We start from the raw sequence: 107,235 nt of genomic DNA, 5'->3' as shown, positions 1-107,235 counted from the left end.
TGTCAATGTATTTAATGTTATTCTATTATATATTTTATTGTGGGGCATACGATTAAGTGACTCGAAACGCTAATTATTACTTATTGACATATACAAGTTTATTTGTGAACAGGATACACATGTATCTCTAGTGTTGTGGGGCATTATATCTTAACTTGTGGTATTAGGAAACATATATAAAGATACATCGAATACAAATATAAATATATTTTAATCCAATGCATTTTGTAAATAAAAACAAGTTTACATCGAAATCAAAATACATAATAATATCAAACTAACAACGACATAATCGTGTATTAAATCTGACAATTAAATGTTTACATCCTATGTAATTAACGACATAGAGATCTATATAGGCTTTAAGTGACCAAAATCAAAATTTGTTTCTTTTTACTACCCTGAATATATAACGAGAATGGGTATGGCGAGTATGTCAAAGTCTACTTAATCTTGTAGATGTTGAAACAGGCATTATTAATATTTGTATTTCTTCCGAGTTCAATACAGATGAACTTGATACATGATGACCGTACACACTCTTAGAATTCACTATAATATTAAAATATGTCCGCACATAGCAAGAGGTGTGTAATCATTTCGCCTTAGCTGTGAATTACGGGTGAAAAAAGGTTCAAAAGTAATAAGGCGAAATGGGAATTTATATATATATTTTTTGTTTTAATAACAAAATGAGGTGTTGTGACAATGATTACGAAAAAACAATTATAAAATCAATTTTTATATACATTTTTTTCTTCTCTGAAAGCTATATATTCAAAATATTTCAATACATTTACATAGTTATAAGTTTTCGTGATAATAATTGATTTGATAAAAGATACTATAAAATATATATAATTATAGTTTTCATATATTAGTACGCATACAATTCAGGGACTAATAAAGAAAAACAAAAAATGAGTTAAAAAAATAATATGATATTTTAAATAAATTCAATGAGTGTATATACATAGGATTGAATTACACTAATGAAGCTATATTCATAGTACTTATTACAAACATGTAATCTTCATATTTTTTATTTATATTTTCGCCTTCTCCATTCTTCCTACTACAGTTAGAAGAACTACATCTATTTTTGAGATGCAGCCTCACCATTTTGAAGCTTCATTGATTATTATAAATGGTTTATGAACTTTCACAATTATGCTGCTCTGCATAGCCTGAAACTGTCTTCCGCTGTTGTTCTTCAGGAATCATGCTTTATTACTATTTTGGTCATTTTTTCGTATGTCAATGAAGATTTTAATTCGCCTCTTCATTTCTGTTTGCTTATACATATGATTAAAATTCGGAAAAAATATAAAGGTCTTTCGTAAAAAAATATTAAAAACAGAAACACAACTACACGTAATTCCAATTAATCATTCACAAAATAAAAAAAAAAATGAAATACCCAAATATACCAACAAACAATGTAAAGATCTACATATATGTGTACAAGGTTTAACTGCTATTAAAGCACAAATTAGCAATTAATCAAATGTTTACACAAGTTCCCATTTCGCCTCACTTCACTCAAATTTTACTAAGGCGAAGTGGAATAATTTTATCTACCACATTTGACAGCTAAGGTGAAATGGGAACAAGTCAACCAAGACTGTGTTGTTGCAATTACAAAGTAGGTTTCTGACATCTGACATTTGAATATTCCAGTGGATTTGAATGTTGATTGGTTTGGTATTCTCACTGCTGTTTTGATAATAAGAAATTGTATCACTTCTGCATTGACTGTCTCACTGATTTTATGACAGGCAGTAAGACTCACTTGGAACTAACGGAAAATAAAACTTGAATTAATGAAATAATAACTCACACATGTACCCCACATGGATATGTATGCACTCATTTATTAATTCTAAGTTTGAATATAAATTTATGACCTATTCAAATCAGAAGTTTAAACATGATGCAAAAGATAAATTCAGAAAATGGTTGTTAAAAAGACTGGGTATATGTACCTAAATGATGGATACAATGGCAAAAGTGGAAGAGAACCAGGTGAAATGCCGCATTTTATTAAAAACTGTAGTTTAGTTTCTGAAAAATCTTTCATGCAAGAAAATCCTCCCTCCAATTTTATGAAGGGTGAGGATATGCCAGGTTCATCTACGTTGAATCCATGCATTTAAGATATTGTACATGTTAAGTACTCATCTATCAATGACTATATTTTTTGTAAAAAAAATGAATTGGAGGATCTTCAATTTTGAAATTTTATTTTATTATATTTGCTAAATAAAACATTCTTTATGCCACTTAAAAAAGTGTCTTATAAATCCCACGCTTTGCTTTGTTCTAATTGTTTCACAATTGTGGACATAGATTGGTGATGAATAGTGTGCAAGTCACTGATGTTTGAGAAAGTTCTCTTTTCTAGTTTCCCCATGACCTGTGCCTGTTTTTTTAGATATTGTGTAATTGTGCTCAATTGTCTTAAATCCTTTAGTCAACAAACTTTCAAGTGCCACATTTTTGGTTTCCAGGCCTTTGATTTTGCTAAATAGGGCAATAAAGTCTTGACTTCTTGCTTGCTCAGTACTTGCTAAAGCTGTCATCCTAGTATTAAGTAGTAGTATTTGTGAGACTCATGCAAATTATGTAATATGTGATACACCCCAAAAAAGGTACACATTTTTATTTTTGTTATTAAGTTCCTTTGTAGGTTTTAATGATGAAATGTATAATTAATCATTCCAATCTGTCTGCTCTTAGGAGATAATCCACATTGAAAATCGAACAGTCTATTGTGTTTTGTTGTCATTAGAGTTATCTCCCTTAATGTTGAATTCTACAGCGCATTCGATGTAAGTTTGATCGCCAAAGAACCAGGTTTACATGAAAACCACATGTTAATTTTTGTTTACTGTAACCTTTAAAACAAAATATCAAAAATTAAAACATTTAGGCTTTCCAACCGTTAATCATATTTTGCATGAGTCTTATCCGGAATACTGCTGTACAGTCTGTATCATTTGTTGTACTACAGTTAAGTTCTGTGGTCAGTGTGTATCATTTTTTTTCATCCAGGTTCATCATTTTCTGCATAAAGATTGCAATTTTATTCTCAAAAATCTTTTCCTTTGTTTCTAACTTGCCTTTTTGAAAGTTAAGCGCAGGGCGTAGTTTCTGTTGTCTTGTTGAATTTGAGAATACGTATTGTTTAGTTTATCATATTTCTGCTTCCAAGAATTCATTCATCATTTCTCCATGTTTTTCTTTCAGAATTTGTTACTTCCGTTCTAAGCCCTTGATATAAACTTGCTGTGCATTGGAACTTGACACGAAGATATTAAAAAGGATATAGTAATGTTATTGGTTATCCGCCCTTCTGTTCGTTTATCTGACTGTCTGACTATACTTGGTAAAACCTCTACACAATCTTTTAAGGGAGTTATACCAAACTTGGCAGATCATGCGCATCTTTGGTCTATTGAACATCTTGGACCCCATTTATTTTGAGGATTCGTTCCATCTCATTTGTTATAAGGCCTTAGGAGTTTAAATGTAATCTATTGTTGACTTTTAGAAACAATATCTTCTTATATCCAAAATTTTATCAAAGTTTTTTTTTCCTTTTTACTCGAAGTCATGTGACCTCTGTGTCTTAAAATCATCTAATGTCAAAGGAAGAAAGAAAACGAAATTCAAATTTAAATTTTGAATCATCAGTTATTTGTTGATGTGTAGTTCTAGTAGTGGTGGGTGAAAAGCGCTGATCACATCGTAAATTATCAATCTTTTTGGAAATACAGAAAGAACACATTACCAAGAGCGGACTACAAAGTTTTTAAAATACCTATAAATATCTCATGACTTCAGAGGTTTTAGTACAATTTGATGATTCTATGAAATAACGCAGCTTATTAATACATTTCTATTTCTTCTTGTTTTCATGAGACAGGCATAGATGTAACAGAATTAGACTTCAAAATAATAAGAGAAATAAAATAAAGGTAAGTGATACTCAGTGCTCCAGATAAAAAAACCAATCAAATTCAAGGGGAAAATTTGGCAAGATTATTCCCATTTCTACCATTATAATAAATCAACGGAATTGCTAAATACAATTTCCATTTTCTGGAATTAGGTTTTGGTCATCAAATATTTTTTCATGACCAAATTGAACCTAGGGATTTTTTACAGATAGTTAGTAAAAGGGATGTTAAAAATTTGCACAAAGTCAACATAACCAACTTTGTGACAGTTAATGCTTCTTGAACAAACAACTATGTTAATGATGTCACCAAGTCAAGTTCGTTTAAACAACATAACTTACAGGGGCGGGTCCATATCATAAAGCTTATAACAAATCGCATTAAATGATATGCATTTAATTAATAAATAATTCAAACATTGTTTTGTGTGGTATTGTGAATCCTTACTGTATTGCTGATACTAAAAAAATGCTTTTGGTTCAAGATTTAACTATAATGCATGTATTAACTACAAAGTATACTGCTTTTAGTTTTCAGGTTTTGTGTAAAAATAATATTACAGAAAGATCTTTGCTAGCTAATATTTAGTCTTAATACAGAAAATATACATCAATTTTGTCATTCTATGACCAGTGGTGGCAAAATAGTGGATTATATATTTTGCAATGCAACAAAATTGTTGTTTTGAGAGATCGAGGTCTTTTTTATTTTGTATTTTTGTGTTTTTCTTTTAAAGGAATAAACCTTTCCCTACATCAAGCAGCATAATATCTGGATTTGTTATCAATTCACAAGCTATATTGGCACGCTTTTTTTCTCCGCCTGAAAGTCCTCGGACAAACATATCACCAATGACTAAAATAATTCAAAAAGTAATTTGTAGATACAACAACATTTCATAAAGAATGGCAACAACCAAATTACCGAACACTAGTCCGATCCATTATCAAGTCAAGCCCAAATTACCGAACACTATACCGATCCATAATCAAGTCGAGTCCAAATTACCGAACACTTATCCGATCCATAATCTAGTCAAGTCCCAATTACCGAACACTAATCCGATCTATTATCTTGTCAAATCCAAATTACTGAACACCAATCCGATCCATAATCAATTCAAGTCCAAATTAAATCTGACAAAATAGGTATTACACCACCGGAGTAGCTGGTACAATAATTAAATTTATTTGATTGAGATACTTAAAGTATTATTAAATTGGAAAGAAAACTCACTCTGATGAAAATTATCCTGGATGAATAGTCCATTTTATCTTAAATGTGATCTTCTTGACATTTAAATACACGTATGCTGCATTATCGTGTCTATATTCAAAAATTATTTTAATTTATTGAAGATGCTTACCATACCGATGCACCTAATCCATGCTCTAAGTTTTTAGTGGAGTCCGAATTGCTCATTTATATTTGTTCTTTGTACGTATTATTTTGGTAATTTTGTATTCTTTGTTGTGTGCGTCTGTTTTCCCGTCTGGATTACATTCTTTTGATTTCTGGTAGAATCTTGGTTCCTCTGATTACTCTTTATGATGATTTGATGATAAAATTGATAACTTGCCTGTATCTTTACATTCTCTTGACTCAAAGTCTTCAAGGATTTTTTTCTATTTGTCGACACTTTTCAAATCCGTTTTGCAATCTGTCCCATTTCAAGCAATTTCCATACATTTTAAACTCTTCAAAACAGAGGACATCTCCTGAGCTACAATTAGATACTTTTACAGGTCGAGTTCGTAAAACCCTAAGGTTCATATGGTTCATATAATGCTTTAAATGACGCACTGTATATATGACAATAACAAAATGATAAATTTTAAACATAACATATGTGTATAAACTGATCATATCTTTTCATTAAATCAAAGAGAAATGAAACAGAGCAAATATCTTACTTGACTATAAAGACGATTTGTGCTGTTACCCCAGCAGTCAACACATATGACATAAATTTAAGCTGGATTAAAGCTACTCTTTTTTTCCAATGTAGCTGAAGTATTTCCTTTAACCATGCCTTTTTCAATATCCTACTCTTTTGTCTACCTTTTTTGTTAACCTCTAATATCTGAAACCGGACACATTTTATGACTTCTTATTTTGTCGATATTCTAAAATAGACCTACTGCACGAAAACAAAGATGTCGAGAATAATTTCATCTTTGGGTATTTTAACGCTATCGACAGATAAAAGTACTTAAAACTTGGATATATTTTGTTTAATTTCGATTCCCCCCAAAAGAAAAAAAAAACGAACAAAAGAACACAACAGACAAATAAATTTTACTGGGTTGCAAATATGGACGACATTTTATTTATTATTCATCGATAATATATTATTTAGAAATTACGTATAAAGTTTCCTAAAGTGTCAAACGTGACATAAACGCTTCATCCTGAAGAACGTAACCGAGACAACGCCGGAGTTGTTAATTGAATAGTTGTCCACCCAGAGTTACTTTACCTGAAGATGTATCCTCTCTTTCGGCGACGGGATTTAACAATGATATTTTAACGGAACATTGGATGGAAGAAATATTTGACTTCTGAACATTTGCCTCTTAACGTTGGTGACTAGGTAGTCAGTATTTGTTTGTGTTTAGTCATTTATCAAATTATCAGGGAGAAGCATTTCAAAACAATTTGCGAAGAATCAGCAAATCAAAATGATGTTTTTGGCAAGTATATATAAATGAATCTTTGCAGACAATGCATCCAAATAAAACTTTGCAATTCATTGACTCATCATTTAAATATAGTTTATTTGGCGTCTAATAACTTACCACTAGGTCCCATGATAGCGAACAGATTACCATTCTGTGTTGATGCTTTAACGCCATAAAATCTGCTTTGTTCTTGTTGAAACTGATACATTCCGAATGTCAAGGCATGTTTTGGAGGATTTCGCTGCAGCAGTCTCCATTACTTATTGTTTCAGAGTACTTAAGGTAAATATGGTAGACTTCATCTGCAAGTAGCATTTATGAAAAAAAAAGGTATCAATAACTTAAAATGCACATCGTCGAATCGTTGGCGAAACGTTGCAGTGTTGTTTGTTAATTATTAACCGTAAATCTTCCAAATCCAGGAGCGGTTTTGGAAATTTGTTTATTTGAACAGTATATAGTGCATTAGGTAATTAATACACGTCAAGGTTACTAGGTAAATATAGAAATGGTGATGTTGATAAAATCTAATAATATTTTGATTATAATCTTTCTTCATATTTGATTTTAATGCGCCCCGGGCAGGTCCGGGTGTTAAAAGAATAGGCCTGCAGCAGCGCTAAGCTTGTCGTAAAAGGCGACTAAACAGTGCTCAGAACCTTAGGCGGGGGATAGGGCGCTCTTCCCACAGAGGAACTGGGTTGTGTGCCCCAGGTGGTGGAATGGGATACCCCTGGTGTGTTACATGCTGGGGTTGTCAGGCTATAATACGGAAAACCTGACCGCAAACCATAGTGGTGCACCGTGTTGGGAAAGATGCCACGTTCCTCGCACGTTAAAAAACCTTACTGTGGTATTTACCCGGAGTAGGAACCATAGGCCTCCGCCACATGAGGTTAAATTGACCGACCCTACCCACCTCTCCCTATTTCCAGTGGCAATCAAAATTTGAGGACCCCATTATCCTTGTGTCCATCCCATTTTTCATTTCATCATGATGTCATGTTCATTTTATCATCCACTTCATGTTCATCGTCTGAATATAGCTGAAATATTGCTGCTCGGACGTTAAACCCCAACAATCAAACAATCATTGATTTTTATGCTGCTGATGAGTTTTTTTTCTTTGAAACAATTGTACAGCATATCGGAATTTACAATATATACTTAACTGGTATTTTTTGTATGCACGCATGGTAACGCATCACTTTTTTAAAATTTCATTAATTCAATTGTACTTTAATAAACTCGGGTTATTGCATAGCAATAAGTCAAATTGACAAAATTGTACTAGATGAAGTTATTCGATTATGAAAATGAATCAAACTAAAAGAAAAGTACATTTGCTGTGTGTTTATTCACACAATTTGCATTCTATTTAGGGGAAAACACATTAATAGATGAAGTGGCCACATTAAATGTAGGACATCACTCGGTAAATTATACGGTAATGCATGACAGCACCAATATTCGATCCGGAACAAATAGTTACAATTTAGAAAATAAATGGTATACCAGTAGACTGATTTTAGTTTCACGTTGGAAGTATTTAAAAGGCGTTTCGATCAATATTGTTATAAGCGTTTTCTGCGTTGCAATTTTCGAAAAATACATATAGTTGAAAATATGGACGATTTCCTGCTTTCCAGTCCAATTACGATAATTAAATCAGAGAATAGTTTTTATCATTTACTCCCATTTTATTTACCTACAAATTCGATTATCAATACATCTTTTTTTTACATCTTTCTTGTCCAATATTTCTTATTTGTTAAGACTGATACTAAATGTTGTATTTAGTCTCTTTTTTTCATGTAGAGGTCATATGGAGATATATGGGTTTATGTACTATGTTTATAAGAGTATAAGAGTAATATATTGTCACAGAACATTTTTATGTTGAACGAAATTTTAAGAAAATATCATTGGATTACCTCTTTTATTCCTGACAATGTATTAGTATTATGCATCATGCACTTTTGAGAACAACAAATTTCTATAAGAAAGAAATACAAGCTGTTAGAAATAAATTATCTTCATTTTATTGTTTTATAAAATAAGTATGAACAATATAATCTATACATAAAAAGATAAATATAACATTCAATCTGTATTTTGGAAAACTGGCAACCGATTCATCTTGTGAACTATCGATAATTGTCTTACTTTAAGAAACTCGTAAACTGCAAGAACATGTAATAAACGTTTATAAGTATAAAAATAACCAGTTCAATTGACTAAGCCACACGAAGAGACAGACAATTGTTTTCTCCCTTACTTTCCCTGCAAAGAGGCATTTTGGGATTTTCAGACATTATTAACATCAAGTGTTTTGAAAATCGCATAACGTCGCCTTTAACCGTTCACATGTCGTAGCTTTGCAAGATTCTAACATGTTCTGAGAGGGCGGTCTGCACAGTCTATAGTGTGTTTCCAGCGTCAGGACGTTCTTAGAAGGTGCTTGTCAATGACATCGATTACAATTATGATTATAAATAAGACACATTTAACATTAAAAATGCAAATAAAAATGGTACTTTTTGTTGTTTAAATATGTATTGAAACAAATGGTATATGCATGCAATCCACACTTTTCAATTTGTTGTTTGTCTTATTATTTTATAAATAGGACAAAAATATATGAGATCACATACGCTTTTCTATCGATGATGCGTATGGCACGCACAATTTATCATAATCCTGATATTTATAGGCTATTACCGCTGTCTGAGGTTGATAGGTTACTATCTATGGGTGAGCAGACTGTAACGCAAAATACCATCCAAGATTGATAAAAAAAATTCTGGTATCCATAGATTTTGACCCGATTATCTATAAAAACAATCAAGTTATTTTCAATTTAATATCATTATATCATATGTAATGTAATATGAATTGTAAATACATGAAAAGAATACAAGTAAACCATTTGCCTTTCAAGGGCTGTAGCTTACCCACAGAAATGTAAATCAATCATCGATATTATGTAGACGCGGGATTAACAGTCCGATTTTCCATAAATGCCGACGCTTAACTCACAGATACCGGCGGTTTCATTTAGGATATGTAACTGGTGAATTTTGTTATCAGTGTGTTGTTAAGAAGGCTTCGAAGTATTGAATTCAATAAAGGTTTCCTATTTTTATATTTCTTTATAATCAAAAGTTTTCTTCCTTTTTTAGCGGAGATAACTCCAATTTTGGCGGTACATGCTATTTTTAGCTTGACCTCAAAATCCATACTCCACCTCATCCCATCTGTGGCAACATCCCGTCAGCACCTGCGTATGGAGTGTTCATATCACAATCATACGTTATGCCAGAGCTTGTCAAAACTACACTTTTTGTATCGCGCTAGAATATTATAACAAATTAGCTTCAGGAACAGGGTTTTGTTGCTACAAGATTTAAGTCATCACTACAGAAGGTTTATGGTCGTCGATCGCCACGGTGTATCTATCTGCGCCATGGAAACAAACTGATTTGTTCAAGGTGTCATAGTTTCCCTTTCCTCATTTGTCTACAACAGGACAAATTGAGGATTCTTTCCCTACCGGTGCACCTGACCTATGCTCCCAGCTTTTAGTAAAATCCGAGTTTTGCAATTGCTTTTGTAACTTTGTATGTGTGATTTTAGTTACGTCATGTTTTTTGTTGTGTATATCTGTTTTCCATGTCTGGTCTTTGTCCCTGGATTACATTCTTTTGATTATTTGATTACCGCTATAACCTTAATTCCCTGATTTTTAACCAAGATACCAGCATATGTGCAACTAATCAATATAATGCTTAAAGCAAATATACATTAGAACAAAATTATTAAACACTTATTATCAGTTTAACTTTACAGGAAACGTGTAAAAGCGGTAATGTAAGAAAAACAACACTGAAATGAAAGTTAAATAGAACAGAAAAAACAAAACAAAGCAAAAAAGCAAAAACGAAAAACAAACGAGTTTATTTTGATACAAAAAAACAAAGTTCTTAATATATTAGACATTTATATTTTTAACTTTTTCTTTAGAAAAATAACTTGAGTGAATTGATCTCTCTTCGAAATTGTACAACGTAGTGAGCAACAACAGACAGATGGCTGGGATTTACGTGTTTTAGTTATGTCTTTCTGAAAACAGTTAAAATTGAAATATAAAACGTATGTATATCATATAAATGTCCCAAATAGATAAAAGAATCTCACTACCATGTTTTTTTTTACTTATGAATCAAGTTAAATCCGTAATACCTATTTCACATTTTTTTAAAACAGATTTTGCCACAATTACCCGATTGTTAGATTCCATAAGTCAACATCGGAAGCATTCCTTATGTAAGAATTGTACTGCAGACAACTTGAACATCAACAATACTTTAATTTGTTGACGATGCGTGTTTTGCGACATAATGATCAAAGTCAAGGTGTAAAGAATTTTCGTTCAATACCATAGACTTACATTTAAAATTCGTATTATTGATTAACATAAGAACGTTAATCCATGCAATACTAAAGTATGCATTTACGTAATTTAATTTAAAGGTTGAGCCAACCATTATTTATCTGAAATCATTCAATTATTTCGTCCATAAAATTATATTCTAGCTTATCAATAAATGCACTCAGAAATGTAAGAATGCTATTGCCCCTGGTTGGAGGAAGTGTTTTTTCTCTCCATTTGAGCATAGGAGGGAATTGGAGGATTACACATTATAAGGAGAATTATTGCATTAGTGTTTTGATTATCTTACAATAAAACCCGAAAATAGCTACAATTATAATTGATTCTAAAATCTATTTTGTTTTGTCAATGTCATTTTACTTTCATTTGAAAAAAATAACCACTTATAATGCAATTTAAATAAAACTCTAGCAATAAAACTGCAAAATCAATGTATTCACTTACAGGGAATTCTTTACAAATTACCAGGGAGACGTGTAATTTGTAGTCGTGATCTGAACCTGGATCTCAAGTATGTAAGTACATAAACTAAAACGAATAAAAAAATAATGCCATCAAATCACGTCATGAATGAAAATAACTATGTTAGATCGATATACTACCTGGATTTTTACTTAAAATATGACGACGGAGAGAACTGTTATGTGTATATGAATATATTTTAGAGTGGTTCTAATACTTGAAATAAGTGTATCATTATGGTGTTGCAGTAGGTGTTGCATGATATTCATACAAATAAAAAGAAAATGCTTGAGCAAATCTCACCTTTTGATAACCTTACTCCCTTCCATAGAAATCATATAAAAACCCATAATGTCATTTATATGGAAAAATAGGCATGAGATGACAGACTATGATAAAAAACGCGTGAACGTTTTATTCAATTGCATTCATCATATTCAGAGGTATTGCGATTAAGAACTATGGACCGACGAACAGACAAAGAGTCAATTTGAACAATGCAACATAAACAAACACGCTGTGATGTTCTTAGTCTAAGGCTTTATGTATGTGTTTGAAAGATCATTTAACCTTTTACAATGTATAGGTCTTCCTAGGATTTGAAAAGACTTCGAAGTGTTTTATTAACAATTTTGTTTTATACCAAACATTTTGCAATTTTTTTCTCTACAGCAGAATTCTAATACAAAAACAATATTCTTCATTGTCTAAAAAGATTGGATACCGCGGAATAAACTAGCGGACACGGCCATCGTTCCGGCAGATATGATAAACGATCCGGCAGACATTGCGATTGATTGAGCAGCTTCAAAAGCGCCGGCGTTGGCTGCTACCTGGGAACATGTAGCACCAACAGCTGCTAATTCAGATACAATGTCAATCAGCTCAACACTACCTAATACTGCAAGGGTTCCAAATGTTCCCCAAAATGCAGCCTTTTTTATGGATTCGAATCGTTCACCCCGTTGTAGCATTTTTTCAATTTTCTGGAATTTTTCGTTTGTATAGTAATTTCTACCATTCAGTATATTTATCGTTTTTTATCAACATTCGGTCTTGCTCCGTGCATTCATAAGAATCTCCAATATTGTTTAGCAAAATGTATCTATTATTTGAAATAATTATTTTGTATTCATCTGGCAGCTGATTTAAGAATTCTTGTTTTATCTATTCCAAGTCGTTTGGGTCTTTTAGTTTCAATTTTCTCTGCCATTCATCAAAATGGGTGAAAGCTATTACAGCGTATGATTTCAAATCGTCTCCAAATATTCGTGAATAAAATTCCAATGTGTCCATATCAGTTTTATCAAACCGTGTCATTGGAACAAAACCAGTATTGCATGTGGGCCAGGAGATATTAATACCATACTTTATTTAACATCATTTGTTATCTTGTTGGTTGACTCATTCTGATTGTAGACTCCTGGTGTATCGACAACTGCCAGTTTTCTTAAGAATCTTGAATTAATCTTAAGTTGACTAATTTGCGTCACAGACCCTGGATTTGGAGAGGTGTCGACTTTATCATCATCATTGCCGAGGATAGTGTTTCCAGTTTCACTTTTTCCGGCTCCAGTCTTCCCAATCAATAGTATTCTTATTTCATTATCTTTATTTATTCGATAATGCAACGACGAAACACGTCTTTGACCTTGTATCAATAATAACACTCACGAAAATGTTATAATAAAACAAAAACGAAGAGTAAGGAGCAAAATAATGATGTAATCAAACAGTCACTTAGGCATCTTAGAGAACAATATCTCAACAAATCTCATATCGATGTCGTAAAAGGACTATTTAAAGGTTATAGACTTGATGACAATGCTTGCGTATGATGGGGAGCCGTTGTAACTGTAGAAGTAAGAAATTAAACTAAATTGCAGAGAGAGAGAAAAAAATAGCATAACAGTAAAATTCCTCCATCAAGGTATATTAATCTTGCTATTCAACTGAATGCAGATCCTAAGCATGCAGTTCTAGTTGATATTTTATGGAGTACTAGTATCGTTTGTTTTTGTCCTATCTTGTAAATACCAATAAACTTACCATTTGTAATAATTTTCTGGTGAAACCTGAAAGAAAAAATGTATTGGTCAATAGTATCAATTCTTTATCATAAAGCTTTTAGGGATATACTCAGGAAGTGCCTCTACACATACCTAAAGCACGTGTTCGCCAACTTAAAGCCGCAGTTACTTAGATGCTTAATCATTATTGAAGTATCGAAAACTCTACTTGTAGTATAGTTACCCATGCATACCTTAAGAGAACTAGCATGTTTGCCAAATCAAAATTCTAGCACCTAACCCAAGTATCACAAAGTAAAAAAAATCTGAATGCTTAATTTACTGTAACAAAATGTAAAGTACGTTTGGCATTCTCCAAATTAAGATACCGGAATTTTTTTTGTGTAAGTGATACATGTACAATGTAGTATTAAACCAAATTTAAAGTCGAGTATCAACCGTTTAGTACATCTTTCAGTAATCAGGTCAATGGACAAAGTAGGTAAATATTTAAAACATTACAGAAAGGATTTATCTTCGCTTCACTTGTTCTATGTCCAATATTCAGTGATAAAACATTGAAGTTTTCAGTAAATAAAACGAGCTTATTGAATGAAACTGGGGGAATGGTGGGAATGGGGATGACAATATCAGTAAATTATAAATCGGCAACAAAAAAAAAAAAAAAAAAAAAAATCGTCAGCATTGGGATGATGCAATATATATTAGGAAATATATAGAAGGAAATTACATTGCGAAATGTTTTGGCAACCATAAACGATAGTAGATTTTAAATGAATTAGAATCAAGGTTAACGTTGGCTTTTAATCAATATTTCAGTCATATCAGTTATCTTATGCAACACACGTGAATGTTTCGTTACGTTAGGAGTTGTATTATCTTACCAGTCCTCATTCCCTTCAGCTGATGTTTGTATCGCCTCTGTTTACCCATAAGGTATTCAGTGGAAATTCAAAAAAGCGGCAACTTGACGGAATAAAATCCTGGAAAAGTATTTTTAATTGGTTCGGTTAAACATGAACATAATGATAATTAAAAAGTTTTAAAACTTTATGTTTTGTGAAGTTAAATGGGTATTCAACTAAATGAATGAACAGCAACAGACAAAGTGGCATTGCAAATTTTTTGTACTCATGTTATTATGTTTGTAAGCATTATACCTCTTTAAAGGCAAATTTGTTTCATCAAACACTTCTCAGAGGATGATAAAACTTTAAAACTGTTATAATGTATCTGCCGTTATTTTATGAACTACATCTTTGGAGCGTGCTTTGTCTGACGTATTCGGCTTTATTTGTAAGTACATTGTCACCAGTCTTTTTCATTCCTCGATTCTTACCGGCTTATCAAAGTTCATATATACCCTGGGTTTTGTTGTTAAACGAGGCTAAAATCAGGTATAGAGAGGGTTAAGGATATTTTTACTCGACCAGCTTTGCTCGAATCTTGAAACGAATAGACCGATTCTTTTTTACTGGCAAACAATTTAAGAATTTTACGATTTTTCGAGAAAGAAGCAAATATAATTAGTGAAAATCACAAGATCAACTCTGTAGCTGATGTATATGACCTTTTCAGTCTATTTGCTAAAGAATCTTTAAAAATCACGCTTTGAAATTTGCAAATTAAACTTATATCCCTTTAAATGTAGCGTTCAGGTTTTTATCGCATTAAAATTTTGCAGTCGTATCGTACATGTACATGTTGTAACTCAATATTGTTATATTATGTCTCTTTTTTAATTGTTTAATTTTTGATTGTTTTTATTTACTTGTATAATATAATTGTTAGTACCTGATGTCCCGGCGCAGTAAAATATCTGACAAATTTCCGAAAAGGTGTGACACGTCTTCCTTTGAATTGTTGGTTTCGTGAGTTTGGCGAATTGACAAAATCGGACCCAAACTCTCGATGTAATACAAGTCAAATGTTTCGATTGGTCAAACAATTTCGTTTTGAAAGAAACAAGAAATATGTACTAACGTCTGTCCAAATGTGTCAGTCAATCAATTAATTAATAATTAACTCCACCAACTTTGTTAATAACGTTATTCATTCAGATACAGATGATGATATATTGCTGCATTTGAATTGAAGTAGAGGTACATGGAAAAGTCAAACAGGGTATTGGTGCTTCCTAAATTGGCTTATTAGGATAATTTAATTGTTCAAATGCATTAAAAAAAACAATCGTTGCAAAAAAGTATTTACTTAACGTGTTATAGAGAAAAAAATGATGATAATATAGATGGGAAAAAGGGGAGGTAACTGTTCATTTAAAATAATTTAACTACTCATTTATGAAAATAACAAACTAACAGTTGCCAATAATTTATTTCTTGATTGTAATTTAACATACCTTGGCCGATATGTTATGGCTTTCAGAATTATAAAGCTTGATTATCCATAACCAATGCAATAGACCCTGCTCCGAACCAGTCCGATAACTTAATGGCATTTTATTGTGATAAAAAACATTTTCACAACAAATCAATATTATACAACGTCTAAGAATGTGACGACTCCATTCGCTATACTGCTCCATCGGATCAAATTGATAAAGGGAAGATAACGTAAACTTATAGTCTAGGACGATGGACTTAGTGCAGGCGGTGTTGCCATAGATGTCACAACGGTACGAGTTCGAGTCCCGCGGAGGGAACGACCAAAACTTTGCTTCGCAAATTTGATAAGTCTAACATCGTTGGGAATTTTTCAGACCCTTCTATAAGTCTAAAGGATTGTCGATTTATCGGTGGATAATTAACAATACTTTTCCAAACGAAAAAATAAGTTTAATCTAGTCATATAAAAAATGGAAACAAAACTAACAAGCTAAATATTTGCTCTACATTTTGTACAGAATGACGTGTAAATTGCAAGATTGAAGTCAGTTCTATAACCATTAAAATAAACACATACAAACAAACATTAATATTGATTTATTTTAACCTTTCAATATCCTTATAAAAAACTAAAAATATTTATTGGATACGTACACTGCAAAAATAATGTAAATGTTCAGTATAATAGGTCAAAATAAACTGGTGAAACAAAACAATGTTTGTTAAACCTACCCCTACTGTTACATTTATATTTCCATTAACTTGATTTGTTATTTAACAAACTAGAAACCTTACTTTGTATGTGCATTGTTGTTATTTTATTTGTATCTGACAATTCAGCGAATTCATTACCTGTAGGCCCAATGACAACGAGGAGGTCCCCACTGTGAACCTCAGCATTACTCAATATTTTGTTTCTGTCGATACCAACAAGTTCCTTATCAGAAGATTGTTTGAGAAACCTTTATTTTTAATTGTTTTATCTTCAAAATGCAATTGAGTAGTTAATTTTTTTTCCTAAAAATCATCAGTTACATTTTAGGTTTATTATTCTATCCAAAAACGGTAAAAATGCATAGAAGGTTTTTTTAAATATGTATTAAAACGTAAAACTCGTCCATTCTGAACCATACTTCAAACTATCCCCACTTTATAAATACGATACCAGAACGGCTGAAAAAGGACACAATATAAAACCAGTCTGAACCATTGACATTATGTATATCTCAGGGGTAAAGTATATGTTGCACCTTTTTCGTCATATCTACATCCTCACCTGCTTTTAGGATTATTCATGATTATATTGTACATTTGCACATTTTTCTTAATTCAGTGTTATCATGTAATTATTTTTTTTTAACCGATAGTGTCAATGATTAACGACAAAAAGAGTAATCAAGGGAACCAAAGTTATAGCGGTAATCAAAAGAATGTAATCAAGGGACAAAAACTTATTTTATCTTATCCTTTGTTAATGGTTATCATTTTGACAGGCACACTTTTTTGTCTATAAAGCATTTAAAACAAGCCACTTACTCATTCAATATAACATATGACATGTATACATATGAATCTGTACGTATCATTTGTATTATTTCTCTCTTTCAATGTTTCTCGCCTTGCATGTATCCCTTATCCTTTGAATCGATTTATTACCGCAATTATCATATTTATACACAATAACAAGTACTGAATAAAGGTGAACTGAATTTTGTTTTTAAAAAATAATCAAGGAAACCAAGGTTAAAGCGGTAATCATGCTATAGAATGTAATCCAGGGACAAAGACCAGAAATGGAAAACAGACACACACAACAAAGAACATAAAGTAACTAAATGCATACATACAAAGTATCAAAAGCAAATGAGCAACTCGGACTTCACTAAACACTGGGAGCATGGATATTTAGCCACACCCTCAATTATCCGAAATATAATACTATTCCCTAGCACGGCGTAGAGCATGAAATAAATACCATATGCATTCAACTGTTTTACTCGCGTATTTGAAACTGTCAAATCATATTATTCAAATCTAATTCGTGCTTTTTGGTTGGTTGTTAACCTGATACGGTCTCGGCAATTAAAGTTTTAATTACATTTATATATCGTACGCAAACATGGCTAGCATCGCTTCTACAAAGGTTTAACCGATTAAAAGCGTAAAACGGTATTACATTTACCAGCTTTATTCCATACATTTTCGACATCGAATAATTAAAACAAACATTTAAAAAGAATGCCGTTATCAGTAACCTATATCTGCTTCGAGTATTGACATTGACAACCGTGTTAATTTGTAGGTTGAATACCGTCTTTTTTGCAGCGTCATTTCAATATATAACCATTCTCTATGAAAACAAAATGCATGTCAGATATTTTTGGATTGTAATTTCAAGGATTAAATTCTTTTTTTTAAAGAATTTATGGATGTGTAAAATCTGATCAATCAATTACAGCCTATAATGAAAAAACAAATTTGGATACCAAAATATTGCGTTTTCAAACATCATTCTTCACATATCAATTAAATCTAATCCTTCTGTGCCGATCGAAAGGAATACAGATGTAAATGCTGCAAAAAAAGAACACCACTCGTGTATATCAGTTTCTCCTAAATGTTCATGAAAATGAACAAAAGAAATAAATCATACTGATTGGAAAAGTAAAGACCTTTTTGCACTTAAAGCCACACCTAACAACCGTTCGAAGATAAGCAATTCATATCTATATATATATATATATCAAAATTTAGAGAACTGTTTGTTCTTTTTCAACTGAGATTTTCACAGATTTTGTTGTTTTTATTATAAAATGGTCAATCTAAAAACTCAGTACATTGTAAACAACTGTGGACACGTTGTTCAACTATCAAAGTACAAATTAATTATAATCCAAATAATTAACATGAGTTGGGCATTCGACTATTTCGAGTATTTAGTCCAATGTTCTAAATAGATCGTTTATTATGATGTTATATATATTCTACAGTAATTTACAATTAACATAACTAATGATACAAAACGTGTTCAGAATATTACACACTAAAAACTCCTCCCACAAAATTATGAATATACTAAATTTATTTTCGTCCATCTTTAGTAGTATATGTTTGACACTTCAAATTGCTCAAAGAATAAAAAGCGAACAGGTTGTGATATTTAAAAATGCCGCCATTGATTATGAATTGTAGTATTTAAACAGTGTTATTAATATTAAACATTAATTAAGTTTAGCAGGTCTCATCAATGTTCGTTTTACATACAACGGTGAAAAAAATGTCAATTTTGTTCAAATTTGTGACATTAACATATTCGAATAATTTAGACATATTGACAAATATATTATACGCCCAAGGCACAAAATGCACTTACCAACTAAATTAAACTAGAGGACAAATCAGGGTATATTTCGCAAAGTGAACTGTTTTTTTCTGAGCTATAATTCAAGAGAAAGGATACATCATGGAAAAGGTCAGAGGAAAATTCACAGAATTTGCTTTGGTATTATATCCCATTTTGGATGAAGAGCATTGGCATGTAAAAAAGTGTAAATTTATAGAAAACAAGTAAATTTTAATTGGCGAATAATTTACGGTGGTTTATGAGCCAACTATTACAGAACATGTTAAACAAAAAGTTCTAAAAATTAACAAAAACCTTTAAGCTAATGAGAAAAATGTCATCTGAAGTATTTCCCATTTTTTCCATTAGTATAAAATCATCTTGCATATTGACGATGAAAAAGACAAGCCAAAGGTTAAATCGATCATTCGTTGAAATTGTGCTTTGGTTCTCGAGTGATGTTTTCGTATTCCGACTAATAGAGCTTTGCGTCGATGCAAAGATATCACCGAGACTTACATGTAACGGAAAATTGTTTTTGCTAGATAACTTTTGAAAGCAGCTACATTTTTTTTTACATTTTTTATCAATTCGAACTATGTTGTGAAATCGAGTATTGACATGCAAATATGACATGCTTTGAAGTACAATAGTTTTCGCATTTATTAAGCATAACATCTTATATTCTTTCTTTGTGTATAGTTAAAAAACAAACAAACAAACAAAAACCTGACAATTCAATACAATGCTATTTAATGAAACTTTTCTTAATAAGCAAAATTTTATCGAACCTGATTATTATATCTATGTTGATATAGTTGTATAAGATAAAAATCAATTATCAGTTCGTTTTTACATGATCATTACATGATGACATTTAATAGATGTATACACATTATCAGGTTCAATCGAAATTTATTGCGTTTATTAATCATGCATCTACAAAAAAGGCAAATTAAAATAATAAAAATAATTTATCGAATAATTTGGTCATAATATTTCCATTTGTATCGACCTCTTAGAATAGATCAAGATATGAGGTTGACTTCATAGTGTATGTATTGTCTTTTTTTCATTTGTAGGTACATGCGATGTATGAAATCATCGAATCTAGGATTTTACAACTACAACATATCGTATTATAGTGGAAACTGACATCAAAGATTTTTGCTAAACAGTGTTCCTTCTGGGAAATAAATTCAACCTTATAAGAGAGATGGGATTGGTCTGTTACCATTAGAATACCGACCGTTTATTGAAAAATAGATGTACAGGAATAAATGACAAAGACTCCATCAGTTTGATTGTTGAACTTATTTTGATAAATTTAAACATAACAATAAGAAAATGAATATCTTTATTTTCACCGTTTTGTTGTTATATCTATGCATGACATTTGTAAAGTATTTCACGGAAAAGAATTTAATTGAAAAGTAAATGTCAACGTAAAAAGTTTGTTTGCATTCTGGTCTACTGAGTTCCAATCGCCATCTTTAAATAACGTTGGAAACAGCTTTTGGGGGTTTATAGGAATTCCACCGGATGTCTGTTTGTGCTTTCGTTCGTTCGTACGTCCGTCTAGCCAATATCTTTTTCTCTCGAAACTGCTCAAAGGATTTTGATGAAATTTTATAGGAAGGCTAGGGATCCTATGAAGATGTGCATGAAGGAATATTGTTACTGTCGGAGGACTTTAAATGGAGACAAATTAACTTAAAGTTTTTACATGTTGAAACCTCGTCAGCGGAACTCTTCCAAAACTGCTCAATGGATTTTGATAAAGGTTTGAGAACCATGATTCACAAGCGGTAGCATCGTCCTGGTGGTTTTTAAATTCATAAACACAAATCATATAAGTGTTATTTAGATATGCTATACAATTACTTCAATAAGTAACCTCTCATCAGTAGCATACATATTCAATACTATTTCAGTACTTCTCCGTCTAAAAATCTGGCAAAATTTGTTACAAGTATGGCACATGAAGAAAAAATGTATTGCATTCTTCCTCATTTAGACTTCATAACATCAAGAAAATACTGTCAAAGTATTGTAAAATTTGCATTTTGATGATATTGATAGGTCAAGTTTAGTTGAAATGCACTTATGAAAAATGGCGGGAAAATTTTCCTACACTATTTGTTGATATTAGTAGTAAAAATATCTACGTCGCCAATGCTTAAGAATAAATTTAAATAGCTTTTCAGTTTTTCTAGATGTATTTTAATAGGTTTGAGGCGAAAAAGACCAAATTGAGAAAAATGATCAGCCATTCATTGCCTGCTTCTTACACAGAATGGTACTTAATGTGTATATTAAGTTTGACTTCTGCCTTGTCTGATCATTTATAAGTTTTTTTTTTCTTCGAAGCTTCGGTTGAAAGTTTTGTTATCTTTATTCTTATAACAAATATTTCAAAACAAAATCTTTATACTTTTTCTGCCGGTACAAGTTGCTATCTTCTTTATCGTCTGGGTACTGCAGACAAGCCAACAGATACGACATTAGATCAGTAGATATAATATATGATCCGGCAGATATGGCCATCGTTTTGGCGGCTTCAACGACACCGACGTTGGTTGCTAATTTATTAGCACCGGCTGCAATTTGAGTAACAAAGGCTACAACTGCTATTCAGATGCCACACCAATCACCCCAATACCGCCAAGTACTGCAAAGGTTCCAAATGTCCCCCAAAAGGCAGCCTTTTTTATAGTTTCGATTTGTTCACCCCGTTTTAGCTTTTTTTCAATTGCTTTGAATTTTTCATTTGAATAGAAATTTCTGCCGTTCAGTTTAATTATCTTTTTTAAAAATGAATATGTTGTATTCATTTGGAAGTTGATTTATGAATTCTTGTTTTTTTTGCTTTTTAATTCGTGTTTGTCTTTAAGTTTAAATTTTCTCTGCCATTCGTCAAAATGGGTGAAAGCAATAATAGCGTGCGATTTCAAATCGTCTCAAAACATTTTGTGAATAGAATTCCAATGTTTTCATATTAGGTTGATCAAACTGCGTCATTGGAACGCATACAAGTATTGTGGACCAAGAGAAACTGATATCATACTTTTTTTTAACTTCATTTGTTATCTTGTCTGTGGACTCATTGTGATTGAAGACTCCAGGTGTATCGATGACTACCACATTTCTCTGGAATCTTAATTTGGTTTTAAGCTGACTTGTTTGCGTCACAGAACCTGGATTTGGAGAGGTTTCAAACTTATCATCATAATTTTCGAGGATAGTGTTTCCAGTTTCACTTATTCCAGCTCCAGTCTTCCCAATCAACAGAATTTTTATTTTATTATCTTCATTCATTTGATTCTGCTATAAAAATACATAGCATTGGTAAACATGTCAGAATACGACTCAGACAATAAATCCAAACTACCATCAAAGGTATGCTCCTTGTAAAATCATTTAAAGTGTAATGTTTTAAAGTGAGCGTGGAGTAAGGAGCTATGAAATAATGGAATTGAATTACATCTTAGTCACTTAAAAAAAATCAAAAGGGAAAAGTACAAAATTGATAGAGTTCAATATGAATTTTAATAGAAAGGCCTACATTTCTAAGACAGTAAGTGTTACAACTGTTTTAACCAGTTTATGACCTATGTCATGAAGTTAATATTTTTATTTGATAATGTTTACAATTATTTCATTGATGTTGAAATTCTAAAACGTAAAGAAACTAACTAGAGTAACCATATTAAAACTTTCATGTGATGAATCCTGAAAGAACAAGAAAAACACGAAATTATAATTAATCAACAGTAAAAGTCATATTCATAGTGTAGAACTTTTGAAGATCTCGAAGTATAATAGAATCGCTTCTACACTTATATTTAAATCGTTTTGTATCAATTTCAGTGAGTCTGGCATTCTTAAATAACTAACACTGCTGGAGCATAATGTTGTACATTTTGCTGATAGTCTATGAGCCCAACTTATTCCTGGATTGCCAAACGGCCATAGCCACAAGTCACACCTTCGTCATACCTAGAAAAATGACATGTGTGCCATTTGTCTTTAAAAAATCCCCATTGTATCCTCGTCATGAAATAAGGAATTGTATGAAAAAAAATAAAAACAAAATAAATGCTTATTGTAATGGCATTCCATATAATACAAATATTATAGTTATATCAATATTGCAATTTTCGTTATGCTTTACCCACCCTCGTTTTAAGGGTTTATCTGACCAGCAGCACTATAATCAAGTTTCAGTGTTGGGCCGTTGAATACCCCCACTGAACGAAGGTCAAAACGAGGTTGTGGTTTTTAATACAAAAATACCAAACAAATAATATTGCAAATTTTGGTATGCTGCACATGTGTTTCCAGGAGTAACTTTTGATCAACAGCTGAATAACCAAATATTTAAAAAGTTCAAGATGTTAATCTAAATAGTATAAAAAATATCGAAATTAAAAGCAAACTTTAGCACCAATAAATTATACCATATGGAATATTGTTGAGAGGTCAAATTTAAGATATTGAAAAGTTCGGCATTACTTTGTTTTGTTTTTTATTTTGCTTTGTAGCTTCAAACAAGTGGTTAAAATCAACCCTTAACACTTGAGTACAGTAATAAGTTCTTACTGTTAAATAAGTATAGGGATTAAATAGCAAAATGAAAAATAAGTTTGTTTTTAGTAGTACAACTAAGCAAATATGTAATTTTTTTATTTTTTTCATTGCTGTTGCTAAATATTATCCATCACACATTTCATTGAAATATCTCATAATTTTGCATGCTTTTTAAAGCATACATGTGGTTGTCTATGCGTTATTTACACCAAATGCAGTATATATTTACTGTCATCGTCAAACCATTAATCTACTGTAAATGTTGCTTTCTAATTAAAATCTAGAATCCGAGTAGCACAAGATCAAGTTAGTTGAACAAAGTAACAAATTCTAACACTTTTTAACAAGTTCGTAAATAACTTAATAATTTACAAACTACTTTCCAAAAAAAGTAACGTAACACGTGAAATAAATTCGCAAAATGTTCAACATCATTTTGAATACAACAATCAGCATCACAATAAACGTCATCTAGGCACAATGGTTATTTAGACCTCAAAATTAGTTAAATTGTTAAAATTTACCAAACCAAGTCCCTTCAAAAGCCGATATCCGTCAATGTTCTTGGTGAGCTATGATCACATTAGCAGCCCAAGATCGCTACATGAAAATGGCTTATCGGTCAGATATCTTTAATTTTAGCGCAATACTAAAAAACAAACACGGGTTCAATGGTACAACAGTGTAAGGGGATGGAGCGTAAGAAACTGAAAATGAGTCTTGTTTAACCACGAATAAAGACTCTTGAAGCAGAGAAAAGATGGTAAAACACATGTCCACATCATCGGAATGCGAGGTTTGCCAGGAACTGCTTCATTGAGAACGGAAGAAGTGTGATGATAAGGGAATATTATCGACTACGCCCGAAAAACTCAACTGGTGTACACCCCTTGCAATCATAACGCCGCCCGATATAGATATGAGGTGTTGACAACTCGTACTACTGATGACCGTTTAACCAACCAGAACGTATCAGTGCTGCTCTGGTCTTCCCTATCAACCGATCTGTTTAAGAACCACATTAGGCTTTTCATGAATGACGACGGAGAATACTGTTAGGCTGTATTTGTCGTTTGATCCAGGCTATGCCAAAAAGTACCTTTTGTGCTGGGATATGGTAGGCACAATATATATCTACATTTGAAGTAACTTCATCTGAACGTTTTGAAATTTAATTTGTAAATTTTGACATTTCAGTGAATTCAAACGTCAATACAACTGATTATTTGTGATATAAAATGACGTTGAAAATTTGATATGATTGTTTACTTGTTGCATGTCTTTTTTATGAAAATTAAAACAAAGTACGCAATGAATTTCACATTGTTCAAACAAAATAATCCACATTTGTTGTAACACAAACTAAAGTCGGTTTTGCATTCTAATAATCAGTTTCTATCTTTATTTAAAACAAAGGATTCCGACATCCTTGAACTGATTTTTAGAGTTATTAGATATATTTCTTTCCACAGTGGCCAGTATTAATAGGGGGATGTAATAACATAAAAGTTATTTAACACCACTGCATTTTTAGCGCCTCTCCCAACTCAAGAGTTTCTTGCCTCTGTATGTCTTGTTTCGTTTTCACGTTTAGTTGACTTGACTGTTGCTGCAGAATAAGGCTTTACAAGCCCCGTGCAGGTTGGGGTATCAAAAGAACAGGCCTGCAGCAGAGCTACGTTTGTCGTAAAAGGCGACTTAAAAGTTCTCAGAAACCTAGCCGGGGCTAGGCGCTCTGCCATCAGAGCAACTGGGATGTGTGCCACAGGTGGTTGAATTAGGTACTCATGGCATGTTACATGCTGTGGTTGTCAAGCTATAATACGAAAAACCTGACCGCAAACCATATTGGTGCATTGTGTTGGGAAAAATGCCACGTTACTTGCACGTTAATGAACCCTGCTGTGGTATTCGGTAGGAGTAGAAACCTTTGCGCTACGCCACAGGAGGCTAAATTGCCCAACCCTACCCATCCCTCCATTTTATCTCATGGCAATCAAAATTTCTCGACCCTATTATCCTTTTGTCCCAACCCTTTTATTATTTCATCTTCATCATTTCATGTTGATCGCTTGAATGTAGCTAAAATATTCCTGCTCGGGCATTAAACCCCAAATATCAATCTATCATCTTTACAAACTTAGAGGTCAGAAATTCCTGACTTGGGAAAGGCGCAAACAATTAGGAAATGTGTCTTGTTTTGTTTTGTTGAAAAATATAAGAAAGTGTGTTTGCATAATAATAATAATAATATATAAAGTTTTTGCGTGATACTAGATAAAATATATGACATGAGACATTTAACATTGTTCGATTTTTGCATACTTAATTATATTCTCCCAAACAAGAAACGCAAAATGATAAAAAAAACAATAAGATTTTTAACTCCATTCTGTGATTTCGTAACAAGGTTGAAACAGGACTTTACAAATAAAAACATTAATTTTTTAAAAATATCAAATGGAATATATGCATTATTTCAGTATTCAATAACAATTGATTAAATTACTCTTGCTCTTGTGCTATTACGATACTGAAAAGTATAACATATTCACCTGACGGACGATGGGGTGCTTTTTTAGAGCTCGGCGTCATTGAAAACTAGTTGTTATATAATTGAATTTTACTGCATTTCAACAAGAGGAAATTTCTATAGATTTTCTACGAATGAAAGAACTTTAAAACATGAAATATACAATTAACCCATCGATATTAACTATATGCTACAGAGACAAAAACAAAACTTAAAAAGTAATTAGAATATAAAATATTATTTTTATGTACCCATTGTGCTTGTACATGCACATAAAAACTTCTAGTTTTTATCAGTTTATGATAACTGATACTGTACGAATGCAGTGGAACTGTCTATGGCCACCGTAGAACTCCTCTTGTGGCTCTGTTGATGGTACAAGAATTTGGTGAGATGTTCCATCTATACACCCAACAACATTCTGCATTTTCTGGCCAGGTTCCTGATCTTTGCTGCCATGTGTTGACATCCGGCCACGCTATAAATCCAGCATATTCTTCCCACAGAAGTACTCACATCCTGTTTAGTACTGCACTTACTGTGGCAATACTAACACCAAAGTAAATTGAAATACTGTATAAAATGGATATTGACGTAGCAACATTAAAGGCATTAAAAGTCTATTCACCAATGTCATACCTGCTGATTGTTGCTTATGTGAGCTGACGGGATCAAGTTTAAGATCCGTCTCAGTCTTTTGGACTACTGCAAAGCAGGGTCTATTTGATTGGTCAATGATAGTCTCGCTCTGCACCCTACATGAAATATCTGCCACAGAGCGTTATACCATACTTCATCAATTTAAAATTAATGACAACTATTTGTTGGAGTAACAGCTGTTTTTACAACTTCAAGTTGCTATAGCTCTCATTCAATAAAGTGAAGTGGAAATGAGGAATAGTATATCAAAGACGTAACGGAGTAGTATTCTGTGAGCTAGCATTTTCATACAAAATCCAAGTAGAATGAAGCTATTCTATTTTTATGAATATGTTCGTCCAGAAATGCAAAATATCTGCCAGTTTGATAAATGTTTATACTGCATAAAAATAAATAAATCATTAAAAAATGTTATCACAAACAGTGAAAAACAGCTCATTCAGTGTCCCCCAATTCTCTCTCATTTTAAGAAGAGATTGTGAAAAACCATAAGTCTGTGTTATCCTCTTTTGGTCTCTACCAAGGACGATGATTGTGATTTACCGTCTATGTACTGGATTCCTAAACTCCACAAGAATCCATAAAAACAAAGTTTCATAGCTGGATAAGCCAAATGTACCATAAAACCTCTTTCAAAACTTTTAACGTCTATACTCACAACAGTCAAAGAGGGTCTGCAGTCCTACCACAACACTTGTTACTCCCGTATTAATTCAATGTGAATCCTGAAAAATTCGAAAGACCTTTTGGAGACAATCAGTTCAAGACTATTATCTGAATATAATAGCATTAAAACCTATGATTTTTCAACACAGTATACTTCTATTCCCAATACTCAATTAAAATCATTATACATCGTTGTTTTTCCAAAAGAAGATGGTACACCTAGATACAAATATTTAGTTCTTGGTAGAGATTCCTCATACTTTGTAAGAAATAATTCCAAATCATCTTCCAAATATACAGAGGAAGAAGTTTACAAAATGCTGGATTTTTTAATCGACAACATATTTGTCCAGTGTGGTGGACGTGTTTTTTCAACAAACGGTCGGCATTCCAATGGGAACAAATTGTGCTCCTTTACTTGCTGACCTATTCCTTCACTTCTATGAGGCTGTTTTTATAGCTGATCTTATCCGAAGGAAAGAATATCGTTTAGCTAGATCTTTTCATCTCAGTTTAATCTTTTAATCTCTGTTTCCGCTATATAGATGACGTATTACCTTTAAACAATCCTAATTTCGGAGGTTTGATACATCGCATCTACACCAAAGTACTTAATATAAAGGATACTACAGACATTGTGAAGTCAGCATCATATCTTGACCTATACTTAGAAATCGATGGTAAAGGGAAACTATTGACCAAACTTGCCCCGTGCAGTTCCGGGTGTTAAAAGAATAAGCCTGCAGCAGCGCTAAGCTTGTCGTATAAGGCGACTAAATAGTGCTCAGAAACCTAGCCGGGGGCTAGGCGCTCTGCCCACAGAGCAACTCGGATGTGTGCCCCAGGTGGTGGAATGGGGTACCCCTGGCGTGTTACATGCTGGGGTTGTCAGGCTATAATACGGAAAACCTGACGGCAAACCATAGTGGTGCACCGTGTTGGGAAAGATGCCACGTTCCTTGCACGTTAAAGAACCCTACTGTGGTATTCGATAGGAGTAGGAACCTTTGCGCTCCGCCACAGGAGGCTAAATTGCCCGATCCTACCCATCCCCCTTTTTTCCAGTGGCAATCAAAATTTGTTGATCCTATTATCGTTGTGACCCATCCTTTTTTTTCATTTCATGTTCATTGTCTGAATATAGCTGAAATATTGCTGCTCGGACGTTAAACCCCAACAAACAAACAAACAATTGACCAAACTTTACGACAAGCGTGATGACTATTCATTCAGAATTATCAACTTTCTTTTCATCTGTGGCAACATCCCTTCAGCACCTGCGTATGAATTGTTCATATCACAACTCATACGTTATGCCAGAGCTTGTCGAAACTACGCAGACTTTTTGTATCGCGCTAGAACTCTAACAAATAGGCTTCTGGAAAAGGGTTATGTTGCTACAAGATTGAAGTCATCACTACAGAAGTTTTATGAACTCGTGGATCGTTATGATGTTTCCATCACCATGAAAACTGTTTTATTCAAAGGATCATAGTTTTCCTTTCCTCATTTGTCTACCCCGTACTTGACTTTTTATGGGTGTTTCTAGAAAAGCAGAAGACGCTTACCCTACCGGTGCAACTGGTCCATGCTCCCAGTTTTTATTGGAGTCATTTGATTGTTTTACTTTCGTTTCTGTTTGACTACACTTTTTTTCCACCATGACATGATTTCCTTATATATGAACTTCCAGAAATGTAATTAACTGAGTCATTTGAAGCCGACCTCCGTACTACTTCCCCTATTTGTTCAATAAACCCATTTTGCTAATTCAAAATTTCGATGTTTGATCACTATCTTATGGCAGGTAATCGTATAAAATAAAACTTACAAATTTTCACATTTGGGACACAAATGGTTGAAAGCTAGGGTTTTGAAAATCTAGATGACATATACTCTATGTTGGATATACCTAAAATGGATATGATTAATATGTCAAACAGACCCCAGCAGAATGAAAAATGACAGTTCAAGACACCAAATGGGTCTTCAATATAAGACGAGGAAACCCTCACACCTAACAGGCTGTAGCTGACCCCAAAAACAAAATTGTACACAGGAACAGCGATATAGTTGTCTCTACATACTGCAGCAATATAAAAGTCAACTGAATTGAAAACGAATCATGAAAAGGCCAGAAACTCCTTCGTTTGGACAGGGGCAAAAATGCAGGGGAGGGGGAGTGTTAAGGAACTTGGGTGTGATAACACCCCCTCCCCACTCTTAAAACTAACCACTGTGGATAAAATATTACACAATTAAACAACCTTAAAAATCAGAGCAAAAATGCTTGATTTCTTTGTTAAAAATAATTTTAAAAAATTTACAATGCAAAACCGACTTTAATTTATTTTAAAGGAATGTAGATTATTTTGTCAAAAAATCATAGGAAAGTGTGTTCGCATTATGATAATAATCTATCAATAATCTATCTGTCGAATGTTATTGGCTAAATATGATGCATTCAAATGTGTAATGTTCTATATAAATAGACACATAATCGATTAGTTTGTGCCATTTAAAACAATTTTCGATTTTTTGCATTCTTATTAGAATTTCCAAAAAGGACACGCAAAATGAAATAAATTCACTTTCTCTTTTCAATATCATTTTGCATAACACCTAATCATCACATTTCACGGAAATTTGGCACCTTAATTTTCTCGACTTTTAAGGACATTGCAACGCAACATTTACCATTCAATCTATAGCGTCCTGATGACATCACTACAATATATTTTGTGCCCACCACAAAATAAGGACATGTCTTGACATAGGTTGGACAAATATCGTCCTGAAATTTTCCCAATCTTTTCTAAAAAACCTAAACAGATTGAGAACCTGGTTAATGAGTGCGCTCACGTCCATTCAAATCATCCCACAAATTGACTATTGGATTAAAATCTGTTGATTTACGGGGCCAGCTTACGGCACCTATTTTTTTTTCATGCACAACAAGCCCGTAAGCTGCACTATGTACCTCGTGACTCCAAAAAGTTAGTGGGATGAACTGGACTGAGATATAACATTCATTGACGTCATATATAAGAAATGAACGGATCAGCTGGACCTAATTTAAGTTTTTTATATTTAAATAATCGTGTTGTTGGATCTGATCTCCATGCGCACATGATGAGTACAGAAGAGAAAGGGGAAAATCCCACACCGTGTGTTTGAAGTTTAAGATGTTATTATAATTGTGATAAGTCTTATTCGAAGGAAATATCCTGCAGTAAAGAAACGTCTGTTTATTATCATAAAGCGTGTGCCGATCACGTTGGTGCCAATATGGACTTGTAATTTATACATGTATCCGCAATGAATCCAGTGACGGGATCTTGAATTCAGTTTTATTCAGCAAGATATAACATTTCACCAATATGGTGAAACAAAATGTGAATAGCAGAATGAAAGTTTATTGATAGTCATGCCTCAGGGTAAGCAAAACTGTTACAAGATCAAGATCTAGGACATTCATTGTATACACAAAAAGTCAGTTAAAATGAGATTGAACAAAATCAGATACTGTTTACAATACTTAAACAATATTGATCTCAACTTCTGAGACAGTGGGATTAGCAAACAGAAGGGTTTAAATTGTACACAGGGCTGTCACTTTAACTGTGGAATATACTAGAAACATTATTGATCCAAGAAGAAATTGACCATTTAGAAATTATTGAAATAAAAGCATCATATGTAGAGTGTGGTATGGAAAAAATATAATAGGTTGGTATGAGCGTCTTGACATTGAAGCTTAGCCATAGTCATTTGATAATCAACGGTAATTTGACATTATATGGGTGAAAAATGGACAAAAATTCCAAAAATCTCCGCATGTTAAAGAACCCTACTGTGGTATTCTCCTGGAGTAGGAACCATAGGGCTCCGCCACAGAAGGCTAAATTGCCTGACCCTACCCACCTCTCCCTATTTCCAGTGGCAATCAAAATTTGTTGGCCCCATTATCCTTGTCTCCCATCTCATTTTTCATTTCATTTCATGTGCATTTTATCATCCACCTCATGTTCATCACCTAAATATAACTGAAATATTGCTGCTCGGGCGTTAAAATCCAACAATCAATCAATCAATCAGTCAAAAATCGTAAGCATATACTGTAGTTTATCATACATGTATGTGCATGTACATGTATGACTTGTGGATCTCACACAACCGAACCTTACTGGAATTTTGTTAGCTGTTAGTCTATAATCAATGAATGTTGGTACATTTGTAGCAATTGTGGATAGAGCCAGTCTGACTTCGGGATACATGTACTGTTCAAAATGTACCTTACCGACAAACTTGTCAGGGTATGTCCTGCATTGCAAATGGCCCTGACAAAGACCATAAGGCCAACAATTGTAGCCCATATTCTTTGATTTTTTTACATTTTATCGATACATGTATTTTATTTACATGTAATTCCTTTTTACCTTTTAAAAGTGGCTCGAGAAGAAAAAAATTTTCACCACAAGTTTCACCGCACAATATATTTGCCTTGCTTTGCATGGCATTAAATTCAATTAACGCCCCAACTAAACTCAAATCTTGGATTAGCCCCTGGTAAGTGACACTAAAATACAACAGAAGCTGTTGGATTTTCAATGTGAATTATCTCTAAGATCAAACAGATTGGAATGAATGCGTATATAATGTATCATATAGACCTATTAAGTAACATAATAACAAAAAAATGTGTAGCCTTTTTCGGATGTACAATGTATCAGGTTTTACAGAATTTGCATGATTCTTACAAAGACTACTACTTAAGACCTTTCTGGAACTTCTTATCTCATAATTTTTGACTTTATAAGTTGACAATTAATTTTGACTGATAGTACTGGCTACAATGGGGAGCTAGGTAAAGATTTACCCCTATTGACTGGTTTCATTATACATGTATTCAGTTTCGTAGTTTTAATTGGATAAGCGCTTTGAAGATATGTGACAGACAATTATTATTATAAAAACAGCGCTTTCATTAAGAGCTGGTACCCGGTACTTTTACCCGGCTACGGTAGCGTCTGGCAGAATAAAATAAAAGCAAAAAAAAAATCATGAGGAAAACTAGTAAATAAATATCTGAGATCGTTCTGTCTGTAGGTACCAGTATCGTATTGCATATCCCTAAGCGGGTGTACGTCAAAACGTGGATGCTATAAAAATATAGTGCATTTTCGTTTTGCCTCTCGACAAACTAGTGTTTTGTCAAAAGATATGAACAATGACTTATAAAATAGAGCAAACATCACACTGTAAGATGAAGAACTTTTTTTAAAAAAGAAAATCTAACATAATACCATAAAAATGTTCCACTGAATAGGTTGGTTTGGTGAGTGCAAAACGAAAGTGAAGGTAGGGAAAATGGCTATTTATAGTTCAAGACTACTTTTCTGTCCGATCTTCATGGACTCACCCTATTGTCTTTGCGGGAAATTATTTTGTCACATGTCCTTAGAAATGCTACATAAGTAAAAGTTTTATTGAATCAATTTACATATTTTTTAAAAAATCCTAAAAGTATGCACTTCACTATAGAAGTCTATGGGAAAATTAATACGATACTGAGACCTGTAGGCTATGTCTCCAAAATCGCGATCTTTAGTTTTTATTATTGTTTATATTGGTGTCTTCGTCGAGGTTTGCGTCGGAATCTAATCGGTAAAGCACTTTAACATAGGACGATATAAAGTAGTATCCATTTGTGGAAAACATGTGGTGACTTAACCACCGATCATTTTTTGCTGAACAAAAAGCTTAACACAAGTAAAGATTCTATGAAAACGTGTAAAAAAATGCCGTTCGTAGTTGGAATTGCCCCATACCCGTCATTTTTCCCGATATTTGTTGTGATTTGTGCAGACGAGAGTAGGAAGTTTTAGTGTTAACAACGAGTCAACGTCGTGAAACAAACTTGTACAGATTATAATTTAAGAGACGACCATTCGATTCAGCGGGGAGGGGGAGTTTTTGTAAAATTATTCTGGCAACCCTAAGTTGAAAAAGAACATGTCTGGCCTTTGCTCAAAAGAATTTAAAAAAAAATATTGGATCTGAGATTCAACACTGCTATACGCTGATCATTAAAAATGCCTAATTTCCTCACGTTTTACCGAATTTGAAAGAGAAATGCCTATTTTTTTTCGGATTTACATATTAAATTCGATGTTCCGAGTTAAATTCGGACTTGTGCCGTCAAAATTGGTATAAAATAATTAAATTAGGCTATCAATTTAAAATTCGGATATATCCAATAAAATTTGGTGTGTGCAATAAAATTAGGATACACAGCGTATTTAAATTCGAGGTTGTTCCCATTTAAACTCGAACTTGTTCCTAATTAAATTCGACGTTGTTCTCGGTTAAATTCGGTGATGTTCCAGTTAATTTTTCACTAATTTTGTTTAAAATGTGTCATAAATTTCTTTTGAAACCTAAACTTTTCACTAGTGTAGGTGGCGCCCTTCGTAAAGAGAAAATGCTAGTGCCCGGAGTAAATTCTTTAAAGACGCGGTAATTTGTAAAATTTGAACGTGAACAGGCTAACGTGAGTAATAAATAAGCGTACAACAAAAAAGGAAGTATTTTTATCATATATGATAATATTAATTAATTATTGAAAATAAATAAAAAGTAATAAGTAAAAAATACATTATATCGGGTATTTGTAATTTCAGCTCCTCATTTTTAAACATACGATTCTAAAAAAATATTTAACCATCTTTACGAAAATGCTCAACAAAAACATAATAGTCTGGCTATAAGGAATAATGTATTAATTCAGGACTTCAGTCCCAATAATAAAAAAACGAAAAACAAAAAACGAAAAAACACTCTATCTAAAGTCAGTGGTCACAACAAAATGTGAATTATTTGCATGTGAACGAAATAATAAATATTTATTAATAAATACATCATTTGATAGTCGGATCTAAATTACATTTCGAACATGAAGATTACATGCGTTGTCACGCTAGGTATATCGCCACTTGTACAGGAAGTTAATATCAGACATCACCCCAGACATCGTATGTATGCGCCATCTATATAAAGACACCCACCAAATTTAAAACCAATTCATCAGTTGTGAGCCCTAGAAGTTAAAATTTAAAAAGGTGAATAGTGAAAAAGGCTCACAGAACAGGATATCGGAGAGAATCCAAAATCACTTACAACGTATGCCCTTTGTAGGTAAAGCCTAACACCAAATTTAAAAGCCCCGTGCAGGTCCGGGTGTCAAAAGAATAGGCATACAGCAGCGATAAGCTTGTCGTAAAAGGCGTTTAAATAGTCCTCAGAAACCTATCCGGGGGCTAGGCGCTCTGCCTACAGAGCAACTGGGATGCGTGCCCCAGGTGGTGGAATGGGGGTACCCCTGGCGTGTTACATGCTGAGGTTGTGAGGCTGTAATACGGAAAACCTGACCGCAAACCATAGTGGTGCACCGTGTTGGGAAAGATGCCACGTTCATCGCACGTTAAAGAACCCTGCTGCGGTATTCGATCGGAGTAGGAACCTTTGAGTAGGCTAAATTGCCCGACCCTACCCATCCCTCCCTTTTTCTAATGGCAATCTAAATTTGTCGACCTTGCTGCCTTTGTGTCCCATCCAATTTTTATTTCATCATCATTTCATGTTCATCGTCTGAATATAACTGAAATATTGCTGCTCGGACTTTACATCCCAACAATCAATCAATCGAAATAAAAAATCATTCAAGCCATTTTAGGAGTTGACGATATTCGGCCTGCAGAAATGACAGACGGACGGACGAGTTGTCCACTTGTTAAATGGGAGTATAAGTTGCACAAACGGTCGTTTACAATTGAATTGATTTCTATCGATGCAAGCAGGTGTGACAACAGATAATGTTATTGTGTGTATTTTAAAATATATATATATCAAAATTGTTTTTTATTTTCATTTTGATTCTTAAAATTATTTACATTTATTAAAAATATATATATTTAAGTAAACATTTTGTTGTTATAATAAATTTTCATTCATATTTCGTGAATTCAGTATGCCTTCGTTTGATTTAAAAAAAATATACTGTAACAGATCATTTTGAATACATGTAATCAATTTATCAGGTAATTGTAGAAAAAAACTTGCCAGCGACAAGATGGATGAACTACCTCCGAAATCTGTTTACAGTCAACTTGCAATCTAAACTGACTGAAGTACATGCACATTGTATATATCCATAAAAAGTTGTATTTTACCTTATTCCAAAAGAAAATTTTGGTAGAATTAAAAGCTCCAGTAAATACCCATTAACCATGCCCGTATTCTATGTCGTATATTTGTTTTTTGATACAGTTTTTTTTTATAAAGTCATTAAATAAAAGATTGCAAACTGTGAAATGCGTTTGCAAATAATGGAAGTTGCTAGCTGACACTGTGCACAGATAAAAGAAGTCGCACGTGCTACCACACCAATCGAGTCACTTTCGCGATAAATGCAAGTTGTTTATTTAACTCTCAATTTCCAAATTAATTCTATTAATCGCATTTAATTACATCGGCTTTGTTTATTCTAAACACTCACATGTTTCACGCACTATAAAATACATTCTAAAGTGTTAGAAGAGCGTTCCCTTGGCGAGCATGCAGAACAAAAACCATGGTACATGGAAACCACTAAAAGAATAAAAGTATCACACACTTATTAGTAAGAATGTCTTGTGTCAAATATTGATCTACTTTTCTCTACGAATTGTTATAATATACTGTATACCGAATAAACCAGTGAAATGTGAAAGACCTCATTTATTTAAAGCATTGCAAAATCAGGGGGAGGGTCATTTTACATTAAAAAGGGGGGGAGTGTCCGATCCAGATTTGTTTCACTCTTCTGTACGTTGACTTACTTTAGCGTGTTTAATACTCTCAGACCCGCATAGGGTACATTTGTATGAGAGTGAGCCAGGAAATCAACACAGCCGCTTGGCTGTTACATGTAGTAGGACATATTTGCCTGAGTTCTTCGGTAAGGTTTCACGGAAGCTGGCTCTGCCAATATCTACTAATCAAGATCTCCGTACGGGGCGCTCATTACAGACCAAAAATGTATACATGTCAAGTCTATAAAAACATATGGTATTAACAGCTTGTTTTATTAAAAAGGACGATTCTTACCAAATGCCCATCATTTTGCTTTAAATAGATTAAATTCTCAATTATAAAGGGGATAAACACACTTAAATAAACATTAACAGTACCTTCATGTGGATATATGTAATAACAAAATTATGTAACTTAAGTGACATGGTTTTAATAATCTAAGTTTGAAGATTTATTTAAATGAGGAAAAAAATAAATGCATCCCCTACACCATTATTAACCTAGACCACGCTTATTGGGTATTACATTTTGAAACCTATACAATATTTCGAATTTGCCGTAAACATGTACTGTATTTACGGACATGTAGATGTAATCGGATTGTGCGCTGTTTATATCATCCATAAAACCATAACAAGGGCCATTCTCGATTATTTTTTGTGTTCATATATCAAGTGTTTTATAAATAGTTTTTAAAACATTGTTTTTTTTCTGATCTTGGGTTTTGTATACCCCGCCAGCCGAAGTAGCGAGGTATCATGCGAATCAGATAACTGGTTTGAAAGTATGCATAGTATTTTAAGTGCCATGCAATACAGGGTAAGTTCAATATGCAATCAATTCAGTTCCATTTTTGAAGAGTTGGTGCATATTCCAGAAGACACCGATAAATATTCATGCAATTGAGATATAGGTACATGTAGGTATGCAAATGATTAGCGGTTGAAATGCCATCAAGTATTTGTAGTGGAATAAGCAGGAACGCAGCAGCAGGAACGGTTGGTATCGGGCCAATATTTTTTGTTTGAACCGCACGCCGTGTGTATGCTCTTTTTGCTGTATAATCTAGGTTTCAGTACTAAGCCACACCTCTATGTATACCCATCCCTCCCTTTTTCTAATGGCAATCTAAATTTGTCGACCCTGCTGCCCTTGTGTTCCATCCAATTTTTATTTCATCATCATTTCATGTTCATCGTCTGAATATAACTGAAATATTGCTGCTCGGACTTTACATCCCAACAATCAATCAATCGAAATAAAAAATCATTCAAGCCATATTGGGAGTTGACGATACTCGGCCTGCCGAAATGACAGACGGACGGACGAGTTGTCCACTTGTTAAATGGGAGTATAAGTTGCACAAACGGTCGTTTACAATTGAATTGATTTCTATCGATGCAAGCAGGTGTGACAACAGATAATGTTATTGTGTGTATTTTAAAAAATATATATATCAAAATTGTTTTTTATTTTCATTTTGATTCTTAAAATTATTTACATTTGTTTAAAAATATATATATTTAAGTAAACATTTTGTTGTTATAATAAATTTTCATTCATATTTCGTGAATTCAGTATGCCTTCGTTTGATTTAAAAAAAATATACTGTAACAGATCATTTTGAATACATGTAATCAATTTATCAGGTAATTGTAGAAAAAAACTTGCCAGCGACAAGATGGATGAACTACCTCCGAATTTTGTTTACAGTCAACTTGCAATCTAAACTGACTGAAGTACATGCACATTGTATATATCCATAAAAAGTTGTATTTTACCTAATTCCAAAAGAAAATTTTGGTAGAATTAAAAGCTCCAGTAAATACCCATTAACTACGCCCGTATTCTATGTCGTATACTTGTTTTTTGATACAGTTTTTTTATAAAGTCATTAAATAAAAGATTGCAAACTGTGAAATGCGTTTCCAAATAATGGAAGTTGCTAGCTGACACTGTGCACAGATAAAAGAAGTCGCACGTGCTACCACACCAATCGAGTCACTTTCGCGATAAATGCAAGATGTTTATTAAACTCTCAATTTCCAAATTAATTCTATTAATCGCATTTAATTACATCGGCTTTGTTTATTCTAAACACTCACACGTTTCACGCACTATAAAATACATTCTAAAGTGTTAGAAGAGCGTTCCCTTGGCGAGCATGCAGAACAAAAACCATGGTACATGGAAACCACTAAAAGAATAAAAGTATCACACACTTATTAGTAAGAATGTCTTGTGTCAAATATTGATCTACTTTTCTCTAAGAATTGTTATAATATACTGTATACCGAATAAACCAGTGATATGTGAAAGACCTCATTTATTTAAAGCATTGCAAAATCAGGGGGAGGGTCATTTTACATTAAAAAGGGGGGGAGTGTCCGATCTAGATTTGTTTCACTCTTCTGTACGTTGACTTACTTTAGCGTGTTTAATACTCTCAGACCCGCATAGGGTACATTTGTATGAGAGTGAGCCAGGAAATCAACACAGCCGCTTGGCTGTTACATGTAGTAGGACATATTTGCCTGAGTTCTTCGGTAAGGTTTCACGGAAGCTGGCTCTGCCAATATCTACTAATCAAGATCTCCGTACGGGGCGCTCATTACAGACCAAAAAATGTATACATGTCAAGTCTATAAAAACATATGGTATTAACAGCTTGTTTTATTAAAAAAGACGATTCTTACCAAATGCCCATCATTTTGCTTTAAATAGATTAAATTCTCAATTATAAAGGGGATAAACACACTTAAATAAACATTAACAGTACCTACATGTGGATATATGTAATAACAAAATTATGTAACTTAAGTGACATGGTTTTAATAATCTAAGTTTGAAGATTTATTTAAATGAGGAAAAAAATAAATGCATCCCCTACACCATTCTTAATCTAGACCCCGCTTATTGGGTATTACATTTTGAAACCTATACAATATTTCGAATTTGCCGTAAACATGTACTGTATTTACGGACATGTAGATGTAATCGGATTGTGCGCTGTTTATATCATCCATAAAACCATAACAAGGGCCATTCTCGATTATTTTTTGTGTTCATATATCAAGTGTTTTATAAATAGTTTTAAAACATTGTTTTTTTTCTGATCTTGGGTTTTGTATACCCCGCCAGCCGAAGTAGCGAGGTATCATGCGAATCAGATAACTGGTTTGAAAGTATGCATAGTATTTTAAGTGCCATGCAATACAGGGTAAGTTCAATATGCAATCAATTCAGTTCCATTTTTGAAGAGTTGGTGCATATTCCAGAAGACACCGATAAATATTCATGCAATTGAGATATAGGTACATGTAGGTATGCAAATGATTAGCGGTTGAAATGCCATCAAGTATTTGTAGTGGAATAAGCAGGAACGCAGCAGCAGGAACGGTTGGTATCGGGCCAATATTTTTTGTTTGAACCGCACGCCGTGTGTATGCTCTTTTCGCTGTATAATCTAGGTTTCAGTACTAAGCCACACCTCTATGTATATAGGTATACAATACATTATGATTCAAATGTGTACACGCAAATAATATTGATATTTACAAGTCAGAAAAATAACAATCACCCTTAAATGTCACACTGACAATATTTACAAGTCAGAAAAATAACAATCACCCTTAAATGTCACACTGACAATATTGTAACATGTTTAGCTCTTTAAGTCCAAATTCGCATTTTGAAAAGCCTGATTACATTGTACATCGATTTTTGAGACTCACAATCTTACAAAATATTGGTGACTCTGAAATGCTATAATAGTATCTAAAATGTATCCCCAGGTAACAATATATATGACCACCAAAGACTGCTTTTTTACCCCTTTAAATATAATTATTTTTGTTTCGGCCAGGATTTATATTTAACTCCTTGGTTTCGGAATAATCTATTCTACGCTACATTTAAACAAAATCTTGATTCACTACCAATGGAACGGTTTCAATCTGCAGGCACGAATCCAAGGACGGGTGTACCGGATCTACGCTCCTCCATCTAAAATTATTTTTTTTTTTTCGTTAGTATATCATATCTTTATTTTTCATAAATATTACCTCCAGATATTGGGTTTATACAAAACTAGAAGTACCAAAATAATATAATTTGAAAAACGTTGACGCGAAATGAAACTATGATCAATTAAGGCCTAAATGACCTTTGTCCCCCGTTTTTTAATCTCGTGTATATATTATCAGAAGTATAAACAATAGTACGAAGTACTAAAAAATGAAATAAAAAAATAGCATACATGTACAACAAACAAATAGGCTTGGGTAGGTTTTTTCGGCAATTGGGGAAGGGGTACACAAGTTTCTTTCCTGCAATCCAGACAGTTAATGTCATAATATTTAAGTGGGTAGAACTCCTACCACAGTATTTAACTCATCAAAAAGTAATTAAGGGATTGGCTATGATAACTGTTATTGAAACCATTCAGGAATTTGTGAAAATATGTGATAGTGTGATTTTGATATTATATTATTCTGTGTCTAATATTAATCACAATCCAAGTTTAGATACATGTACATCTAGAATAGTTATTAATTTATTTAGAGTTGATATAAACGATTATTGTTGATTTCAGTCTGGCCATGGACAAACATTTATGACCACAGCATTAATGTGAATTAAACATATCTGACCCGTTTTAGTACAAACAATAGTTTTTTGATTACTTGAAGTATGTTAAACGAACCACGGAAAACAGTGGCATAACGACTGTTTGAATTTTCGAGATATACACTTAGATTTAAGCACGTACGCAGAATATACAAAACAATGCGAAGTGCATTAGGCCGTTAATTAGATGTATATCACACTGTCAGTGCAAGGTGTTTACATTCATTTTACAAAACCGTATCCACAGACCCCTTGTGAATTCTCTTGACAGTCGTGTGTATTGCATAGCCGACCGTAAGTAGGTAATCAGGGCCCAGGGGCAAAGTCATTAATTAATGATTAAGATATTCCTTTTTTGTGTCATGGTTATATAAATACATCTAGGGAAATAATTTATTATCTAAACAAATATTCTATCGAATTATCATGTTGACAACTAACACAAAATTGAGCTTCAGCTTGAATTTAAGTACTCGAAATTTAAACGTTTGCCATCCGCCTCGGCGGGATGGCACATATAACGATGCATTCTACTTTCGTTTTACTATGAAGCCTGTAATTAAAGTGTTAATTTTTGGAAACTACTAAGATAATAGCAGTGTACAGTAAGCTAAAAAGGGGTTTTGTCTGTCTTTTTAAAACAAATTCTAGCCCCGTGCGGACCCGGGTGTCAAAAGAATAGACGGCAGCAGCGTCAGGCTTGTTGTAAAAAGCAACCAAATAGTGCTTAGAACCTTGACCGGTGGCCGAGGCGCTCTGCCCACAGAGCAGTAGGGTTGTGTGTTCAAGGTGTACATGGGATAACCCTGGCATGTTACATTCTCAAATCGTTAGGCAAAAATACTGAAATCCCGACTGCACATCATAAAAGTGCAATTTGTTGGGAAAGATACCATGCTCATCGCACGTTACAGAACCCTGTGTGGTATTCAATCGGAGTAGGAATATTTGCTCTCCGCCACAAGATGCTAAATTCACCGACCCTACCCACCACTCGCTATTTCCAGTAGCAATCAAAATTTGTATACCCTATTATCCTTGTATCCACCCCCTTTTTTTTTGTTTTCATTTCATCATAATTTCATGTTTATTGTAACATCCATTTTATGTCCATCGCTTGGATATTCTTAAAGTTTATATTTAATTGCACATCTTTAAATGACAAAAGATTATCTGGAAACGAAATCAACTTGATAACGTGATCTTTGAAAATTTTATAAGATATTACTAAGACAGGATTTATAAAGGGTTAATCGTATCCGTGCACCGACAGTTTATACCAGCATCAATTAAATCTAAGCGTGTAGTTTACACACTTTAAGTAAAGTGAAACTATCAAAGTCACTACATATTCCGTCCATCTGGAAATAGAAAAAAAAACCATACATGTATATGTTATTATATTATATACTTTACAGCGATTTAAAAAAATGATAAAATCAACGAGATACATATTTGAATTGTTCCTTTGCTGAATGAGAAACTTTTACTGTCATAAAAAAGGTTTTGTTACGCAACGGAAAATACTAACAAAAACATGTGTTGTTTTTATAAAGAAGTTGTAGTTCCCCAAACTTGTGGCGTGTTTGTGCAAATCACACATACAAAGCATAATTTGAATTGCCTTTTAATATTTTTTTCCCACAATCGTTGACAGTTGTGTAGAACAGCACAGCGGCTCATCCCTATCACATCGGAAGTTACTCCCCAAAGAAAACCTCGAGGTTGAAGACTCCGATTTTTCAACAAGCCATAAACGATTAAGAACAGAATGTTTATTTCATTTATGTAATTAACAGGTAGTTAAAAGTGTTCATTTTTTTAAACTACTAAGATAATAGCATTGTACAGTAAGCTAAAAAGGGGGTTTTGTCTGTCTTTTTAAAACAAATTCTAGCCCCGTTCGGATCATAGTACGTGTCAAAAGAATAGATGGTAACAGCGCCAGGCTTGTCGCTAAAGCCGACTTAATAGTGCTTAGAACCTTGTACATGGGGTAACACTGGCACGTTACATTCTGGGATCGTTAGGCAAATATACGGATATCCCGACCGCACATCATATAAGTGCAACTTGTTGGGAAAGATACCACGCTCCTCGCACGTTACAGAACCCTGTGTGGGGGTCCGTCTAAACACCACAAAGACCGATCTTAGTGCACTAAGACCATAAGAGTTGCACTAAGACCAATAAAAGAACCCCGTACAGGTCCGGATGTTAGAAGAATAGGCCTGCAGCAGCGCTAAGCTTGTCGGAAAAGGCGACTTAATAGTGCTCAGAAATCTAGCCGCGGACTAGGGCGCTCTGCCCACAAAACAACTGGGATGTGTGCCCCAGGTGGTGGAATGGGGGTACCCCTGGCGTGTTACATGCTGGGGTTGTCAGGCTATAATTCAGAAAACCTGGCCGCAAACCATAATGGTGCACCGTGTTGGGAAAGATCCCACGTTCCTCGCACGTTAAAGAACCCTACTGTGGTATTCTTCCGGAGTAGGAACCATAGGGCTCCGCCACAGGAGGCTAAATTGCCCGACCCTACCCACCTCTCCCTATTTCCAGTGGCAATCAAAATTTGTCGACCCCATTGCCCTTGTGTCCCATCCCTTTTTCATTTCCTCATCATTTCATGTTCATTTTGATCATCAATTTCATGTTCATCGTCTGAATATAGGTGAAATATTGCTGCTCGCACGTTAAACCCCAACAAACAAAAAAAAACAAAAAACAAACAAACCAGTAAAAGACAATTTTCACAAGTAAAAGTACTACCAGTGGAAATGACATGTAAAACTGCACGTAATGCTGTAAGTTAATTATAAAAAAGTAATTACATCGTCAGATTTTTAGACTTCTTTTGTACAAAGTATTTCCGGCACGTCAGCCATTACGTGGGTAACATACCCTGACCTGGACTCTTTGATGTCTACAATTGGGTGTGGATATTTTTATTTTTTAGTTGAACATTGGTTCAAAATATTTAAAATCAGACGTGTAGACATCCGGTATTGCCTAGGTTTTCATTTATTATTCAATTGTAGATAATTTATTCATTAAATATTTCATGTAATTTAAAATCGCAAGAGTGAAAATTGAGTTGAAATTGAAATAGGAAATGATGTGAAAAATGAAATCCCTTAACAATTTATTCAACTTGAGCAATAAAAGTAAATGCATGCATTTTCAACAATTTGAAATAAAAAACAACATAAATATATATGAGAATTCGCTTGTTCCTATTTAAAAAAAGCCATGCGGACATCCGACAGTGACTATGTTTTCATTTACCAGTATTATAACTATATGGGGCAACCATCGATAATTTATTATTTCATGTACTTTAAAATCATAAAAGGATATCGTTTTTTTTTTCCGAACTGACAAGTGATTTTAATACATGTTATTACTTATAGAAATGACATATTCTTGTTATTGAAATGCATAAGAATGAGGTTAAAGGAAATTTGAAAAAGTTGTTTCTGTCTGATTTTTCTTTTAGTTTCATAGTTCTTCCAAAAATATAGATATGATGATTAATTGGTTAGAGTAAAAAACCAAAACATGATCACAAGTGCCGAAGAACCCCTAGAATTAACAGTTAAATCTCAAGATATTATTATACTTTGGTCATTTACAATAACCAATTGGTTACATATTTATCTTATAGATTTTCTCAACAGTTTATAGCAATTTTCAAATAAATTTTAAATTTATCAGTATTTTGGCCTAAGAAAATCCGAGAGCGGAACTAAAGGCTTTATTTCACATGTGAAATTTAGAAATTTATTATACATGTACAGGGAAAATTCCATAATTTATTGTGATCTATATCATAAATACATTGACATCAATTTGTGTTTTCACGTCTGTGTGTTTACCAACAGAAGTAAGTTCTAGAGATGAAATCGCTATGTACCCGTGGTCTTTGTCCCCACAAACAGAAAACTTTGCACAAATGACTAAATATCTAACTATTCGATGACTATTTCTATGTATAATTAGGTGCAACATATGCATTTTTAGATAACTAATTCGGTGGTGGTACTTTTATTTGAGAAAAAAACATCATATTATTGGTCTTAGTACAACTGTTATTGTCTTAGTGCACTAAGGCCGGTCTTTGTGGTGGTTAGACTGACCGCCTGTGTGGTATTCAATCGGAGTAAGAACCTTTGCGCTCCGCCACAGTATGCTAAATTACCCGATCCTTCCCACCACTCCCTATTTCCTGTGGCAATCAAAATTTGTTGACCCAATTATCCTTGTATCCCACCCCGTTTTTTTCTTTTTTCATTTCATCATAATTTCATGTTTATTGTAAACATCGAAATCAACTTGATAACGTGATCTTTGAAAATTTTATAAGATATTACTAAGACAGGATTTATAAAGGGTTAATCTTATCCGTACACCGACAGTTTATACCAGCATCAATTAAATCTAAGCGTGTAGTTCACACACTTTAAGTAAAGTGATACTATCAAAATCACTACATATTCCGTCCATCTGAAAATAGAAAAAAAAATAACATACATGTATATGTTATTATATTTACAGCGATTTAAAAAAATATATAAAATCAACGAGATAAATATTTGAGTTGTTCTTTTGCCGAATGAGAAACTCAAATTATGACTGCCATAAAAAAGTTTTTTTTTACGCAACGGAAAATGATAACAAAAACTTGCATTGTTTTTTGTAAAGAATCTGTAGTTCCCCAAACTTGTGGCGTGTTTTTGCATATCACACTTACAAAGCATAATTTGAATTGCCTTTTAATATTTTTTTCCATAATCGTTGACAGTGCGGTAGAACAGCACAGCGGCTCATTCCTATCACATCGGAGGTTACCCCCTCCTCCTTTCCAAAGAAAACCCCGAGGTTGAAGACTCCGATTTTTTAACAAGTGATACATGATTAGGAGAAGGATGTTTATGTATCGCCCTGGAGCGTCAATCAATCGGCACGTAGTGTGTGCTCGCGTTGTGTATGTAAATGAACGTTTACAGCTCACCTGTCGTGTCTGTCAATAAACATAATATGTAGATATACATAGTGAAGAATGTTGTTTGAGTCGTGCGTAACAATGCTTTTCCTCCACAGCTTGCAGAAGAAGTTTGCTGAGGCACTAACATAGCTGTACACAGCACATGTGGTTGCACTGCAGGGTAAGAAACTGATGGACGCTGTAAAATGCTACCACAGTGGAGACGATTATGGGCTTCTGTTAAATCGAATTAACTGTTTTTTTGTTGTTTTTTGGGGTTGTTTTCTTCTTCTTTTTTTATTTTATATTCATAAAACTTGCAATAACTTGTAATTGATTAATAACTCCTATAATGTTTGCTCCTGAGCTAGTGAGTTTTTGTATGTTGTGTCACTCATCTAATTTCCCTTTTTATTCTTAAAATGAAATTTGTCATTGTGAAAAGCTAGGATTTAAAAGTTATTACATAGTATTCGCTTGAGAATATATGCATGTACAATTTACGTATTGACCATAGAGTAGTGACCTCAAGCATTAAAGCTATACAATGTATTATATACAGTCCTTGATACAGTCCTGTAAGATGAAAAGGTATTGCGGTTACTGAAGTACGTGTTTACAAAATTATTTTTTAAGTAAAACTGAAATATTTGTTTGAGAATATACTTTGTAAAGTTAATTTCAGACGTTAAATTGTAATTATAAGGTCATCCAGATTTCCTTTTTACAGTTTGGTTGAATATTATAATTTTCTTTAGTACCGCACAATCATAGACCTGTAACTATAGGTCTATGGCACTACCCGTGGAGACATGTAATGCAGTAGGTAGCTGTCGAATACTAGTAAATAAAATCATTAGAAACAACGTGTGCATGCAAAAATCTATAGAATGTATAAGAGTCATAACATTTTTCCAGTCTTGTATAATACCGATTTTTTTCTTCGAAAGATCACCCATCAGTTAGGAATCTATGGACCCGACCGCAGTTGACACTTTTAATGTGCACAATGTATTCGTAATAGATAAATAAGCTAAAAATCGCACGTACAGTACTAGTGTACAGCCGAATCTGTTCGAATCTGCTTAAAAATATGACAAACAGAAAATCGGAATTTCACATGGTTGTCTTACTGTAAAAAACAAAAAACAAACAAACAAAAAACCAATACACATCCAAAAATACAGCATCAACCTTTCTATCTACTGGCCCGAGACAATTAAGCAATGACACCAGTATTTTAAAATCTAGCAAGTGATATTATAATTATATGAGAGGATTGAATTCCACATTCGTCTATACTCTGCTCTCATGCGTATAGTTCCAAGTTAAAACATTTATTCCTTGAGAAATACCCGTTAACTACCCGGCTCCTATAAAGCTGTTTTAATTTACAACGGCATAAAGTCTATACTTTTTTGTAGTGGTGATATCTATTGTTCATAATTTTATATTTCATTGTTACACCACAAAAATTCTTGTTGTTGTACATTGAATCCAACACCTTTTAGCATGTTCACGTTTTAATTTTACAGATTACCGCGTCTTTAAAGCATTTTCTCCGGGCACTAGCATTTTGTCTTTACGAAGAGCGCCACCTACACTCGTGAAAAATTTAGGTTTCAAAAGAAATTAATGACACACTTTAAACAAAATTAGTGAAAATTTAACTGGAACATCACCGAATTTAATCGAGAACAACGTCGGATTTAATTAGAAACAAGTTCGAATTTAAATGGGAACAACCTCGAATTTAAATACGTTGTGTATCCTAATTTTATCGTACACACCGAATTTTATCGGGAATATCCGAATTTTAAATTAATAGCCTAATTTAATTATTTTATACTAATTTTAACGGCACAAGTCCGAATTTAACTCGGAACATCGAATTTAATATGTAAATAAAAAAAATTATGCATTTCTCTTGTGTTGGCTGGCAAATGGGCGTGGAAATATATAAGTAAATGCGTAACATCTTTAATGACAACAACCAGAGAGTCCAGAGATTCCAGAGAGTACATTTCATTAGCTGAACAAAAATATAGATGATGTTGACGATGTTGACGATTTACTGAAAATAGAAAAATGAAATACAATGTACCTATGTCGTCAACCAAGAAAATAACCAATCAAAACAAAAAATACAAACACAATAGTAATACAATATCAATAGAAAATCAATAGAAAATAACACAAAAGCATGAAAATACAATATGTAAAAAGAACTTAATTAAGATTTACTTAATTAAATCGCTATTAAGCTTCACTGAGGAAATAATTTATCGATCGGCACCTAACATACAGTGAAAAATTGCGGTGCACTCGAAAATCAATCCGCCTATCATTAAAATTAAAGTCAATAAACCTACAAAAAATATATATCTAATTATCAAAATGTATGTAATTAACCATCGGAAGTTCTGACCATCTTAAAGTCAACCAGACTAAAACTGCCAGCCTTGTTCTTTTTAAGAAGCAAAGAATTTTTTATCAGACTATGATTTTTAGACCAACATTTCATAATAAGACACATGCAATTGCTCTACATGTCACAGTAATAATTATAGGCAATAAACAACAATGAAGTTTTATTATGAAGAATTTTAATTTAATCAGCACCAGGAACCACCACATGTTATGGAATTTCATTAAATGTTTAGTTTTGTTCCTATGCTTTTATTTGCATGTGTTAGTGTTTAAATTTTGCAACAAGTACATAAAAGCCTGAGAACAAAGTATGACATTTATCAGAATTTCGTATAAAATGGCATAGTATTAAACAGTCAACAAAGTTTATCAGCATTAGTCTAGAAATGTATCTGGTGGGAATCAAGGGGAGCTCCTGGATTTCTGGGTTTTGAGACTAAATCAGTTACGATTCATCATATATCTTGATTTCAAATTTGTATGTTTTAATTGAATCAAATATTGCAGACTTAATCCCATATTTTCAAGCCAAAATTGAACAAAAAAGGCTTACATCCAGGAGCTTCCGGGGGGCTTTGCCCCTCCCCACCTTCGGACTCCCTACGAAGGGTTGCCGTGGACGCACTGGGGCCTTAAGCGGCCCCAGACCCCTTGCTGAATTTATTTGGTAACTTCTACTTTCTTTAAAGAACCTCCGGCTTGAAAAATTAATGAAACCCCTGATGGTTATATATCTCTATAGACTGAGGTATATATGTACATGTACATGGATGAATTGTTTCTTTTACTTTTCAATCAAATTTCTTAGAACTGCCAGACTATTAAACTGTCAGACCATCAACCTGTTGGAATAAAGAACTGTCAGACCATTGGTACAGCCCATTTTATTTAATTGTATTGAAGATGTGAATTCAAAAAAACATTTTTTAGATAACCATCTGTAATCAAAAGATAGAAGAATTTAATTTATGAATATGATTATGCATAACCAAGTTGATTTATTTAAACAATTAAGGAAATAGGTACTTCATGATTGTGGCACTGGATACAAAACATATTTTAGTAATTCATTCATTTACATTGTACATGTAAGCACAAGGTTTTAATCTTGTTTCTTTTTTATTTATAGTTGCAATCTACATGTATTGCCGAAGCTATAAAAGACATTTTGACATATCCGACTTCTTTAGAATTACATAAAGGGCATTGCCTATCCTGATATAGTACATTATGCCAGCGTAGTACTATCAAAATACAACTGTGCATCGACCTTTGAAATGCCAAAGTGTTAGAATATAATTTCAGCAAGAAAGCCTAATGAAGGAAACACTCAAACAACATGAACAAGTTTTAAATTCCATGACACAACAGATTATGAAAGCAACGTATGAATATATACATGTATGTTGCAGCATAACAATGGGGATAACTGAAGTCTTACAAGCAGTAGAGAAGTGCACGTAAAAATGCAATTATACATGAACATATTGGTAAACAGTTTGCCTGAACCCATATTATTGTACATTATTACATGCATGAATGTTCATGAATAATACATTGATACTCCTTTGTGTACATGTACATCTGGTTTTCATTTTTAAGACAGGAACAATAAAAATAACGAAGGTATGATAAAATATTGTGTTGATCGTTCTTTCACTTCTTAGGCTAGTAAGGGCAATATACACGGTACAAAGAAATTGTAGTATTTTCATTGATAATTTAAATAGGAGGGAAAAATGATATTCAGTTCTTTATGCAGAAATTGCATTGTAAGAAATATATGTACATGTATATGGCTATGTTTCCTGGCTGCAAGGCTTTAATTTAAACATGGAATTGTACATACACTGTATCAGTACATGTTCTGGTATATAATTTTAAGTTATCAATTGAATTATATGTATGGAATGTACATAAGAAATTACTGAAAAACTTGAAAAGGTTAGTATTGTCAGTATAGGAAAATAAATACTACTGTTTTTCCTATACCTGAATGCAGGGTAGGAAACTCATTCAAATTCTAGCCAGTCCTGAATACAATTTTTCAATATATTTACTATATGGCTTTATAGATTTTTGTTGAAATGGTTACCCTTGTCAAAAAAGTCTCGGGCTGGCGGACAGGCTACTATTTCTTACCCTGCTAAATGGTGTTTTTTTAATTTTTCAACACATGCAATGCAACATCTTAATAAGTGTATTACTATGGAAAAAAAATAACCCGCATGAAATTTTTGCCTTGCAAGTGCAATATTTTTATTTATATTTAAGCAGCAAGCAAAATGAATATTTCTATTTGAAAAACAATTAAAAATATATAGGTTAAGATTACATTTCAGTAAAAAATCTTTCTGATAGTTTTCAAGTCTTTTTCTAATTTGTTATACTTATTTAGAAAAAGTGAATGTTATGTTTATAAAATCTTCGGGAAACATGTGAATATAAAAATGTGTATCTCCGCTGCTTAACCTGGAAGTCCGGGTAATATTTTCTTTCCACAAGTTTCTCTCAAATATAACCCTGGGTCACCAGTGACTTCTTATACTTTTTTACTGGAACATTATCTTAACCTATATATTTTTATTTGTTTGATTGAAGGAAATGATGAATTTTCTCCGTAAGGACAGTCACTTTTTGTTACTTCCGGGACATGACTTTTATTTTCATAAGTATATTGGGGAACCTAAAGGGAAATTTAGAAAGTACACATAATAACGGTAGAGCTTGCACTGCTTTGTGGCGCTCGCTATAAATATTGTAGTTTACGACAAATCTGGAATAACAATTTTTATCATACTTTAGTCATATTTCTTCTTGTAAACCTGAATTGTCTGTTACTCAGTCCGAGGCCAAATTGTCATAGCATAAAACATATGAATTTCATGATTTTTGGTAATATGGTGGCAAATTGTGAATTTTTCATGTTATAAATACAGTATTCTGTCTTTCATAGGTTTAAGCAATCAAGAATAGATGTCAATTGCCAGGTTTTAGAGGTTAGACTGAAGAACTGTGCCCTGCCATTGCACCACAACTTTATGTATTTTGACACTTGATTTGAAAATAACCTTCTTGAAAGATTTATGTAAGCATTTTTATTTGTTAGCATATACCACACTATTATATTGTGTAGTTAAAATGCTGATTTTATGCTTTACCAGAAAAAAAACCAAACTGCATTTTAGTTAAGAATATGTTTTTCATTAACTTATTTCCCGAGGCCAATGGCAAGATGTGATAAAAATAAGCAAATTTTACAGTGTTATATATTGTGGCTATGTTTCTCTAGGAATTACACTACTTTATTAAACTAATGATGAAACAAGGGTGTATTTTGTTCAGCTTTCATTATTTATGTAATGAACAGAATGTAATTTTTTTTTTGCAGTAGGGAAAAAAAACTGTCTTGCATGATGCGCACATTGATTCTGATATGCCCTGGCAAGGATCAAATCAAAGTACGAGAGCTCTGTAACTCCTTATTTGTGTAATAAAATGGATAAACTTAGTGAAAAAACACTTTTACTTCATTCTGATAAGTGGAGGTAAAGACACTGTTTTTTCCAGCTGAAAAGATCTTTTGTAACAAATTTCGACAAAAGGTATGTTATATCCTTTTGTTAACTAGGAAAATGTAGGGCAAAAATTTAGTTTTAAATGTAATATGTGTACCTTATTTTTTAAGGCTGTAATTCTATACCTACATATTTTGCCAACTATACAATTTTGTTGGTGCACATACATGTACATTGTAACATACATGCACATTTCCTTGAAAAAAAAGAAACTAATAAAAATAAGAAAAATGGCATTGCTATTAAGGTTATCATTTCATTATTTTTCTGGAAGTACATGTATGTATTACTGCATACATTGTACATATTGGTATCACCTTGTCTGTCTTTCTGTGAGAATATTTTTACTTAAAATTATTCTGCTCCAAGGGGATGGATTTCAAATTTTATATGAGGATTTATAAATGTACATTTAAAACGAAAGTAAGAAGCAAGTTGTTCTCCAATGACACCTTTCTGTACGAGTTAGGGTATACCTAGCACTACACTGCATTTCATGAAGATATCTAAAATTAACATGTGTACATGGCACGTTTATATGTTAAATTTATTTACAGGCATCAAAGTTGAATTGAATGGATCTGTACTGCAGTCTGGCTTGTAAACATTAGCTACTAGATTATGCTCTTGATGTAATAAGGATTCAGGTATTTAAAACATGTTCTTATACTCCCTGCAAACAAAGTTAGGGAATATATTAGAATCTCTCTGTCTGTCTGTCCAACTGGCCACAGTTCTTGTTAGCACAACTCCTAAACCGCGGAAGGGATTTTGATGAAACTTTAAAGGAAAGTTTGAATCCTTTGTAGATGTACATGAAGGAATATAGTTACAGTAACGGACTCCAAAGGGAGGTAATCCAACTTAAGGGTTTTTATACTGAGCATTGCATGCGTGGCAAATGATAGACTTTCAATCAAACTGGAATAGGTATCAGATAGGTCCAAAGAAATTGATCAAGGTAGTGAATTCAAATAAAAAAGAATTATTTACAGTATTTACATGAAGGTACAGTACACTGAATTATTTTTTAAAAAATGGACAACATCACTGTTTACCTATCCTATCTCTCCCCCTTTCAGCTGTTGTCCCTTTTAAGCTCACCTGGCCAAAGGCTTAATGAACTGTTGGCATCATTTAGCATCCCTCTTTGTTAACAATGTTTTAAACTCTTCTCTTCTGACACTAATGGACCAATTAGAATCAAACTTGGTATTAATGTTTCTTGGGGTATTCTGCACAGAACTGTTGTGTGGAGTTTTGATTCCTTAAATAACATGGCCACCATTACTAAATATAGAAAATAGGGATAAGACAGAAGTATTTCGCACATATCTCCAAAACCATTATGTTTAGCTAAATTCTGACATCACTTGAAAGTGTTTAGAATGGTGAGATCTATCTCTGGTCAAATTTTCATTTTAATCTGTTAAGCCATATTGAAGTAATTACCCTTTTTTAATGTTTTTTCCATATTTTTAATGTTGTTTCTTTCAAAAATCTTCTCTTTTGAAACTACCAGTCCAATAAGAACTAAATTAAGTATGAATATTCATTAACTTATTCTATGTAGATCTGATGTGGGAATTTTTGCCCCATGAAAAATATGACCGCTGTTACATAAGATAGGACAAAGAGGTCAGTCAGAAGTTTTTCTCTTACAAGTACATGTATATATCCAAAACTGAAAGGTTTAGCCAAATTCTTTCAAATGATCCCTATCATAAGGCCTATAAATGTCTTTTGGGATCAAGTTGTCAGACAATTTCTTATTAGAGTTATTGCCCTGGAAAGACAAAAATAAGGTTTTTAGCAGTTTTTAGCCAGTATCTTGAAAACTATCGTAGAAAGAAACTTTCAATTAATGAAATGATCCTTATGAAAACTTGTATCAAAGTGTACATGAGTTAAAATTGTTGGATGACTCATTGTTAGAGTTATTGCCCTTGAAAGGTGAAAATTTAGCTAGGTGAGTAATTCAAATCCTGGGAGCCTCTTGTTTTCTAAAGCTTGCTGATAATGAGTTGATTTGTTGTATTTGAATCTACCATGATAAGTTACAGATCGAGTTTAAGTTTTTGTTCCACTTCACTGATTTTTTTCAGAATTAGGGGCCTTTGACTTTGCAAATTTTACAAAAATTACATTTTTTCAGACACTTGCAATTAATAGGCTGTTGGTGTATAATGCGACTATGATGAGTTACAGGTCAAGCACATTTTTGGTACCATTCTGCTGATTTTTACCAAAATGACAAGCTTATCTTACAAAAATAACAGTTTTTTGAACTTTTTTTTCTAAACACTTTCAGATATTGAGCTGATTTTTTTGGTATGAGAGAATTCATTGTGCATTTTTGTACCCTGATGAGTTCAGATCAAGTTTATGCTTCATTGAGATTTTCTTTGAATTAAGGCCCTTTAAACTTTCCTTTAAGCTCACATGGATCAAGTTCCCAGTGAGCTCATACTTTGACTTTGTGTCCATTTTCTCTCATGCTCATGTACGCGAATTGAACCAGTTTTAACCTAATTTGGCAGAAACAGTGTATGCAAGAGTCTCTACGAAAGATCCACTTATGGTTCCCCTTAATTAATCAAAATGGCCCCCCCTGAGAGGCCATTTAAGCTTCTGATTGGCCAATTTTCAATGATCAACTTCTGAAATCACAAGTATCAATGTTTTGAAACATGATAGGGTTAATGACTTTGATGCCTTCTACAAATGATTCACCTTTTGTGGGGCTCAGGTAACTTATGGGGTGGCTGCAGCCACTCGAAATTGCCTTTGAAATCCTATGGGAAAACACATTTTGGTCTTTATCTTTGCTTTTACAAAGCGGCCAAAAGTGACCAGATTTGGCAGAAATAATAAAATGGACAACTTTAACATTTGATTATATTTTGATTCCACTTGATTAAACAAAATTGCGGCCGGAGGCCATTTAAGCTTCTGATTTTCTGAGTTTTCAATAATCACCTCCTCTGAAATTACAGGTGCCAATAATCTGAAACTGAGTAGGGTTCACTACCAATGTCTTCTGCATGATCGACCTTTTGTGTGGCTCAGGTGGCACAGTGGGTGGCTGTGGCTTATGAAACCCAATGGGGAAACACATTTTGGCCTATATGTTTACTTTTCTGAAGGCAGTGGTGACCAAACTTGGCAGAAGTAATGAAAGGGACAACCCTAACATGTGATCAAATTTGATAAAACAAAATGGCCACCTTAGGTAATTTAAGCTTCTGATTGGCCAATTTTCAATAATCAACTCCTCTAAAAACACATGTACCAAAATTTTGAAACTTGATAGGGATAATGACCTCAATACACCTTACACATTGTCTATGTTTTGTATGGCTCTGGGGATGGCAGGAATGATGTAAGTATAGAAAACTCTCTTAATCTTTTATTTAAATGATCAAATGATATGACCACATCATTCCAAAGTTTTAAGGTGAGTGATTCTGGCACTCTAAAGCCTCTAGTTTTTTTGAAATACATTTTACTTGAGTTTCCAATATGTGAACACAAGGGTATGTGAGCATTTATAATACCCACCACTTGCAAAGGGGGGAGTATTTTTGGGAATGGGGATGTCTATCCTTCCAACAATCCTTCCTTCCTTCTGTTATACAGGGGGAACTCATCTGTTATCTGTTACTCCTGAATGAAATTCAGTAGAATTTTAACTGAATCTTTATTATATGTTCCCATTGTACACCTTGGTTTAAAGCTCTTGCATTTCACATAGCAAAGCATGGATTTTGTCGTTTGTGAATATGGGGACATGGGGGACACATTTCTTATCTGTTACCATGGTTACTCCTCTTACACCACTGAATGAAATTGAATGGAACTTTCACAGAATCTATTACATATTCCCATTGTGCACCTCTTATTTTAGACTTTTATCTGAACCAATATGGGGGTTTCACATTTCAAAAAATAGATTTTGTCATTTGTGAATATAGAGACATGAATTAGGGAACCCATATCTTATCTATTACTCCTCCCACACCACTGAATGTAATTGAAGGAAACTGTCACAGAATCTTCATCACATGTTCTCATTGTGCACCTCCTATTTTAGATTTTAATCCAGATCAATTTTGAGGTTAAAAGGTGCATGTTATTAAATGTGGAAAGGGGTACCAAGTTAATGAGCATTGATGACAGTTTTGTAGTTTGTATTAGTCAATTTAGTGTAAGCTCCCTTTTGATTTTTACATATTTTGGATTTTACATTGTTGGGTTATGGGATTTTATTCATACAAATATGGGCCAATTTTGTTTTTTTAACCATAACTCAAAAATGCTTTCACCAAATGCAACATTGACATAGTGAATTGTTTATTTCTTTTGATCAAGACTTTTGTTAATTTCTACTAAACCCTATGGCTACAGAAACAAAATTCTTATGTCTATAGAAACTCTCTGTTCATCATTCTGTTGGTCTGTTCATGTTATATTTTAAAAGTCTTATTGCATGTTTTTAAGATATTTGACTGCTTCCATTCTGGGTAAAATATATTCTGTGTCATACATTTATTCACAATCAAAATTAAGAGAATTATATGTCCATATTTGTCACATTTATTCAGGGTTCGACCTCTGTTGATGTATCTTGCTGCACGTTGTGAAACATTTTATTTCTCACCCTTTGGCTTTTATTGTTTTTTTTTCAGTTGATTCTGTTTCAATTCAATATGCGAAAAGGCAACTGCTAAAATTAAAACTAATGTTCGAAGGTAAAGTCTCACTAACCACTTCTAATGTTTCCAGGTCTAAATTACTTGTTAAACTAGTGACACGTTAAAGTTGCATAAGTTGGGAAATAAGGCTTTCAAAATCATTATTCTAATGGTACAATGACTGTATAAATTCGTCACAAAATTCACTTGAATAGAAAATACTGAAAATCAACATTTTTACCTTTTCTGCTAACTGACAGCATGGAGGCAAATTACTCACACACGTAAACAATATTCGTACACTTACGTAGTAAATTACAAATTCGATTTTAGAGTACACATTCTCAGCTTTATTTTGACTACTTTTAATCAGAATACACACAAATAATGCACATACAATGCATATTTTAGGTACAGTGTGTTTTTGGTACTACATAGGGGGGGGGGGGTGGCCCTTTAACCCAGAAGTGGTTAGTGAGACCTAAGGAAGTAAAATGGACAGCATTTTCAGTCAGAAACAAAAAGTTCTGTACTTTAATTGATTCACAACCTGTATATTCTTCAAAGGAGAAGGGGTGAATATATACCGTGATAACGGGTCTTATTGGCCTCAAATTCAACTGAAAATTAATCATAAAGTGTTCAATAATTTCAATTATGAATTTTGAGACTTGAAACAATCACAAATGAGAAAACATAAAGACTTCTAATAATTCTTGAATTTAACGGACAAACAAATTGCTTGAAGTTTACTAATATTAAAATTTATATTGTACTTTTTGGTCACTTTCTGGTCATATTTTTGGCAAGAAACAACTTCATATTTAGTTACTACATTCATTATTACATAAATTATCATATATATGTAAAAATATAAAGTTGTTTCTTAGGTTTTGACATAGTTTTCTGGATGTATATGTAAATATGTCCGAAAAAAAAACAAGATTTAAAATTCTCAGCATTTTTTTGCTAAATTACGTAAAAGTATGACTTCTTTACAACGAACTAATGCCACAAATGATTAGTTATGTTTTTAACTACTTTTACAAGAAAGTTGATATTTTTGGGCAATATTCATAGCTTAATGCCTCTTCACCTTTAGAATTTGGACCTTTTATTTAATTTGGTTTTCATTGGGATTAAGTTTAACTTTATTTTGATTTAAAAAAAAAATAGTTCTTTTGGAATTATCAATATACTAAATGTATCTGTAAATTCCACTTTTCACTGAATTTTTTAACAGTTAAATATCTGATTATAATTCTATATTCTATGATCACATTCAACATTATGAAGGTTAAAAGTTTTTCCAAGTTAAACCCTAAGGTGTAAACACATATGTTTGATATTGTATCTAACTTAAACTATTGACTGTACATGTACCTACTCTCTATTTTCAGTTTTACACCTGTAAGTTGAATGAACTGGCAAATAGAGATAAATTAAATTATACCCCCACTTGAAAAGCTGGAGGTATATAGTGATGATATGTCCATCCGTTCATCTGTTCTCAACTCCACTGAAACTGCTGAATGAAATTTGATGAAACTTAACAGATTCTTTAATACTGTGAAAGCATTTTGATTTGTAGATTCTAATTTCTAGGCAGCAGGGATGAAACATAAGTTTGTGGATTATTGAATTTGTGGTTTTGAAGTTTTATCAATGGGAACCTACTTTTCATTGGGAATCAAAGAAATAGGTCCTGTTATGGGCAATTTTGGCCTCAAAATTTGGAATTGTTCAAAATAAAGATTTTTCTCCTTTTTGTACACATAAGTGTTTACACCAGCTAGTTTGATAAGATTTAAGCCAAAACAGAAAAGCATCTCATCACTGTAGCACAAACAAAATTGCCGAAATGATGAAAAATCCATAAAATCTTGATAATTCAGCATATATTTGATGGTTTTTGTGAAAAACAAATTTGGTCACATGCGTGGTCATTCTTTATCTTTATATATTGTAATTTGTAAGATACAACATTTATGTCAATATTTGAATGAACACGGATATCAATCACCACTCCCTTTTTAGGCAAAACCAAGGAGAAATATGTGCAAAAATGCAACAAAAGTGAAGATTTCACTACTATGTGTTAATTTTGACTGCTATTAGGTCAAATACATTCATGATATCACAAAAATCGGCTGAGATGTATTTACTTCAACCATTATCCTTTCAAATAAACTAACTAGTATAGACCAAAACAAATCTTTCAAAAATGTTGAATACTGGGGCCAAAATAGGGCCTTACCAAACCTATTCCTTTCATGGTTTGACCCACCCACTAAAACCATGAAAATTGGTACCCCAGGAACAATTGTACTTTTACAGTACATGATTCCATACTGCATCTCCTATTTAGTTTTCCCATCTGATTGACTTTTGGGGTTTCCTGATGCAAAATATTTACTTAGTCATTTGTAGACCAAAAGGAGACCCTCTGCAAATTGTCTACTTCTCACAAAATGCTAAATGGACTTTGTTGAAATTTTCATAGATTCTTTATTACATTATACCTTTGTGTACCTCCTATTTTATTTTCCATCTGAATGTTAAAATCGCTTATGGGGTATCATATATGGTTTCTGGGGAGGGAAATCACTTGTGACGGTATCAGCATGTAAGCTTCTCCCACAGTTTTCTTAACTTACCAGGTCAAAATTTTATTGCTAAAATATTCTTTTTTATTTCAGTAGATTATTTGAAGCCTCCAGATGTACCAGTTATATGGTCTGTAATGAAGCAGTCATGACTCCTGTAGAAAAAGCTTTTTTGACATAATAGAATATGTAAGTCAAAGAATTAGCAATATTTTTACGGTTTTAGTACTGCTGTAAGTTCTGAAGTTAATGAGATTTTGTCTGTGATTATATATTTTCTATATTTTCTTCTTCAGTGATACCAATAAGTTATTACTACTACTTCATTACACCCAGTCACAGTTTTATAACACCACTAAAAAAAATTGAAATTGTATAATGGAATCACCCTGTCATTCTGGTCATTGGTGTCTCTTCACTTTGGTCTTTTTATGATAACATGAGTAAAACAAATTCAATTCTTTTAAAGCTTTGTTCCTAGGGACAGACATGGTGGAGGACTCCATAGTTTTTGGTGGTTTTTTGCCCCAACTGCTTTGAAAATATGTACCTAAAAAGAGGAAAAAAAGGTGAAATCATTTGAATTGATAGAAAACATTTATTTTAATTCTATTTTTTTAGGAATTAAGTGTCAATTTGTTCTTCTTAAATTTTTTTCAGATTTCTTTAGAAGCATATTAGGGGTATTCAGAAAAAATATTATCTTTCCATGATGAGTTACTATCTTATCATGGCAATTTATCATCTTGTCGTAGCAAGTTACATATCTTACCCGAGTTGCTGTCTTCCGATGGTTTCATTTTATCTTGCTACAACAGTTTTTATTTTGCCATATGAAGATACTCGTTGATCTTTGAAAGTCCATTTCTTTGAATATTTGATGTGCTATTTAGTAATGAAATCTATAAGAATTAAGAAAATTGAAAAGTAATGCATCATATTTAAGAAAAAACACACTAATTTGACAATGTGAGCAAATATTTTATGGTCCATTGAAGACAAAATGACAACTTGTTCATCTTAGAAGTTTCAGAGGATGCAGAAATATAATAGAATGGTTGGGAAAATGAGCTATCTCCCTTTTAAATGCGTTTAATTTCACAACATTATCTAGGCTTGTTGTGGAAGAAATAGTTTCTTTTTGAAAATAGTGTTTGTGCAATCTAGATAGTATTGTTGGTTGTTGTCATCAACAAAACATATACCTTGGTGACCCCTAATTGCTACCCTACGTAAAAACTAAGTCATTTTTAGCTCATCTGGCCTAAGGCCATGTGAGCTTTTGCCATCACTTGGCGTCTGTCTTGCCCATCGTTGTCGTTAACAATTTAACAACTACTTGACCAATTGGAACCAAACTTGGTATGAATGTTTCTTGGGGTATCCTGCATAGAACTGAAGTGGGGATTTTTGATTTGTGGAAAAACATGGCCGCCGTTACTAACAATAGAACATAGGGGGTCAGACAGTAGTTTTTCGCATATATCTCCAAAACAGTAAGGTTTAGCCAAATTCTGACCAGATAAAAGTGTTCAGCATGATGAGATCTATCTGCGGTCAAAGTTTCATTTTCATCTATTAAGCCATGTTGAAGTTATTGCCCTTTTTCAAAGTTTTTTTGCTATTTTTAATGTTATTTCTTTCAAAAATCTTCTCCTCTGACACTATTTTGCCAGTTGAAACAAAACTTGGTATAAGTGTTCCTTGGGGGTATCCTGCATAGAATTGAAGCTGGTTGTTTTGATCCGTTGAAAAACATGGTCACTCTTTTTAAAAATAAAACATAGGGGTCAGACAGTAGTTTTTTGCATATATCTCCAAAACCGTTAGGTTTAACCAAGTTCTTTCAGTTGCTGAAATGATCCTTATTTTTAGGACTACAAAAGTCTTCAGGCATGAAATTTGTCAGACGCCTTCTTAGAAGAGGTATTGCCCTTGACAGGGGAAAATGACAGGTTTTGTTTGTTTTTGTTTTTTTTTTTTTTTTTTTTTTTTTTTTTTTATTTTTTATACAGTTTTCAACCAATGTCTTGAAAACTATGATAGATTTAAACTTTCATGTACTGAAATGAAGAGGTATTGCCCTTGACAGGGGAAAATGACAGGCTTTTTTTTTTTTTTTTTTTTTTTTTTTTTTTTTTTTTTTTTTTTTTTTTTTTTTACAGTTTTCAACCAATGTCTTGAAAACTATGATAGATTTAAACTTTCATGTACTGAAATGATCCTTATGATAAGTCCTATCGAAGTTTTCTTGAGTCAAAGTTGTTGGACAACTTCTTGTTTAATTTATTGCCCTTGAAAGGCAAAATTCAACCAGGTGAGCGATTCAGGCTCCTGGGAGCCTCTTGTTTTAGTACAGCACTACTTCAAGTCTTACCTAATTAAGTACTTAATATTACTACTCGAAATCCAGTCTACATTTTTTATAAAGTTTATACAATGGTGCATTTATTGGTTTTAGCATTTCTTTTCCTTTTTAGATTAATTTGAATCAGTGCTTTTACAATAAATGTACTGTATAAGCTTTCTTAAAGGTTCACCATTTTAAGTAATAGTCACTTAGTTATCTGACAAGTAAACCTATTTATCATACTAGAATACTTAATTATCTGACTAGTAAACTTACAAGAAAAAAATTGTCTTGGTCATATAATCCCCCATCGTCTTAGTTATGTTAACTTGGGTTAAACTTGTCTGGTCTTTTTTGAAATTTCAACACATTGTTCCTAGGGACATGGTGGGAAGCCATATTGTTTTTTTGAGATTTTTATCCCATCACCTTTAAAAAGAGGTAAAATGAGTGTTATAATTGGAATAAAAAAGAATGTTCTAAATCTGATTTTTATGATTCAAAAATCAATGTGTTTCTTTTAAAATTTTGTTTTAAAAATATTTACAGGGTAGTCTTTGGAGTAAAGGGGATACAAAATTGGGTCATGCAAAATTTTTTGTTCAATTTTTGGTCAAATTTAAAAAAAAAATGTATTTTGTATTGGATCCCTCCATGTGCTTTTTAATCAGATTTCTGTTTCTCTTAAGGTTTTCAAGTCATTAAAGGTCAAAGAGGCAACACCCTAAAAAATGCGCTTTAATTTCAATGACATTTGATGTATATAGTTAGTATTGTCTCCTTAGTTGAATGGTAATGATGCAAATATTGCATACCATGATTTAACTTCATTTTATGTTTTTTTGCTGCAAATGCATAGCGGTCTAATGGCCCCACCCACCCTTGACCAAATGGGATAACAAGGCATAGAGCAACCCCATCCTAAATTTTGTTGAGGGATTCTCAAATTTCCTATACCTCAGGTACTCTTTTTCTGCAATATTTTGGTGAAACATGGTAACAAAGCGTGATACCTTTATTAATTTGGTTAATTAGGCTGGGTTTACTCTGTGAGTGGCCCTTTGCAAGTCCGGGTGTCAAAAGAATAGGCCTGCAGCAGCGCTAAGCTTGTCATAAAAGGCAATTAAATAGTGCTCAGAAACCTAGCTGTGGGCTAGGCGCTCTGCTCACAGAGCAACTGGGTTGTGTGCCCCAGGAGGCGGAAATGGGTACCCCTGGTATGTTACATGTTGGGGTTGTCAGGAAAACCTGGCCGCAAACCATAGTGGTGCACCATGTTGGGAAAGATGCCACAGTCCTCACACTTTACAGAACCCTGCTGTGGTGTTCGATATGAGTGGGAACCTTTGTGCTCGGCCACAGGGGGCTAAATTGCCCTACCTAACCATCTCCCCCTTTTAACTTGTGACAATCAAAATTTATCGACTTATTATCCTTGTGTCTCATCCTTTTTCATTTCATCATCATTTCATGTTCATTTTATCATTCCTTTCATGTTCATCGAATGAATATAGCTGAAATATTGCTGTTTGGGCGTTAACCCAATAATCAATCAATCAATCAAGTAGGTGAGTGATTCAGGCTTTTCAGGAGCCTTTTGTTCTTTTAAATTGTTTCTTTTTTTTTATATATATTCCTCGTATGTCGCGAAAGTATCGCGACATTTGAGGAATCTAATAAAAAAAAATTAAGATACAATTTTTAAGGTATTACTTCTTTGATGTTTGCGTCATCTTTAAGATTTCCAATTAGATCACTTGATTATGAAGCACTAAATTTGCTACATTTATGTTAATCATATCTGGTATGTAGTTGGATTAGCATTACTACATCACAATTCAGTTTCATTTTTTGCATATGTGTTTGCAGTCATGTTTTATTGACTGTATTGATTTTGAAACTTCAGATTTAAATGTTAAGTTTTCTTTTTAGATCAGTTCAGTATGAACCACTTGTGGTGAATCACTGAATCAAAATTATATATAAGTTTATGCATATGCCCCGGCATTCACGATCTAGTGACTTTGAAATTTTAAACTCTTGTAAGGTTGTAATTTTCTGTAGTTTTGCCTCTAATTGGTAAAAAGTAGATCTTGGGATTTTTTTGAATTGTTAATCAATTTTGTGATTTTGTTCAGTAGAAGGTTATTTATTGTGAAGGACTTTCAACTCAGTTCATTTGTCATGTTTACTCCATTGCTGGGGCATATGAATTAATTACAGAAAATGACAATAATTTTTTCTGAAATTTATGTATATAATTCAGCTTGAAGGTATTTTCGGCCAGAGAATTTTTATATAGTTTGCGCTCGTGAATTCTTTTTAATCTGCTTAAATGTGTATATTGACATGCACATGAAAATTTATTGTGGTCTAGTGCATAGTAGGGGGTATCAGAAATGTTATTTGATAGTGTTTGTTGGGGGTAATTTGATGTTTATTTTCAAGAATTCTGTGAATCTACATGAAAGAGTTATCAAGGGAACCAAGGTTATAGCAGTAAATCAAAAGAATGTAATCCAGAATCAAAGGCCAGACATGGAAAACAGACATACACAACAAAGAACATCAAATAACTAAAATCATACATACGAAGTAACAAAAGCAAATGAGCAACTCGGACTCCACTAAAAACTAGGAGCATGGACCAGGTACACCGTTAGGGTAAGCATCCTCAGCTTTTCTAGAAACACCAGCTGAGTTGCTCATAAAAAGTCAAGTCCGGGGTAGCTGAAAGAGGAAAGGAAAAATTTGACACGTTTAACAAATAAGTTTTCATGGCGCAGATGGATACACAGTAGCGATCCATGAGTTCTTGATGACAATTATAAAACTTCTGTTGTGATGACTTCAATCTTGTAGCAACAAAACCCTGTTCCAGAAGCCTATTTGTTAGAGTTCTAGTGCAATACAAAAAGTCTCATAGTTTCGGCAATTTCTGGCATAATGTATTAGTTAATATAAACACTCCATACGCAGAAGCTGAAGGAACTTGCCACAGATGAAAGGAAAGGTGACAATTCTGAATGAAAAGTCATCATGTTTATCGTAAAGTTTGGTGAATAGTTTTCCTTTACCATCGATTTCTAAGTGTAGGTCAAGACATGAGGCTGACTTTGCAGTGGCATTAGTATCCTTTATCTCAAGTTCTATGGGGTAAATGTGATTTATCAAAGTCCCGAAATTAGGATTGTTTATAGATAATACATCATCTATATAGTGGAAACTGAGATTAAAAAATCTAGCCAAACGATGTATAATGTTTTTAAGTCGGGATTTTAACTGAGTATGGGAAATAGAAGTATACAGTGTTGAAAAATCATAGGTTTTAATGCTATTAAAGTCTTGAACTGATTGTCTCCAAAAGATCTTTTTGAATTTTTCAGGATCCACAGTAATACCACTATGGGAGTAACAAGTGTTGTGGTATGACTGCAGACCCTCTTTGACAGTTGTGAGTATAGAAGTTAAAAGTATTGAAAGAGGTTTGGTGGTACATTTTGCAGATCCAGCTATGAAATGTTGTTTGTATGGATTCGTGTAGAGTTTAGGAATCCAGTACATATACGGTAAATCACAATCATTGTCCTTGGTAGAGAGACCAAAAGAAATGTACTCTGATTTTCCATTGAATCTGCACTTTACTTTTGCTAGGGCTGCTAGGTGGGAAATATAAACCAGTGAGCAATACATTGCTCAGCTTTGAGATTTTCTGGACTAACTGTACACTAGGAACATTAAAACAACCACAAAATTATCTGTGAACAAGGTTTAGACTGAAATCTGACAATTTAGTTCATTTTTATGAACCCAATTAATTCAATATGTCAAAATCAGGGGTTTTCACAGCCTTGTCTTAGGGTCTATAAAAGCACAGAGTTGTGTTTTTTATTTGTTTTGAAATTTTTGTATTTGCTAGAGAAAAAACATTTATAATGTGAAAGATGACCTCATAGTTTCATTCCATCGACATTGATACATCTAGTCAATACATGTATATTCATGTACCTTATGAGGTCTCAGAAATACTTTATTTAGAGTAAGTCATACAAGGTAAGGTTTCAAAACAGACAAATTTTGTAGAAACACACATAAAATACAGCTGACTGTTGCCTTATGTATCTTATAAGATTAGAACTTTACATTATTTCACATTTGTTTCAGCTTTTTGTTCAAAGCCAAAATAAAGGCTAGCATAAGATAAAGGTCAAAATCGCACTTGAGCAAGCTATGTAAAGGTCTGGTTTAAAATGATCTGAAGTGACACTGTTAGCTTTGAAACTATTTCATATTATTTTTAATGTAGATTTTAATATATATAGGCCACTTCAAGTTTTAAGTTGATCCTTTTAAGTCACTGTGAGAATCATAAAATGAGTTTTCATACCTACCCCTTTACATGGTCTTAAAAAACACAATGTTTTGCCTCAAACCAACTCTAGCTCTTGTAAATTGAAATACACGTGATGATGCAACTGATGTAAAACAAGTTACCAAAAATATTGCATTTAAAAAAAACCGACTTTTTAAAGGGCTCTTATTTATTTTGACCACAAGACATGTGAGTCATGGAATGAACCACTGATAGTTCTCCATCTCCAGGTCATATGAATTTATTCCAGAAAATTTGTCAATTTTTCTAATATTTATATATAAAATCAGGCCAGAGAAGCATTATTTAGTTTGTGGTGGTGGAATTTTAAAAATCTGCTCAAATGTGTATATTGAAATGCAATTGAAAATGTATTGTGGTGTCTTGCCTATATTACAATATCATATCTGTTTCATCCATATGCTCTGCAGGTACTATCAAATATTGAACAACAATGACCATGCACAACAGGCAAGACATACATGTATCTCTGTGATAACAGTGTTTAGTTTTGTAAAACAAGGGTATTTTTGTTTTACATTAGGAAATGTATGAATATTTGTCATAATTTGTTTTTATATAATTCCTAGAAATATTTTAACTTTTAATTAAATGAATGCATTTTTATATGTTTGTAGGTATGGTTTACAACAGCCATAGGGATCACAGCAAGCTGGAACCAGTGGATGGTTAGAACAATGGGAATGTATTAAAAAGACAGAACAAACTGTACCATTATAGAAATAAAAAAATATAAAATTCTAAAATATGTATATTTTTTTTAACAAGTCACCCATGAAGACTTACAAGGTTAGGAATGCAAGTCCCCTTGAGCCACAGGCTATCTTGTCTATAATTACTCATACATGTATCTTACTAATAATGTGATGTTAGAATTTTAGTGTGCATGAGTACTTAAGTGCCAGGATACATGAAGGTTAATAATAGAGCAATATATAAATAAGGCCAAGTATTAATCTGTTTATCACATATTTTAATAGAAGTTTTGAATTATTTACTGATTTGTATTTCCAAACAAAAATCATGAAAGGCTAGTGGATAGAATTGGTGGTCTATTCTGTTAATTCTTAATGTTTCTGTTGCAAATGACTTTCATTGGTGCTTATAGCAGTACTACTTTCTGTTATGTCTATTGTTGTTCCAATGTTCTTACTGCCTGCCTGGGAAAAAGTTTGTTTTGTGCTGGTGTGTTTACCTGGTTATGTATTCCATTGACATACAATTCACAAATCTAGCTTTCTTAAGTTCTTGGTCAGTACTGTTACTCATTAGAGTGGGGACTACATTTCAATCACCATGTCCACCAGTCCATCCATCCGTTACACCCTTTGTAACAGATGTCTCTGCTCCTACTGGAGGGAGTGCTTAGATATTTGGTATACTGTTTTCTCGTGATGACCTGTACCATGTTTCCCCTTTTCAGGTTCGTTGCTCATCTATTTCCTGTGTACTGGTCGATTTAGTATATTTTTAGTAGCTGCATGATGGTAGGCTTCGTAACAGATTACTCAGTTTCTACTGGAGGGGTGCATAGATATTTGGTATATTGCATTCTCATGATGACTTGAATTGGGTTCCGTTTTCCCAGCTTTTAATGAAATGAGTCATTGGGGGTATTCTTAGTAAGACATAGCGTGAAACCTCTGGAAACAGGACATTTAACACCTTATTTCCTATATTTCTTGAACAACATGGTAAATGTAAAGGATATATAATTTTCGAGACCAGCTTACTGTAGTTTGCGGATTTCTGACACATTAGCTGGCATCGGAAGGCCAGTTTATGGTACGAATGTTCTTCACATATATATTGTAACAAGTAACTTGAATATTGCATATGAACACAGTCCCTGCCAACAGATAGTGAAAATAATTTATTTTTACAAAAATTAGGGATACTACTTCATTAAAATGTTTTTCACTGAAAATATGTGCTGATATCTAGAAAGGTCTCTGTTTTCTCCGATAACATGACATTTAACTTCTTATCTCCTATATTTCTTTAATAACAGCTTACTGTTTACAGTCCCTGCCAAAAGATAATGAAAACGATTTATTTGTTACCAAAATGAGGGGTACTACTATGCAGTTCGTATGGTGATTGTTGTCAAATTAGTTGATATTTTTATTTATTTAAATGTATGTTTAAATACGATTTCAGGAATCCGAATCTAAAATATTCCTGTGTTACATGGCAAAGAAAATTTAAAAAAGAACTACTTAATAAAAAAGTTTTTCACGGAAAATATGTGCTTAAATCTACAAAAACTTTTCTCTGATAACATGACATTTAACGTCTTACTTTCTATATTTCTTAAACAACAAGATAAATGTAAAGAATATATAATTTTCTAGATCAGCTTACGGTAGTTTGCGGATTTCTGTACATTAGCTGGCATCGGAAGGCCAGTTTATGGTACGAATGTTCTTCACATATGCACTTAAATATTGATTATGGACACAGTCCTACTAAACGTTAGTGAATATAATTTAGTTTTACAAAGAAATAGGGGTACTCCTATCCAGTTCTTATGCTGATTGTTATCAAATTGGTTGATGATTTTTTAGTATTTAAATGTATGATTACATATGATGTAAAATATTCCTTTGTTACGCGGCAAAGAAAATTAAAAGTAAACTATTTTATTAAAAAGTTTTCTCACGGAAAAGAAAATATTTGCTGATAACTACCAAAACTTCTCTTTTCTCTGATAACATGACCTTAATATCCTATATTTCTTAAACAAGAAGGTAGATATAAGGGTATATATAATTTTCGAGGCCAGCTTTCTGTAGTTTGCGGAATTTGTACATAAGCTGGCATCGAAAGGCTAGTTTATGGTACGAATGTTGTTTACATATGTATTGTAAAAATAACTTTAATATAGAGTATGGATACAGCCTTCGTCAATAGATAGTAAATACAATTTATTTTTACAATGATAAGGGGTATTTTGATTCAGTTTGCATGGTGATTGTTATTAAATTTGTATATATTTTTATTGACTTTATATATTTACATATGATCATCGGAAATCAAAATAAGTATTCCAGTGTTACGTGGCAAAAAGAATTTTAAAACATTCTATTTCATTAAATATGTACAGTTTCTATGCTCTGGTTTCTCCGATAACATAACATTTAACCCCTTATTTTCTATATTTCTTCAAAGGATAATATATAATTTTCGAGGCCTTATGATAGGACTTATCATAAGAATCATTTCAGTAAATGAAAGTTTAAATCTATCATAGTTTTCAAGATATTGGTTGAAAACTGTAGAAAAAATCTGTAATTTTCCCCTGTCAAGGGCAATAACTCTTATAAGAAGGCGTCTGACAAATTTTATGCCTGAAGACATCTGTAGTCCTAATAATAAGGATCATTCCAGCTATTGAAAGAATTTGGCTAAACCTACCGGTTTTGGAGATATATGCTAAAAACTACTGTTTGATCCCTATGTTCCATTTTTAGTAACAGTGGCCATTTTTTCGACGGATCAAAAAACCCCACTTCAATTCTGTGCAGGATACCCCAAGAAAAACTTATACCGAGTTTTGTTTAAATTGGTAAAATAGTGTCAGAGGAGAAGATTTTTGAAAGAAATGACATTAAAAATAGCAAAAAAAATTTGAAAAGGGGCAATACTCCAACATGGCTTAATAGATTAAAATGAAAATTTGACCGCAGATAGATCTCATCATGATGAACACTTTTACTCCTTTTAAAATAGGCTAAAACTACCTGTTTTGAAGATATATGCAAAAAACTATTTTCTGACCCCTATGTTCTATTTTTAGTAACAGCGGCCATGCTTTTCGGCAGATAAAAAATCTCCATATCTGTTCTATGCATGATACTCCAAGGAACATTCATACCAAGTTTGGTTCCCATTGGTCAAGTAGTGTCAGAGCTGAAGATTTGTGAAAGAAATAACATACAAAATAAAAAAAAATTGTACATAAGCTGGCATTTGAATAATTACTTATAACAAATAAATTGAATATACAATTGGCGAAAAGGTAGAGAATATAATTTATTTTTACAGTAATTAGGAGAATTTGATACAGTTCGAAAGGTAGAGAATAGTATTTATTTCTACAGTTATAGGGGTACTTGATACAATTCGAAAGGTAGAGAACATTATTTATTTCTACAGTTATAGGGGTACTTGATACAATACGTTTGGTTTTTGTTTTTGAATTTGTTGACATTGTTATTGATAAATCGCACATTTACATGCACAAAATCGGAAATTCGGTGTTTAGATTTCCTGTATTGCTTAGCGATGAATATTTTCAAAAAAAATGTTTTGTTAAATAGTAGTACATGATTTATATGTGCTAAAATCTAAGAGAAAACTTCTCCTTCTGTCTGACACACCATGAATTTTCGATGATAATTTAACACAAAGGTAGAAATAAAAGTTATGTAAGTTATCAGGACTTCTTATTGTAGTTTGTTTTTATGTAAACTAGCATCGGATGGCCAGTTCATTTATGGTACAAATGTTTAAATGTAACAAATTATTTACATCCACTGACCTCCAAGTTTGTACATGAGCAGAAGATATGGAAATTCTGAATATTTTTGGCAAGTGATAGTCTTCTATCAAATCTCATCCAAGTCCCAAGATGGACTCTTGGACCTCGGTCCCATCCACCGACACCAACATTGGTACATAGGTAGTTAGGGGGCCCCCTTATATAAAAAAAATTCTTAACGAAAGAGAAAGATATGGAAATTCCCAACATATTAGGAATTAATAGTCTTCAAGTAAGCCTTAAATCTCATCTCAGTTTCAAGATGGTCCCAGTCACCCTGTTTCTACTCACCGTCCTCGAACTTGGTACATAAGTGGTAAGGGGTGCCCCTTTTAAAAATTTTCTGTACGGCAGAGGAAGATATAGAAATTCCCACAATGTTGGGAATTGATAGTTCTTAAGAAGGCCTAAAATCTCATCCCAGTCCTAAGATGGCCCACCTCGAATTTGGTACATAAGTGGTTAGATGGACCTCCTTTTTGTAATGTTCTTCAAATAGGCCTAAAATATCCTTCTCTAAAAGTGGACTAACGGATCTTGGTCCCACACACCCACTTCGGATTTGGTTCATCAGTGGTACAGTACCTGAACCGATCCATGCAACAAAAATTGCGATCGGTCAGAGATCACCGATCAAATCGATCCATTGAACTGGTGATCGCATCACATGACCACAGCGCTAGCGCGGTCAATGTAATTTACAGTTTTTTTGGTTTTTTTTTTAAATTTTTGTCCATTTTACACATATTTACGTTATGTTATAGATTTAATCATCAATTTATACTATTATGTTACATTTCTTTCATTCTAAATAGATCTTACGTCATTTTACATAACAAAACTGCGATCAGATCGATCGCCGTCAAATCGTTCCGCCAATCGGTTTAAGGACTGTAAGGGGGAATCGCTGTTTATTTTTTTCCTCAACAACAGAAGAAGATATGGATATTCCAAATATTTAGGGAATTGTTAGTCTTCAAGTAGGCCAAATCTTATGTCTGTCCCAAGATTGATTAATTGACCTTGGTCCCAGACACCCACCTTGAAGTTGGAACATCAGTGTTGTGGGGGAGGGGGGTCCTTGTTTAAAATTTGTTTGCCAACGACAGAAAAAGGTATGGAATTTCGGAAACTGATAGTCCTTAAGTAGGCCTAAAATTTCATCCTATTCTTAAGATGCACTCATGGACCTTGGTCCCATCCACAGACACCAAAATTGGTACATCAGTGGAAAGGGGGTCCCCTTTTTAAAATTTTAATAACGACAGAGTAAGATATGGAAATTCCTAATATTTTTGGAATTGATAGTCCTTAAGTAGGACTAAAATCTAACCCCAGTCCCAAGATGCACTTATGGACCTTGGTCCCAGTCACCTAACTCGAAGTTGGTGCATAAGTAGTAAGGAGCCCCCATTTTAAAATTTTCTCGGTGACAGAGGAGGTTATTGAAAAACCCAATATTTAAAGAATTGATGGTCCTCAAGTAGACCTTAAATCTCACTCAAGTCAAAAGATGGACTAATGGATCATGGTCCCTGTCACCCACCTCTAAATTGGTACATAAGTGGTAAGGGGGAGCTTTTTTAAAATTTTCTCAACTACAACGGAAGGTATGGACATTCCCCTTATTTTGGGAATTGACAGTCCTTAAATAGGCCTAAAATCCTATCCCATCCCAATGCAGACTAAAATATGTTGATCACAGTCACTGGCCTCAAATTGTGTACATAAGCGGTGAGGAAGGGCCCCTTCTTAATATTTTTCTCAGTGACAGAAGATATGGAAACTTCCCAATATTTTGGGAATTGATAGTCCTCAAAATAACTTAAAATTCTTATCATAGTCCCATACTCCTTCGTTCATCGATCTTGAATTTGGTAGATAAGCGGCCTAGAATCTCATCCCATTCCTAAGATGGACTAATGGACCTTGGTCTCAGCCACTGACCTCGTAGTTGGTACATAAGCGGTAAGGGGGTGGCCCTTAATACCCGTAATTTTGGAATTGAAAGTCCTCAAGTAGGCCTAAAATTTCATGCTACTCCCAAGATGGACTAATGCACTGTGGTCCCAGTAACCGACCTCGAACTTGGTACAGAAGCGATAGTGAGGACCTGTTTTGAAGGTTTTCTCAACGGCAGTGGAAGATATAGAAATTCCTAATATATTAGGAATTGATACCCCTCAAGTAGGCCTAAAATCTAATCCCAGTCCCAAAATGGACTAATGGACCTTGGTTTTTAAGGTTTTCTCAACGACAGAGGAAGATATGGAAATTCCCAATATCTTAGAAATTGATAGTCAAGTAGGTCTAAAGTCCTATCCTAATCCCAAGGTGGACTAATGGACATTGACCTCAAATTTGGTACAGAAGCAGTAATGAATGGCCCCCTTTTAATATTCTTCTCAACAACAGAGGTGGATATAGAAAATTTCCGAATATTTTGAGAATTAATAATACTCAAGAAGGCCCAAAATTCTCATCATAGCCCCAAGATGGAATAATAGTCCTTGGTCCCATCAACCGACCTTGAATTTGGTAGACAAGTGGTTAGTGGGAGCCTTTTCTCAGTTTTATGTGTGGTATAGCTGTATTTTATATACAAATATAATGTTGTTCATACAGCAATATTGCAATTGCACGTCATATAACCGTTACCTCTTCAAAATTTAACTTAAAAGTATTCTTCTCAGTAATTGCTATATTTCGAAATCTTACTTGCAAAATGAAAGTAATAATAATTTATTATACAGTGTACGTGTTCGTCGTATTTTGTTGATTGATAAAATCTTACATGAACTTTTACATTAATGTGAATTATGCTTTTGTAAATACATTCGATATACACAATGTTTAAATGTCTATAAATGTTTTGATATAAAATCACTTTAATTTTCGTTATACATCATACATTGTGAAAACATTGTCATTGGTCTGGAAGTATAAAAATGTTGATTTTTTATTTTTTTAAATTGAAGGAAAATTCTAAAAAAAATATGTTGATGAAGTGTTTTTACCATACAATCATGTTGCTTTGAATATGAAATAAATAGAACTATGTTTAAGTGTAAAAAAATGTCCATATTTATTGTATATGGATCGTTGGGAACATATTTTTCTTGTTCCAGGAGAACAAAAATGCCAAAATTTCATGAAAGAGTAATCAAGGGAACCAAGGTTACAGCAGTAATCAAAAGAATGCAATCCAGGGACAAAGTCCATACATGGAAAACAGACATACACAACAAAGATAACGACGACCATAAAACTTTCTTTAGTGATGACTTCAATCTTGTAGCAACAAAACCCTGTTCCAGAAGCCTATTTGTTAGAGTTCTAGCGCGATACAAAAATTCTCAGTTTCGGCATTCTCTGAAATAACGTATGAGTTGTGATATGAACACTCGATACGAAGGTGTTGAAGGGATGTTGTCTCAGATGAAAGGAAAGTTGACAATTCTAAATGAAAAGTCATCACGTTTGTCGTAAAGTTTGGTCAATAGTTTTCCTTTACCATCGATTTCTAAGTGTAAGTCAAGATATGAGGTTGACCTTACCGTGTCTGTAGTATCCTTTATCTAAAGTTCTTTGGGCTAGATGCGATGTATCAAATCCCCGAAATTAGGATTGTTTAAAGATAATACATCATCTATATAGCGGAAACTCAGATTAAAGGATCTAGCCAAACGGTATTCTTTCTTTCGGATGAAATCAGCTATTAAGTCAGCCTCATAAGAAGTAATGATAAAAAGTACTCTTTTTTAAAAATAATTTAGCTATTTTAACTAATGTAAACCATATTATTTATCTAAAAAAGAAAATAGTGCATTGTTGATATGAAAAATGTCCATTTTCTCATACATGAAACATTGCAAAAACATTTTGATTAGTCTCTGAGTATAAAAATATTGAAATTTCTTAAAATTGGGGTAAAATATTCTCAATTTTAAGATAATACAGTATATTTTGCTTATGCGATACCATGTTATTGCTCTAAATATGAAAAAAAATATGAAAAATGTCCATTTTCCTTGTTCCAGGAGAACAAAAATACAAAAATTTCATGAAGTAATGGTAAAAAGTACTCATTTTTTAAAAATTATTTAGCTAATTTAACTAATGCAAACCATTTTATTTATCTAAAAAAGAAAATATGGCATTGTTGATATGAAAAATGTCCATTTTATTATACAATGTACATTGAGAAAACATTTTCATTAGTCTCTGAGTATGAAAATATTGAAATTTCATAAAATTAGGGTAATATATACTCATTTTTTAGATAATATGGTGTTTTTGACTGATGCAATACCATCATATTACTCTGGATATAAAAACAAAGTAATTTTCATCAGAAATATGTCTATATCTGTTGTATATGAATCATAGTGAACACATTTTCTTTTTTCCAGGAGAACCACAATACCAAAATTTCATAAAGTATTGGTAAAAAGTACTCTATTATGAAATAATTAAGGTATGTAAACTAATGCAATACCATCTTATTTGTCTAAAAAATAGAAAATGTTGCATTTTTTATATGAAAAGTGTCCCTTTTCATTATACATGGAACATTGTGAAAACATTTTGACTGGTCTTGGAATCAGAAAATATTAAAATTTCATAAAATTGGGGTAAAATATACTCAATTTTTAGAAAATGCAGTACTTTTGACTTATGCGATAACATCTAATTGCTCTGAATATGAAAACAAAGTATCTTTTATGTGAAAAATGTCCATATTTGGTGTATATAGATCATTGTAAACACATTGGAAAATAAAAACACCAAAATTTCATAGAATATTTGTAAAAAGCACTCTTTTTTAAAAATAATTTATCTATTTTAGATACTGCGATACCATCTTATTTATCTGAAAAAAAATATTGCATTGCAAATATGAAAAGTGTTCATTTTTATTATACATAGTACACTGCGAAAACATATTAACTAAACTGAGAGTATGAAAATATTGAAATTTCATAAAATTGGGGTAAAATATATTCAATTTTTTTTTAGATAATAGAGTATTTTTTTTGCTTATAAAAAACCCTCTTATTGCTCTAAATATGAAAAGAATGTAATTTTTATGTGAAAAATGTCCATATTTGATGTATACAGATTATTGGGAACACATTTTCCTTGTTCCAAGAAAATTAGATTATCAAAATTTCATAAGATATTGGTAAAAAGAACTCTTTTTTATATAATTTAGCTCTTATTAACTAATGCAATACCACCTTACTTGTCTAAAAAGGAACATACTGCATTGTTGATATGAAAAATGTCAATTTTTATTATACATGGTACATTGTGAAGACATTTTTACTTGTATCCGAGTATGAAAATATTGAAATTTCATAAAATAATGGTAAGATATACTCAATCTTTAGATACTAAGTATTTTGACTTATGCAATACCATCTTATTGCTCTAAAAAGAAAAGAAAGTAATTTTTATATGAAAAATGTCCATATTTGGTGTATATAGATCATTGTGAACACATCTTCCTTGCTCCAGAAGAATTAAAGTTCCAAAGTTTCATAGAATATTTGTAAAAAGCACTCTTTTTTATATAATTGTGATATTTACTTTGTTTTTGTTTTTTTTTTACATTCTCGTGAATTAGTCTGTCTTTGGGTCATGACCATCCTGTTCCACGTTATAATCATGGTCCGTGAGAACTTTTACTTACAAAAAAGCTAACAATTTGTTCAACAAAAACAAAAAACTTGATTAAGCTATTTAAATATTCTTTTTATCTTTGAAAATACTTCATTTCTTTTGCGAAAATGCCGTGTCTTCGTAATACCGTGCGCAAATATTTCCTGTGTATATTTCTCTTCCATTTTGAAAGCACTTCTAAAATTCACGAGATAGTCTTTTGAGTTATATTTGTAAACTAAAATGTCCTTTTCAGATATTTTTCTGTATAACTAATTGGGGCTTCACCTGTATCATTAATACCATAACCAGTTGTAAGTATACGTTTGTTCAGTCAAATTAGCACATCCGGGCGTTAAATATGCTTTAAACCCGCTATTTATTACAACTCTGTATGAGCTTATATTTGTCAGTGTGCATTAGTCTTAATATATGTTTTACAAGTCAACCTAATAGGAATCACTTTTATGTCATTAGAGATTAAAAATTAGATAGAATTATGAAATATCGTAATATTATACATGAACAAATACCAAACACACAAAAATACCGCAGTTGCCGACGTGAGAGACTACTATCATCATATTTCATATGTTTTCTTTACAGTTCCTGGTGAAAGAGGTGTAATCCGGAAAGAACGCCAGTCAGGGGCATATCGATTGTCGGCCCTTTATTTTGCTAAAATGACGAGTGACGTCCCTTTAGTGATAATAGTTCCAATAATATTCTATGCTATAACGTTTTGGATGTCAGCGATGGGCGATGGTGTTTTGTTTGTCATATTCACAGCTGTAAATTTGTTGCATTGTTTAACAGCGCAAGTAAGCTTTGGAAGCGTTTTAAGCTTTCATATAGATTGTTAAAGAACTTTGACGAAACTGAAGAAAAGTTAATTGTGACAAACACTCAACGACAAGATTTTGTAGTGTAAAATCTGTCTAATCCGGACAACGATTAAACAAAGTTCCTGCCATTACCAGAAATAAAATTAATTATTTTCACGTATAACTTGTGTTAAATGAAGCCTATAGTTGATCACATAGAACTGGTTTTGCCGTATCCCTTCAAACATCAGTCAAGAGAAGTAGCAACACCGGAGGTGTATAAGATGAAAAAAATAACGCTGGAAAGTACACCAAAAAGACAAAATATTTAAAACAAATCACACAAAAGAGATAAAACATACATACAGAAAACACGCAACACATCTGAGCAGAACTAATTTGCTCACAAAGAATTAGCAGTTCATGCTTCTTTCACTACACACATTGTGCTTCTCCTTGCAGACCTTTATTGAGTAATCAGAATTCATACTGAAGTTTATTTTCAAACTCTGCTTCAGGTTATTTAACTCTTTATTTGGATATCACGTGTTTGTAATTTCGAGACAATAACAATGTTATTTTTTTAGTTGTAGAGTATAGGTCAAATATTAGGAGCAGGAATACATAATTTGAATTTGTGTGTTGTAGTAGGAACTACTTATATGTTATTTTCATTGTTGTTGAGTAGGTATTATTGATAATATGAATGAGAAATTGTATTACTTTTCTACAGTAACTGAGTAAAAATCCAATATTATAACTGTAAAATACATGTAGAAAACACACAATAAGTGTATGAAACCTATTTTTCTCTTGCTGAATCGGCAAGTAACTTTCCATTTCAACTTTCTTGATAAAAGTTTACTTGCGAACTGAGGTGTTTGGGATAAAAGGCGAGTTGGCCAGTGAGGTAAAACCAGCTATACTATACCACAATTAACAAACATGTACACTTTGTCAAATTAATAACTAAGTAAATCCCTTGTGAAACGCTCGAAATAACTGATTGTTTGGACTGTTGAGAGTCAGACGAAATATCTAGTAAACAAGTATTTGTACGTTCTTGAGTGTAAAAAATCTAACATTTATTTGAAAAGTATTAAGCTACTTTTAATATAATTAAAGCCATTTACTTTGAGGGATATTTTCAAAGAAGTATATTCTGATATCGAAGTATTCTGCTTACTTTCCAGGTGGATTTTTTAACACTAACCTACCAATGTGGTTACAGTGGGCAAAATATTTGTCACTTGTTCATTACGGGTTTTCCACTTTAAATATTCTAAGTGCAGAAGGAATGCCAGATTTATGGTAAGTATGTATATTTTAGGTGATTGGAGGAGGGGATAGAGAGTTTAAGTACTGGTCCATCTAAAAATCAGACACTGCCTTTGGTAGAGGTGATTCATGGTGTAGAAAACCCCACTGAATAAACAATGATTTCCCAGTCTACATAAGCTACATTTTCACATAACAATAGACCTTTCTGTATTTAGATCTGTATTGTTTTAGAAAATCATACATTCATCCCACTATAATTGAATTAAGAAAGATAACTCTCGCAAAGAGCCAATTTCACACACAATCTATATAATTATTTTTTTCTCAAAAACACAACCAAATGAAAATCTAAGACTGATTATGTGATCAGTAATAGTTTCTGAACAAACATAAAAGTGAACTTGGTGGGTTTTTGACATGCATTAATCACCTCCTGTCTGATTTTTAGAACGACTGCTGCTTGATATAAGAAAAATCTTGTGCAACGTAAATCATAATGAGGCAATAACCTCAATTTTTTACTATATCAACCATAAATATATTAATGCCTTGAATACACATGGTATATTCAATTCAGGTTTTCACAGTCTTAAAAGTACACATGTAAGTAAAACGGACTTAAAAATAAATATTTTTTTTATCCTCTTTAACAAAACAAAAAACAACATAAAAAAACATGACAGCAGTATAGATCCAGGTTCCACAGCCAAAATATTTGATAGTGTTTTGAAATGACTTTTGTAAATATCAGTTATAGTTTGATTAAAACGAATTACGTGTTTAGATTATGATTGTTAAAAAATTCGTTTCTGTTATAGGTGTAACACAACATCTGTCGAACTGTTTCCTGGGTGTTCTGGAAATACGACTTTTCTCACGAAAGACGACGTTTTACGAGATTATGGTATAGATGCTCCATATTTCTGTTACATTTCAATGCTAGGAATTATATTAGTGATTTTAAAAATTATCGGGTATTACGTGCTTCGGTTTAAGCGATAATAAAAACGTTTGCCTTCTAAGTCTAATGAAGATAACCTACAAACAAACGAGGATCATGTCAATGTAAGGTAACATTTAATACAATAGCATGAGATTAAATAAATCAGCTACCACAATTGTTACCTCTGCTTAAACGCATGTAAACGACATTTGAAAATAAGGCAACAATGCAGGAACGTTGAACAAAAACACACACACACACGTTCTGTCAATTTAAAATTCAATTCATGAAAACCAAGAGATGTACCAAGGATCCAGAAATATTGAATTATATTTAACTGAGAATTTATATTTGCTTTGCGTAAATCAAATGGAGAGTACCTGATTGCAAGTAATTTGCACTATTATTCAATTGCTGATGCCTTAAATCTGTCTGACTATTCTTGTGCAAAATGTGCAAAATTAAGGTATGGTGAATTTTGTTACAGGCAGGATTATTTGTTTCAATTGTCCTTGTTTGTCTCACAGTAGTCAACAATACTCACATTACATTTTGTATTGTCAGAATTTTTCTATACTTCTATCCTTTTAATAAAGACTATTTTAATGAGACAGATCGTGGATTTTCGTTGTATAGGAAATAACACTTACCAAAAAAAAAAACAAAAACAAAAACAAAAACAAAAACAAAACAAAAAAAAAAAAAAAAACAAAAAAACAAAAACAAAAAAACAAACCCCCCCCCAAAAAAAAAAATTATTGAGAATGGTATTTCCTATAAAAGCCTTTCTTTTGAATGTTTACTTTGAAACTTTGACATAAAGTGCACAACTAAAAGCAAAATATTCCCAAAATCACACAAATAGTAGGAAACAAACTAAACAAGTTTAAAAAAGACATAAAATTTAAATACAAAATTAGGACACACGGTTATTCCTATTCAAACCGAGCACTAAATAGTCCGAAAACCTGCTATAACAGACATCTGTTTAAATGCATTTTAACCGGAAAACTTTATAAACCGAACCAAGAGGTTTAGTTAAGACTGGTTTCACTTAATTGAGACACGACGAAACCTGAAAACTTTATAGTCAACATGTATATGTTTACTCTACATTTTAATCAAGTTCCAAAGTAGCAAATGCTTTATCTTTACTTTGGAAAGTTATCAATTGTATGGACTTCATATTCGCCAATCAAACGGTGATACTTTCGAATTTGAAGTGTTACCGATCAGTGGGGGTGTTCTCGAAAGTATCAAAACAATCGTCCTAATGCCCATCTTAAGAATGTGCTAGGGATTATCTTAGGGTACTCTAAGCTATCTCTTGGGCGTTTTGTGTTAGGATGTCCTATTCATATTATAAGTTAGAGATTTTTGTTACAAAACATGTATTAATGGCGAAACCAATCTATATTTTTATTACGAATTTTATACTTCATGTATCACAAAGGATTCATTAATTTTTAAATGAAAAACAAGTTGTTTTGAAATTATAATTGAACTTGTAGTTTTATCTTATCATGAAACATGAATATCAAAGTTTAAAGTCATGCACATATTGTTTAAATTCCAGTTAATAACCACTTGTGCGTCTCAGTTCATTCCATTTTCGCGTTCAATAACGTCAATGAGCAAGTTATCAAATGATCCACGATTCTAGCGGAAATCAAAAGAATGTAACCCAGAAATAAAAAAACAGATATTGAAAATAGACACGCAGCTCGGACTCCCGTATAAACTGGAAGTATAGACCAGATCTTTCGGTAGGGTAAACGTCCTCTGGTTTTCTAGAAACACTCGCCAAATTTCCCAAAAAATGCAAGAAAACAGATCGGTTCCCATGCTGCAGATGTAGTCGCCGTAACGATGTACGAGTTCATGATGAAGACCATAAAAGTTTTGTATAGTGATGACTACTGTCTTGTAGCAACATAACCCTGTTCTAGAAGCCTAATTGTAAGAAGTCTTGCGCGGTAAAATAAGTCTTCGTAGTTACGGCAAGCTCTGGCATAACGTATGATTTGTGATATGAAAACTCTATACGCAGGTGCTAAATGGATGTTGCCACAGATGAAAGGAAACTTGACAATATGGCATGAAAAGTCGTTGGGTTTTTCGTATAGTTCGGTCAAAATGATGCTGACTTCACAATGTCTGTAGTATCCTTCTTCTCAAGTTCTTTTGGGTAAATGCGATGTGTAAAATTCCCGCAACTAAGATTGTTTAACGATAATACGACATCTATATTGCGGACACTGCGATTAAAGGATCTTGCTAAACTATAATCCTTAAATTCAGATCAGCTATAAAGTCAGTCTCATATGTGATATGGGAAAGGTCAGCACAATTTGCTCCCATTTGAATGCTGAAAAATAATGTTGAAAAATGCTTCCACCGCAAAGGACAAATATGTTATCATTCAAAATTTCAATCATTTTGAAAACATATTTTCGATATATTTGGAAGATGATTCGGAATTCAGTATCAGGAATCTCTACGAAAAATTTCATGTTTGCATCTAGGTGTACCGTCTTCTCTTGGGATTTTAAATGAGTATGGGGAATAGAAGTATAAAGAGTTGAAAAATCATAAGTTTTAGTGCTATTGTATTTTGATAATATCCTTGAATTGAGGATTTCCTGAAGATCTTCCGAATTCGTTAGGATCCACATTAATTAATACCACTACGAGAGTAGCAAGTGTCGTGGTAGGACTGGAGACCATGGTTGACAGCTGTGAGTATCGAAGTTAAAAGATGTAAAAGAGATTTGGTGATACAGCTTTGTAGCGTTGTTTGTATGGATTTTTATGAAATTTAGGAATCCAGTAGATACGGTAGATCACAGTCATCGTCTTTGATAGAGAAACCAAAAAAGTATAGCACAGATTTATGGTTTTCCACTATCTCTTCTGTAGAGATTGTGGTAGCAGTATACGTCTTATTACTGATATTATTTTCTATAACTACCTCTGGTAATACACATTTGATGGAATGCGTTTTACAGAGAAAACAATGTTGTTTCTGGCTTTGTCTGCTTAGATGTTAACATACTTGTCATGTATATGGGAATGTTTTCCCTACATTGGGGTCTTTGAAAATTGATGAAACATTGACACTCATTGACCTACTAAAAATGTTTAATTCGTGTTAAAATTACCTCACGGTCTTTACCCACTTTTGACAGTGAATCAATATCTCCTTGTTCTCGATTTAATCCTTTTTATTACGTAGTCCTGCATGGCACCCATTAGAAATTTAGTAATGATTCCAATTCATGGAGCTTGGTTCTTGAACTTTGGACCTTTAGAAAGGACCTTACGGAGAGATTTGTTCTTGTTGATGCTTAAATCTCCCATTATGACGTGACTGGAAGGACCATAAAGGAATGGAGAAATTTTGCAAGTACAGTTTGGTGGTTAAGCCTTGAAGTCCTGCAGTAGCCTTTTATGATTGAAAATTTTGGATGCGATAAGTGAAGTATAAGAATACGAAATAATCGGTATTGATTTGTCTTTGAACTGCGGAGGGATTTCGCTCGTAACGTTTTTGTGATGGAGGATGTTAGCCAAATTAATTGTATCTATACCTTTGTTGGCAAAGAGTAGTGGAATTTCTTCATCTTGACCTTTAACACAAACTGGTTTAAAGAGTCTACGGAAACCAATATCCGAAATGATGACCACAAGTCTGTATATTGATGAGGTAGTTTCAGAAACAGGAGTGTCATAGTTTTGTGTAGGGAGTGTAGTGGAGTAAGAGGTGTCAAATAGAGTTGAGTTCGAATGTGATGAAGTCCAAAAGGTCTTAGTATGAAAGGAGGAAGCCCATCTATGGAGACACCATGAATCTTAGGGAATGCATAGTGGCGATGGCCAAGACTTCCTATCCGTCTTGGACTTTTTTGTCAAATAAACTCATCATATTTGTGTTATTGTTATATTGGTTTGAAAGGTTTCCTGTACTTTTCATTTCCGTGTACATTAAATTATAAAATACTTTGATTGCATACATTGCCCACCACGCTGTATTACTTCTCGTACATTTCGTGAAAAACTCGTTAGATATATCACAAGCTGAAAATTCTTTATTGCAATAAATCAAGTTCTGCCATTTTCTGTAAAGATACGGGCGATGAAAGGAACCTCGTTGGTCTGTGTAAAAGAAAGTTGACAATACGGAATGTAAAGTCATTGCGTTTGAGGTATACTTTGGTCAATAGTTTTCCTTTACTGTCGATTACTTATTGTAGGTCAAGATATGAGACTAACTTTATAGTGTCTGTAGTATTCGTTATCTCATGTTCTTAGGGGGTAGTTGCGTTGCATAAAATCACCGAAACTAGGATTGTTTAATGATAATACGTCATCTATATAGCGGAAACTAAGATTAAAGGATCTAGCTGAACAATGTTCGTTCCTTTGTTTCAGATCAATTATAAAGTCAGCCTTATAAGGATAATTTATATAGGTTAGCAGAGTAGAGGAGCACAATTTCACCACATTGGACAAATATGTTGTCAATCATTATCAAATCAAGAATCAGTCGGTACATTTGTATTATATCTAACGAATCCAAGTAGTCCAGAGGGTTGTTATAGTCTCTATGATTATGACTATACATGACAAATATGTCGTACCAGCACATAAAGCCCAAAACAATATTGTTTTTTGTCTGCAAAACGTTTTACATCCAATGTTTATTATCAGGTGTAGACGTAGAAAATAATAGCAGTGATAAGATCTATACTACTACCACACTCTCCAAAGAAGAGATTGTGGAAAACAATAAATCTGTGCGATCCTCTTTTGGTCTCTCTACCAAGGACGATGATTGTGATTTACCGTCTATGTACTGGATTCCTGAACTCCACAGGAATCTATACAAACAATGTTTCATAGCTGGATCTGCAAAATGTACTACCAAACCTCTTTCAACTTCTATACTCACAACTGTCAAAGAGGGTCTGCAGTCCTACCACAACACTTGTTGCTCCCGTAGTGGTATTAATTCAATATGGATCCTGAACAATTCGAAAGATCTTTTGGAGACAATCAGTTCAAGACTATTATCTGAATATAATAGCATTAAAACCTATGATTGTTCAACACTGTATACTTCTATTCCCCACACGCAGTTAAAATCCCGACTTAAAAAATTATATATCGTTGTTTTTCAAAATAAAAGATGGTACACCTAGATACAAATATATAGTTCTTGGTAGAGATTCCTCATACTTTGTAAGAAATAATTCCAAATCATCTTCCAAATATACAGAGGAAGATGTTTACAAAATGCTGGAATTTTTAATCGACAACATATTTGTCCAGTGTGGTGGACGTGTTTTTCAACAAACGGTCGGCATTCATATGGGAACAAATTGTGCTCCTTGACTTGCTGACCTATTCCTTTACTCTTATGAGGCTTATTTATAGTTGATCTAATCAGAAAGAAAGAACATTGTTTGGCTAGATCCTTCAATCTCAGTTTCCGCTATATAGATGACGAATTATCTTTAAACAATCCTAACTTCGGGGATTTGATACATCGCATCTACCCAAAAGAACTTGAGATAAAAGATACTACAGACACTGTGAAGTCAGCCTCATATCTTGACCTACACTTAGAAATCAATGCTAAACGAAAACTATTAACCAAACTTCACGACAAGCGTGATGACTTTTCATTCAGAATGGTTAACTTTCCTTTCATCTGTGGCAACATCCCTTCAGCGCCTGCATATGGACTGTTCATATCACAACTCATACGTTATGCCAGAGCTTTTTTATGCAGACTTTTTGTTTTGTATCGCGCTAGAATTCTAACAAATAGGCTTCTGGAACAGGGTTATGTTGCTACAAGATTGAAGTCATCACTACAGAAGTTTTATGATCGTCATCATGAACTCGTGGATCGTTATGGTGTATCCATCTGCACCATGAAAACTGATTTATTCAACGGGTCATAGTTTTCCTTTCCCCGTTTGTCTACCCCGGACTTGACATTTTATGATCAACTCGGCGGGTGTTTCTAGAAAAGCAGAGGACGCTTACCCTACCGGTGCACTTGGTCCATGCTCCAAGTTTTTAGTTGAGTCCGAGTTGCTCATTTGCTTTTGTTACACTGTAAGCAAAATAGCGTCATGTATGTATGATTTTAGTTACTTTACATTCTTTGTTGTGTATGTCTGTTTTCCATGTCTGGTCTTTGTTCCTGGATTACATTCTTTTGATTACCGCTATAACCTTGGTTCCCTTGATTACTCTAAGTAGTATATTATATGAATATTCTCGTGCCTTCTTCTAATGTACACAAAAGCTGCATCCATATTTGTTTACAAATTATTGTCTGAATGTGAGACACCTTATTATTAAGTTCAGACAAAAAATGCGATATATCATAAGTTAAGAGAGCATCGAGAATACCAATTATGGCAAAGACGTATAATAAGATGGTCTACGTCTTAATCCTAAGATAGTCATGAGGACCCCACTCCAGTACGACAAGTCGTGTTAGTAAATTTTGCCTTTTGAAAGCCATCGAATCTACTTTCCATATAAACTGAAGTCTGGTAATGATCTAAAAGGTTTGAAGGCACAAAGCTCATAACGTTGAATAATAATATATAGAGCAAATGTAATAATAAGATAACAACGGAGGGCCGGAGGTTGTTAGAAGGGCGTGCTTCGCGAACAAGACTTATGATAAAGACGTGTCATAAGATAGTCTTAAAATACTTCTCAATCATAAGATAGCTTCGAGAACACCACCCTTGGTGGTTAGTTCGGAAATTGAAGATTCTGTTTCTGCACCGGTAGGATAAGCGTCCTCTGCTATTCTGGAAACACCCGCCGAGTTGCTAATAAAAAGTCCGGGGTACACGAAAGAGGTAAGGCAATCCATGATACGTTAAAGCTGTGATATGTTTTTATCATATTAAACTTTACAGGCATTCATTTGAAACAAAATCAAACCAATGCATATAAGCGATTTATCTAAAATGGCTTACATAAACGTTGGTAAGAGTAATGGCCCTTCACCTAGGTCTACCTTCTAAAAGTAATAAAATTGACATAATATTCAGTGTAAGATAAAATACATCGAATACAAAAATAAAAACATTTCAATTCAATGCATTTTGAAGATAAAACGAAGTATACATCGAAATCAAAACAAATAACAATATTAAATTGTCGACGGCGCATTAATGGTATAATATATTTGACAATCAGTTTATATTTTATGTCAATAATAATATTTCTTTCTACTGCCCTGCATATTTAATGAGAATGGATATCTTGAGTATGTCAAAGAGTTTGGCGTCTGAATTTCTAATTGACTATATTGAAAGATTTTAGGAATTGATACTTAGTTTGAAAACCAAACATTGATCGAGAATGACATACTTTTGATCATGTATTGTTCATATCGTATCAAATAAACGCTGGAGGAAATTTATGGTAATTTGTCTCCTCCATAAAGTTTTTGCAAAATGAGGGCTTTTCATGGACTTGATCTACTGCAAAGAAAATATATTTTATATCGATGACATAAAGATGTCAAATTCAGGAAACTTTTCATTCAAGGAATGTCGTTTCAGTACCCTTTGTTAGAAAGATTCGAAATATTTTATGTTATTTGTGTTTATTTTTTATACGTTTGTCCATTTACCTCTTATTTTTTAAATCTGAGAACGTAATATCCTATAATTCTTAAAACCACTATTAATATTCCCAGCGTTGATATATAACAAAAATATGGTGCATCTATTCCATAATCTTTCAAGACGTCGTCCTTAGAGAGAAATGTTGTATTTCCATTACACGCAGGAAACATTACTGCCGACGTTGTATTGCACCTGTAAAGGACACAATAACGAAGTGTGAATAGTAATTTATCAAATATCATAATGGCTTCTTAACAAACAGTACTTTAATTCAAAAAAAGGAAATTGTAATTGCGCGAAGAAGACAATTTTTTAATAGGTCCTACAATATCAGGTAAGATAATTTCTAATTTGTGATTGTTTTTAAAGGTAGATTTTTAGATAAATCGACGTTACAAATATAACTTGGTGTAAGAGGATTTGATTATCGACGATCTAAGATGCATTAAACATTTCAAAATAAATAGAAGTAGAAAAGTGTGTCCAACGGAGGGAAAAAAAATAACAAATATTTCAGGTCTGTATTTTTAGATATCCATACATTTATCTCTCTCTGAAAATCAATATCAATACGGAAAATAAAGTTCCTTTTTCCTTTACAATTCATTATTTTTTTTTCTAAAAAAATGTAACAACTGAATGCAAAATTAACATGTTTTGTGTTCTGAAACCGTTTCAGAATTAGATAAATTGAATTTGCATTAATCATTTCCTTTCTAAATTTTCACGACTGATACTTAAATACAGAGCCAAAAATAAACAACTCAGACCCCAAAGACCGTCATATGATAACGTGCGGTTTCAAAAATATATGACAAAAAGAGACAATAGCAAGATATTTTTGTTCTCTGCTATCCAGTCTACCTTAAACATTTAAGCAATGTATGGTTTATAAATCTATTATATTAGATTTTCTTACTGTAGGTCTGGCATGCCATCTGTACTTAAAATGTTCAAAGCTGCGAAGGGATAATGTAAGATGGAGAAATACTTGGCCCAATGTAGCCATTTTGGCAAATTAAAGTTGAAATATCCGCCTAAAATATGATACAAAAAAAAATCATATAGAGGTGACCATTCAGGGAGATGTAGAAACACAGACATTATTATTTTATTTCAAATGTTGAAATGCATGTTTCGAGAACTATAAAAATGTTTTAATTCAATGGTTTAAGACAATCGTTTTATTTTTATTTTTCAATTAGACATAAAACAATTTTGTTGAAATAATGAAATAATATACCATGAATCCTGACTAAACCGAACTATGAATTATCCAAACTGTACCTGACACTTTTAAAATCCCTCAGTGTCAGGTTAGACGTATTTCGTTTCTTAGTTAATTCAACACCTGTCTACAACAACGAATATTGCAGGTTCGTGTAAGATATGGTTACTGTGATTAGTGTCATGATCTAAGAATAAAAGCACCGGATCACAAATTTCCCTCATCTTATTTTTATGATCTCAATATTCCTCTGGCGTCAATTTCACAAAAAAGTCTTACAGTGAAATTGATCGTAAACTATGACGTAACAATGCTATTTTAGGTTGTGACGTCATTACTTACGATAAAGTTTACATTTACGAATTTTTGCGAAATCGACGCCTGTTGTCTAGGTCATCCTTTTCTGTTGATTGTATAGAACAGAGTCACAGTTTATAACTTGTCCTCCTAAAATTGTAAACATGATTTTCCTGGATCGCTTTTCTATAACAAAAATGATTATTCTACTTTTACAAAATGTACATTTTTGTTTTTGTCAGTATTTAAAAGAATGCGGTTTGATATATAACAGTTTTGATACTTTGCACCGTGAAAGGTAACGACGATTAAACGAACAAATATGAGTTCTATATCATATCGATGGGTTTTATGATAATATTGACAATATTGTCCAATTGTCCTTACTTACTAAGTAACAGGGCAGACAGCATGTATGTATTTCCACCAACAATTGCCTTATGTATGTTTGGAATCCCAGCACCTAATATCTGTCCGATACTCTACAAATGAGATTATTTTTAATACAAGCCAAATAGAAATTTGATGTCATTTACAATTGCGGAAAATTAATTATAGAGGAACATTCAACTCGAATATGTCGCCTTCTTGTCAATTTGGGGTTTAAAACTAATTAGATATTTACAAACTGAATTTAAAAAATAATCATTCATTGAAACTACCTACGTACGAACCGAATGTTATAGGTTACGTAATTTGATGTGTTGAAATGGTCAACCAATGACCGAGTATTTCTTAAAATGTGAAATTGTCCACGCAAGACTGCAATGTAATCATGATTTAGTGTCACCGGGATTTATCAACCAATCTGTACTGTTTTTTCCGTGTTTATAATATTTTTTTATGTTTTGTAGATTGTTTGCTGCTTTTGATTTAAGGTAATGGACAATGACAAGTTTTTGGCTTCAATATGTCAATGTAAAGCTAGTAACTTAGCTGTTTAATAAACTCAAAAATGCACATTTGTTTGGGTAGAATGAATTGAGAAATAAGTATACTAACCTGAGCAGCGCAACAATGCAACAAGTTAACCAGCATAAATATAACAAATAAAACACCACCTCCCATGGAAGACATCCAAAACGTGATGGAGTAGTAAAATATAGGTAGTGTAAGCACTAATGGTATATCACTGGTCATTTTGGCGCAATACAAGGCCGATAACCTATATGATCCTGCCTGTCGTTCTTTACGAATAACTTCCCTTTCAGCAGGAACTATAAAAAATACATTTATAAGTAGACTTTTTTTTTTCTTTTTCAGCTGATTATTGAACTGTCGACTAAGGCAAAAACCATCACCTTCAATTTCCGTTCCGCAGGAAAAATCATAGTAAAAAGTATTTATCTTTAATATCTGTTCATTAACCGCAGATATTTATACCGTACGCAAATATACGTTTTGAAGTAAATAGATACAACACTGTACAGCTGTATGCTTTTCTGTCTGTCCGTTTGTCCTCCCGTTTTCCTTTCCCCATATTTTGTAAGGGCAACTCCTCATTTACAATAAAAAAAATTATGATGAAATTGTATAGGAAGGTAAAGCGTCATATACAGATGGTAATGATTGATAAATTGCTTAATGATTACGAAGGAATATATTCCATCCTTAAAATGTCCATATGAAGTATGGTAATTTTTGTGTAATGATGTGAGCCTATTCACTGTCGTACTAGTTTTAATAGGTAAATCTTGTATACAAGAAAAAGACTAGGCCAAGAAAACAAACGAAACAATTAAATTAAATAATAAAATAAACATAAACTAAAGGGTAAATGAGCAACCCGGAATCCACCCGAAAGATCAAAAAGATCAAGTACACCTGTAGGGTAAGCGTCCTATGCTTTACATGATTGAATCGCCGATAGTTCGGGCTAAGAGCGACAAACTATGAACAAATTTTTAGTGCTGTATAGATATATGAATTCCGATATACAATCAATGAAAATTCAACGGATTAAGTATCATAACACCTTAACGGAGATCGGACATGGAAAATACATTACCGACCGTTTATATTTAATGTTGTAGAACTATTGAAATGATGACTAATAAAAGTTAATATAACTTAATTAACTTATATTGAAAAGGCTGAGAGGCTTATTCAAAGTGTTTTAAAAATTTGTTAAGTTTGAGAAACTATGAATGACTCATTGGTCAATGATTTTGATACTAATAGGGATACTCACAGCTGGTAATAGAATTGATCATGCTATTAAATCCCCAGTACGTGGTACTGAAAGAAACCTGCAAGGATGAAGAAAGTAAATAAAAAAATTGGAGTCAGTTACTAATTTACATGCACTAAATGGAAGAAAATATATTTTCATGTATCCACAACTTAAAAAAGAATTAGTGTTGTGTTTGATAACGACTTCACTGCGATATGACCAATTCATTTTAAAATCGTCGACAAATTTAACATTTCGTAAATTCATACATCCTGAAATTGATTAAGAAACCCTTCAAATTCTAACTTTGACTTTGTTGATTATTAATAACGTCAAGGTTATTTCTAATTTCGCTAAGTACAAAATGATGAAAAACCAACAGTTCTGATTCATTTACCAAACTTAAGTGAGATTTGCAGATGACCATTGAAATATACCAGGATTTTTAAGGCAATTAACACAAAAATCCATGATAGTAGTAGATTGTAAGAATCGTGGAAATTCTGTAATTTGTGATACACCCTAAAAGGCTACATATTTGCATTTCCTTTATAGGTCTTTTTAATGAAATGTTTAATCATTCATTCCAATCTGTCTGCTCTTAGGAGATAGTCCACATGAAAAACCCAATAGTTTCTATCGAATTTTAGTGTCATTTACCGAGTTATTTCCTATAATTATGAATTCTACAGTACATTGTATATGATATTTATCTCCTTGAAGAACATGGTTTGTATGGAAAACCAAATGTAAATTTCTGTTTACTATGGCATTTTAAACAAAATACCAAAATAAATAAATAAATAAATAAATAAATAAATAATGAAAAAAATGTGTAGGCTTTCCAACCATGAATCATATTTTGCATATGATTCTTAGCTGGAGTATTACTTAACAACTTTCTACGCAATCAGTATAAAAAGGGATTTATTCGTTGTTTCGTCTGCATTAATGAGTCTATTACGCGTTATACAAAAAAAAAGGTTATTTTGGATTTTTAGTCAAATCACAAGAAACACAAAGAAGAGATAAAAAGTTGAGATATGTTTAGACGAAGATTTTACGATTGATAACTCATATGATTGCTTAGGTGCTAAACGTAAGTTCTTTACATACCATTCCCATTTTATCCCGAAGACTTCTGTAGGTAAAATCAGTCTGAAAATACATGGTACCGGCCACTATTGCCATGATGATAGCCTGAACTACTTCGTACTTGTGCAAGATGTGCCCTTTTGATTGTTTAAACTGTCGCCATGAAAGCATACGATATTGAGTCCTGAAAGACGTTAGCCATTTTTGCTTATTTGTGGTCATGTTTTCTTTCTGACATACATCCACTTTACACACATCAACCAATTTTGCAATGGAGTCTGAAAAAAGAAAGTATTTTGGGTTTTGAATAAAGAATATTCGTCTGTAGGTCGGTTACTGATAATTAATAATACAGTAACAAAAGAATTACCATATTTTCAATTGAATTCTGGGAATTCTGGTAAAACTTACCGCCTTTTGTGTAACCCTTAACTGTGAATCTCGACACTGGAATGTTGATAGAGCTGGTACTATTGTACTGATGGACCATACCATTTGGTGTACTATGTGATTCTATGAAGCTGGCAAATTTCCTAAAGACAATGGTAATCAGTTCATGTAAGATACTAAGAAAAACCAATTGATAAAATATCACGAGAATTAACGTGCACTGTAGAATTTCCAAGAGATAGAAAAATGAACAATTGAACAATTATAATTCAAGTATTTAACTATTTGTTTTTATCTAGATTTTACGCTGGTACATTTTTTACGTTTCACCATATCCGCTTTATCCGAGTTATTTGTCGAATAAAAGATACTTTATTGAACAATTCCCATTTCCTCATTCAATTTTCACCTTAAGTATTGGAAAATACTGCCCTTTAACTTTTAATCACACATATAGTACTTTTTTATGACAAATATTGTGTAACACAAATAAATGGAAAACAAACAAAAGATATAAAGAATAAATTGGCAATCCGGATTAAAATAAAACTATTTTAGTATGAACCATGTGAAAGAGTAATCAAGGGAACCAAGGTTATAGCGGTAATCAAAATCCAGGGACAAAGACCAGACATGGAAAACAGACATTCACAACAAAGAACATAAAGTAACTAAAATCATACATACAAAGTAACAAAAGTAAATGAGCAACTCAGACTCCACTAAAAACTGGGAGCATGGACCAGGTGCACCGGTAGGGTAAGCGTCCTCTGATTTTCTAGAAACACCCGCCGAGTTGCTCATAAAAAGTCAAGTCCAGGGTAGACAAACGAGGAAAGGAAAACTATGACCCGTTGAATACATCAGTTTTAATGGTGCTGATGGATACACCATAACGATCCACGAGTTCATGATGACGACCATAAAAATTCTGTATTGATGACTTCAATCTTGTAGCAACATAACCCTGTTCCAGAAGCCTATTTGTTAGAGTTCTAAAGCGATACAAAAAGTATGCGTAGTTTCGGCAAGCTCTGGCATAACGTATGAGTTGTGATTTGAACACTCCATACCCAGGAGCCTAAGGGATGTTGCCACAGATGAAAGGAAAGTTAACAATTCTGAATGAAAAGTCATCACGTTTGTCGTAAAGTTTGGTCAATAGTTTTCTTTTACCATCGATTTCTTAGTGTAGGTCAAGATATGAGGCCGACTTCACAGTGTCTGTAGTACCCTTTATCTCAAGTTCTTTTGGGTAGATGCGATGTATCAAATCCCCGAAATTAGGATTGTTTAAAGATAATACGTCATCTATATAGCGGAAACTGAGATTGAAGGATCTAGCCAAACGATATTCTTTCTTTCTGATCAGATCAGCTATAAATAAGCCTCATAAGAGTAAAGGAATAGGTCAGCAAGTATTAGAGCACAATTTGTTCCCATTGGAATGCCGACCGTTAGTTGGAAAACACGTCCACCACACTGGACAAATATGTTGTCGATTAAAAATTCCAGCATTTTGTAAACATCTTCCTCTGTATATTTGGAAGATGATTTGGAATTATTTCTTACAAATAAAGTATGAGGAATCTCTACCAAGAACTATATATTTGTATCTAGGTGTACCATCTTTTTTGGAAAAACAACGATGTATAATGTTTTTAAGTCGGGATTTTAACTGAGTATGGGGAATAGAAGTATACAGTGTTGAAAAAAAAATCATAGGTTTAAATGCTATTATATTCAGATAATAGTCTTGAACTGATTGTCTCCAAAAGATCTTTCGAATTTTTCAGGATCCACATCGAATTAATACCACTACGGGAGTAACAAGTATGAGGAATCTCTACCAAGAACTATATATTTGTATCTAGGTGTACCATCTTTTATTTTGAAAAACAACGATATATAATGTTTTTAAGTCGGGATTTTAACTGAGTATGGGGAATAGAAGTATACAGTGTTGAAAAAAAAATCATAGGTTTAAATGCTATTATATTCAGATAATAGTCTTGAACTGATTGTCTCCAAAAGATCTTTCGAATTTTTCAGGATCCACATCGAATTAATACCACTACGGGAGTAACAAGTGTTGTGGTAGGACTGTAGACCCTCTTTGACGGTCGTGAGTATATAAGTTAAAAGTTTTGAAAGAGGTTTGGTGGTGAACTTACAGGGTAATGATGACTTGCTTTACTAGAAACGCATGTCGACGTTTCAATGAGTTAGGCGTATTTCAGAAAATGTCATATCAGCTAAATCATCTGTCACTATCTACCGGTTTGTTTCACGGCCATGCACGCTACATGTAATATAATTAATACATTTACTATTTTGCCTACCATCTTTATATACAATGTGTGTATACGTTAACTCGTCATGTCAATTAGCATACTAATTAATTGTTCTATGTTTACCACAGCTGTACAAATAGATCTATTTCCGTCACTTATACACGCCTTTAATCTATCATAAAGGAGATGTTTTAAAAAAAAATATATGGGACCGGTTTAAGGAGGTAGACTTAGGGTAAGGTACACAACTGTTACAATCACTGGAACGTTTGTATTCACCAATTTACATCAATCTTATGTAAGCATCGAAGTAACTCGAACTGCTTTCATTCTATTTCAGAGGAAAGCTTGAAAGTCTTTGGTGAAATTGAATATGATACAAACAAATCACTGATTTAAAGAGTAATTTCCCTTACCCTAGGTCTACGCAAAACAAAGTATTTGTTGTTCTAATATTATAAAAGAATGTGCATTGTTTGCTTCAACTCCTAGAATTTACTTGTTTTTCTCTGCTTCGTGTAATATTTTCTGGCGTGTCGCTGTCTCTGACTTCATCAAATCCACTGAAATGTATTAACAATTACTGACAATAGTTTTTAAAATACATGTTAACGACGGAAATTGGGAGAAAATGATGAAATACTTTATTTGATAGTAAGAAGTGCAATAAGGAGTTATAAAACTCATGGATATAAACATAAAACACGGCGTTTAAGATCAAGTAAATTTTAGAAGCAATTTTACCAAGACAGGATTAGAAAAATCTGTATGGAATAACCATTTCATGTTCGAATAGCATCAATATCTGTCACAAAAAAACCCCAAACAAATAGTAATAAATTATTAATAACAATCAATCGGAGTAAAGAAGTGTTAGGGATCATGTTACATATAAAAGTATTGTTGATCGATCAGTTATTTCTTCAGTAAAGTATACTGCTTTTTACATAGTCAAACGGTACATATGTTTTCTCACTCTCGATTTTCCTAATTTTAACAAAAGTTTAGATATACCTTTTTTTATAATATATTTGCTTTGCAACCAACCAACGTTTTTCGTTGTTGTCTTGGCCACATTTATCTAAGTAAGACAACGTTTTAAATTGTAAATTAACCGGTACTACAAGACCTTGTTGTTAGGATTTGGCACTTCATCATCAATTATTAACACTTATAGTAGAATAGCAGGCTATCAATTTTTGAAAATTTAATGCGCCAGAATATAATATGGCTATATTATATATCGATGGAAAGCGTATTTCAAGCTCTATGGAAATAGCAATGTCGTACATATTGATTGTGGTCACGTCTCTAACAAAACGGGGTCAAAGGTAAATTATGATTTTTAAGAAAAAATGTTGCACCATTTTTGTATGGCTTACTTCCCTTTGCTGGTGAGAAAAATTCCAAACTTTTTACATCAGATCAGCTCAAATTTCAATCCATACAAGAATCAATAGCTATATTTAAGAAAAACTACAAAATAGTGCCGTGCGCAGCAGTTTTTGGTAAACGTGCCATACACTTTCAAATTTTAGCAGTCCGAAATGAAAGGCAGACCTTGACCTTTGATGTATCGAAATGTAAAACTATAAAGCAAATATTTAAAAAACACATTCTGAAATTATTTTCTGATATCTAAAATTTGCTGTAAAATATCGAATTTTTTCTTTAAAAAGCAGCTTTAAAAGAGCCATTTCTCCATTAGTTCAAAAACAAGTTCCCATGTGGTCCAGTATGCCTCATGTAAGTATTTCGTACATTTGCAAAGATAATTATATAATATTTAACATAACTGTTTAGTATGCTTAAGTTTTACATAACCATGTAAGTTCTTAACAAAATTTTAGATAAACATGGAATTTTTCATTAACTCGGAAGAACACCACTTAACATTTCTACAATTTCTTGTTGTCCTGGGTACAACGAAAACTACCAGTTTGTTTAGAAACGGAAATCATGTAATAATTTAAAAGAGATAATACCAATGACGCAATAAATACAGTTAAAAATTGCAGCAACAACACTTCGTTATTGGGGAAAGTTATTTTTATTGCACATAACGAAACAGTGCATTATTGTATCCTAATTGATTTGGTCTTAGTTTGTTTTTGACTCCATATCGCCGATATTCGTCTTCAACATGCCAGTGCAAGCCGAAAGAAAGAAACACTTTCATTGTATTGTATAACAGTACCAGGTTTTTGGAAGGTCATGGAATGCGACAAAAACTGTCCAAGACACTTTTTTTTTTACCAGTTTGATTTTTTGTGTCAGCAACAAGTTTTTTCTTTTGCGTCTTGAAAAGCTTATCAGCAATTGACTTTAAACACTTTCTTTAATAGTACCCATGTGTCAAAAGTATAGGTTTCTAACAGAGTTAAGCTGTCGTAAATTAAAAGCGAGTAAAAGTATTTAACATTCTGGTATGTAAACCCGTATCCTTTGCATAAACCTTCACAGTTTGTGTCTGGATACTAAGGCAGCCCTTGATTTAAAGACTGGTTATAAGAAAATTTTGTCGGAAAAGAAAGGATATTTCAATTTTATTACACTGGTCTCTTGGTGGGTGGGGGGAGCATCGACGATTGCGAAATTTTTTACCCTGTTATTTACCAACCTGCCATATTTCATATTGAAATAGTTTTTCGTTTCAAATGAACTAAAACAAAGAAGGGGGACCTCGTTAGCTTCGCTCTGTGTGTGCAGTTTATGTTCCCTTATGTAGCACCAAGTGGAACAACATAAGTACGACCTCAGCTTGACATAAGTTTTTAAAATCATTAGTATGGTTCTTGATTGTTTTGTAAAGCGTTCATTCGCTGAGCTATATCACGATCGGTTACTGCACAGGTGCTTGCTCCGACTATCAAATATGCAGCCCCAGCAATATGTACAACCTATATATACTAGTGGGGTTGCAACTGCATATTTGATAGTCGAAGCAAGTTGTGGATACAGCATGTATAAGCGGCAGAGAATTTTTGAATTGCCAAGACTCATTTTTTTCTTAGTTTATAGATTTTATAATGAGATAAGATTCGGAATTATGGTATATTATAGAATTATAATTGCAAATATAAAATTTGCAGATATGATATCACTTTAGCCTTAATTGAATTATATGGAGTTCATATTCTTCACGGGGTACACAAAATGAATTATAGCGAAAGAGTGTTTCCCAGAGGAACGGACAAACAGGGAATCATAGGAAAAACATCAGTTTGTTTCATAGACCACCAAAATAGTACCATAATGAGTCAGATATTCCGAATTAATCGGAGCTCCGCATAAGACTTATTTATGAACTCATTGTTTTGTGGATATAAAGGAAATGGTGCGGGTCAAGGTGGAAATGTTTTATCGGATCTATACAATTAATGCAATCGCAATCTTTCAGAGTGCCTTCTTATAAGTAAGAAACAACATTCCTATTTGTTAAGCATGTGTACATCTTTTCAAATCATAGTGTTTTGGCATACTTATAATTTCTTATTCAGCTAAACCACTGATCAAGCCCTCGTTTTTTATATGCCTCTATGTTTTATTGACTAATATTTCTTTCAACCCCATAATAATCCTCTCTCAAATTACTAGTCTTAGTACTAAATGTCCAAAGTTTGAAAGACTATCATAATCCGGAATCAAAAAGAATCATACTCAGATTTGGTCAGAGTCTTATAAATATCATTCGAACAAAATAATTGGATATCCAAATAAGAACACAAATACAAAATTCTTTAGAAGATTTCTTGCAAACTAAACGGACCTAACCAGCAGAATCATATCGTATCATTAACCTTACGCATCAACACAAGAAAGTAATTTTAACTAAGCTTACTAGTTACTGACTGGCCACAATAAACGGTAGATTGCACACGGAATACGTGAAATTCCGCATTTATGATGTAGCGTGTACCTACGATATTGACCTTTTTGTTACCTAATTAAAACACTTCTCATCATTACACAAAATTGAGTTAATTCAAAGGGTACCTGGTTATAAAATCTATACATTTAAACCCACTGTGGTCGATAAAAAGTACGATTTTCATACAACTGATGATAATTGGTTTACAATTAGCACAAAAATACGGTCTGCAAAAAATACGTAAATATTTTCTGCATGACTATAATAAATTCAGCTTCATGTTATCGCTAACGCTTACTTTAAAATACACTAAGATCATGAAGAATTTTTTGTTGATGTTTTCTTAAGCCAAATGTGCTTTAGAACAGCCTGTATTTGTGAAAGAAAACAGGACGCCCTCACAAAACGGAACAAAATTACAAATTGTGACCACAATACGTTCGTACGACAATTCTGATTCCAACAAAGTAGAATGATTTTCCTAACAAAATGATATCAATTATATCCGTATTATATTTCGGTGCATTTAACTTATTTAAAATATTTGAAGACTTTTTAAACCTCCGCTATCCTACTATTAATGAAACACTTTTCGAACTTGAAATTTTGCATGTTCCATGCAGCGGCAGATGTTTGTTTCTTCTCTTTACTAACTGCTGCCGATAGGACTTTCGATATTATCGAGTGTTATTCAAATCATACGTTGTTTCACAATCGAAAAAATAATCATTCACTTTTTTCCGACTTTGCAAGATTCTTGCAGCTTCTGAGATGGCTGGCAGCGTCTACAATGAATTTAGAACGTCAAACGCTGTTCGGAGCTTGGAAATTTTGTTCGGTTTAGTTAGGTAGCCGGTTTACGAAGGTTCAAAATACATTTATATTTTATTTTAAGTGTCTGGTTTAGACAGTTGTCACTGTACTATTACTTCCATGTCCCACTGCTAAAACTTTTTAAAAGATAAACTTACACAAGAAATCTGCAGGATTAAAATTCATATCACTGTGTAAACCCATCTTCTCAAAATACTTCAAAGCAGCAGAAGCTTCACCAAAAAAGGCAACCTTAATTCAAATTGAAAGGCATTGACTATCTTCAGAATCATTTCATAATAGTTATATAAGATGTTTAACAGAAAAAAAAATTAACAAGGTAGAACTAGACACGACTGTTGTGAGGGTAAATCTAGAATCCAAAATGTAAACAAGTTCATTAGAATTCATTAATCGTCAAGATAATTTTAGTCAAGATGTTATGAATGCCATTATTATGTTCCTGAAAACTTTGCTCAATGCTTCTTTATACAGTATTCTACCTATGTGCATGTTTCCATACTTCACAAAACATGTTACTACAGCTATAATTTTTTTTCGTAGAACAGAAGTGTAACCATCAAATTTTAAAATGAATGTACAGATTTACCAGAACAGTTTTTTGTTCGGAAGTGCAAAATGCAGTAGCCTAAATATCTAATGCAGTGCAAGCTACAATAATAAGTGACAAATTACCCGATTGGAACGAAAATTTTAATATTTTACATTTGGTAATGTTAACATTTAGCTGGATCATGGAATAATTTATCTCAGTTTATCTAACTTTAAAGAACCGGCACTTCCTTCATGAAAATTAATACTAGCTTGCACTGCATAATACATCTAGGAACAGGACGATATGAATTTCAACTTACAAATCTTGTATTTGACAGCTTGAGATTTATTCTAAAATGTGTTATTTACACTTTTTTTGTTAATGTAATATGGAAGTTATAAAAACATTTGTTCCTAAGGTTGACTTGAGCTTGAGTGCTTAATGCATAAAGGTGCATTTAGCGCTAAATTTAATGTATTATCAAATCTATAAATGAAAACATTTCTTAACGGAATGTCATAGATATTGACTCTTTAGTCCTCCAAACCTAAACTCAGCATAACCAAGATAATTAATCAATGTTTTTAAACGTATGTGTCTCCATTTAAGAGTTCAAATGGATATAACTACCAACGTGTATCACAAACACCTGGCACTACACGTATATACATATTATGTCCAAACTATCTACAAAGTTTTAAGAGATTTTGTGCTGTAGTTTCCGAGAAGTTGCGCCTACAATAACTTGACGTACTGGATAAAACAATCTGTTCCCCCACATAAGTGGGAATAGACATAAATATAAAAGTTATTAAATCTGAAAATAATACAATACAAAATTGCCTTGTGGAAATTGTAGTAAATAAACTAACTCACGTGACCGTCCATTAACAAAAGTAACGTTGAGAACATATGAAATACGTGACTTGAAGGCTGATGAATAGTTGTAATGATTGTTTTGTTCGATTTTGTAGCATAGCTGCAGAGCTGCTTCATTATGCTGTGAGCTGTACTCGAATCTAGCCCAGAAGTAGGTTCCTAGTAAAGAATATGCATATCATGAAAGGAAAGTTTAATAAAATATGAATGCGTGTATGCAAGTTTGTTAAAAGACTTGAAAAAAAATGTCATTTTAACAAATAGCTCTGACTAAAAACTGTTTGGTATGATGATTGCGCACAGAATTGTATAATAAGGTTTAATAACATTATGAAGTTTGATCGTGATGAAATAAAATATCTATCTGCAATGTTACAGACGCATTTATCTTATTAATACATTGTTTAGAGTGCATATGCTTCTAACTTGATTTTTTCTTTTTATAAAAAAACACATTTTAATGCAAGTAAGAAACAGTTGATGCACACCGCATGTGTATTACTTTCTTTATCGTAGTACGTTAAGTTTTGTATTGTATTGTGTATACAAGGGCTGTTTTCGTAACAAATGTTATGTTTTCTAATTTCTTTTTTGTTTTTTTTTTTCATTTAAAGGAGTAAACCTTTCCCTACATCAAGCAGCATGATATCTGGATCTGTTATCAATTCACAAGCTATATTGGCACGCTTTTTTTCCCCACCTGAAAGTCCTCGAACAAACATATCACCAATGACTAAAATAATTCAAAAAGTAATTTATAGATACAACAATATTTCGTAAATAAGGGCAACGACAAAATTACCGACACTAATCCGATTAATAGTTAACTCAAACTAAATCTGACAAAATATATATTACATCGCCGGAGTAGCTGGGACAATGAATTAAATTGTATTTACTGAGATACTTAAAATATCATAGAATTGGAAACAAGACTTATTCTGTTACACATTATCCTTTACATGTGGAGTCCGCATTGCTAATTTATTTGTGTTTCTTTGTACGTATTATTTTAGTTATTTAATCTTCTTTGTTGTTTGCGTCTGTTTTCCCTGTTTGGTCTTTTGATTTTCCCTTGACTCTAGGTCCCCTTGGTAACTATTTATGAATACAAAGAGTCAAGCTATGATGATAAAGTTGATAACTTGCCTGTATCTTTACAATTTCTTAAATCAAAGGCTTCAAGGATTTTTTCTATTCGTCGACACTTTTCATCATGGCTGACAAACTCTGGAATTCGAATCATGGCTGTAAACTAAAACAAATAAAGCAAACAGTTTTTTTGAAAATTATTCAATTCAATGACAGAAAGTCTTGAAAGAAACATAATGAGGTGCTCAGTAAATTATTCTTTAATGCAAGCTTACTAACGAGCTTTGAGATATTTTTAAAATAACTAAAAACGTTAAATCGTCGACTAATTTCCTTATCATAAAAAAAAATAATAATAAATAAATGCTTGAATTTTATCATATTAACATGATTAATTGGTTGAGGTGTTGAAGTCAATATTTAATTTAAAACGGTGGCGATTTATGAATTTGCCAAACGTTTCTCGTTTTCATCGTTTCGAACCTAGAAAGCAAAGCAACTAACGTATTAAGAGTCTTATTAGTCTTATTATTTCTTACGCCGACTTCTTCAGGTTTGTGCATATAAATGTGTTTTTTTACTTTTGTTTATTGTTTATCTTTTGTGCTAAATTGTCGGATAATGATAAAAAAAATAATTGTCAGATCCGTTTTGCAATCAGTCCCATTGATAATATTTTGCGTATATTTTAGACTCCTTAAAACAAGGACATTGTTTGACAAAGTGTACATGACATAAATCCAAAATGACGAAAATCTAAAAACATCTTCAATATGCTTTAAACACTTTGGAAAGTTGGTTTAATACCATCTGAATTTAAGACTATAAAAATAAGATACCGTCTAAGCATGACCGACGGCGTTTTCACCGTTTGTGACGAAGAACCAATTCAACAGTTGCACGGACTATTACATAATGCATTTAATAATTCTGTTTCCCATCTATATGACAAAACATCACATGAGCTACAATTACATACTTTTGCATGTCATGTTCATAAATACCAAAGATTCATACGACATTTTACACGACGTAATGTATCTATTACGAAATAAAATGGGAAAACATGTAAATGCAATTAATATTATCAAAAAATAAAATGATAAATTTTAAACATAACAATGTGTATAAACTGATTATGTCTTTTCGACTAAATCAACGCATGAGAACAAAAACAGAGCCAATTGACTATAAAGACGATGTGTATTTTTGCATCAGTAGTAAACGTCTATGGCATATATTTAAGCTGACTTACACCTACTCATTTTGTTTTAATTATTGCTTAAGTATTTATTTTGGTCATGCCTTTTTAAACATTTTACTCTTTTGTCTACATTTAATCTAAGCATCTAATACTATAAACTGAATACTTTTTACGACTCCAAATTTTTACTAATTTCGTAAAAAGACCTCTAGCATGAAAATAAAAATGTTGGGAATAATTTCATCCCAGGATATATTAACACTATTGACAAAAATAGCGAATTAAAGAAAAATCAAGGGAACCAAGGTAACAGCGGTAATCAAAAGAATGTTATCCAGGGACAAAGACCAACCACGGAAACATACATACACAACAAAGAACATAAAGCAACCAGAATCATACGTACAAAGCAACAAAGGCAAACGAGCAACTCGGACTCCACTAAAAACTGGGAGCGTGGACCAGGCGCATCGGTAGGGTAAGCGTCTTCTGCTTTTCTAGAAACACCCGCCGAGATGCTTATACAAAGTCATTCCCGGGGTAGACAAAAGAGGAAAGGAAAACTATGACCCGTTGAATAATTCAGTTTTCAATGGTGCACATGGATACATCATAACGATCCACGAGTTCGTGGTGACGACCATAAAACTTCTGTAGAGATGACTTCAATCTTGTCGCAACATTACCCTTATCCATGAACCTATTTGATAGAATTCTAGTGCGATACAAAAAGTCTGCGTAGTTTCGGAAAGCTCTGGTATAACGTATGAGTTGTGATATGAACAGTCCGTGTGCAGATGCTGAAGGGATGTTGCCAGAGATGAAAGGAAAGTTGACAATTCTGAATGAGATATCATCACGTTTGTCGTAAAGTTTGGTCAATAGTTTTCCCTTACCATCAATTTCTTAGTGTAGGTCAAGATATGAGGCTGAATTCACAGTGGATAATATTGTTTAATGACGAAAACAGACCCCCACCCCCCCCCCCCAAAAAAAAAGAAAGAAACATAACAAAGACATCTTTGCTGGGTTTACAATGTGGACGACATTTTATTTATTATTCAGCGATAAAAATATTATTTAGTACTCACGTAAAGAGTTTCATAAAGCGTCAAACGTGACATAAACGCATCATCCTGAAGAACGTAACCGAGGCAACGCCGGAGTTGTTTATTGAATAGTTCTCCATTCAGAGTTACTCTGCCTGAAGATAAATCCACTCTTCCGGCGACGGCATTTAACAATGTTGTTTTACCGGAACCTTAGAGGAAAGAAATATATTATCTCAGAACATTTACTTCATACCGTTGGTGACTAGATACTCAGTATTTGTTTATGTTAAGTTATTTATCAAATTATCAGGGAGAAGTTTTTTTCAGAAAATTTTGAAAAGAATTATAAAACAAAACATTTTTTTGGCAAGTATCTATATCTGAATTTTTGCGGACAATGCGTCCGAAAAAAACTTTGTGATTTAATGACTCAGCCAATAGTTCAAATAATATGATACTTTTAATGAAGCGTATTTGGTGTCTAATATCTTACCACTGGGTCCCATGATAGCCAAGAGGTTACCATTATGTGTTGATGCATTAACGTCATAAAGAATCTGCTTTGTTTTCGTTGATACTGACACATTTCGAATGTCAAGGTATATTTCGGAGGATTTCGACGTAGTAGTCTCCATTACTTATTGTTTCAGAGAAAGTACCAAAGCTAAACATGGAAATATTCATCTGCATGTAGAATTTATAAAATGGTATTAATGATATAAAATGAAATCGTCCAATCATTGACGAAACGATCCATTGCTATTTGCTTATAACTAGCCACAACCAGTCCGTAAATCTTGCAAATCCGGGAGCAGTTTCGGAAATTTGCTTACCTGAACAATATATACTGCCTCAGATAATTAATACACGTCAAGGCTACTAGGTAAAAATAGATATGTGGATGTTGATACTATCTAGTGTCATGCACGGAAACGAATTTACATCACCTTTTTTGAAATTTCATTACTTCAATTGTAATTAAGTAGCACTCCACATAAGAATCATGCAAAATGTGGTTCATGGTCGGAAAACCTACGTATTTTCATTTTTGATATTTTGTTTAAAATGGCATAGTTAACAGAAAGTAACATATGGTTTTTTCATATAACCCGTGATCATAGGAGGTAAAAAATATATAGAATGCACTGTAGATTTCAAAATTAAGGGAAACAACTCTATAAATGACACTCAAATACAGTAGAATCTATTGTATTTCCCATGTTGATTATCTCCTAAGAGCAGGCAGATATGAATGAATACAGATCTCACAATAAAGACCCATAAAACAACTTAATTACAAAAATAAAAATATGTAGCCTTTTTGGAGTGTATCACATTTTTAAGATTTTGCCTGTTTCTTACAAAGACAGCTACTTAAATCATTTCAAGTAAGTGCATATTAATACGTTAAATTTACTAAATTGTACTTGTGTGCCATTTGTGTCGATTAAAATTCGTCGTGGTGACATCGCTACTTTTTTATGGGTAGACATAAACGTGACTTAAAATGTATCAATGTATTTAATGTTATTCTTTTATATACTTTATTTTGGGGCATACAATCAAGTGACTCGAAACGCTAGATACTTCGAATACAAATATAAATATCTTTTAATTCAATGCATTTTGTAAATAAAAACAAGTTTACATCGAAATCAAAATACATAACAATATCAAACTGACGACGACATAATCGTGTATTAAATCTGACAATCAAATGTTTACATATGTAATTAATGACATAGAGATCTATATAGGCTTTAAGTGACCAAAATCAATTTGTTTTTATTGCCGTAAATATACAACGAGAATGGAAATGGCGAGTATGTCAAAGTCTACTTAATCTTGTAGATGTGGAAACAGGCATTATTAATATTTGTCTTTCTTCCGAGTTCAATACAGACTATATCATCTTTCTCTAACTTCACAGTGATTGTAGTAGTCCCTGGAAACCAGGAGTCTTGTGATGAACTTGATACATGATGACCGTACACACTCTTACAATTCACTATACTATCAAAATATGCCCCCACACAGCAAGAGGTGTGTGCCCATTTTGCCTTAGCTGTGATTCACAGGTGAAAAAAGGTTCAAAAGTACTAAGGCGAAATGGGAATTTTTACATTTTTCTGTTTTAAAAACAAAATGACGTGTTGTTACAATGATTAAGACAAAACAATTATAAAATCATTTTTTTTTAAATTGTTTTTCTTCCCTTAAAGCTACATATTTAAAATATTGCAATACTTTTCAAGTTTTGATTTTTCGTTATAATAATTCAATCATAAAAGATACTATAAAATAGGTACAAGTATATTTTTCATATAATAGTACGCATACAATTCAGTGACTAATAAAGAAAAAAACAAAACAATGAGTTAAAAAAAGAAATATGATATTTTAGATAAATTTAATGAGTGTATATGAATTGGAATGAATTAAACTAATGACGTTATTATCACAGTATTTATTACAAACATGAAATCTTCACATTTTTTATTTTTATTTCTAAATTCAGTGTCAATAAATTGACATTGTTTATTTGGGAGCATAAATAATTGATAATTAAATGTAAGAAGCTAAATATCATTTAATGAAAGCTAACTTGCTTATACCTAAAGGTTTGTAACTTGATGCAATTGTGTTCTTAAAAATCCTTTAACAATTATAACCATTGAGGTACACGTATGCTAGTGTCAAGACCAGATATTTTCGCCATCTCCAGTCTTACTACTACAGTGAGAAGAACTGCATCTATTTTTGAGATGCAGCCTCACCATTTTGATGCTTCACTTATTATTATATGTGGTCTATGAACTTTTACATTTGTGCTGCTGTGCTCAGCCTGAAACGACTCTGCTGTTGTTTTAAACTTTGTTCTGCTGGAATCATACTTTATTACTATTTCGCTCAATTTTGTTGTATGTTAATTAAGATTTTAATTCGCCTCTTCATTTCTTTTTGCTTATACATATGATTAAAATTGGGGAAAAATAAAAAGGCCTTTCATAAAAAAAGGTATTAAAACAGAAATCCAACTACACGTAATTCCACTTAATTATTCATAATTTAAAAATAAATGAAAATGAACTACTCAAATATACCAACAAAGAGTATAAAGTTCTAC

General features: G+C 32.9%; 1 protein-coding gene and 1 long non-coding RNA gene across 3 annotated transcripts; one reads left to right on the top strand and one right to left on the bottom strand.

Moving 5' to 3' along the window:
* Nucleotides 1-30,753: 30,753 nt before the first annotated feature.
* LOC148607542 (uncharacterized) lies at nt 30,754-66,979 on the top strand. Of its 2 annotated transcripts, XR_015915427.1 has the most exons (7): nt 30,754-31,162; nt 51,578-51,709; nt 52,013-52,082; nt 52,757-52,846; nt 59,593-59,688; nt 65,236-65,418; nt 66,860-66,979. It is a non-coding gene; the product is annotated as an uncharacterized LOC148607542 (long non-coding RNA). The 2 variants fall into 2 exon arrangements; XR_015915428.1 differs by lacking the exon at nt 52,013-52,082.
* A 19,491-nt stretch (nt 66,980-86,470) lies between these two features.
* Nucleotides 86,471-104,897, bottom strand: LOC148607541 (uncharacterized). The gene is made up of 14 exons (XM_088546689.1): nt 104,602-104,897; nt 104,148-104,317; nt 101,910-102,015; nt 101,393-101,493; nt 100,758-100,919; nt 99,484-99,577; nt 95,141-95,204; nt 92,369-92,490; nt 91,979-92,235; nt 90,881-90,938; nt 89,692-89,906; nt 89,081-89,171; nt 88,084-88,201; nt 86,471-87,356 (listed from the first exon to the last, which is right to left on the bottom strand). Exons 1-14 carry the CDS (start codon nt 104,741-104,743, stop codon nt 87,173-87,175), a joined length of 1,884 nt encoding a protein of 627 aa, XP_088402815.1. The 5' UTR covers nt 104,744-104,897; the 3' UTR covers nt 86,471-87,172.
* Nucleotides 104,898-107,235: the final 2,338 nt, after the last annotated feature.

This window comes from Perna viridis, chromosome 9 (assembly GCF_037379345.1).
Source record: "Perna viridis isolate PV_CMFRI_1.1 ecotype Kerala chromosome 9, ASM3737934v1, whole genome shotgun sequence".
Lineage (NCBI taxonomy): Eukaryota > Metazoa > Mollusca > Bivalvia > Mytilida > Mytilidae > Perna > Perna viridis.
This window is presented reverse-complemented; position numbering and strand designations above follow the sequence as displayed.

Excerpts from the sequence above, each read along its gene's own strand:
- LOC148607541 (XM_088546689.1), bottom strand. The coding sequence starts at position 104,743 with ATGGAGACTACTACGTCGAAATCCTCCGAAATATACCTTGACATTCGA. Across the intron at positions 95,205-99,483 it reads TAATCCTGCAGATTTCTTGT|TGGATTTGATGAAGTCAGAG; the intron begins GTAAGTTTATCT and ends AATACATTTCAG. Across the intron at positions 89,907-90,880 it reads GATCAATTCTATTACCAGCT|TTCCTGCTGAAAGGGAAGTT; the intron begins GTGAGTATCCCT and ends TATTTTTTATAG.